Below are 144,179 nucleotides of genomic sequence, written 5' to 3' on the forward strand. Positions count from 1 at the left end.
AGAGTGTAAAACTAACCTGATTATATCACAAATAAATATCAGTCAGAGAGGTGTCCTTATGTAATTTATGACTGAGTGCTAAATGGGGTAAGGTTGAAATTTTCCAAGTCTTTTTCTCGGACAATTTCAACCTTAGCCTATTTGTAATTAGAGAATATTCTCTCTTTGTAATTAGAGAACATTTTGAGTTCTTGATATGATGAGTCCCTGACACATAGTAAGTGTTAAATGTTTGTTTGGAGTAGTAAGACCAAAGCGATATGAGAATTGTCCTAAGGATAACACCCTCATATTTTATATGCAGTATATTTTATAGGGAGAGAGTTCATACTATTGTTTCATTATATGAGAACTGGGTATAGTTGGAAATCTAAAGTGATAGGATCCTCAATTTTCAAATATTCTTCCAGGATTTTAGAAAAAAATAGAGTTCAGAGTAAAACAGTGGAATTCTTAAGTATATAGGCTTTCTTGTTGTTGTTTAGTCTGACTCTTTTACAACCCTATGGGCTGTAGCCCACCAGGCTCCTTCTGTCTGTGGGATTTCCCAGGCAAGAATACTGGATTGGGTTGCCATTTCTTTCTCCAGGAGATCTTCCTGACCCAGGGGTTGAACCTGCATCTCCTGCATTTTCAGGTGGGTTCTTTACACTGTGCCACCAGGGAAACCCATATGGACTTGCTTATTAATAGAATAGGCCTTAATTAGCTTATGAACAGTAACCACTGATTTTAAAGGAACAGATTTAAAAGTGCTTTGTAAAGTCCTTGGCTCCAAGGATAACATCAAGGACTCCTTATCATGTGGTCCACTGTTCTTCTCCACAGTTTAGAATATTCTTGAGCAGTCACTGCTTCTTCATCCCCAACTGTGTTGTTGTTGTAGAAGCATTCAATCAAGGATCAGGTCGGGAAGCTTCAAGGTGAGAAGGAGATGAGGGGCTAGAAGTGGCAAGAAGAAATATATCACCAAGAAAAAACTCTGGTTCCACAGAGACCCTAAACTAAGGCAGCCTGTGCGTGCATGTGTGTCTGCTGGGTCACTTCAGTTGTTTCTGACTTTTTATAACCCCACGGACTGCAGCCCGCCAGGCTCCTCTGTCCATGGGATTCTCCAGGTAAGAATACTTGAGTGGGTTGCTGTGCCCTCCTCCAGGGGGTCTTCCCAACCCAGGGATCGAACCCGGTTCTTTACCACTGAGCCACCAGAGAAGCCCAAGACAACCTATAGATTGATAAAAAAAGAAAGGTGATGCTTGAAGGGTGGGTGATTGACTCCTGGGTTACATAACAGTGATGGTAACAATGAAAATGATGATACTGGCTTCTCTGGGCTCTTCAGTCTTCCACAGTCTTCAGGATGGCCATGCTTCCTTTCCTCCTTCTCTACCCTCTTTCAGATTGTGGCCCATCAGTCCTGCTGACAACAAGAAATATGGCTGAGCCAGTCAGCTAACCAGACTTTCCTAAAGATTCTTCCAAGATCCTATAAAATAGCACAGGCCAATAGAAATAAAGTGCAGGCCATATGTGTAATATTAGTTTTCCTAGTAAACATATTTGAAACTAAGTAAAAAGAAGCAGGTAAAATTAATTTTAGTGATTTATTGTATTTAACCCAATATGTCTAAAATATTATTGTCATAGTATGTAATTAATCACCAACTCAATGGACATGGATTTGAGCAAGTTCTGGGAGATAGGAGGACAGAGGAGCCTGGGGTGCTGCAGTCCAAGGGGTTGCAATGAATCAGACAAGACTTAGCAACTGAACAACAACAACATGTAACTAATATTAAATTTATTAAGGGGACATTTTGTGTTATTTTTTTCATACTAAGTCTTCAAAATCCAGTATGCATTTCACACTTAAAGCATATCTCAATTTGGACTAGCCACATTTTAAATGTTCAATAGCCATATATATTAGCTTGTAGTTACCTTATTGAACAGTACAGCTCAAGAAGCTCTGAAATGATCACTTATAAGAGTTAATTGGGGCATAGGCTTGGATTACTGTGATATTGAATGGTTTGCCTTGGAAACGAACCGAGATCATTCTGTCGTTTTTGAGATTGCATCCAAGTACTGCATTTCGGACTCTTTTGTTGACTATGATGGCTACTCCATTTCTTCTAAGGGATTCCTGCCCACAGTAGTAGATATAATGGTCATCTGAGTTAAATTCACCCATTCCAGTCCATTTTAGTTCGCTGATTCCTAGAATGTCAACATTCACTCTTGCCATCTCCTGTTTGACCACTTCCAATTTGCCTTGATTCACAGACCTAACATTCCAGGTTCCTATGCAATATTGCTCTTTACAGCATTGGACCTTGCTTCTATCACCAGTCCCATCCACAACTGGGTATTGTTTTTGCTTTGGCTCTCCCTTCATTCTTTTTGGAGTTATTTCTCCACTGATCTCCAGTAGCATATTTGGCACCTACCGACCTGGGGAGTTCCTCTTTCAGTATCCTATCATTTTGCCTTCTCATACTGTTCGTGGGGTTCTCAAGGCAAGAATACTGAAGTGGTTTGCCATTCCCTTCTCCAGTGGACCACATTCTGTCAGACCTCTCCACCATGACCCGACCGTCTTGGGTGGCCCCACACGGCATGGCTTAGTTTCACTGAGTTAGACAAGACTGTGGTCCTGTGATCAGATTGGCTAGTTTTCTGTGATTATGGTTTTAGTGTGTCTGCCCTCTAATGCCCTCTCGCAACACCTACCGTCTTACTTGGGTTTCTCTTACCTTGGACGTGAGGTATCTCTTCACGGCTGCTCCAGCAAAGCGCAGCCGCTGCTCCTTACCTTGGATGAGGGGTATCTTCTCACGGCCACCCCTCCTGACCTTGAACGTGGAGTAGCTCCTCTCGGCCCTCCTGCGCCCGCGCAACTGCCGCTCCTTGGAGGTGGGGTAGTTCCTCTCTGCCGCTGCCCCTGACCTCGGGCGTCGGGAAGATCCTCTTGGCCGTGGCTCCTGTGCTATTGCAGCCTGGCACTCATTCAATATCACCGTAATCCAAGCCTATGCCCCAACCAGTAACGCTGAAGAAGCTGAAGTTCAACGGTTCTATGAAGACCTACAAGACCTTTTAGAACTAACACCCAAAAAAGATGTTCTTTTCATTATAGGGGACTGGAATGCAAAAGTAGGAAGTCAAGAAACACCTGGAGTGACAGGCAAATTTGGCCTTGGAGTATGGAATGAAGCAGGGCAAAGGCTAACAGAGTTTTGCCAAGAGAACACACTAGTCATAGCAAACACCCTCTTCCAACAACAGAAGAGAAGACTCTACACATGGACATCACCAGATGGTCAACACCAAAATCATATTGATTATATTCTTTGCAGCCAAAGATGGAGAAGCTCTATACAGTCAGCAAAAACAAGACTGGGAGCTAACTGTGGCTCAGATCATGAACTCCTTATTGCCAAATTCAGACTTAAACTGAAGAAAGTAGGGATAACCACTAGACCATTCAGGTATGACCTAAATCAAATCCCTTATGACTATACAGTGGAAGTGAGAAATAGATTTAAGGGACTAGATCTGATAGACAGAGAGCCTGATGAACTATGGATGGAGGTTCGTGACATTGTACAGGAGACAGGGATCAAGACCATCCCCATGGAAAAGAAATGCAAAAAGGCAAAACGGTTGCCTGAGGAGGCCTTACAAATAGCTGTGAAATGAAGAGAAGTGAAAAGCAAAGGAGAAGAGGAAAGATATTCCCATTTGAATGCAGAGTTCCAAAGGATAGCCAGGAGAGATAAGAAAGCCTTCCTCAGCAATCGATGCAAAGAAATAGAGGAAAACAACAGAATGGGAAAGATAGAGATCTCTTCAAGAAAATTAGAGATACCAAGGAAACATTTCATGCAAAGATGGGCTCAATAAAGGACAGAAATGGTATGGACCTAACAGAAGCAGAAGATATTAAGAAGAGGTAGCAAGAATACACAGAAGAACTGTACAAAAAAGATCTTCATGACCCAGATAACCATGATGGTGTGATCACTCACCTAGAGCCAGACATCCTGGAATGTGAAGTCAAGTGGGCCTTAGAAAGCATCACTATGAAGAAAGCTAGTGGATGTGATGGAATTCCAGTTGAGCTATTTCAAATCCTGAAAGATGATGCTCTGAAAGTGCTGCACTCAATATGCCAGCAAATTTGGAAAACTCAGCAGTGGCCACAGGACTGGAAAAAGTCTGTTTTCAGTCCAATCCCTAAGAAAGGCAATCCCAAAGAATGTTCAAACTACCGCACAATTGCACTCATCTCACACGCTAATAAAATAATGCTCAAAATTCTCCAAGCCATACGTGAACCGAGAACTTCAGCAATACGTGAACCGAGAACTTCTGGATGTTCAAGCTGGTTTTAGAAAAGGCAGAGGAACCAGAGATCAAATTGCCAACATCTGCTGGATCATCGAAAAAGCAAGAGAATTCCAGAAAAACATCTATTTCTGCTTTATTGACTATGCCAAAGCCTTTGACTGTGTGGATCACAATAAACTGTGGAAAATTCTGAAAGAGATGGGAATACCAGACCACCTGACCTGCCTCTTGAGAAACCTGTATGCAGGTCAGGAAGCAACAGTTAGAACTGGACATGGAACAACAGACTGGTTCCAAATAGGAAAAGGAGTACGTCAAGGCTGTATATTTACGTATATACGTAATACGTATATACGTCACCTGCTTATTTAACTTATATGCAGAGTACATCATGAGAAATGCTGGGTTGGAAGAAGCACAAGCTGGAATCAAGATTGCCGGGAGAAATATCAATAACCTCAGATAAGCAGATGACACCACCCTTATGGCAGAGAGTGAAGAGGAACTAAAAAGCCTCTTGATGAAAGTGAAAGAGGAGAGTGAAAAAGTTGGCTTAAAGCTTAACATTCAAAAAACTAAGATCATGGCATCTGGTCCCATCACCTCATGGGAAATAGATGGGGAGACAGTGGAAACAGTGTCAGACTTTTATTTTTGGGGCTCCAAAATCACTGGGGATGGTGACTGCAGCCATGAAATTAAAAGACGCTTACTCCTTGGAAGGAAAGTTATGACCAACCTAGACGGCACATTAAAAAGCAAAGACATTACTTTGCCAACAAAGGTCCATCTGGTCAAGGCTATGGTTTTTCCAGTGGTCAAGTATGGATGTCAGAGTTGGACTGTGAAGAAAGCTGAGTGCCGAAGAATGGATGCTTTTGAACTGTGGTGTTGGAGAAGACTCTTGAGAGTCCCTTGGACTGCAAGGAGATCCAACCAGTCCATCCTAAAGGAGATCAGTCCTGGGTGTTCATTGGAAGGACTGATGCTGAAGCTGAAACTCCAATACTTTGGCCACCTGATGTGAAGAGTTAACTCATTGGAAAAGACCCTGATGCTGGGAGGGATTGGGGGTAGGAAGAGAAGGGGACGACAGAGGATGAGCTGGCTGGATGGCATCACCGACTCGATGGGCATGAGTTTGAGTAAACTCCGGGAGTTGGTGATGGACAGGGAGGCCTGGCGTCCTGCGATTCATGGGGTCGCAAAGAGTCATACACGACTGAGCGACTGAACTGAACTGAAGAATTAATTGAAATTAAAAAAAAAAATAGTCTTTGTAAGAGCACTAATCCTATTTATGCAGGCTCCACCCTCATAATCTAATTACCATCCAAAGACCCTTCCTTCTAACAGCACCATACTGGGGACTAGGTTTCAACATACAAAATTTGGGGGACCATAAGTATTCAGTCGATAGCAAGTACTGTAGAAACATGAAAAAATCTGAATTATTTAAGTCAGTATTGATTAAAATTTTAATTAAAATTATATATCACGAATCTTAATGATAAGTTTTAAATAAAGAAGATATTGACTGAACTTCTTTGAGAATGTTAAGTACTGGTTAGTTATTGGCCTTTAAGTCAATCTCAAAATAAAGAGTTTCAAAAAAATTACATGCCAGTTATCAAAAAATATTTAAGTTTAAGCTACACTTACCTGTCACCTTGGCATTATAGAGTCTGTTCAGTACAGGAAAACATGATAAAATATTGAAAGTTCATATTGATAGATCCAAGGACTTCTGACTTTACAACCTTTTATTTGTTACAAGAATTTATAGATTTTAGAAAGTTTGTGGTAGAGAACTATATTTGGTCCCTTAAGGTTGTAACCATGTTTGTTTTAAGAGATTGACTTTGTTAGTCTTATGAATAATTAACCTACTGATTTTCCTTGGTCTGCTTATACTTAACCAGAAAAAAAGGCTATGCATATCCTTCTAAAATCAGAAATAAACCTAAGGGCATTTTTCAGTAAAATAGGTAAGTGACTTCAACAGATTTCTTTAAAACAAATGCATAATCCCAATTTCTCACAATTGCACTTTGCATACTTTATTGGGTTTTAATTCTTAAAACAACCCTATGAGATAAATATTTTTTATCCTCATTCATAACTGTGGTTAAGTAATTTGCTCGATATCACAAAGCTAGAAATGTGCTGAGCTGGAACTTAAACTCAGGGCTGTCTGATGCCCAGGCCCGTCACTGCCTGCATGCTGCCATTGTAGCTCCCACTTCCTTAACTTGAGCTCATCCCAGTGAAGGCTCTGGTTTCACCTGAATAAAATGTAGGAATACCTGAAACCTCTCTGGAAGTTCACCCTCAGTTTACAACACTATCAGAATATTATTGAAACATGGCAGCACATCTGAAATTCACAAATACATGGTTTTTTGTTTACACAGGAATCTGTCAAGGATATCAGAAGAACTCACCAGAAAGTTCTTAGTAAGAAAGTATTCCAATATGCAATGGTTAATTGAATTCTAATGCAACATTGTCAATGAACAACAAGTCATCGACTTTGGCAAGGGAAGTCCACTAATAAAGTCCTTCATTCACTAAATATTTTTTAGCACTGCCTTTGTGCCTCACTCAGCTGGACTGGGTCACACGAGGACAAAGTAGACGAGGGTCTTTATGAAGTTCATCCTCTACTGGAGAAATGTCTTTAATATGAGTTTTCCCAAAAGAAGATCCTGGGACAGTTATTCCAATGCAAGTGACTTATTGAGAAATAAGAAGGAAATGAGAAGGAAAGGTGGATGGGTGGATGTCATACAGGAGGGGAATGGCAGCCCATAAAAAGAATGTTATTAAATCAGTTATTGCAGGTGGCAGCAGAGCTTAATCTGTAAGCGGAAATGTTGGGAAATGGTGTGAAACAACACATGTCAGAATCATTACATCTAAAAGCAAAGCAGCTAGAGCTTATAGACCAGCTCCCAAGAGTCACTGGTTGAAGGCCACTGTGGGTTGGGGGAGGGAATGAATAGCTCCCTGGTATTTCTGGCCTAACCCCCAGAGCTGGCAAAGTGGCCTTCAGCATTCTGGAAAAATGCCCTCAGGCCAGGATGTAGACTCAGGCATTTGAAAGTCCATTGAAGCACGCTGAGAAGTCTGGGGAACGACAGCTCAGGGATATGGATAATGAAGACATAATGAAATGCACAGTAATTACAGATAGTGGCAGTCACAGAAGGGAAAATGAAGACATTTTATTAACTGCTATTGGAGCTGGGCAAGGAGTCAGCTTACATAGAATTTAGAGTTTGGGTAAGGCCTCTCTGAGCTGAGACCTGGATGGTAGGAAGAAGCCATCGTGGTAAGAGTCAAAGGAAGAGAAATTTAAATCAAACTTATGCAAAGTGTGAGCCCCTACTGGTGCTAGCCTGGCTTGTCACCAGTTCAATACAAGATACGCTAAAAAAATTGAGAGTACTTATAAACATAACCATTTAGAAATGGCTGTAGCAATTACACATTGCCACATCTCCAAGCCTGTGGTAAGGGGCTTCTCTCCATGATCATGGTGTAGACCGTTTTGGGTGCTCTCTCACACTGGTATGGAAAGTCACACACAGTAGGATAGTGGTAAATACATGATATTTTAAGGTTAGTTTGTTAACTACAATCTAAATGTGTATACAAATCTAAGAAAAATAAGCACTTATTTATTTTTCTTTCTTCTCTGGCAACCATCTGTTTGTTTTCTGTATCTATGAGTCTCTGTTTTATTATGTTTGTTCATTTGTTTTGTTTTTTAGATCCCATGTATAAGTGAAATCAATACAGTATTTGTATACTTCTGTATGACTTATTTAACTTAGCACAGTACCCTCCCAGTCCATCATGCTGTCTCAAATGACAAGAGTTCGGTTTTCATGGCCAAGTAATATCTCATTCTGCATCTATATCTTCTTTACCCATCCACCTATTGATGGACACTTGAAAAGTGAAAGTGAAAGTGAAGTCACTCAGTCATGTCTGATTCTTTGTAACCCCGTGAACTGTAGCCTACCAGGCTCCTCCATCCATGGGATTTTCCAGGCAAGAATACTGGAGTGGGTTGCCATTTAGTTCCATATCTTGGCTATGCAATGAACACAGGGGTGCATGTATCTTCTCAAATTAGTGAGGTTCTTTCCTTCAGATAAATACTCAAGAGTGAAATTGCTAGATTATACGGCAGTCCATGGGCTAGCAAAGAGTCAGACACGACTGAGTGACTGAACTGAACTGAAGGTAGCTCTATTTTTAATTTTCAAGGAATCTCCATACTGTTTTCCACAGTGACTATATCAATTAACCTTCCCACCAATAGTGCACAAGAGTTTCCCTTCTTACATATACTCACCAACATTTGTTACTTACTGCTGTTTGGGTAATAGTCATTCTGACAGATGTGAAGTGATATCTCATTGTGGTTTTCATTTGCATTTCTCTGATGATTAGTTATATTAAACACCTTCATGTGACAGTTGGCTCTCTGTATGTATTCTTTGGAAAAATGTCTGTTTAGATCCTCTGCCATTTTTAAGTCAAGTTATCTGATTTTTTTTTTTATGTTGAGTTGTATGAGTTCTTTGAATATTTTGGAAATTAATCACTTAGATATATTTTTTGCAAGTATCTTCTCCCATACAGTGAGATAACCTTTTCCTTTTTTGATAGTTTCCTTCACTGTGCAAAAGATTTTTAGTTTGGATATTCCCATTTGTTTGATTTTGCTTTGGTTTCCTTTGCCTGAAGAGAGAAAGCTAAAATAGTATTACTATGACCTTTATCAAAGAGAGTACTACCTATGTTTTCTTCACACTTATTTATTTTTAAAACTTGCTATTTTCATTCATTTGAATTTTTACAAGTGTGTTTTAAAACATTTTAAGATAATATTATTATTTAAATTACAGAAATGTATTTTATATTGTTTATTCTTTGAGGTTTGTTGAGATATGATTTAGCAATATTCACCCTATTGAAATGTTTGTTTCTCTGAGTTTGTCAAGTGAATAGAGAGTGTATAACTATCACCATAATTAAGATAGAGAGTATTTCTATCACTGCAAAAGTCCTTTCTGGTCCCTTTGTACCTTTTGTCCCTTTCCCTCCCATATGGAAAGCACTCCTCTGATTTCTATTGTCTCTGTATCTTTTACAAGGATTCCTTACAAGTGGAAATATGCAGAATGTAGTGTTTTGAATCAGGCTTTTTTCACTCAGTCAAGTGCATTTAAGATTCACTCATTCTTTGCATGTGTAAGGACTTAATTCATTTTCATTGCTGAGTAGTATTCCAGGATATGGGTGTACCATAGCTTGTTCATTCATTTACTGGTTGTTGAATGTTTGAGCTGTTTCCAGTTGGAGGTGAAAATAAAGTGCTATAAACACTCACATATAGGTATTTGTGAAAACATTATGTTTTTGTTTTTCTTAAGTAAATGCCAGGGACTTGAATATCTGGGCCATATTTATGTTTACTTTTTAAGAAATAGTCAAACTGTTTTCTAAAATGGCTGGGTTATTTTGCATTCCCTTCAGCAATGTGTCACAGTTCTAGCATCCTCACCAGCAAACAGTATATTTTTAGCTTTTCAAAGACATTCCAGTAAGTGTGTAGTAGTATTTCATTGTGGCTTTGATTTAGCCTTTCCTAATGAGCAATAAGGCTGAGCATGTTTTCATATACTTACTTGCCATTTATATATTTTCTTTGGTGACATCTTTGTTAAAATCGTTGTTCTTTTTTAAATTAGCGTTTTTTATTACTAAGTTTTGAGAATTCTTTGTGTATTCTGGATGAAGTGAAGTGAAGGGTTGGTCATTCAATCTTGTCTGACTCTTTGCAACCGCATGGAGTATAGCCTGCCAGGTTCCTCCTTCCATGGGATTCTCCAGGCAAGAATACTAGAGTGGGTTGCCATTCTATTCTCCAGGGTATCTTCCTGACCCAGGGATTGAACCCAAGTCTCCTGCATTGCAGGCAGACTCTTTACCCACTGAGACACTAGGGAAGCCCTTATTCTGGACACAAATCCTTTATTAGACATGTTTTATAAATATTTTCTTCCTGTCTGTGTTTTTTCTTGTCATTTTCTCACCTGCATCTCTTAAAGAACAAAAGTTTTTAATTATGATAAAATTTAATCACAGTGGCTGCTGTGATTGAAGGAATGATTTTTTAAATTTCTTTTAATTTTAATTAAACTTAAAAAGTCATATGTAGCTGGTGACTACCATATTGGATGGCACAGCATATTAATGACTAAATGTACTCTCAGTGAACAATGTGTACTTTTAAAAAATTATTTTATTATTACTTGTTTGGATTACATTTATTGATATAACATTATGCCTGTTGAATCTAATAATAAAGATTGGGATTTGCCTTCTATAAATCATTTTTTTCTTTTTAAATTATTTTTTATCATATTTTATTAATGCATCGGTTTCATGATGCTTTGAAGATTTAAAAACCTGGTTCTTTACCACACCCCTTCATAGGTCACAGCCTTATCATGGTGAAGGGGCTTGAGTAACTAAATGAAGCCATAAGCCATGATGTGCAGGGCCACCCAAGACAGACGGGTCATAGTGAAGAGTTCTGACCAAAAAAAGTCCCTTGGACAGCAAGGAGATCAAATAGTCAATGCTAAAGGAAATTAACCCTGAATATTCATTGGAAGGACTGATGCTCAAGCTGAAGCTCCAATACTTTGGCCACCTAATGCGAAGAGCTGATTCATTTGAAAAGACCCTGATGCTGGGAAAGATTGAAGGCAAAAGGAGAAGGGGACAACAGAGGATATGATGGTTAGATGGCATCTCTGACTCACTGGGCATGAGTTTGAGCAAACTCTGGAAGATAGTGAAGGGAGCCTGGCATGCTGCTGTCCATGGGTTCACAGAGTTGGACATGACTTAGCTACTGAACAATAGCAACCTTTACCATAGGTAGTCAGAGAAGCACTGAACTAGAGAGATGTTGTACATGGGCAAAGGCCTGTCTTCATGGTGAGGGTATTCCTCACTGTTAATCCACCAAGTGGCATGCTGAAGAAGGAAGTGACAAATGGGGTGAAGGAATGAAAGACTATTTTAGAAAATGTGGTCAGAGAAAGCCTCGATGTAACAGTGACATTTGAACTGGGGATAAAGCATTCCAAGTGAAGGGAAAAAATAGCAAAGTTTTGGGAGTTTGGGAAAGGGCATGGCATGACCCAGGAACGGAAAGGAGACCAGTGTGGCCGGATATGAGAACAGGGAGAGTGGTGAGAGATAATCTGGAGAGGGAGCACACAGCCAGATTTTGCACAGTCACCCAGACCTCCTTTCTTTCCTCCTACGTTACAGATAAGAGTTACTGAATCACAGGCACCCGATATCTGTGAAAAGTGTGTGAATATGTCTGAATAATGGCCTTATTCAAAACACACTTGAAAAAAACAAGCAAATGTTATCTTACACTTGGCTCTGGTTGTACAGAAAAAATTCTCTCTATGTTTGCAGCCTGAGAAGTGGACTGAGCAATAAGAACTCTCACAGGAAGTTAGGGGGTGGGGTACCCACACCACAGATAAGACAGGCTCAAAAAGTCATATAATTTGCCCAAATCACACAGCTAACAAAAAACAAACTCGTGTCCTTTCTACTCTGACACTTTTCTTCAAAATGAGCCCCTAACAGCCCTTTTACAAACATGGAATTGTCTGTATTTTCATTTGGTTTTGGTAATGATATAAATGGGCACAGAAATATCACATTACAGAGACTTGCAACACAGAAGAGGAAGCCCTCTTCTGTGTTAGTTTCTTGAAGCTGCTGTAACAAATTGGCACAAACTTGGTGGCTGAGAATATAGAAATTTATTTTCTCACAGGTCTAGAGAACAGAATTTCAAAATCAAGGTGTCAACAGCACCATACTATCTCTGAAGTCTCTAGGAGGCAATCTGTTCCTGCCTCTTTCAGCTTCTAGTGGCTTCAACTGTATCTTCTTGGCTTATGGCTGCATCATTGTAATCGCTGGTCACATGACTTCACTATGTTTGTCTCTTCTAAGGACAACTGTTGTTGAATTTAGGGCCCACTCAGATAATCTAGGAGTTCCCAGGTGGTGCTAGTGGTAAGGAACCCACCTGCCAATGCAGGAGATGAAAGAGACAAGGGTTCAATCCCAGGGTCAGGAAGATTCCCTGGAGGAAGGCTCAGTAACCCACTCCAGTATTCTTGCCTAAACAATCTCATGGACAGAGGAGCCTGGCAGGCTACAGTCCACAGGGTCACAAAGAGTTGGACACAACTGAAGTGACTTAGCACACACAGATAATCTAAGATGCGTTCACCTTGAGCTCCTTAACTTGATTACATAGGCAAAGACCCCTTTCTCAAATAAGGTCACACTCATAGGTTCTGAAAATTAAGAAGCAGATGCATCTTTGTGGTGGGGGCACCATTGAATCCACCACACCCTCCCTGTGCCTCAGCCTGAAAATTCTCCCCAAGCAGCCAGCGAGACTCATCAGACTCAGTTCACGTCTCTTCTCCCAGGGATATCTGGTCTACATTGCCTGCTGTCTGAAAAATATAATTTCAAATATTTTGCTTAGTTTTCTAGTTCTTTGAACTGGAGGGTAAATCCAGTCCCTATTCCTGCAGTGTAGCCAGAAGCAGAAGCTACACCCAAAGTGAAGTTCATCGAGCCTGGAGAACTTTCTTATCTTGCTTCCAGCTGCATCATCAGTGCCTGTCAAAATACCTGGAGTGTAGTAGTCTTTCCATCGCCATTGATGAGTTAATGAACAAATGAATTAAAAAGAAGTTATTCTAAGTCCTTAATATTTCTAGTGTTTGGGACCAAGTAACCACAACTCCTTCTACCTCAGTCAGTTGGGTGAGTTTAGGCCATCTCTCCTTAGCAGAATATCCGCTAGCTTAAGCCAAAACGCCTTCACCAATTCACTCTTCAGTCCCAAAAGTCTGATTTTCACATTTAATGCAAAAAAAAAAAAAAGACACACAGCACTGGAAAATTTAAGAAATGCATCTATGGAGCACATTTTGGGTAATGATTTATAAGAAGTAGGTTTTGCCTGCTTTTAAAGTAAAATGAACACAGGGCATTTGTAGGGGGAAGGCTGATATGAGGAAAGTGAGTTAGTCATAGTATTGTCATGGGGAACTGAGGCCAGACAGTGTGTTGATGGGGAAAATGTGAGAGGCAAGAGATAAGAAAGAAGCTTGTATATTGAAAAAGACTGTTGGTTTCTGCTTTTATTTTTATAGTCACACACTAATTAAAAATGTTAAATTATTATCATTGTCAACAGCATATATGAGAGCATCTTCTACGTGACTGTTGGACTTCTCCAAATATCTGATTGTCTTGAATGTAGAGCTTTGTTTGTTTTGAATTTATTATATCAGGGTTTTAATAACAAATATAAAACAATAGGCTTATTATGATAAGCCTAAAAATACAGAGGTAGTAAAAGAACAAGTTAGAAATCTCCTACTGTAATCGCAATCCCCTGAAGGTAAAATTCACTCAGTCGTGACTGACTCTTTGTGACCCTATGGACTATATAGTCCATGGAATTCTCCAGGCCAGAATACTGGAGTGAATAGCCATTGCCTTCTCTAGGAGATCTTCCCAACCCAGGGATCGAACCCAAGTCTCCCACATTGCAGGCAGATTCTTTACCAGCTGAGCCACCAGGGAAGCCCAAGAATACTGCAGTGGGTAGCCTATCCCTTCTCCAGGGGATCTTCCTGACCCAGGAATCGAACCAGGGTCTGCTATATTGCAGGTGGATTCTTTGCCAGCTGAGCTACCAGGGAAGCCCCTGAGGGTACCAGTATTAACGGTATATCTTCATACACCTTCTTCTGCTCCTATGAACATATATAAACATATTTATATATATACAATAGGAGGTTGGTGGTTTAATAAAAATGTAAACAAATGAAATATATAACTTTTTCCATTTGTTAATAGAATCATCCTACCAAATAAATTCATATAGATTTACTTCAGAGTTTTAAACCTGGAGTATGAATTTGCTACCATTTATTCAAGCTGCTCCTCAAATGATACACATTCAGGTGATTTTGAGGCTTTTTTCCCCACCACGTATAATACTAAACACCCTTGCAATTGCACACTGTTTTAATTTTATCGTTATGGATATCTGAGCCCTGAAATGCAACCTTTCAAATGCCACTTGCTTCCCCCATCCTCCCTGTCATTTGGAGAACAGAGTTGAAGGGAGACTAGAGATGAGTGGGGAAAGCCTGTAACGACTCCATACAGCACATGGGCAGCAGCCTCCTGCTACAATATTTACGTGCTATTCCATTGAGATGGCACTCTGCTCACATGACCCAAATGCAGTTCTCACTCCCCCAGGAACACAGCCGAATCCAGACTGCATTGGCAGCTCTGCACATGCTCTGTTTGGCCCTGTGAATCCTCACTCACCCATTGAGATTTCTTTTGGTTTAAAGCAGCACACCAGCTGCTGAATCTCCGTGGCCTCCAGTATTTTCCTGGCCCAGATCCAAGGCAGGTGGCCCTCCATGAACACCATTTTTCAGGGTTTGAGCTTTTTTTCTCTCTCTCTTTGTTGGGGGCTGGAGAGTGTATAATAACTTACACACGGGGATAGCTGATGAGTGAGACCATAAGAAGTAAGTCTTTTTCCTGTCAGGTATTAGAGGAATAACATTTACCTATTTTCATTATTTGCCTTGACAACGACCTGCAGCTCTAATGCACACTGAATTCTCAAACAGAGGGCTTGGCAGGGGCTGCTGTATCTGACTGTTGTGTTGACTGTAACGTGTGAGATGGTGTTTTCTCCTCTCTAGAGACCTGGATCCTTTTTGCCATTCTGATGGTAGATGATGAGACAGGCAACCATGGATTTCAGCACTCCATCTGTATTTGATCAACAAAAAGGTAAAAACGCTGCTTTAACTCATCCTTTGGTTCTTTGCATCTTTAGTTCAATGTAGGGATTTGCAGTTTACAGGGAGAGTGTGTGTGTGTGTGATGTAGAAAGAGGATTTCACATAGGAAACAAACCTGTTCTAAATGTTCACTTCTCATTTGACAAGCATTTGCAAGGGAAAAACAAGCTTATGGTCTGTTAGTCTTGTTATAGTGCTCCTACATACAAATTTTAAAAATTGGGTTTCAAGCGCAAAGCAGTTATTTCAGATAGTACCATCTTTATTCTCATTAGCTTTTTGTTCAGATCTTTAAAAATACATACATTATAGTAAGTAACATAAAAAGAAAAAATCATATATATATTTCAGTCTACTAACCCAGTATCGCATTGCTATAGTTTTGTAAATATCTCTTGACTCCCTCCAGGAATAGATGTTGCCCAAATTTATCTTGCTGTTGATGCATTATCTCCTCTGAGGTTGTGTAATGACTTATGTTATTATTTGCAGTAAAAGGATATATCTTTCTGATTTCCAATTTCCAACGTGGAGGTAATTTTCAACATGAAAAAAATTACTGTGAAATTGACCTATTCTTATTAAAAAAACATGTATTCAGCCATACAGGCTATGCATGTACATTCTGCATATGAAGTTTGTATATATATATATATATAAATACCTATGTGTAATCATGCACCTTCTCTTTATAAGTACAGGAAATTTCCATTCTTTAAGTGTAATAAATATTTTTAGAAGATTTTTTAAAAATATCTGATACCTAAACCACTTTCAATAACATCTGAGTATTCCTCAGAATGCTAAGATCCTTTGGTTATTTAATTGTTTTGGCTATACCGTGAAAATGGTGGTCCATGAAAGACTCATTAAGAAAATTCCTTTTCCCCCCTTTTCCTGCTCTAGGCCATAGTGTGTTTACTACCTATTCTTCAAGCTACATCTGGTTTCACGGGTGAATTATTTTAGTTCGGTGCTTTGTCAAGTTACAGATTTACATTTAGATTTCTGAGCAATTACCTTCTGCATATGTTGTGTGTATCTTCCGAATGTGCCGATTCACACAGTATTTGGATATGAACACTGTAGACAAAGTGATTGTTACAGCTGTGCCCACTGCATCCTTTCTCTTTTTTTGTACTACTGATGGCCATCAGCAAGAGTGAAAATACGCTGAAACCCAAAGACCTCAAACTGGCTAAAAAATGACATTATTGAGTTATGTAATCCAAACAGGAACACAATAGGTTTATTTTTATTAAGGCTAATTTGAGGGAGCTAGAACTGAGTATGAAGAACTAGCCCTTCATAATAAATTCATCTATTCCAGTGTTGTGGCTCCTAACAAGGCTGAGCCCAAAAGACAGTTAAAATATTAATTTATAATATTTTTTTCTTACAGCACCTTTCATGTGAGCAACTCACAACTATTTCTCCACCGTAGGCCTGATTCCCCACCTTTGTAAGTTAACTCTTTCCCTGTGACTTCCATCTTTATTTCTCAATCATTTCTCTCCAGAGGTGTTGTGGTACGGTGGAAATAGCACAGGCAGAATAGGTTGGAATTGTAGAACAACTACTTCTTACTGTGTGACCTTAGCAAGTTACCTGACCTCTCTGGGCCTTAATTGCCTCAACAGTAAAATTGAAGAAATGATGCTTACCTAGCAAGGTTGTTGCGATAATCTAAAATAATGTATAAAAAGCATCTGTCACTTTGCCTGATGTGCATTAGGAAAAAATGGAAGTCACTCATTCATGTCTGACTCTTTGAAACCCCCCCCCCCAAAAAAAAGAAAAGAAAAAAGAAAAGAAACCCCATGGACTGTAGCCCGCCAGGCTCCTCCATCCATGGGATTTTCCAGGCAAGAGTACTGGAGTGGGTTGCCATTCCCTTCTCCAGGTGATATGCATTAAGTACTTTCAAATTGTGGCTGTTTTTTTATTATTATTAATATTATAATTAATATTTATAATTATTAAACCCTGAACTGTGAGTTCCCCAGATATGAAAAAGTATTCTCTTCTCTATCTCTGGCTCAAATTTAGCAGTCTTCAGGACAAATGAGGATTTAGTTAAGACCAGTTGACTAGATTACATTAATTTTTTTTTTTTTTTTAAGAACTCCAGGGTACCCTTTAGAGCAACCCACAAAATAACAGTTAACTGAATGATAGCTGAATAGTTCTGTTATCATGTTAATCCTTCCACCTTCTTAAAAACATGAAAGGTCATAACAAATTTAGACCATTGCATAGATTCTAAATATTATATTGTAGGGCAAAACCATGGTGAAATGACTTTCTCTTGAAAAGTTGAGTGTGGTTGGTGCTTTAGTAGAGGATTTTCCTGGAATTCCTGATATCTGGGGAATCAAAACCCTAGTGGTCACTGGCTTTACATGCAGATGTGGACAAAAGACATTACATCTGGAAAGATCTTAGAAGTCATGTAAGACTGCTGCAACAACAGTGCCTTTATGGAATTGGCATTTATGTATAACTTTGTGTCCTATTTTATTTTACCTTCAAAAGAAAAACATATCAAAAACCAAGGAAATCCATGGTTTTTCCACAAGTGATTGACATTTCACTGCTTGTTTGAATTACATATGGAAACTCATTGACAGTGTGGGTTGTTCCTGGGGTTGGCTTGCTTTTTTATTTTGTTTTTATTTTTGATTTTGAGTCATTGCATCTTCTACCAGCTGTTAACCATCAATGGGGCAAGGAGCTGGGGAGGAAATATTGCATTGTTGTTTGTAAGCTTTTTTATTATTTTTTATTATGATTATTAAAGACCTGACTTTCTTTTCTCATCACTACAAAATTACAGATCTATCTAAATGAAATGTAACATTGAAAAAAAACACAACTTGGTCACATATAAAAATCACCTAGCAAGTTTTTGAAAATGCTTATGCCTGGATCCTATCACTGGATATTCCAATTTAACTGGTGAGGGACATGGCCTGACAAAGCTTCCCAGGAAATTCTAATGTACAACAAATATGGAGAAGCACTCTTTCCATCTATCCTCCTAACTTCTCAGATGGGAAAGTGAAGCACAGAGAGATTAAAATCAAGGCCCGCTTGTGAGAATATCACACAGCTAATTAGTAAGAGGGGACTTCCCCGTTGGCTCAGTGGTAAAGATTCCACCCACAGTGTTGGAGACGCAGGAGACATGGGTTCAATTCCTGGGTCAGGAAGATCCCCCAGAGGAGGAAATGGCAACCCACTCCAGTATTCTTGCCTGGAGAGTCCCATGAACAGAGAAGCCTTGCAGGCGACAGTCTATGGGGTTGCAAAGAGTTGTCTAAGTGAGTGAGTGAGTGAGTGATAGTTGCTCAGTCATGTCCAACTCTTTGCGACCCCATGGACTGTCGCCCTCCAGGCTCCCTTGTCCATGGAATTCTCCAGGCAAGGATACAGGAGTGGGTTTCCATTTGCTTCTCCAGGACGCGACTGAGCACCTGAACAGTTAGTAACAGAGGGGACTGAGACCCAGCTGTTTGCTATCCAGACAACAGACTAAGAAATTTCTTTTCCTGGGCAATCTCTGGTCTTAATAGCTACTTTGAGGTGGGGGTTGGGCCCAGGTAGCTTTGGCCTATGGTTGCCCAGAGAACGGTCAGCGATGAGCACTTGGAAAATACTAATGCATAATGATCTTTGGGCTTTCCAGTTGGCTCTCGTGGTAAGCACCTGACCACCAATGCAGGGGATTTAAGAGACCCAGGTTTGATCCTGACGGGGGAAGATCCCCTGGAGAAGGAAATGGCAACCTACTTCAGTATTCCTGCCTGGAGAATCCCATGGACAAAGGAGCCTGGCAGGTTACAGTCCACAGGGTCACAGAGAGTTGGACATGACTGGAGCGACTTAGCATGCACACATGCACAATGACCTTCAGAGCTCAGATCAAAATCAGGTAGATTTGGAGTCCTTCCAACTGCATTTTTCTATTTTTCTCATTAGTAGAGGGAAATAAGACAATGCTATGCCAGGGTCTTGGGGACAGATGGACATTTGCTCTAGTCCAGTCTTAATCCTCATCCCAGCTGCGTGAACTGGGACATACTGATGAATTTCTGGTCTGTAAAATGTGGGTAGTGTTCTACCTTCACAGGGTGACTGGGAGGCTCAAAGATTGTGTTATCTGTCTGACCAGGGGAATTCAGGCCACATCTCTGGCTTTCTTTATGAAGCTGTGAGGAGGAAGCCTGGGTCTTCACAGCTCTCCACTCTGGCTTTGTGCTTCTTGCTCTCACCATGGCAACATCTCTCTGGTCCCACGTGCTCCTGGCTGTCTTCCCTCTCAGAGCCCACATGCAGGGAAGGACCTGTAGTAAAATCATTTACTACAGAACACAGAGGCTCCTACTAAAGCTGAGACTTCAGTTATATAAACGAAGACGTTTGCGTGAGGAGGAACCCAGGGCTCCGAGAGAAAATAGAACTGAGAAGGGTGCTCCCACGGGCCTCACCCAGCCCAGCCCAGCCCTTCCTGGCTCTATGAGAAATGTCTGAGCACTGTGTTCACAGGGATCTGTCAGGGCAGTGGCCCACCCTCACAGGTTTCTCTCTGGTAGGGCTGCTGAGAGAATGTGAGGAGGCGCTCAGCCCTCCAGCCCAGATTAGTGCAGAGCGTCCATGTTCTAGGGCTAATTTGATAACAAATTACCACAAACCGGGTGGCTCCACACAACTGACATGTGATCTCTCCCAGTCCTGGAGGCCAGAAGTATGAAATCAAGATGTCAGCAGGCTGTGTGCTCCTTCTGGAGGCTCCAGGGAAGAATCCTTCCCTGCCCCTTCCAGCTTCTAACCATTTGTGGCTTCATCACTGCAGTCAGCCTCTGGTCTTCACGTGGCCTTTTCCTCTGTGTGTGCGTCTCAGAGCTCTCTCTGCCTGGCTCTTATAACAACACTTGTGATTGCACTTAGGGCCCACCCAGATATGCCAGGATAAACATCTACTCTCAAGATCCTGAACTCTGGCTTTCAACATGTGAGGTCATATCCCCTCTTTTGCCTTCTAAGGTATTATTCACAGGTCCCAGGGACTGAGACATGGAGATACCTTTAGGGCCACCAATTAGCCTGCTTTATGGCATGAAAAGAGGTCAGATTTCAAGTTCCTTCTCAGATGTATGCAGCCTCCTTGCTGGGTTGTTGGTAAAATCCATTCCTATTTAAGCTAGAAGGAAGTTTGGCATTTGGGAGATGGGGTGGAAAGAGTATGAGATAAAATGGCAAAATTGAGATCCAAACCTAAACCTGCATGACTTCAAAACCCATCTTCTTTCTACTGCAGTACTCTTCCTTGGTCAACCATGTATTTTAATGAAGAAATAAGACATTAACAAAAATTAAAATTAATGAAGCCTATGTTTTTAGAATCAAGCTATTATCCCATTATATTGTGGAATTTGATGCTCCCACGTACAGATGTCTGCTTTTAATTTCCAACTTTTCATCCAAAATGGGAACTCTAAACAAAATGAACTTAGAGTGTCTAGATAACGCAATTTGCTGGAAGAACAAAGGTTAAAATTCTGCTGTGACAATCAGATTCCTCCAAAGGAAGAATAAGCAGATTTTCCCAGGGACTTGGGGAAGGAGTAGAGAAAAGGCAGTCAGAGGAGATTAGAAAGAGGGGACAATTCGGGCTTAGCACAGACCTTGAAGGATATGAAACCGGGAACACAGAGGTAAATTTTGTGATTAGACTTTCAGATTGATGATCCAGACAAAGGAAGATTTGATGGCAAATGACCATTCCAGAGTTTTAAAAGGAGATTATCTGTCACCTTTGAAAAAATACTTAACCTTCTCCCTCTCTTGGTCAAGAAAGAGGAGCCTAGGGAAGAAGAGATGGAAGAAGAATCCTTTTTCCAATCTTCTTGCCCATTCAAGACCTAACCCAGGCAAACATATTGACAGGAGGCCTGCCCCTCTCGCTCCTCTGCCTCCTTTGTGCAGTCTCTCTGCAGCACACAGGAACCTCTTTTCTACCCACCAACTCCTGGCAACTGATGTGACACACCAGTCCACTCCTGGCTCCTCTGCTGGACCTAGCTAGAGGGAAAGTGAAAGTCGCTCAGTTGTGTCCGACTGTTTGCGACCCCGTGGACTATACAGTCCATGGAATTCTCCAGGCCAGAATACTGGAGTGGGTAGCTGTTCCCTTCTCCAGAGGATCTTCCCAACCCAGGGATAAAAACCAAGTCTCCCACATTGCAGGCAGATTCTTTACCAGCTGAGCCACCAAGGAAGCCCAGCTAGAGGGAAGCCCCTGACTGATCTTATGCAAACAATTACTATTCACAGCCTTAAAGAGCCAGGAAACCAAAAGTGACTCAGTGGGTGAGGGGAGTGGTGTCATTGTCAGCATTCTCTACCACAGCCGCAATGTCCTCCAGATTAGGGCCTCTGGCCTGAGTATGCATCGCAAGAAGGAGAATCTGGGACTGGTATGCAGAAGGAATGGAGGCGCAGAGGGAATGGAGGCCCACCTGGTGAGCCAGATCTCCTGAATCAACCCTGATATTGTGTCCCACAGCTTGGCTAGATCAGCTTCAGAAGGCAAACCCTCAATTTAGCCCCTTGTCTGGAAGTCAGCTGGGTCAACACACCGAGCTTTTCCTACTGTTCATTAACATTCATTATGTTATTCATAATGTTCATTCATCTCTGTTCATTAACCTCACATTTCCTTAGTTACAGCTGTGTTGAGCAACTGATATCCGTGGATTTTCCCATTGAGGTAACCATTTGGATGCAAGGATATTTTAAAGGAGAATGAAGGAAAAACCACCAAAGTTGTAACTAGTTTTATTACAAAACTAGTAGAATAATGAATATCTCACTCATCCCCAAATATGGGATAAGCTGAGAAGGTACTAGATACACCGAGGGTCTAGATACACCGAGACCCAAGGTTGGTGTAAAAAATGGGTGTGGGCTCAATACTGTCTTGCACAAAGACCACATCCAACCATACTTATCAGCCTAATATAGAGGGCATGGCAACCCACTCTAGTATCCTTGCCTGGGGAATCTCCATGGACAGAGGAGCCTGGCGGGCTACAGCCCTTGCGGTCTCAAAGTGTCGGACACAACTGAACGACTAAGCAAACACAAGCCTAATACATAGGTTCGTGTGCTTAGTAATGGCCCTCAAGTTTGTTTTCTCTATGTGAAAACTTTAAATATCAGTTGCTTGTTGATGAGGCCACTTTTATTTTATTGGGTTCATTGGGGGAGGAAATGAAGAGACAATGTTCCAGTCTACATGGAAAATATTTCCATTTCTAAAAATAGCCTCAGAATTTTAAAATATACACATGCAATATTTAATAACATTCTGATGCTTTTCTAACCTTTCATTTGAAAACAATTTTAAACTCAAACACTGTAAGAATAGTATAAAGAAAACTGTATATCTTTTAACCAGATTCACCTAATATTAACATTTTACCCCATTTACTTTATTGTTAGCTCTTTCTCTGTCTCTACATCTCCCAGTCTTGGTGTCTCTCTCTCTCTGCCTCTTTCTCTATGTGTATGTATGTATATGAGAATTTGTGTGTATACATGAGTGTATGCTCTTTTGTCTCATCTGCCTGCATTCCAATTTTGTCTATTGATCCAATTAATGTCTTTTACAGCATGCCCCCCTCCCAGCCCCAACCCAGTGCCAGATTCAGTCTAGAATACTGCTATAGACTTTGTCTCTTATGACATTGACATTTTTGACTTACAGTCTCTCTCTCTTTTTTAATACCAAGTTCCTTCTTGTGGGTTTGTCAACACTTCCTCACAACTAGATTAGATTATGCATCTGCAGATAGAACACCATATGGGTGATGTAGTCATCTCAGGTTATCACAATATTATTTAAATTCTTTTAGAAGGTAAGTTGAGGTTACCGGTGTTGCACTATTAGATATCAACTGGTTCTTACGGAGTTCTTTAAATACTCAGGTTTCTTTCTATATGTAAAGCTAGTGTCACCTTCTTCAAAATATTCCAGCAATACAAAAAAGAATTCAGTATACAAAGTGTTGTATTCTCTTAACTAGCACAGGGCTCTGCTCTTCAGAGGTTCTCTTGGCCCCAGCCTGTTCCCAATTTCTCAGCTGCCAGTATGGACCCTAGCAATTCATCTTCCATGTGGGGATGGAGAATAGCTTCTATAGGGAAACAGAAATCAGGACAAGAATATTAATCAGTAGCAATAATCAGAAGGAGAACAATAACTCTGGCTTATTAAGCAGCTCCCATTTATTCATCCACTATGTGAAACTTTCATGCCTATCATCTTGCTTGATCCTCAACACAGCCCTTGAGAGAGATTCAATTTCTAGTCCACCTGAGATTACATGATTTATCCAAGGCCACACAGGACAAAGACAAAGCTGAAATTTTAAATCTGGTTTCTGACCCTCAAGCCCTCTTCACACTCCTATTCACCATGAAGTTATACTCTCTGCATTCTTATAACACACCCCATCAACCCCTTCATGACTCTTAGTACAAAGGAAAATAAAGGTGATGGTGGCTAAATTTGCTCAAGTTTCGCCAGGGCTGGGCTTTCATTTGAAATGAGCTCTGCACAGTGGGTTCAGTTTAGGGACAGGTTGACCTCCTCCATGGTAAGAGTGGATCCATGGCAATCTGCCCTTAGAGCAAAGAAAGACACCAGCCTCCTAGGAGGAGGAGGAGGAGGCTTACAGGGGAGGATTACCCTGGAATATGAGCTGTGGAACTGATGTGATAAGAATTGGGAATTTGCAAGGTCAGGGCTTGGCTTGCACCACAGAAACGTTTGAAGTCAGGTTCTTTATCATTTTCCTACTCAACATGTTTATTCTGTGCAAAAACAGGTTAACATTTCTCCAAGACATAGCTCAGTAAACCCTGATCCTATAATCAAGGTCACAGACAGCAGTTGATAAAGAGGAAAAATAATTATTTTAACCTTGACATCTTAAGCTTTGATCCTGGGTGACCCTGAGATCATTTCTCTGTTCTCTAATTCACAACAGTAAATCAGAACACAATCTGGTGTTTGTTTTTAAAAAACAACTCCCCAGACAACTTTGGGGAACAAAGAGCCTTATTTTTTAAGAACCGTGAGATGTATATCTGAAATTCATCTGAATTGATATATTTATCCTTCTTACTTAGTGCTATTCAAAAGAGATGTCCTGGAGTTTCGGCAGCAAGTCAGCTGACTCAGCATGACCACTATTGAGAGGCCTAGAGGTGGGCTTAGAGGTGTCCACTTTCAGGTGGTCACCGCCAAAACCAGTTGAAGAATGGATCCTGGAAGTGTTTTGTCTTAGAATAGTGGTCACTTGTAGAACTGAAAGAATCCCAGTGAATGTATAATTCTGTGTGAAAACATAAACCGAAGGGTTAGCTATGGAGCAGTATAGTGAACTGTAATGGCCACTGGGGTCAAACCAAAGAGTTCAAATCCCAGTGCTGCCACTCCTGTTACTGACCCTTTCCTGTCAGGCTCCAGCAAGGGTCAGCAAGGGTCCTTCTGACCAATGCCATTGGAGCCAACAGAACGAGACTAACTTCAGTTCAGAAGTAAAGGAGAATTTTATTCTTCGATCAAAGAATGGAGGGGTGCAAGCTCAGGCTCTAGAGCAACAGCTGCAACATTTTTGGCACCAGGGACCCATGTCACAGAAGACAGTTTTTCCACCCACGGGAGACAGGGCACAGTTTGGGGATGACTCAAGGGCATTACATTTATTGTGCACTTTATTTCTGTTATCATTAATCAGCTCCACCTCAGATCACCAGGCATTAGATTCCAGAGGTTGGGGACCCCCGCTCTGGAGGACGCGGTCTCCCCACAGGCCACGGGCAGGGCTGCTTTATAGGGATCTCAGCAGCGGGGAGGGATGGAGCTCTCAGAGGGGAGCCATACAGGTGCATGGCCGAGCTCCAGATCACAGTGCCGGGAGCAGTGTCTCGGCACAGGGCCCACTGCTGCCTCCTCAAGGACAGGAGGAGGAACTCTGGTCTGAAGTGCCAAGTACCAGTGTGAAGCCTCTGTGCGAGGCCCACTGTGATCAAGTGAAAACAGACCAACCACAAAAGAAAAATAAAAACAGTTAGACTTTATCACCCAAATTCTATTTTTCTGTGAACTGGTAACGGGCGTGACTGCTGCTGATGCTTACTGCATGACCTAGCGACTTAGCATCTCTATACCTCACTTTGCTACTTGTAGATTAAGATAGTGCTACCACAAAGGACTGTTTATAGAGCCTGAATTAATGAGTATCTGCAATGCTCCTGCAACCACTGGGCCCATAGTAATCACTCAGCAACTGCTAGAAGTGGTTATAGGGTTGTTATAAAGATGGCTATAACAATCTTCAGAGCATGGTTATAAAGATTTAATGGTATAGTACATACAAAGTACTTGGAACCATGCCTGGTTCAGAGTAATCACTTAGCAAACATTAGTGATTATTATAAATGATCTACCTAAGGTCACATGGACAACCGGTCTTCCCTGGTCAAGAGAACATCCATCTGTCAAGTAATCTTCCCCTCTATAATGAATTCATAGCATAGCACTCATTTTTAAAAATCATTTTTTAATTTTTATACAATTTTAAATGTTAATTTCCATGGTGGCTCAGACAGTAAAGAATCTGCCTGCAATGTAGGAGACCTGTGTTCAAACCCTGAGTCAAGAAGATCTGCTGGAGAAGGGAATGGCTACCCACTCCAATCTTCTTGCCTGGAGAATTCCATGAGCAGAGGAGCCTGATGGGCTACAGTCCAGGGGGTCACAAAGAGTCGGACGTGACTGAGCAGCTAACACACAATTATTGCAAAATACTGGCAATATTCTCCATATTATATAATACATCCTTGAGCCTATCATATATATAATAGCTTGTACCTCCTACTCCCCTATCTCTCCTCCCTCACACTGGTAACCACGAGTTTGCTCTCTGTATCTATGAGTCTGCTTCTTTTTCACTATATTCACTAGTTTGTTGTGTCTTTTAAATTCCACATATAAATGATATCATACAGTATTTGTCTTTCTCTGTCTGACTTATTTCATTTAGCCTAATGCCCTCCAAGTCCATCCATGTTGCTACAAATGGCAAAATTTCATTCCTTTTTGTGGCTGAGTAGTATTCCATTGAATATATACACCACATCTTTTTATTCATTCATCTGTTGATGGACACTTAGGTTGCTTTCAGGTCTTCGCAATTGTAAATAATGCTGCTATGAATATTTCAGTACATGTATCTTTTTGAATTAGTGTTTTTGTTATATTTGAATATAAACTCAGGAGTGGGATTCCTGGATCATATAGCTCTGTTTTTAGTTTTTTGAGAAATCTCTGTATTGTTTTCCACAGTGGCTGCACCAATTTACATTCCCTCAAACAATGTAGGAGGGTTCCCTTTTCTCTACATCCTTGACAACATTTGTTACTTGTGTGTTTTTTGATGATAGCCATTCTGATGAGTGTGAGGTGATACCTCATTGTGGTTTTGGTTTGGATTTCTCTGATGATACTGAGTATCTTTTCTTTCATGAGTGTATACGTGCAATTGCTTTTATAAACAAATTTTAGTCTGAAATAAGGAGCACCTAGTTCATTATGTTGGAGATTGTCCTCACTGCGATAGGCTGTTGAAGTGTGCCTTCCTTAAGATCTGGTTGATGTGGGAGTAATGACCTTGGCATAATGCATACATCTCATATAAGGACTGAGGGGTACTCATGTTAGGTTCAACAATGATCTGGTTTAAGCTGTTTTCTGGACCAATTATTCTGTCCGGAGAATTAACACTGCTGCTCCTATTATTGTCACTGCTTGAAGATGCACACACTTTGCTTCCTCTTAGTTGGCCTTCCTTTTGTTTTTCATTGCATCCTGAGACTCCTGGAAGATAGAGTTTCTCTTACTCCTTTTGGACGGGAGAGAATGGTGATTATCATTTTTATTATCATTCCTTCTTCTTTTCTGCTTATTGTCCAATGACTATGTTCCTAATTCCAATAACATGTTGGTAATTGGGTCCCTATGTTCATATTTAGGATCAGAGAATGCATTAGTACTAACTGAAGTGGCCTTGGCAACATTGGTCAAAGAAGCAAAGTGGGATGATGGTGAGGACCAGAGATGGACCAGAACAAGCCAAAGTGGCTCTGAAAAATCATCCTGGCATGGCTGATGGCTTACTTTAATCCTGGCCCAGAATTATAGAAACCTTCAGCATCTTTTCATGTACATGTTGGCCATCTGCATTTCTTCTTTGGAAAAATGTCTATTCAGTTCTTCAGCCCATTTTTTTAAACCAGTTTTTTTTTAATGTTGAATTGTATGAACTGTTGTACATGTTTATACATGCTGGGTACTAATCCCTCATCAGTCACATCATTTTCAAATATTTTCTCCCATTCAGTAGGTTGTCTTCACTTTGTTGATGGTTTCCTTTGCTGTGCAGAAGCTTTTAAGCTTAATTAGGTCCCATTTGTTTAACTTTTGCTCTTATTTCCTTTACTTTATGAGACAGACCCAAAAAATTATTGCTATGATTTATGCAAAGAGTGTTCTGCCTATATTTTCTGCCAGAAACTTCATAGTATCCTGTCTTACATTTAGATCTTTTATTCACTTTGAAGGTTTTTTTATTTGTTTGTTTTTTGTATATGGTATTAGAGAAAGTTCCAGTTTCATTATTTTACATGTATCTGTCCAGTTTTCCCAGCACCACTTATTGAAAAGACTGTCTTTTCTCCAATGTATATTCTTTCCTCTTTTGTCATGGATTAACTGACTGAAAGTGTGTGGGTTTATTTCTGGGCTTTGTATTCTATTCCGTTGGTCTAAGAGTCTATTTTTGATAGCACCCGTTTTTACTTGGAAATTGGAAAAGGCAGAATTTGCCTAGCAGGAAAACCACATCAAAAGGAAAATAATTCACCAGGAAAGCTCACAGGTCTTGGAGTACTTCTACTTTCCCTTTCCTCTTTTTCTGGGTTTCTATCTTCTCAGTCTAAGACTTGCCTTTTAGACATAACTCATTCCATTGCTTACAAGCCAGTCTATGTGTGAGCTTCTACTTTCCATGCTGGTGACAGGCAGGTTTCTAGACTTTCTATGTTGTTCTAAGGACTGATCTAGTCTTAAAGTATAATCTTATTTTTTAAACTATTACAGTTTCATAACATTTTATTATTTGATAGAGGAATCCTCCCTCAATACTTTTTTCCAAAAAAATTTTTTTTTTTTTTTTTTTACAATTTGGTCAGGGGTGGGGGTTCCTCTTTTTGTTTGTTTCTTCTTTTGGTATAATAATACATTCACATAATTTCAAGGTATAAAACAACATATGAAAAATCTCCCCTCACACCAACCCCTCCAGCCATCCAGATGCCCTACTGGAAGCAAAACATTGTAAGCAGTTCCTTATGCATTCTGACAGAGAGATTCTGTGCATAGGTAAGCAAATACTTAAGTATATTCTTTTTTCCCTTCTTTAAAACACAATGTTATCCATTTGTTTTCACAAATGAAAGTTAATATCATTTTTCTGCACCTGCCCCCTGCAAAAAACTGTTGGAACTTTTATTGAAATGACATCAAACTTAAAAATGAATCTGTGTAAAAATTAAAATTGGTTATGCTATTTAGATCTCCTGTCTGGAAACATGGCATGTATCTTCATGAATCCAACTCTTTTCTTAGTTCTGTAGTTTTCCTTATTTAGATTCTGAATATTTATTAATGGGCATTTTATATTTTCATTTTAATGAGTTATTTTCAATGAAAGGAGTTAGTTTCCTCATATTTAATATAGAAGAACTATTTAGTTTCTTATTTATTTTTAAATCTAGCTAACATTAATTCTAAACATGATGAAACCAGATTAACTGGTTTCAAATCCTGCTCTGACATTTAGTAGTGGTACAACTTTGGGGAAATTATTAAATTTCTTCTGCTTCAGTTCCCTCATCTGTTAACAGGGGTAAAGATACTACCTACATCATAAAATTGTTGAAACAAATAATAACTTAATTCAAAGGAAGCTGTTAGGACAGTGCACGGAACATGAGTCATCTTTAAAAGTTAGCCTTGATTAAATTCTGATAATTTTGTTCTTTCATTATGACTGTCATCTCATTTCTTTTTGTTTCATATATTACTGAGTTTTCCAGGTGGCTCAGTGGTAAAGAATCCACCTGCCAATACAGGAGATGCGAGTTTGATCCCTGGAGAAGGAAATGGCAACCACTCCAGTATTTTTGCCTGGGAAGTCTCATGGACAGGGGAGCTTGGCAACCTATTGTCCATGGGGGTCACAAAAGAATCAGACACAACTGAGAAACTAAACAACAACATTACTGCATTAGATAAAGCTTGTCTTCTTTCTTTCTCTATTGTTTCACCATTAGGTGTGATGTTTGTAATTGGTTAGAAATAGATGTAGTTAATTATATTGAGAATGAAATCTTTTATTCCTAGTTGTTAAGCAGTTTTAAAGAAGAGATTAATTTTATTAAATGCAAAAAAAATTTTATTAAATGCCTTTCTATTCTTTATTTATGTAATCCTATATTTCCCCTTTGTTCTACTGATGTGATATATCTTATTAATAGGCGCTGGAAAAATGAAAACATCTATATTCTAGAATAAACTCTGTCCAGTCATGGTGTATTATTCTTTAAACATCCAACTGAATCTAATCTGACAGAATTTAATTTAAACCCTAGAATTCAGAGTTTACAAATTGGGTCCACATAGGAACCTGTATGCATGTGTCTTGAGCAGTGTATGTTAGCCTTAGAAAATAAATTAGAAAAATTTCACTCTCTTTCTGAGCTTCAGTATGAAAGTTATTTGTTCCTTGGTCACTTGACATTTATCTTAATGTTTTAAAATAATTCACTAATCCTCATTTTAGAGTCTTTATGCTATTATCACTAATGTTAATTCTCTCTCTCTCGAGTGTAGAAGCAGCTCTTTGTAGATGTATTACCAATTTTCAATTAACATGTAAAATTTAATTTTTGCTACAAATAAGTATAAACTCCAGCACAATAATGCCTGTCAAGAAGATTGCTGAGCTACACAGCTTGTGAACAGTTTGGTATAGGCTGCTGTGAGTAAGAGAGAATGACATGTGGAATATTGTCTAGCACCAAGAAAGGTCATGAGTTCACTGAAACACATGAAGGCTTTGCCTCCTGAGTCAACAGGCAGTGACAGACAATAGTGCACATTGGTCAGAGGATCCAGTCTAAGGCCTGACAGTCTGCAGGCTTATCTGAGCTTCACTACTCACTACTACCTGTGGGACTTTGGGCAAGTTACTTTCCTGCTTGATGCCTCAGTTTCCTCATCCATAAAATGGGAATCGTTCTCATAAGTGAAAGTGAAAATCTCTCAGTTGTGTCTGACTCTTTGCTACCCCCACTGACTATACAGTCCATGGAATTCTCTAGGTCAGAATACTGAAATGGGTAGCCTTTCCCTTCTCCAGGGGATCTTCCCAACCTAGGGATCAAACCCAGGTCTCTTGCATTGCAGGTGACCCATGCAGCTGGGCCACAAAGCATTAAATGAGTCGATTTCTACAAAAGGCTTAACACAGTGCCTGGTAATAATAAGCATGGTGTAATCATTGACCATCATTATGATTGCTATTCAGACAGTGACAGAGACCCCTTGGGGACAGGAGAATAACAGTGGATGCTTTCATAGTTGCTGGGGGACGTTGTTGTGCCATGAAAGTGATTGTATCAATGTTTTTGCTAACGTTAAGATTGTTCTGAGTTTAATTCCTTCAAATAGGCTAGCAAAAATTCTAGAACTCAAAACCATACAGGAAACACAAAACCAGCTAAGAACCTTGACTGTAGGCAGACGACAAGACTGTGGAGTGTGAGTGAGGTGCACTTTGGCCACTTTTCCACATTCATGCATGTACCACTGCAAATGGTTCTTGGGTCCCTGCCTTCCAGGCTTCAGTTCCAATGAGTGGGCTGTAGGAGGCGCCTCCTCCAAGGTGTTAACTATGTGTTAACTATATGTAAGGTTGCCCTTACAAACAAGTGAGGAAGAGGAGAATTATCTGATGTTGGGGGAAAAGGGTAATTATGGCACACAAAAATAGTTTAAAAGTTACATATGTAAAAATAAATAAATTTTTTAAAACTTAAAAAAAAAACTTGAGGATTAAAAAAAAGATTTCATATGAATCATAGTTAAATGTTAACAGAAGGCATCCCTAATAGTTCAGTTGGTATAGACTCCACCTGCAATGCAGGAGACCCCAGGTCCATTCCTGGGTCAGGAAGATCCAGTGAATAAGGGATATGTTACCCACTCCAGTTTTCTTGGGCTTCCCTTGTGGCTCAGCTGGTAAAGAATCCACCTGCAATGTGGGATACCTGGGCTCGATCCCTGGGTTGGGGAGATCCCCTGGAGAAGGGAAAGGCTACCCACTCCAGTATTCTGGCCTAGAGAATTCCATGGACTGTATCGTCCATGGGGTCGCAAAGAGTCGGACACAACTGAATGTTAACACTTAAGTATAAGGTTCCGTGGGTTATGACCTTTCTAATCATAAAAACAATGAACCATAAATGCAATATCCATAGGTTTTGAAAATGTAGTTTTCAAAACCCAACAAAACAAATTGAGGGCTTAAGTGGCAAACAGAGAAAAGTAACTGCAGCCTAGATAACAGATGAAGAGTTAATGTCCTGACTGTAAACAGAGCTTTTTCAAATCAATCAGATAAAGACAAATGCCTTAAAATAATATATAAAGGACACCTATGACTAATTCATGAAATAGCCATAAATATATGAAAAACTTCTCTCTCAGGAACAATAAAAGAAATGACCTTTGGAAATAATATGCTCATTTCCTTCTTCCACACCAGCATTGAAAAAAAGACAAAAAACAGTAATGCAGTGTCATTAAGAATGAGGTGAGGGCTTCCCTGGTGGTCCAGAGGTTAAGAATCTTGCAATGCAGAGGACACTGTTTCAATCCCTGGTCCAGAAAGATCCCACATATTGCCGGGCCACTAAGCACGAGTGCTGAAACTACTGAGCCCACGGGCAGCAACCACTGAAGCCCAGGCCCTAGAGCCTGTGCTCTGCGAAAGAGAAGCCACAGTAATGAAAAGCCCGCACACTGCAACTAGAGAGTAGCCCATGTTCTCCACAACTAGATAAAGCACATGAACAGAAATGAAGACCTGGTGCAGTTAAATAAATAAATAGTAAAAAAGAATGAAGTGAAATGTTTGCTGTCAGGTCTGGCTTGGGGAGGGTGGGTCAACCTTTCAGGAGGGCAATTTGACAGAGTCAAAAATTCATTGCTTCATAAGTTCATGTCTAGGAATGTGTCCAAAGCAAATAATCAAAGATTCACAGAAAGACATATGTGCAAGAATGTTATAGTATTATTTGGAATAGCCACAGAATTAATAATTCCATCCAAAAGTGAAAGAATTTAAGTATTCAACATTGAGAGAATGATTAAATCAATAGTGTTAAGTCCAGTCAATGGAATTTTGTGCCACATTTTATAAATAACATTTTCAAATCTTACCTTATGGCATGGGAAAATATTTATGATCCAGTAATTAAATGTTTGGGCTTCCTAGGTAGCACTAGTGGTAAAAAACAAAAACAAAAAAAACTCTGCCAGCCAACGCAGTTAACACCAGAGACACAGATTCAATCCCTAGGTCAGGACAATCCCCTAAAATGGGAAATGGCACCCCACTCCAGCATTCTTGCCTGGAAAATTCCATGAGCAGAGAAGTCTGGTGGGCTACAATCCATGGGGCCGCAAACAGTCAGACACGTCTGAGCGAGCAACTGAGCACACATTAAATGTTTAAAAAAGAGAAAACATCAAATAAAAAATCAGGATGATCTCTTTTTTTTTGTAAAATGTAACCCTGGCACTATGCTATTAGTCACTGAGTGTTACAACATTAATGTATCTCTATATCCTCAGATCAATAGAGATTATATTAACCATTCCCTAGAAATACACACAAGCCACCATACAGCAGCTTAAAAAGTTATCAACCCTTTTTCAGCTGTTAGGCCTGCCTCCAGTCTGATATGGGACCTGACAAGACAGTCACTAGATGCTTTTAATATTACTCTTGATCTGGTCCCTTTTTTATTGTTTTGTTGTTGAGTTGTGTGAACTGTTGTATATTTTGGAAATTAAACTCTTGCCAGTTGCATCATTTGCAAATATTTTCTCCCATTCCATAGGTTGTGTTTTTGTTTTGTTTATGATTTCCTTTGCTGTGTTGTCAGTTTTTTTAGACTTCACAACGTTACATACTCACAGCTAGATGATACAGTTTGAATCAGCCTTAGGTAACCATATACCCGTAATATATGAGAGCTGAAGAAAGCTATTTACTTCAACTCTACTTGAAATATTAGTGATATGCTTTATACAATTATTTAAAAGAGCAGAAGACTCCTTTTCCTAATTCTATTTCCAAGGATTGGGAAGGATGAGACTTCATTCCCTATATCTACTTCTCTTCAATTTGTCAATTGGAAAAGAATATGCTAATTAAATCAATTTATCAATATATACAATATTGGAGAAGGGCATGGCAACCCACTTCAGTATTCTTGCCTGGAGAATTCCATGGACAGAGGAGCCTGGCAGGCTAGAATTCATGGGGTCACAAAGAGTCAGACACAACTGAGTGACTAACCCACAAACACAGACTCAATGTATCCAACACTCTCTATCTACTTCTAATATCTAATGTTCAAGATAATTTTTTCTGCAATAATAGGAAAGCCATACTGACAATATTCTAGTGAGGTCACATGTAGGGTGATTATTCACCAGTCTGGGTTTTATTCTGTACCTTTTATAAAGCGACAAGCCCAATATAGTAAGAAGTGATTCCTGATTCCATTTCAACTACATTCAGGAATCCATGAGATTATCATGAAGAGGGAGAAAACAGAGTCAAGACAACGAAGACGGCCACAGAAGCCCAGATGACAGAAGGGAACTGTACCAGGGCTTTAGGAGCCATGGAATCTCAAGGACTACAGAAAGAGATTGATTCAATCTCTAACACTTGGACCAACCACCCAAACTGCATTTGTTTTCTTAAAATATTTTCAGGCTATCAAGGCTCTTGGGGCAATTTTACAAGTGACCACAGTGGAGGGCCACTAGAAGGATGCCTTTTAAAGGACCCAAGGAAGACCCACTTCTCCAAACCCTTTTCAGCCCAACTGTCATTGTCCATCAAGAGTAAGTGATTCATTATTTGGTTCTACACTGATGTGAGAAAGACACGTAGAATCTCAATCACAGAGGGAACCTTAGAGGTCAACCTTCTAGTCATACAGACATCTCCTCAAGAGCATCCCAAGATATGCTTGATAAGAACCTCCTTAGACATGGGTAGTGAGAAGGAACACATGGAGCACAAGATAATCCTTTCCAATTATGGACAGCTCTAGTCATTCAAAGTCTTAATTTTGCTCATTTCTATCCACCATAACTAGCTCTGCTCTCTGAGCTTCCATGGTGGCTCAATTGTTAAAGAATCCACCTGCAATGCCAGAGACCCAGATTCGATCCCTGGATCAAGAAGATCCCCTGGAGAAGGGAGTGGCTATCCACCAGTATTCTTGCCTGGAGAAGTTCATGGACAGAGGAACCTGGTGGGCTACAGTTCATGGGGTCACGAAGAGTCAGACACAACTCAGTGAGTGGATCAACTTTCACTGGATCTGCAGAAAACAAATCTAAACTCTCCTCTAGCTTTTCCGATGTTTGAAAACAGCTGTCTTGTCCAACTGAGTCTTCTCTTCCCCAAACTGAACAAACTCTGCTCCTTCACCTATTCCTCACCTTTCAAAGTCCCAAGTTAAAATGGCAAGTTCCTGACATGAACATCTCCCATTTCTGGAAAGTAAGAGAGGTGAGTGGTGTCATACATTCAATCCAGATGAAAGTGAAGAAGACTGAAGGAACAGTGGTCAAAGTAACATGTGGATTACTCTTCAGTTTCCAAAAACCAGCTAGGCTAACACAATCCTTCATAAAAGTCATTTAAGATTTATACTTGCCTACTTACCAAAGAACTTCTTGACATAACATTGTTGACATCAGTGAGATTTCCACAAGGCTCCAATGGGTGAGAAAGCCCACTGAACATGAAAACTATACCAATCAATCAATTCATTCATTGCACATATACTAAAAGGTCCTATGTATTAAAAATTGAGATCTTTTTAAGAACTAGTATTATTAAAATGGGGTCTTCCCAGGTGGTGCTAGTGGTAGAGATCTTGCCTGCCAAAGCAAGAGACATAAGAGACCCAAGTTCAATCCTTGAGTTGGGAAGATTCCCCTGGAGAAGGAAATGGCAACCCACTCCATAGTTTTGCCTGGAGAACCCCATGGGCAGAGCGGCTTGGCAGGCTACATTCCACGGAGTTGCAAAGAGTCGGACACGATTGGAGCAATTAAGCACATTATTAAAATGAAATTTCCCTCTATGAAAATGCTTTCTAGATATTCATCATTACTGAAGTTCACACAAACATGCTTCTTAGAACAGCAAATTCCATTTCCCAGCACTACCCCCCACCCCATGTTCAGTAGAGATGCTAACTGTGGAATGGAATTCACAGGTCAGAGGAATCACCCAGAGAAATACAGTGATTTTGAGATTTACAACATGTGTTGCATCACGAGTTTGGTTATGAAGAAAGGTCTGATTGTGGCCAGATATTTACCCTTGAAATAATATTGTTGCAAGACTTCCTTCCCACAGAATGAAATCCCTTCTTTTCCACTCCCACGGCAAGAAGGTTGCTTTGAATATCTTTTCTCAGCTGGTACATGCAGAAAGCTTGGAGCTATTTTTCTCTTTAAAATGTTAGAAAGAAACTCTTTTTTTGTACTCCCATATGACTGGCACTTTATAAAACACTCTTAAAACCTCAGCCAATACACCCTGAGGGACTAAAGGAGAAAACAGGCAAAACAGCAAAATGTTTCAGCTCACAAAATTCTCTACAGTCTGCTGAGCAAGACTGAGGGTCTCATTATGGGGAAAGAAGACAGAGGTTCCCATCCCTATCAAAGTAGCAATAGTGAGTGCTTCCTTGGTGGCTCAGTGATGAAGAATTCGCTTGCTAATGCAGGAGACATGAGTTCGATCCCTGGTATGGGAGGATCCCATGTGCTGTAGGGCAACTAAGCCTATGCATCACAACTACTGAACCCACACACCCTAGAGCCCGTGGTTGGCAACAAGAGAAGCCACAGCAATGAGAAACACATGTACCACAACTAGAGAAAGCCCCTGCTCCCTGCAGCCAGAGAAAGCCTGCACAGCAACAAAGACCCACCACCGTCAAATAAGTAAATACATACTTTTTAAAGTAGTAATAGTGATAGCATATGATCGTTGACATACTTTGAATACTTTGTGCCAGGTATTGTTCTTTATCTGGATGAACCCATTTAGCTCCCAAAACAGCCCTGTGAAGTAAATACTGCTGTCACCCATTTGACAAGTGAAGAATGGGAATAAAGAAGTTAAATAACTCGTCCGAGATCATACAGCTAGCAGGAAACTGGCAGTGCTAGAATTAAAAATCTGGAGGCTGGGCTCTTACTATTTTTCTATATCGCTTCCATATATGTCTGCTGTGTATCACATGATGTATAAGATGAGTCACATGAAACTCATTTGATTTCAATGCCAGCAACAGTATCAGTGACCTTAAACGTGTTCCTGCATGGCCAGAGTATTCCCAAGTGGCACCATTCTGGCTCAGAGCCCAGGTCAAGGCCCAGAGAGACTCTTATCACCAGTGGGTGGCAATATTGTTACATGGAGCCACTGGGGCGCAATGAAGGCCTGACGCCGTCCCTAAAAGTGGAAAGGCCTCACCACTTTATGGACAGATCATTCCAGGCAGCCCCCCAAAAAGCAATTTCTCTACTGTCCCCAAAGCACCTAGGATAATCCTCCAGGAGGATAGATGGGTCTGGACTAGGAGAAGGCCCAGGAAACCATTCGTTCAAATCGTTTCTTCTCGGTCCTGCCATAATATCCCTGGTGTATCTCAGTCATAAATGACACACTCCTTTTCGCATTGGAGCTTGTCTTCCTCCTACTTCCTTAGTAGCAGAGACTCTACAGCCTGTACTGCAATTTCACTAACCTAGGGTAGATGTTAAGTAAATGGATGAATGAATAACTCTCAGTTCTTCAGGTGCAATCAATTCCACTCTAAAAAACAATCTAAGAAATAACTGTGGAATCCTATAGTTGCCTAAAATGAAGCCTGACTTCCCTGGTGACTCTAGGCTGGGTTTAGCCATCCAAGGATCCTCAGAATAGAATGAACCCAAGAAATCCTCCCAGCGCCCTCTGGTCTGGACACTTGAAACTGAAGTACCTGATCTGTCTTTACATTGACCTTGTTGTTCCATAAAATGGTCTCAGTTTAAGAACAAATGCCAAGCTGACCTCAGGATAATTCCAACAAAGTAGGTTCAGTAGCTGATGCCATCAAGGACTTTTCCAAGAAGTCCACAAGAATCCAGGGACAGAGTCTTTATGTGGAGGAACCCACATTTGTGTAAAATCTGAGAAGCTTTGATTTTTTGTTTTTTCCCTCTAATCCAAAACATTTCTAGCAGACTGTCATATGTCTACAATCCTACTATGAAAAAGCTGGGCCCTTGAAATTAGGTAGATAATTTATGACACATGCAAAAAACTGTTAAAAGGTTTTTAACCATGAAAATTGAGGGAAATAGATGATTTTTTAAAAATCTACCCTTTTAATTTTTAAGTAAAAATTAATAAAATTTAAAATATGTTCCTGTTTTTTAAAAAATTTACTAGGGTATTTATAAAGGTTGGAATTTTTAAAATACATGTATGTCTTTCCTTTCTCAGCACTTTGTCAAACATCAAGGACTTGTTTTCTCACTCAGGCAGTCACTCAAGCTGTGTCTACCTTTCTAGTAGTAACACATTAATGTAAAGCTAGTAAGACTCTCCTTTCTCATCATTTAAAATTTGGTTTATTTTGATGATTATTAAAAATATCTAAGGGCTTCCCAGGTGTCTTTGGGGTAAAGAGTCAACCTGCCAATGCCTGCCAATTCAAGAGATGGGTTTGATCCCCAGCTCAGGAAGATCCACTGGAGAAGGAAATGGCAACCCAATCCAGTATTCTTGCCTGAAAAATCCCACAGACAGGGGAGACTGGAGGGCTACAGTCCATGGGGATCTCAAAAGAGTTAGACACGACTTAGCAACTAAACAACAACAACAACATATATAAATTCATTGTGGAGAATTGGTAAAATGTAGAAAGTACTGAATAATATGTAAGAAATTATCTCTATTGATGTTTTGATGCATATTCTTCTTGTCTTATATTTTGTCATTTATATACATACATACAGATAATTTTTTGTAAAAATACAATCTACATCTGTTCATGGTAGCTCAGTTGGTAAAGAATCTGCCTGCAGCACAGGAGACCCGGGTTTAATCCCTAGGTCAGGAAGAACCCCTGGGGAAGGAAATGGCAGCTACTCCAGTATTCCTGCCTGGAAAATCCTATGGACAGAGGAACTTGTTGGGCTACAGTCCATGGGGTCACAAGAGTCAGACACAACTTAGCGACTAAACCACATCTATTCACATACTTCTTTCTTTCTATTCTTTAATGTCTATTTTCCATTTTCTCTATTTCAGTCTCTTTCCCTCTGTGAATTATAGAATTTTTCTTTATGCAGCCATATATAAGTCTATCTGTTTAACTCTCAAGACAGTTGGAGAGACAAAAAGCCATTCAAACCATTCTCCTCCTCTAAAATTAAATGGAAAGAAAGATAAATAGATGATAAATAGCTGATTGATAGATAAACAGACAAAAGAATAGATAGTAGATAACAAGAGGATAAAGAAAGAAGGAAGGAGAGAAGGAAGAATTTATGTATTGTTTGTTTATGTAGATCTTCTGCATATCTTAAATGGCTTTGTGACTTCTGATAGAAAAGAATTTTTCTTGCTTCTATTTTAGATTCCATCGGGACCATCAGTTGTTCTTCTCATACTTGCTATTTCTATATCACCCTTCCTCATTTCTACTGAAATTCTTTGTACTATCTCAGGTTTAGGCATAATTATTTGCATTGACTGCAATTTAAATTGACTGTTTCTACACAAGTTCCATGGAAGTTCGTTCCTTTCCTATTTCCTAATCATTTTGTAATTTAGTATAGTATCTTATGACCCAGTGGTAAAGAATCCACCTGCCAAGCAGGAGATTCAGGAGGCACAGTTTCAATCCCTGGGTTGGGAAGATCCCTTGGAAGAGGAAATGGCAACCTACTCCAGTATTCTTGCCTAAAATATCTCATGGACAGAGAAGCCTGGTGGGCTATAGTACGTGAGGTCATAAGAGTTGGACATGACTAAGCACACATACATAGTATCTCAGGGCTAGAAGAAACTCTGAAATACATTCTGTTTTGCTGCACACGTGTTTCCTTCCCCATACCTTGTGCTTCTCTCTGTGTCTGAATTCCTTCTGAAACACACCCCCTTGGTGACCACCTAGCCAAGACAGACATCTTTAACAACAGAAGTTCATACTACCTCTTGAGGTATTTTTACAGTGCTCTGACAATTAAAATACCCTTCTGTCATTTTCACCATTGCTATATCTAACTGCTGGAATTTCACAGGAAAGTTTAATCATAAACTTCTCTGCCTAAAAGCTCTTTGAAAAATAATTCTGTTTATAGTAGCATCAAAAAGAATAAAACACTTAGGAATAAAATCAAGAAGGCAAAAGACTTACACATTGAAAAGTATAAAACACTGTTGAAAGAAAGTAGACACCAATAAATGGAAACATGTCTTGTGTTTCATGAATTAAAAGACAATGTTGTTAAGATATCAATACTACCCAGGTATTTACAGATTTGATGCAGTCCCTAACCAAATCCTGATGATGTTTTTGTAGAAATATAAAAATCCATCCTAAAATTCATGTGGAATTTCAAAGGACCCCAAATGACCAAAATGGAAAAAAAAAAAAAAAAAAAAACTTACAAAAGAAGAGCAAAGTTGGAGGTCTCACACCTCCTGATTTCAAACCATACTGTAAAGCTGCAGCAATCAAAACAGTATAGTACTGGCATGGAGACAGACAGACAGATCTGTCTAGAACTTATTTCTAGAACTGAGTCTAGAAATAATCTCATACATGTATGATAAACTTAGGAGTCACCAAGGGTGCCAAGACCATTCAATGGAGGGAAGAATTGCCTTTTCAACAAATAATTCAGGAACAACTGGACAGACAAGCGCAAAATGATAAAGTCAGACCCTTACCTTAACACCATCTACAACAAATAATTTGAAATGGATAAAAGACCTTAACATGAGACCTAAAACTATAAAACTCTTAGAAGAGAATGTAGAAGGAAAATGATATTGAATTTGAAATGAATGAAAATGAATTGAATTTCTCAGATGTAATAACAAAAGCATAGACAATGAAAGACAGACAATTTGAACTAATCAAAGTTAAATGCTTTTGTATATCAAGACACTGTCAACAGAGTGGTAAGGCAACCCACACAATAGGAAAAAATGTATACAAATTATATATCTGATAAAGAGTTAATATCAAGAATATAAAAGAGAATTTCTACAACTGAATAGAAAAAAAGAAAAACCAATTAAAAATGGACAAAGGACTTAGATATTACTCCAGAGAAGATATACAAACACCAAAAAACCGGAAAAAAAAGAAAAGATGTTCAGCATCACTAATCATAAGGAAATGCAAATCAAAACCACAAGACATTACTTCACACCCATCAGGCTAGCTATTATTAAAACAAACACAAGAAGCAAAAAACAGGAAATAACAAGTGTTGGTAAAGACATGGGAAATTGGAACCTTTGAGCACTGTTGGTAAGAATATAAACTGTTGGAGCCACATTGGAAAACAGTATGGTGTGTCCTTAAAAAAAATTGAAAATAGAATTATCATGTAATCCTGCAATTTCACCGCTAAGTATATACTTGAAAGAATTGAAAGCAGAATCTGAAAAAATTACTTATATGCCAATGTTTGCAGCAGCATTATTCACAATAGCCAAAAGGTGGAAACAACTCAAGTGCCCGCCAATAGATGAATGAATAAACAAAACGTGTTACATACATACAACAGATTCTTCAGCCTTTATTTTATTTTATTTTATTTTTTCTTCAGCCTTTAAAAAGAAGGAAATTCTGAGACAGGCTACAATGTGAGTGAATCTCCAGGACATTCTGTTAAGTGAAATAAGCCAGTAACAAAAGGACAGATAATGTTGATTCCACTTAAATGAGATATCTAGAGTGGTTAAGTTCATAGAGACAGAAAGTGGAATGGTTTCCAGGAGACGAAGGGGAGGGAGGAGTGGAGGGAGGAGTGGGAAGTTTTTGTCTAATGGATACAGAATTTGAGTTTTGAAAGATGAAAAGAACTGTGGAGATGGATACTGGTGATACACATCATGCTGCTGAACTCTACACTTAAAAATGGTTAAAATGCAAACTTTATGTTATAAATATTTACCACAATTTTTTTTACTTGAAAAAACTCTTCAAATAAATGAAGGCAACCAATATGGCCTCACAGAAGAATCTCACAGCCATCTCCTTCCGCTGTTCACCCTATTACATAAAGTCCAGTCATCCTCAGGTCACTTTCCTCTGAATATCCTTCAGCTACCTACCTATAACCCATTTAGTCCATGGGCCATAAACCTTGGCATGAAAATGACCAATTAGTTAAGAGAGAAAAGCCAAGACTTCCCTGGTGGTCCAGTGGTTAAGACTCTGCGCTCCCAAAGCAGGGGGCCCGGGTTTGATCCCTAGTCCAAGAACTAGGTCTCACATGCCACAGAAAAGGTCCTGCATGCAGCAACAAAGATTACGAGTGCTACAAGTAAGACTCAGCACAATGAAAAAAAGGAAAAAACCTATTATCACCTAAACTTTTGTTACTAGACTATTATTACTACAGCCAGAGACCTACTAGTTGTTAATTCCCATGGCGTTAACTGCCCAAATAAAGTCTATGTGCTTTTCTAATGTACCACTACTAAAAACCTTTTGTCAGTTAAAACTCTTTCAGTGATTAAGAAGAAAAACAAATACATGAAATCTGTGCAAAAAGCTTAAGCAAAAACAAGAAATGTATTGGTTCATGTAAATGTTCCCAAAATGGTGCTGGCTTAAGATATGGCTTGATTTGGGGATTTAAACAACATCACCAGGTCTCAATTATTTTCTTCTCTTAGCCCAGCTCTGCTCTTCTTCTCTTGTCTTCATTCTTAGGCCCTCCGCCTATGAGATGTCCCCCATAACTCGTGGCTTCAGGGGTGGTAGAACAAAACTTGCTCCCAGCAATCCCAAAATATCCAAACTGTCACAGGCTTTCATGGGCTCTGATTGGGGTACATCCCTGAACCAATCACTGTGGCCAGGATAGTGCTGGTGTTGATTGGCTTAGTTCTAGTCACATGTGCCAGCCCTGAGCAGGAACGAGTCAACTCCATGGACTGAAAGAGGAGAGGAGATAGTCCATAGAGAATAATAAATTTGAGGTCACCAGCAGGGTAAGGGGATGTTGAGGAACAAAAACTAGAAGTTCGGGCTTCCCTTGCAGTCTACTGGTTAAGAATCCCCCTTGGAATACAGGAAACACGGATTTGTTCCCCTGTCTGGGAAGATACCACATGCTTTGGGACAACTGGGCCCATGTGCCACAATTACTGAACCTGCACTCTAGAACCCACAGCTGCAAATGCTGAGCCCCCATGCAGCAACTAACTGAAACCTGCATGACTAGAGCCCGTGCTCTACAACAAGAGCATCCACTGCAATGAGAAGCCCGCGCACTGCAACTAGAGAGTAGCCTCTGCTCTCTGCAACTAGAGAAAGCCCTCGCACAGCAGTGAAGACCCAGAGCAGCCAAAAATAAACAAATAAATAAATAGTTTTAAAAGAAAACAAAACTACAGGCTCAAAATGAAAGTGAAAGTATTAGTCACTCAGTAGTGTCAGACTCTTTGCAGCCCCATGGACTGTAGCCTACTAGGCTCCTCCATCCTTGGGATTTTCCAGGCAAGAATACTGAAGCGGGTTGCCATTTCCTCCTCCAGGGGATCTTCCCGACCCATGGATCAAACCTGGGTCTCCCAAATTGAAGGCTGACTCTTTACCATCTGAACCACCAAACAGGTTCAACCACCATTCAGTTAGTTTAACCGAATATTTTATGAACTGAAAGATATTACCTTTAGCTTATCTCTATTAAATACCATGTTGTTAGAATCCTTCTGGTAAATTATTTGGAATTCTATTCTATCAAGCAATGCATTCCTTGTTTCTCTCAGCCGTGTGTTACGTAACAGTGTGATGAATGTGCCTTACAGATTTTATTGCACTCAGTGATGAGTACACATTTATGTATCACATTTATACATGTGATGTAAACAGGTTATGAACACCATGTACCTCAGCCCACCATGACCTTCCGTTTGAAGTGACATCTCCAGCATCTTCAGTATCAAGTCATACAACCTGACACCAGACCCATCTTTATGCTTAAGTCTTGGCCCTGTTTCTTGTGTCCAGAGATATAATGAACGATCCTCACACAATGTCCGTGCTCCTGGGAGGGCTTCTAGTAGACAGTGAATGCTGTATGCAATCTATGCATCCTTCATCTAGCCATCATCAGAAAGACCTTTTTCTTTACATCCCCCAGATTCCAAATATTCTTGAAACATGCACACTCTCAAGAAAAAGTGGTAACAGTAGTAGTAGCCGAGTATATACAGCATTTACAACACACTATGCCCTGTTCTAAGAGCAAATAGTGTTAAATATTAACTCATTTATTCCTCACAGCAACCTTATGAGGTACATGGTTATTATCATCATCATCTCCATCTTGAAGACAAGGAAACTAAGACTCAGAGAGTGTAACTGGCCCAAATTTACACAGCTGGTTAGTACCAACCAGGAATTGAACCCCACTGTTGCAGCTCCAGAGTCCTTACACTTACACAGAAGAGGCACTTGCCTTTCACATCTGTCACCACTCACTCCCAGGCTTCAGTCAAATGCACACGTGAGTTGGCTTTGAAAGCAGCTCCTGCAGTAACAAACCTACCATGGTTAGATTAGGGAACAGCTACTCACTCGCAAGGCAGTTTGTTGTCGCAAGTGAATCATTTTCAGTGACAAGTTTCTCCTGGAACAGGTCAGCTGGTTATAAAGTCATTAGTGACTTCCCAGAACTAATGGGACAAGGAAACCCAGCCAAAGGGTTAGGACCACTGCCAACTAAAGATCCATTAGAACTGTAAAGTGTCTCTAGCATAACGTCCACATTAGTAGAAAAACACAACTTTTCTTATACACGTATATTTTCCCTGAACCATGGCCACATGTGGGAGATATTAAGTAGGGGCCCTCGGCACAGCACTTCACAAGAGGTGTCCTCATAAACAAAATTTCTCTCCCAGCCCTTCCATTGCTCCCCTGGGGTCCCTTGACCCACAGTTCTCTTGTCACTTTTGGCGATACTATTAGTTGGTTCAAACATGCAAAAAGGTATAATCCAAGTGGCTAAGAAGCTTCCCAGGTGGCACCAGTGGTAAAGAACCTGCCTGCTAGCTCAGGGGATGCAAGAGATGAGGTTCAGTCCCTGAATCAGGAAGATTCTTTGGAGGACGAAGTGACAACCTACTCTAGTATTCTTGCCTGGAAAATTCCCTGGACAGAGGAGCCTGACGGGCTACAGTCCATGGGACCACAAAGAATGGGACACAACTGAGCAACTGAGCACACATCAATTTCAAAGGAGTTGCATATAGCTCTGTTTCTGTTAATTAAAAATTTTTTATTGGAATACAGTTGCTTTACAATGTTGTGTAAGTTTCACAGCAGAGTAAATCAGCTATATGTATACATATATCCCCTCTTTTTTGGATTCCCTTCCCGTTTAGGTCACCACAGAGCACTGAGTACAGTTCCCTGTGCTATACCGTCGGTTCTCATGAGTTATCCATTTTATACATAGCATCAATAGTGTATACATGTGAATCTCAATCTCCCTATCCATCCTCCACCCCCTTTCCCCATTGCTGTCTGTACATTTGTTCCCTATGTTTGTGTCATATAGCTCTGTTTCTTTTGGATTCACCGTGTCATGAAACCCCAGATGGTTCAAATGAAGGGCTTTTGCGAAGGGACTGCATGCAGAGATGAGGCAGGATTGAAAGGACAATGTTTGTTACCACAGGGAGCCCAGTGAGGTCTGGTTCTGGGGAAAGGACCCTCCTGCTGAAAGGGAAGCAGCTGCTGCTAGACTCTGTACTAGAGGAAGGCAAGAGGAAATGCCCCATCTCTTTCTCCTCCTCTTCTCCTCACCACTCTTTTGCCATTGCGTCCCATGGACACTGAGGGCCAGGAGGCCTGGATGATGTGCTCGGTAATGTTAGCCCTCAGGATTCAGAGCAAGAGGAAAGGGCAGAGAATAAGGAGCACATTATCTCCTTCAAGGTGGGTAAACTGAGTCACTGAAAGGGAAAGTAACATATTTCGATCAAAAAGGGAGACCCAGAGCCAAGATAAAGGCTGCACTTTCCAATCTGTTCTCATTGGTTTCAAGTAGTCTGAATGCTTGGAGAGAATCATTAAATCTCAGAGGACATCTACTCCCTCAAGCTCCTTCCCAATATATGATGACGTTACAAGGCAGCCCACCGGGGCCCACCTTTCTTCAGAAGTAGTGAAGTTGTGTGTGATCAGTATGACTCAGCCTTCTGTCTAGATTCACAAGAGAGATTTTCATGAATCACTTGTGTGGGTGACCCTCCGGGTGTTGTTACTCTTTCAGTGAATTCTCTGCACACACTAAGTTTGTCTCTGTTTGATTCATGAAGGTGATTCATCTGAAGAAGTTGACCTGACCATGGTTTATCAGGCAGCATCTAACGGAGATGTCGGTGCTCTGACTGCTGTGATTCGGGAAGACCCTTCCATCCTAGAATGCTGTGACAGTGAAGGTGAGCTATTTATGCATTTTGGATCCTGCAGAATGTCCTGATCTGTCCTTTCAGAAATGGCCTCCAGAGGTGAGCAATGTTAAATGATATTTGAAAGGCTACTTTGATACTGAAAGGTCAAGGAATACCATTTAATGAGAGTCATGGACACAAATCTTCAAACTCTTTTCTATCACCTCTTCTCATAAAGCTGTTCAGTTTGGGTTTGTTTTCAACTTCTTTGTATGAGTGACAAAAGTAGATAGGCAAAGTAGATGACCTTAGAAGAAGTGTATGAAAAGAAGAGTCTATTTTTGGCAGCAGTGGATGTTAGAGAAAGTGTGATTATTAAAGCCAGAGAGCAAGGACTTCTGCTTCTGGGAAGATGGGGCAGAAGTAGGACCCTTTTTTTAAATTCCTTCTGCTAAATACAACTAAAAATCCTGATTATTGTATATAGCATAAACATAAGAACACTCTGGAGGGTAGAGAGAAATTGACAGACTAGCTAGGACCTTGAGATCCAAGGAATGACATAGTGGTGAGTTTTCTGGGCTTCCTTTTTGCCCCAAATTTCCCAGACTTAGAACTGAAGAAGCTGACAATGTAGAAATGTCAGCAGACAGAGAGCAAAAAAGCCCCCAACAAACGCCTGATCTCTAGTCAAAGAACCAAGAAAGGGGTCACATAGCAAGACAGAAAACTTTTAGACAATAATAAGTCTACTCCACCAAACAATCCCACCAAAACAACAACAACAACAAACCACAACCTCAACCCCATTCATTCTAGCAAAGACCAAGTTGGGAGCCTGCACCTCTACCTTCACCTGGTAACGAAGTCCCCGCATTGCCACCACTGAGGTAGTGTCAGGGGATTCCTTCTTCAGAATTAGGACTCTCACCACCACCCAGTAATGAAGAGTCTTCTCCCTTAAATGTCAATGAAGGCTAAGTAAGGGACCTAGACTTCTAATCTTACCTGGCAGTACTGAGGTGGTGTCTCCCCTTCATTTCCCCTTTGGAGCAGTATCAGGAAAAAAAAAAAAAAACAGCTTAAATAGAGGATTTAAGCAAGACTTAGGCAACTCATAATGCAATACTCCAAATGTCCAAGTTTCAAAGAAAATTACTTGACATACCAAGTATCAATAAGACCTCAAACTGAATAAAAAAAAACAATCAATAGATGCCAACAGTGAGATGACAGATGTTAGAATTATCTAGCAAAGATTTTCAAGTAACCATGGAAAAATGCTTCAGTGAGCAATTACAAGTATGCTTCAAACAAACAAAAAATAGAAAGGCTCAGCAAAGAAATAACAGATATACAGAAGAATCAAATGGAAAATTTTAAAACTGAAAAATACAATAATTTCAATTAAAAACTCAATGACTAAGCTCAGCAGCAGAATGAGGAAGCAGAGTAAAGGATCAATGAAATTGAAAAGAGAACAATAGCAGTGAGACAATCTGAACAACTGAAAGAAAAAAAGGGTTAAAAAATGAAGAGGAAGACTAAGAAAAAGAAGAAAGAGGAAGAGAAGAAAAACAAAAAGGAGGAGGAGGAGGAGAGGAGGAGGTGGCAGCCTCAAGGACTTATGGAACTATAACAAAGAATTTATCATTGGTTTCTCTATCCTAGTATTTCTGGGAAGTAATTAATCATTTTTAACCAGTTGACTTGTCTTAAGAGGAGCTTGGAATTCCCTTGTCATGACAATAAAATGTTTTGTAAAGTGTGTGGTTGCTCCCTAATTTATCCATGGTAGTTTTTTCATTTGTTTGTTTTTTAAAGAAGAATTACTTGTACATCTGCTTTGGGGTTAGAAGTTTAAAATGAGAGAAAATAGAGAAAATCAATGAACCAAGAAACTAATTCTTTGAAAAGGTCAATAAAGCTTATAAACCTCTACCAATAAGGACAAAAAAGAAAATGAAAGAGATCCAAGTTATCACTATCAGCAATAACCCTGCAGACATTTAAAGGATAATAGAAAATATAGCAAACATCTCTACACACATAATTTGACTATTTAGATGAAATGGAGCAATTCCTCAAAAAAGATAAATGACCACAGTTCACCCAATAGGACATTATTTGAATAGTTCTATAACTATAAAGGAACTCAAATTGTTAATTTTAAAATTCCCAGAAAAAGACATCATCAGGCCTAGATGATTTGACTGGGGACTTCGAGAAACTTTTAAATAAAATTAATACCAACTGTACATAATCTCTTCCAGAAGAGGAGGAAACTTTTCTGAGTTATGATTATGAAACTAATATTACACTGATATCAACATATGACAAAGATGATATAAAAAATAAACCTATAGACCAATACTCCACATGAATACAGATATAGATGGATATCCTTAGCAAAATATCAGCAAATAGGGACTTCTCTGATGGTCTAGTAGTTAAGACTCAACACTTCCAATGCAGGGGGCACAAGTTCAATCTCTGATTGGGAAACTAAGATTCTGCATGCCGTGAGGTGCAGCCAAAAAATAAAAAGTAAATAAAAAATTTTAAAAACAAGCAAACAGAATTCAGTAATATATAAAAAAGAATTATATATCCTGACCAAATGTGGCTTGTTCTAGGAATGGAAGTCCATTTCAACACTTGAAAATCGAGGCTTTCCTGGTGGCTCAGTAGTAAAGAATCTGCCTGACAGTGCAGGAGACATGGGTTTGATCTCTGGTCCAAGAAGATCCCACATGCTGTGGAACAACTAAACCCATGCACCACAACTATTGACTTTGTGCTCTAGAGCAGTAACAAGAGAAGCCACTGCAATGAGAAGCCAGTGCATGCCACCTAGAGAAGAGCCACCTCTTGCCACAACCGGAGAAAAGCCCACACAGCAATGAAGACCCAGCACAGTCAAAACTAAATAAACCTTAAAAAAAAAAAAAAACTTGAAAAATTAAGCAATGTATCATTTTAACCAGCTAAGAAGAAAACCCACATGATCATATCAGTTGATGCAGAAAAAGCATTTGACAAAATTTAGCACACACTTATTATTAAAAACTCTCAGGAAGATAGGAGTGGAGGGGATCTTCCTCAATTTGATAGATAATATCTGCAAAATACCCTAGCACTAACATTTTACTTACTGGTGAAAGACTGAATGCTTTGCCCCTGAGATGGGCAACAAAGCAAAAAAGTTCATTCTTTCTCATATTCAACATAGTCCTGGGAGTTCTAGCCAGTACAAAAAAGCAAGAAAAGAAATAAAAAGCATACATATTGAAAAAGAAAACTGTTCCTTTTTTTGCACAACTTGATTGTCTACATAGAAAAATCCTAAAAAAAAAACCTATCAAAAACTCCAACTAATGAGTTGAGCAAGGTCCCAGGATACAAGATCAATATACAAAACCAAATTTATTTCTATTGATATATACTAGAAATGAACACATGGACATCAACATTAAAACCACAATACCAAGTAAAATCACTCGACAAAAACTATTTAGGTGTGAATAAAACAAAATACATTCAAGACTTACATACTCTAAACTATAAAATGCTGATGAAAGAAATCAAAGATCTAAAATAAATGGAGAGATCATGTTCACGGATTAGAAGATTCAATATAGTAAACATGAAATGCTCCCCAAATTCATATACAAGTTTAATGCAATTTCTATCAAACTCAAGTAAGATATATTTTGTGGCTATAGACAAGATTATCTAAAATTTATATAGAAAGCAAATAAACTAGGAGAGTTAAAACAATTTTGAAAAAGAAGACTGAAGTAGGGGAGAATTCAGTTCAGTTGCTCAGTTGTGTCCCCATGGACTGCAGCACGCCAGGCTTCCCTGTCCATCACCAACTCCTGGAGCTTACTCAGATTCATGTCCGTTGAGTCAATGATGCCATCCAACCATCTCATCTTCTGTCATCCCCTTCTCCTCCTGCCCTCAACCCAGCATCAGAGTCTTCTCAAATGAGTCAGTTCTTCCCATCAGTGGCCAAAGTACTGGAGTTTTAGCTTCAACATTAGTCCTTCCAATGAACACCCAGGACTGATCTCCTTGAGGATAGACTGGTTGGATCTCCTTGCAGTCCAAGGGACTCTCAAGAGTCTTCTCCAACACCACAGTTCAAAGGCATCAATTCTTCGGTGCTCAGCTTTCTTTATAGTCCAGCTCTCACATCCATACATGACTAATGGAAAAACCATGTCTTTGACTAGATGGAACTTCGTTGGGGAAGTAATGTCTCTGCTTTTCAATATGCTGTCCAGGTTGGTCATAACTTTTCTTCCAAGGAGCAAGCATCTTTTAATTTCATGGCTGCAGTGATTTTGTATCACTCAGTTCAGTTCAGTTCAGTCGCTCAGTCGTGTATGACTCTTTGCAACCCCATGAATCGCAGCACGCCTGGCCTCCCTGTCCATCACCAACTCCTGGAGTTTACTCAAACTCATGTCCATTGAGTCGGTGATGCCATCCGGCCATCTCATCCTCTGTCGTCCCCTTCTCCTCCTACCCCCAATCCCTCCCAGCATCAGGGTCTTTTCCAATGAGTCAACTCTTCACATCAGGTGGCCAAAGTATTGGAGTTTCAGCTTCAGCATCAGTCCTTCCAATGAACACCCAGGACTGATCTCCTTGAGGATGGACTGGTTGGATCTCCTTGCAGTCCAAAGGACTCTCAGGAGTCTTCGCCAACACCACAGTTCAAAAGCATCAACTTTTCAGCACTCAGCTTTCTTCACAGTCCAACTCTCACATCCATACATGACCACTGGAAAAACCATAGCCTTGACCAGACAGACCTTTGTTGGCAAAGTAATGCCTCTGCTTTTTAATATGCTCTCTAGATTGGTCATAGCTTTCCTTCTAAGGAGTAAGTGTCTTTTAGTTTCATGGCTGCAATCACCGTCTGCAGTGATTTTAGAGCCCCAAAAAATAAAGTCTGACACTGTTGCCACTGTTTCCACATCTATTTCCCAACTAATAACCTCCAATAAGTGTGTGCTGTACCTGTCTGCCTAGTCAGCATTGCTTTCTAAAGATACTTCCAGATTCTGCATTGCTCAAACCAACTCGGGCTTAACCCTGCCTGTTATGTCCCAAATTATACTGATTCCCAAGGCGGTAATAAACAAACTTTATCATCTGCACAAAATGTTTTAATCAAGCAATTACAGCAAGATTACAAAAGATTTAATAGGGTCTAAAAATGGATAATTTATATTGGGCTGGCTAAAAAGTTCCTTCAGTTTTTAAGTAAAAACTCTTATGTATTTTCTGCTGACTAATTCCAGACACTTTTCATCTAGTGCTGTTTTCAGTCAGTCTATTTGAGAGCAATAGAAAGTGAAGGTGAAGTCACTCAGTCGTGTCCAACTCTTTGCAACCCCGTGGACTGTAGCCTATCAGGCTCCTCAGTCTATGGAATTTTCCAGGCAAGAGTACTGGAGTGGATTGCCATTTCCTTCTCCAGGGGATCTTCCCGACCCAGGGACCAAACCCAGATCTCCTGCATTGCAGGCAGACGCTTTACCATCTGAGCCACCAGGGAAGCCCTGGGAGCAATTGTTGGAATTAATTGTTTGGTTTTCCAGGAGCTCATTAATGGAGGACGTCCTTCCTATCCCACCATATACATGTCACCTTCTTTGGATGAAGACTGGCCTGTGGTGTGGTTGGTGGTAGTTAATTTCACTTGCCCCACAATCTATGTTCCCACATTATTGTACAGAATCCACTTGTCATTACCCATCACAATTTGTTTCAAAAACAAAATGTTTTAGTTACATTTAAGTAGAGAATCACATGCAGAAATATGGTCAAAGTGTTTTTTTGCTTAACTTATGTGGAATCCAAACATCAAGGTGATTAACATAACCAAGCAGGTACAAATGGTTTTCCATACTTGATTTGGATATTTTGATATATCAGCTACCTTCTGTGTGGTATAATGTTGATCGTTCTCGGTTAATGTCTTGATTTGATCATTATCAGCTTCAACTGGTCTACCCAATTGTGGAACATTGTCCAGCAAGAAATCTCCAGCATGAAACTTCACAAAACACTTTTGACATGTTTAATCAGTCACAGCACCTTTCCCATACACTGCACAAATCTTCTGAGTTTCAGTTGTGCTTTTATCTTTCTTGAAATAATAAAGCATAATACGCCAAAAATGTTGCTTTTTCCTTCCATTCAATATTAAAATAGCTACAAAAATTCACCAATTTTGATAATTTTTTTTAATGCATGCTGATGTGACAGCTATCACAGTACAACCAAACAAAATTGTTTAGAATGAAGTTAGAGACAAGTAAACACTACAAGAGACAGCTTATGAAAAATAAACAAAAAAACTTTTGGCCAACCTAATATAAATGCAGCAACAATCATCATCTCTCTTCAGCTCAACAGCTGAATTTGTGTTGAGGGTAGTTCATCTGCAAAGAGCATAATAAATGAACAGGCAAATAAAGTCGACTCATAAATTTCACAAGTCAAACATTTGTAAAAGCTGTTGAAATGTCTCATTCCAGGATGTACACCCTTAATGCATGCGGTTTCTGGACGTCAAGTGGACACAGTGAAGCTGCTGTTGAAGATGGGAGCCAATATTAACACGCAGGACGCTTATGGCCGCACGAGTCTCTGTCTGGCAACCTATCTGGTACCAACTGTATCTGTGGCGAGTGTGAAGGAGTGGAGTGGACTAGATGTGTTGTTATGGGGCCCCCACTTGCAGAAGAGTGATCTTCGATTTGTGCAGCTGGTCAATAGAAATAGAAGTTCAGAAATTTTGCCTTAATCATCTCCAACATTTATATAATCACTTAGAATTGGTAGCATGGATTTAAGTCATTTTGAATCTTCCTAATAAGCCTCTAGGAGCTTCCCTGGTGGCTCAGTGGTAAAAAAAAAAAATCCGCCTGCCAATGCAGGAGATGCAGGTTCGATCCATGGGTAGGAAAGATCCCCTGGAGAAGCAAATGGCAACCCACTCCAGTATTCTTGCCTAAAGAATCCCATGGACAGAGGATCCTGACAGGTTATAGTCCATGGGGTTGCAAAAGAGTCGGGCGTGACTAAGCAACTAAACAACAACAAACAACAAGCAAACAGAAATCACTGAAATCAAGCTACACTTCTTCTAAAATTCAAAATTTCACATTTCTTGGGCTAGATAGCCATTTAAGGGGCAGGCAGGAAGTTCTCTAGATCACAGTGAGCAGTGAGCAATGAGCTTAGTGAGTTGCCACCGTTGCATACAACTCTTTCTGGGAACGCCTTCTAAGGGGTTGCATAGGAAAGTATGCCTGAATGACAGCAAAGCATTACCCTCTACTGTTGACACCACCTCTGTTTGGAAGCCCAAGGTAGGGCCCCTCACTGGCTCTTCTGAGGTTCCCTGGGAGGTGAGAATAGATAGTGTCTTAGTGATTACACTGTGAAGCCCACCACTCTCTCTGGCAATGTTTGAATTAAAGTATTAAAGAGAAACTTAAAAAGAGAACATTCAGAAATTTTCTCAGTCACTGATTCAAACTCAGTATACAGATAAACTTACCCTGGAGGTGTAGTCCTAGGCAAATTTCTTCACCTCGTTATGCCTGCTTCCTCATTTGTAAAATGTAGTAAAAATAATACCCTAAGTTGAGCACAACTGAAAGAGAACCACATGCAGTCACCCAGCACATAGTAGTACAAAACATAGTCTTTTGGTTCTAAATAATGACTGTGAAATTCGGATGTAGTCAATAGTTTTCTGATTTCTTTTCTGAGGAAGAAAAAAAGAAAACCACATACATAGTTCCATGAAATGTTGCAAAATGATAAAAATGTTTCAAACCCTCCTCCATCAGAAGGTTTGTTTTTCAAGAGCTATAAAACTTTGGCAACTCTAAAATTTGGCAACTCTGAAATTTGTCCAGTATGCTTTTCTTTTGGTCTCCTGCTCATATTTTTCCTTTTAATCAGAGAACGTGATGATTTAAGCATCAGGAATTAAAACCAGATTTAATACCTTAGTAAACTATGACTCAAGACTAAAAACTGTTTGCTTCTACTTAACACTCAGATATTATTGGTCAGCTCTACAAAGTCATACTTAATCTTAGAACCTATGAATTTTACTGTGCTTTTGCTGAAAGTTTTTTTCCTAGACTTTTCAGAACTGAAAGTTCTTATCATTATCTTTCTTTCTTTTCCACACATTTAAGTAACATTTTTATTACTACCAGTACTGCAAGGGAAAATATTCAGTAATCTTTCTCTTGTTCCTGGGTAATCTTGACGCTTAACTATACAGGATAGAATAAAGCAGAGGAAAAAATAGAGTTTTATTATATTATTATTCATAAGCATAACTGCATTTACTTATAAGTTTATTTATAATTAGGTGGGAAACCCAAGTGATTCTGGATGAATGTTGGAGGTATTCTCCTTGGCATGTGAGCCAAGCTCAGTTTTCAGCAGGGTTGGGTCAGTTACTTAAAGTATTAATGAACAGAAAGGAAGGACTAGCCTGCAATTATATTTTCCCTTTGAAATCAGAATGACAGTGGAGAAATGACCCAATTTTAAGTGCTAACCAAGGAGGAGTCAAGCATCAGACATGGCAATATCAGGTCTCAATCTGGTGAATTTGTAGGCAACAGGGAGTTCACAGGAAGGGTCTCAGGGAATTCAGAGGTGGATAAAACAACAATTGGGAACACATAAGAGGGTGCTGGTAATAGATCCATATTCAGCGGCAGAAAGGGCAGTCAGTGGCTGGTAGGGTCCCAGCCACTGGAGTAGAGTTCAGTTTAGAATTCTAGGGATCAGAAAAAAGGACTGATTAGAGTAACGAAGATATTATCTTTGGGGTTGCTAGAAAGAGAACTTGGAAAAGGGGATGAAGGGCCATGTTTCAGATATAGGTGAACTGAGGCATACAGTGGAGTTTGGGACATAAGGACTTAGGGACTTCTCTGGTGGTTAAGAATCCTCCTGCCAAATCAGGGGACACAGATTCAATCTCGGGTGTGGGAAGATTCCACTTGCTGACGTGCAACTAAGCCCATGTTGAGTCCAAGCCCACTGCTGAGTCCAAGCTCCACAACTGAAGCCCTCCAACTCTGAACCCCGTGCTCCACAGCAAGAGAAGCCACCTCACTGAGAAGCCTGCACACTGTAACTAGAGAGTAGCCCCCACTTGCTGCACCTAGAGGAGCCCTTGTGCGGCAACAGAGACCCAGTGAAGCCAAAAATAAATAAATTAAATTAAATGATGACATAGGAGCCCAGTTTTGAAATTGGGCCATGGCATCCAGTTTGGGAATTAGCGTGATTTGGAGTTAAGCCCATAAGGGTCTAGAGTAGACTAATCATCCTCATCACTTGCCACCTTTGGCTCTGGAAACTGAGTATAAAAGGGGAATGAATCTCAGCAAGTGGCCCTAGAATTGGGGAGACAGAGGCAGAAGACTCTAGGATCTGTCTGCCCCTGACAGGAAAATGTCCTCCAGAAAATTCAAGAATCCACACCTCAAGACCTTCAGTCCTCTGCTGTCTGAATGGGAGGTATGGGCCTTAACCAACCACTTCAGGTCAAGTAGAATATGTTTTCAGCCAAACCAAAAGAAGAGAGGGAAAGAAAACTAGAGAAAGTTTGTTGGACTCTGTTACTATGTCATGCGGGATTGTGTTATATAACATTGCTTTTGCTCTTCCAGGGATGGCTGGAAGGCTGTGTGAGTCTACTCAGAAATGGTGCCAAGCACAATATCCCAGATAAAAATGGCCGTCTGCCACTGCACGCTGCCACCGCTGAGCCCGATGTGAGGTAGGTCTGTAGCCAGGTTCACACGACACTCAAATTGGGATGCACCCAAGTTGGATTAGAAGCTCACCTAATCCAACCCTTGTAGCAAATAAAAACAAATTTTATCCATTTCTTTGGTATTCACAGCACACAGGACCACATCTCAGTGAATCAAAATACCCTGGAATAATCTCAACTCTAATATCACTCTCAATTTGACTTCGATAAAATCCTTTTCTCCTAGCCTCTGATTTAATAAGAAATGCTATGTGTCACCATCTGAATTTGTATATTCTTTCACTCGGTCAGTCAATGATTAATTCAATAACTATTTATTGCATGCTTAGAATGCTTATTATGGACCAAGCATTGCTCTAGGCCCTAGATTTCCACATGAGCAAGACAGTGGCTCTGACTTCACAGATCTAACTTTCTAGTGAAGGAGTTAAGTGGCACACTAGCAAACAAATAAATAGTATAATTTCAAGCAGTGATGAGGCTATGACAGAAACCAAACAAGGTAAGAGAGCATTACTGTCTGAACTCAGAGTCATGCCAACATTTAAGGGCAGTGTCAGCTACAAATTGGAACTTGTCACTGGCACTTGCCATCTATCTCTGGGTATTTCCCAACTGGCACTAGTGATAAAGAATCCACCTGCCAATGTAGGAGATGCAAAAGATGAGGGTTTGATCCCTGGGTCAGGAAGATCCCCCAGAATAGGAAATGGCACCTCGCTTCAGTATTCTTGCCTGGAAAATTCCATGGACAGAGGAGCCTGGTGGGCTACAGTCCATGGGGTCACAAAGAGTTGGACATGACTGAGCAACTCAGCACACATCTAGCTCTATAAAGGTTAAATCATGTGCTGCTACAGCTGCTGATTTTCAAACCCCACCCCTACCCCTCTCGCACCCACCCCTCACCTCCCCACAACCAGGAAAGGAGTTCAGGAGTTCAGAGCAGAAATGAGACATGTTGTGCTCAGGGGAAAACTGGCAGAACAGGTCTTCAGATGGTTAGATATTTTCAGGAGCCAATGTTATGAGCCCAGTTCTTGTATCTCCTCATATCTAGAAAAGCACTAAAATCGTCCATGGTGATGACTGCTCCTTGTGACTAGCAAAAGCTTCATGAGACTGGAAGAAACCTGGAAAAATGAGCACTTGATTGCATATATTCCCCCTTCCCCGAAATCTCATATATATGCTGACCTTCCCCCCTTCTTTTTCGGAGTAGTTTCTCAGAGCTGCCTGAGTTCTCCCCAGCTGCAGTCCTCATTTTGTTCCCAAATAAAACTTAATTCACAACTCTCATGTTGTGCTTTTTTTTTTTTTAAGTCAACAGCTGGAAGAAGGCAAAGACCCAGCAAAGGAGACTGAAAGGGCATGGGGTAACCAGTGGGTTAGCAGGAAAAGCAGGAGTGTGTGATGCTGGAGGCCATGCAAAGGAAAGTCCTCAAATAGTTGGATGATTGAGAAGGTCACTTTCTTGTAAGACGATTGTGCAACAAAGGAAAAAGTTTTGCCCAGACAGTCCTCTGTACTAAATGGCCTGGATCCCCAATCTTTCAAAAGCCCCTCCTAGCAGCTTGATAACAAAGTTTCCCAGTATGGAATCAGCAACACTCCAGGCACTTCCTGACCCTTTGCTGACAGAGCAGACCTCTGACAGGAATTTCACATCCCAGAGCTAGGCAGCTGGCCAGCTCCTCAGGGGCTGCCTTCTGCTGCCTCCTCCTCCACACCTTGTGTCCAGAAGTAAACTGAAGCCTGTGGGGGTTGAGGAGACCAAGGCCTCTTCCAGGCTGAGAGGTGATAGGGTTTCTTCATTTCAGTCTGGTTTACACTAAAGTAAGAGGACTTGGGAAATTCCAGGACTATTCCCAACCAAGTCTTGTCTCTTATTATCATTGGATCACATCCAGCAATAATAGAAAACTTAGATTTACTCAAAGCCCAACAAAACAAGGAAGTTTAGAGAAGAAACAGCAAGCCCAGAGCTAACAATCTGTGGACATCATAAAAAGATGACTACCTTTTGATGAAAAAAGAATGACTTTTCTAGACAACCCACAAAAATATTTAGTCACAAAATCATACTGTTTTCCCAAGAGTGTGTGTGTTAACTGTGTCTGACTCTTTGCGACCCCACGGACTGTAGCCCGCCAGGCTCCTCTGTCAGTGGGATTTTTCAGGCAAGAATACTGGATTGTGTAGCCATTCCCTTCTCCAGGGGATCTTTTCCAACCAGGGATCGAACCCCGGGTCTTCTGCATTGCAAGCAGATTCTTTACCATCTGAGCCATCATTTTAAAGACTATTCTGCATCAATTTACTCCACTTAGGTGCTTTTTACCTACCTCACTCAGAGCAGTCATTTCAAAATCTATATAACTAATTCTGGAAAATGAACACCTGCTTTAGTTATGGTAATCATAGCTGTTGTAAAAAATAGAACCCAAGTCTTCAGTATTTTTTTTAATGTTTGGCGGTGCTGGGTCTCCATTGTTGCACATGAACTTTCTCTAGTTGAGGCAAGCAGGGACTACACTCTAGTTGCAGTTCAGAGCTGGTTGTCATAGTGGCTTCTCTTATTTCAGAGGATAGGCTCTAGGGCACAGGCTCAGTAGTTGTGGCTCATGGGCTTAGTTGCTCTGCGGTATGTGGAATGTTCCTGGACCAGAGATCAAACCCATGTCCCCTGCATTGGCAGGTGGATTCTTAACCACTAGACCACCAGGGAAAGTGAAAGTCAAAGTGTTGCTGGCTCACTTGTGTCCAGTTCTTTGCGACTCCATGGACTCTAGCCCACCAGGTTCCTCTGTTCCTGGGATTCTCCAGGCAAGCATATTGGAGTGGGTTGCCATTTCCTACTCCAGGGGATCTTCCTGACCCAGGGATTGAACCTGGGTCTCCTACATCACAGGCAGATTCTTTCCCATCTGAGCCACCATAGAAGCCTTACCCAGCATTTTAACATAATATAAGTTTAGTAGGTTTCCTGGACTGTGAGCAGGGGAGGTGGCTCCCCTCCACAGATGATTCAGAGATGCCAGCTTGTGGCTTCATTCTCTCCTAGGATCACAGAATCTTTTTTGTTCAGCCCACAGATAGGGTAAGAGGAGAGTAGACAAGCCTCACTTATTTCTTTAAAATCTCAGCCTGTAAATGACACAGTTCACTTCCGCTCACAGTCCATTAATAAGGATGAGTCGTTTGGCCATAAGGAGTGCTAGGGAACATAGTCCCTGACCAAGAAAGAATCCACATCCTGGCCATGACTCCAATCCAAGAAAGGGGGAATTTTGGTGAGAAGCTGGCTCTGCCGTTAAACTATTGCACCTGATGGGTGAACCAAGCCTTTGCATCAAAATCCTCAATTTGGTCAATAGAGTAAGCTTATCATCTGAAATCACTGCAATAATATATTCAAAGACAATCTGAGCATACTTCCTCTTTTGTGGATTTATTAGGCCAGTTCTTATTATGCCTCTAGACTCTCTAGGACTTACATTACATCACTGTAACTGAGAGAACCCAGAGCTGTGGTTTCCCCTTCTCATGAAACTGTCCCAAATGACCCAGTCACCACCTTTGGAAGAGCTGAAGCCAGAAAAATAAAATTCTCTTTGTACTAATGATATCATTTTATTGTCCTAGATGGACAGTTTGCTGATTCTGGAAGATAAAATCTGCTTTAATTATGGTAGTGCTAGCTGCTGTAACTAGTAAAACCCAAAGGGTAAGATTAAATGTTCCAAAACCCAAATTAGCATTTCTGATAAATGTTATCCAAAAATGAATTGGGTTAAACCTTAACAACTGTTGAGAGAAAAAAATTATACACTCTAAGAGTTGTGAATTTTTTATTTGGGGAAAAATGAGGACTATAGCCCAGGAGACAGCATTTCAGATAGCTCTGAGAAACTACTGCAAAGAGGTTAGGGGAAGGTCAGTGTCTGTGTGATTTTGGTGAAGGGGGAGTACCTACATTAACCATATATTTTTGTAGAAGCTTACTGCGAGTCACAAGAAGCAGTTGTCACCATGAAAGATTTTAGTGCTTTTCTAGATATGAAGAGATGTAAGAATTGGGCTCATAAAGCCTTCTTCTGAAAATATCTAAATCCTTGAAGGCCTGTTCTGCCAGTTTTTTTCCCAGAGCACGCGGTGTCTCATTCCTGATCTCTACCCTGAACTCCTTTCAGGGGGTTAAGTCAGCAATCTCAGCAGTTTGGACTGAATCTTTGTAGAGCTAGATGACAAGGGCCAACCTATAGTTTTGTACAACCCATATAGCAAATCAGCTGACTTTGTTACCTAGAGAAGATTTCAAAACTAGCTTGACTGAAAGGATTTCTTATGGAATTACATTGCTTAAAACTAGATACTTTATCATTGTTTTATTGAGAAATCTTATGGCTGTGGCAGAGTTTGATAACATCTGCATTAAATGTTTCAAGGCCAAAGTAACCGAGGCAAAGAACTTGGGCTTCAATTGCCCATTTATGTGTCTGCTTGAACTCAGAATCACTTTCTAAGAAAAAAAATCTTAGTCTGCCTTACAGGCATCTTCTAATCCTAAAATCATAATGCAGAAGAGAGTGACCTTCCATTAAGTCATCTAAATCTGTTCAACTATTTAATTTTCCTAAATGGACACAACTTTAGGCCAGCTTGTCTGACCATTAAAGCATAGCAGTCTATAGTTATAACAAGCATGATGATGACAAGCAGCATTGATTATTTATCATGTTCTAAGCAAAATTCTGAGCACTTTCTATGTGCTATCTCATCTAACTTTACCACACCTCTATGTGATAGGTAATATTTCTATCCCCATTTTACAGAGAAAACTAAGGCATCAAGAAGATAACTAATTGCCTAGTGCATGTGGGAAGATAAGTAACCTGCCCAGGGGGTGTGCCATGCTCCTGGAGTCCACTGCTGTGGACCCTACTGAATTCACTTTAATGGCCACATTTTGTCCTTAAGCCCTCAGTCTACCCCAAGAGGACTTATGCGAAACAGTCTTACGGGACTTTCCTGGTAGTCCAGTAAATAAGACTCCACTCTTCCAGGGCAGGAGACACAGGTTCAATCCTCGGTCCAAGAAGTTCTGCACACCATGTAGTCAAAACAAAAAAAGAAACAGCCTTACAGAACTCCTTATTGTCTGATTGTCAGGAAATATTTTGTTCATTACAGTGTCCAAAAACAATCTTTTCTGAAAAACCACACAAGAAAAATTTCTACTAAAGGAGGAATTCCTGTGCTTCTTCTGATGAATTATTTTTACTATGTGGACACTGTGACTTATGATCAGGTTTCTCTCTTTATATATTTAGAAAACTCAAAACCCAATTTGTCTCTCACCTCTGGCATGCGCACAGGACCATAATTATGTGTTCTTTATCCTGCCCTCATTTTCCCTCTGCCTAGTTTCTTCTTGTGATCTTGTCTTACTATATGTATCTGAAAACCACCTAAAATCCTTTTTTTGGATGGAGGTAAAGGGTGGGCAGGAGTGCCAGCCCAGGCGTCAGACTGGCTGAGGATGAATCTGGCTCCATCTCTTACACTATTATCTTGGGCAAGTTAACATATTAAGGTCCAGCTTTCTTTTTTAGAAAGTAGGAGTGATACAGTACTTACCTCCTAGGTAAGTAGGCAGAAGTAAATGAGAAAATATGTGAGTACCATCAACTGTCAGTGTTCCCTGTGTGTTGGTGATGATGATGAGGGTGAGGATGATGGTGGAAGATAGAAATAAAAAGGTATAATTGATCAGCACGAAAGAATGAAACCCCGATACCACCACTTACCAGCCTTCACCCTGGCCTTTCCACCTTAGCACACACAGGTGCACAAAAAATACAACCACACAGGTACATGTACACACAGTCCTGTACTCACTGACATGAGCACACATTTCCTGTGAAGCTCATCAGGGTATGATCAGCACTCCTATTTGTTTTAACCTTGGGACATAGAGCATTGCAAGATTTTAGAACCCAATGAACATCAAACTCAACCATTAGCTCCTCTGAAACTCCCTTCTCTACCTTTGTCAGTGTACATACATGTATATTTTTCCTCTAGTCATAAGCATATGTGCTGGCCACTACTCAGGTACTCAGACTCCTTTTAAAATCTACTCACCCCTAGATTTCCAAACAGCACACACTCCTTCGACTCGGTGCTTGCTGGAGACTATTTAGAGTGAAGTCTCAAACTGAAGCAGCTTGTAAACAAGCCAAGGGAACACTTCACTTAGCCCTTTGCCTCCAGAGAGGTTTTGGTTCTCTGATGGAAACAACTCGCAAGCAAACCAACCAGTCAATGTGCAGCCTTAGCTAAGCGATAGCTCAGTGGGGAATCTAAGCTCCTGCAGGGAGGAAGGACCTAAAATTAAGAACACGAGGGCAAGTTGGATGGACAAAAGCAAAGGAGCACAAGTTTCATCTCGTGAGTCCCCTTCCTGCTTTGAATACTCCACTTCTCAGCAGGTCTGAATTTTCTCCCTTTCAGCTCCCCACGGCTCTTCTTGCTTCCTTGGCTAGGACATTCAGAGGGCGCCGATGTGAAAGAGGGGGCATGATCATTAACAAAGCTGCAAAGAGCCTGCAGTTGTGTCTGTACAACGCTGTGCATGCTGGAGTTGGAAGGCAAGCAGCGATTTCCTCTGAAAGCAGTCACAGGGCTCTCTGAAAGTCATTTTCATCGTCTCCATGGTTACCAGCAGATTTTTTTTTTTTTTTTTTGCCTGCCGGCAGCTCTGCCTCTTTTTATTCTCTTGATTGCAGCTAGAGGGAGGAAGGAAATCATTTCTTTGATCCCACTCTCTAGTTTCAAGATGATGCATCCTAATCTGCAGTGGATGTTTCATGGTAGCTTACTTCTACCACTGGGCAGATTCAGGGACAGGAGAGCAGATGGCAGCCTTGGGGACCCTTTCCCCCAGTCATCCTCAGGCTGAGCTAGCTCCAGGACTGTGAGCCTAAGGGGCCAGCAAAACAGAGAAGCTCCAGGAGACAAACCTCCCTTCTTTCCAGGATACTTCTAGCTGAGCTCTCCCTGGCCAACCAATCAGCTCATGGCAATCAGGGGACCCCAAGATATAAGGGTAGGACCTTTTTGTAGTAAGAAATCAATCATTATATAGAATTTATTATAGTATATAAAGTCCATTCTAAAAGTCTTATGGGCATTGACTCATTTACAGTTACAATAGATCTTTAGAAAAGAGGTGTTACATTTATTTTACAGGTAGGAAAATGTACGCACTAAGAGTTTCCTAACGAGTCCAAGGTCTGGCTGATTGGTGAGGGGGCAGGGGTTCTCATAGAGGCAGTCTGGCCCCAGCCTCTGTGCTCTCATCACCCCGACTCTGCCTGTCTGCTGGGACCTGGACCTGCTGTCCTGACAGCTGGGAGGGGGTGGACCTGATGCTGTGGCTGGAGATCTGAGAGATGGACAGAGTTTTAGCTAATGATAATAGATGGGCTTGAGGGTTATGGGATAAATACACCTGGGTCAGCTTAGCACATAACAGGAGCGCTAAGAAAACAAAACTAAGAGGTCTGCAAGTCCACTGGTCATTAAGACAGATGTGGGACAAGTTTCTTGCAGACTGCCTCTGAAGCACAGAACAATATAGAAGCACCAGGCTGAAACCAGCCATCTGGGTTCCAGTCCAAGCTGGATAACCAAGGCAACGTGTGCTGGCCTTAGCAAGCAATGTAGTGCATCGGGTCATTTGTTCTCATAAAATGGGAGAGAGAGAGAGAATACTCATCTGTAAATTTGTACCAGCTGTAAGATTGATGAGTTTTAGTGACTTAGGAATCAAATGGAGGCAAGCAGAATAGATCTGCATATATCACTCAGAGTCAAGAAAGGGAAAACATGAAATAGGGATGACTAAGAAAGTTTAATGAAAGGCTATTTGAAATTAGAGCTTCCTTAGTGACTCAGATGATAAAGAATCTGCCTGCAATGCAGGAAACCCGAGTTCGATCCTTGGGTTGGGAAGATCCCTGGGAGAAGGGAATGGCTACCCACTCCAATATTCTTGCCTGGAGAATTCTGTGAACAGAGGAGCCTGGCGGGCTACAGTCCATGGGGTCACAAAGAGTTGGACACAACTGAGTGAGTAACACATCTGAAATCAACCAACAAGAGACGGTGACAATCTCCACCCCCACTCTCCTCCTAATGCAGGAAAATGTTTGACCCGGAGCTCACAAGAGGTGAGGAAAGAAGCTCTTATTGGAAACTGTGTTGTAGTTGCAATTGGAGTGCAGGAGAGGGGCCACCTGGCAGGACCCCAGGCCTTTAGTAGAGGAAAAAAGTCATTGTCAGAAAGGGAAGTGGCTCCTCTCCTTCCTCCTGCAGGTTCTCCCACTGACCAAACCCAATGGAAGCCAGAGGGCAGGGGACCTGGATGATGACATTGTTGGAGGTCAGCCTTCAACGCAGGAACCTGCAGGGCAGAGGCTGGATCTGAGAGGCAAACAGAAATATCTAGCATAGGGTTCACCCCATGATCTTCAGAGGCTCACCCAGGATGTGAGAAGAGGTCTTGATCTCCCCACCTCCCTTCCCATCTGGGTAGAGTTCGCTTTCCCCCCAGTGTGATCACGCTGCTCTGGAGCAGCCCCAGAAAAGCCTGTCTGACTGCAGATGATCTCAGTCTGCTCAGGGTCAGCCAAGGATAACCAGACTGGACACCACTGACCCCCTACTCCCTCCCACTCTCCTTCACTCAGCACTTACACCAGATGTGCCCTAGACATCAGACCATGGCCATCAATGAGACACAGAGAGAGAGAGAGAGGAAGGGAAGAGAAGGGAGAGCAGGGGAGGGGAGGAGAAAGGAAGAGAGAGAAAAAGAAAGAGAGAAAGAAGAAAGATAGATACCAGTTACCCTCCCCTCATAAAGAAGCTGTAAAGGAAAACACAAAAAACAGTGTTTGACCATAATGCAATTATTTTTATAGCATCTTCCCACCTGATGGAAGAATTCTAGAATTCAGAAAGGATAAAATAAATGTGCCATTTTCGGTCATAGCCACTGTTCCTTTAAAATCTGTATACTAGGAGCTTTACACCTGTTACACCATTTAACTCTCACCACCACCACTGTTATTATCCTTTTTACGAAGTGAGAACCAGAAGCTCAGAAAGGTCATACAGTGGTGAAGACAGATTTAAATCACAGCATTGTCCTGGCTCCCCCCAAACAGTGATAAGACTAGATTTAACACAGGGAGCCCAGTCCATTGCTCTGTGATGACCTAGGGGGATGGGTAGGGGGAGGGAAGGAGACTCAAAAGGGAGGGAATATAGGTATAAATATGGCTGATTTACATTGTTTTAGAGCAGAAACCAACACAACATTGTAAAAATTAAAGAAAAAAAAAAAAACAACCACCACTTAAGCTTCCTGTTTATATCACCCTCACTGAAGAAGTCTATCCCCATATAAGTACTCTTTGTAATGCAGCATGATCAATCCTTCTGATCAGTATTAAGCAATTTAATACTTAGGAACTTAGGTGTAACCTAAGCTGAGCAACAGTGAAAATCTGATTCAGCAGAACCTCAAGCCATTTTATTTTTCAAATAATTCTTCCAAAATAATTTCTGAATTTTTTAAATTGTTTCCACATAGACAACTGTTTATCTTCTTGGTGACTTTAGTTTGCTGTTGGGGTGACCGTAACAAAGTACCACAGGTGGGGTGGCTTAAACAACAGAAATTTATTTTTTCACAGCTCTGAAGACTGGAAGGCCAACATCAGAGTGCCAATAGGCCGGGTTTCCTCTGAGACTCTCTCCTTGGCTTTCAATTACCATCCTCTTGCTGCCTCTCTTCACTTTCCACTGCGAAAGTGAAGTGAAAGGGTTAGTCACTCAGTCATGTCCAATTCTTTGGGACCCTATGGACTGGAGCCTGCCAGGCTGCTCTGTCCATAGGATTCTCCAGGCAAAAATACTGGAGTGGGTGGCCATTCCCTTCTCCAGGGGATCTTCCCAACCCAGGGATCAAACCTGGGTCTCTTGCGTTGCAGGCAGGTTCTTTACCATCTGAGCCACCAGGGAAGCCCACCATGAGCGTGTGTCTTTGTGTCAGTCTGTGTGTCCTCACCTCTTTTACGAGAACACTAATCAAACAGGATTCGAGCCCACTGTAATCACCCTTCATTTTACCTTGTATGTGTGCGGTGTGTATGTGTGTGTGTTAGTTGCTCAGTTGTGTCTGACTCTTTTGAACCCATGGACTGTATGGAATTCACCAGGCAAGAATACTGGAGTGGGTTCCCATTTTCTCCTGCAGAGGATCTTCCTGACCCAAAGATTGAACCCAGGTCTCCTGCATTGCAGGTGGCTTCTTTACCATCTGAGCCACTGGGGAAGCCCCCATTTTAGCTACCTCTTTAAAGGCTCTATCTCCAAATACAGTCACAATTCTAGGGCACTGGGGGCCTTAGTGGGGCTTCCCAAGTAGCGCTAGTGGTAAAGAACCTGCCTGCCTATGCAAGAGACACAAGAGACTCAGGTTCCATCCCTGGGTCAGGAAGATACCCTGGAGGAGGGCATGGCAACCCACTCCAGTGTTCTTGCCTGGAGACTTCCATGGACTGGGAAGCCTGGTGAGCTATAGTCCACACGGTTGCAAAAGGCAGTTGAGCATGCACACACACTAGGTTAGAGCTTTAACATATAAATTGGGGGTCGGGGGACACAATTCTGTCTATGACAATGAATATCCATTGATTAATTCATTCAGCATCTTCCTCAGTAGTTTCCAAATTTGATTGTTTACAAGAATTTCCTGAATAGTTTATTTAAAGAGTAGAAGCTAGGCTTCTCTCCAGACCTACTGAGTCAGAAACCTTGAATATACAACCCAGGTATTTGTGGTTTTAAAAAATCTCCCCAGGGAATTCTGAGATGGAGCCTGGGTTAAAATTTCCAGGGTTAAGTATTCTAGAAATAACACTGTGCTCCAGGCATGCCTTAAATGCTGTCTGCATATTAACTCATTTAATCCTCACCCTGAGCTATAAGGTAGGCACTTTCATTCCCCCCATTTTACAGATGAGGATGCATAAGCACAGAGAAGTTAAGTTACTTGCCTGTGGTCACAGAATTGGTCAGTGTCAGAACTGGAATGTGAACCCAGGCAGTCTGGCTCCCGAGTCTGGGCTCCTAAACTCAATTGCTTCTCTCCCACAGATGGAGTGTTGACCTTAGTCAACTAGGTATGTGGCCCAAGTGGGATAAGAACTTGAATTTGGGAATCGTCAGCTATTGTTTCACACTGATAACTGCGACTATATGCTTAGATATTTTGTGTTTTAGAAAGAATAAGCAAAACTGTAAATGCTGACTGCCTCCAGGTATAACCTGTACATTTAGAAGGTATGACACATGTTCCAAGTGGTGAAGCAATTTGAAAGCACTCGAAGTTTATGCAAAATGAATAAAGAATAAGCACTAGAGAACTTTGCTTCTTAGAGTGAACACAAAGGGATACAGGTCTGGTGAATAAAATAAGCCTGAGGTTTTGCTTTCTGCATTCCCTTTCACCCTTCAGAAGCACTAAGATAGGGAGGAGGGAGAGAAGAGACAGAGGTCTTCCTCCTACCTGCCTTCCTGGGCCTTCTTACCTATCATCCTGGCTTCTTTCCCATAGATCTCTCCCCTAGTAAATGCAAAGGGCGTCTGGTCATTTGGAAGCCTTCAGCAGACTGTATTTCTAACGTCATGTTCTCATACAGGTTCTGTTCTTTAAAGCTACTTCTCCTGTTTTTCTTTACAGGCTCCTAACAGTCCTGGTGCAACAGTCAAACCTCAACGAGATTAATCACCAGGACAATGAGGTGAGCCTGCCCTCACAAGGAATGGTTGGACACTGTGCAGGTTAGAGTAGGAAAAAGGGTTTTCTGAACCACAGAGCTCCCTCTCTTAAAGATGCAAGGAAGGGATGGAGCAGTTTTGTGTTCCTACCCTGAGAGGGAAGCCTGTGTCTCTATTATTAATTCTCAGGCAGAAATTTATCCCACTGTGGCTGTGGATAGCTTTTAATCGGGTAGGATTTATTGCATTAAGTATTTAAGCATTTATCTACCACTGAGATTTTGTAATTTCCCTTTGGACATTGAGAAATAAATATTGCTCTTTCCTGTCTTCTCGAGAACCAAAAATTTCTATGGCTGCTGATGCTCTTTCTTTGAGTGGAAGACGACAGATAGATAGTAATTCTAGGCTCCCTGCTCCAGAGGCCACACTATTAATGCCAATGATCACAACTGCTGTTGCCTTTACCTTGCAAGGCAAGCTTGTGCCAGGTGTCCAAGAAGACAGAGCAACACTCAACAAAGTTCCTGAGGAAGGGTGGATCAGACCAGGCAGAGCTGCCCCAGAGCCACTGATAGGCTTGTATCTATTTAACTCTTTTTAAAAAACCAAGTCTGGTTTTTATCAGCCAGGTTAATTTCTTCAACCAGCTTCTTAAAATGGATTTAAATACCTGATCTTTAATGGAATTTTTTAAATGTAAACTTAATTTGACTTCACTAAGAATGTCAGATAATTTTAAGAAGGCCCGATAGTATTGAAAATGTATATGCCTCAAGATGTAAAATAACTCTGATTTCAAGGGGGCCGACTGGCCATAGACAGAGTGGGAGGAAGCCCCTAACAGGGGCTGGGCCCCTACTTCATATTTCTCTCGGGCTGTACCTTTCATCTTCCTTGAGCCTTTGGATCAAAGGCCTCCTTCCAACTGGCTTGGCATTAATGACCACATCAAAAAGTCCCTACTTCACAGTCTGGCTCTGAGGTCAGACACCTCTCAGACTCGGTGGTCACACACTGCTTTCACCTACCCCTCGTCTTCAGTAGTTTAAAGCAAAACCCCATGTGACAGAATACTACACTGTTTTAAACTTCTGCTTTAAAAACGAGAACCAGAGATGAGAAAGTGCCCTTCGTGTGAAAGCAGGGAGCCTGGGGGCTTGCAGTCTGTGTCAGCTGATTAAGAACTTCTAGACTTTGGGCAACTTGCCAACCACTTCTTACACCTTCAGCTTTTTCCTTCACCCCCACCCCACACTGGGACTTATTAAATAAAAGGGGGCAAATTCAGTCATTTACACCCTAAAGTTAAATTTCTCTTACAGACATCCAACTCTGCCCCCAACTCAGTGGAGCCGAACATCCCCTAGCAAAGTGACAGTTCCCTATTTTTCCCCACCCTGGGAGGCCCCTGGCTGGTGGTGAGAATGAAAGTAGTCAGAGATCTTTCTAACAGTGGTAGTTTTAACACTTTTCAGGCAATATGTGGTTAATATTAGAAAAGTCTGTAGTTCCTTTTTGTGCAAAGCAACCTCTCAGACAAGACTCGTCTTAGTCTTACACCAGCATTGGACCTATTGACTTTTTTGAGCAGATGCCTCAACAAGGACACTTGCCTTCAGCGTCATAGCTTTCTCTTCACACCATATCACAGCATGTCTGAAATCCATCTGAATCCAACTACTAATGCTTGCCTGTGTTTTTCTTTCATATATATGTTGTGTGTGCATGTTAGTCACTCAGTCATGTCTGACTGTTTATGGCCCCATGGACTGTAGCCCTCCAGGCTCTGCTGTCTATGGAATTCTCCAGGCAAGAATACTGGAGTGGGTTGCCACTCCCTTCTCCAGGGGATCTTCCCAACCCAGGGATCAAACGTGGGTCTCCAGCATTGCAGGCAGATTCTTTATTATCTGAGCCACCAGGGAAGCCCATATATATTGCTGGTGTGAGCCAATCCATATAAATTTGCAAGGGCTAATTTGTTCTTTGCCATTGGGAAATAAGGATAGCTCTGAAATGGAAAGAACACAGCCCAGGCTTTCTTTTCCATTTATTACCTTGGTAGAGTTCCTGGATTTGGCTTCTCAGTGTTCTGAATAAGCAATCACCTTTGGCCCCACCCCCACCCCAACCCCATAATCACTTTTCCAGTGAGTTCCAAGTACAGTCTCCATTATATATGAAGGAGTAACAGTTAAAACACACATACCCTACATCTGTTAAATAACAGGAAGCAAAACAGCAAAGGCAAAAGAAATCAGGGAAAAGGTAAGCTAGTGCTGGCGAAGCATTATGGCTTCCTGATGACAAGAGGGAAGAGCAAGACATATCCCCTATGGAGTTGGAATAAAATTATTTTCCAAGAATAACTAAAGGACTCCCAAGCTTGTCACAATAATGCTTAAACATTAAATGATCAATTAACAGAAATCTAACTTAATTGACACAGGTTGTTAACTGAAACTAAAGAATGGAGAGAGGGAGAGAAGAAGAAAAAAAAAATGTTTTCTGCAGCCATCCTCTAACTGCTCATGTACAACAAAACATAATATGTACCACTTTATATCAGAGATGACTATCACTCTAGAGGCTATCCTGTTCTGAGCTCAGTAACTTGAAACATTTTTTGTACTATTAGTTTTTACTTGAATAAGTAATACATGAACACATTTGCTTCTTAAAAAGTTAAATATTACAAGTAATACTAGAAGTCCTTGATTACTTCTACCCTACCACCTTAGCCCGCAGGTAATTGTTCTTTTGTGTATATATAGTATGTATATATATACTTTCTCAATCTTTTGTATGTATTACCACATCTTCTTAATCCAGTCATCTATTGATGGGAACTCAGTTGCTTCCATGTCTTGGCTATTGTAAAAAAGTGCTGCTATGAACATTGGGGTGCATGTGTCATTTCAAATAAGTGTTTTCATTTTTTCTGGATATATATACCCAGGAATGGAACTACTGGATCATATGGTAGTTCTATTATTAGTTTTTTAAGGTCCCTCCATACTGTTTTCTGTAGTAGCTGCACCAATTTACATTCCCACCAACAGTGTACGAGGGTTCCCTATTTTAATTTTTAGTATGCATGCGTGGTTGTTCTTCAGAACAACTGCATCAATTTATAGCTCCACTCATAGTGTAAAACGTGCTTATCACTGTTTTCCTGTTGTTGGATTTTCTTATTATTGTTTTAATTTGCATTTCCCTAATAGCCAGTGAAAATGAGCATAACTTCATAGGTAGAGTGCTCATTTTTAGATCTTCTGTGAATTGCCTATTTATTTAGATCCTTTGTCCATTCACCTTTTCTTACATATTCATAGGAGGTTTTTTTTTTTTTGACCACAAGACATGGTTTTCAGGATCTTAGTTTCCCGACTAGGGATCAAACCTGTATCCTCTGCAGTGGAAGCACAGAGTCTTAACCTTTGGACCGCCAAGGAAGTTCCCATAGGAACTCCCATAGGTTTATTTTATATTCTGACCAGTCCTTTGTCTGCTATTGAATTGCAAATGTTTTTTCATAGTCTATTCTTTATTTTAGAACTGTTTGTGATGTCTTTTCCTCTACAGAAATTTTAAAATATGATATAATCAAGATGATCATTCTTGTCCATTATTGTTTTGTTTTTGGTATCCTTTTTAAAGGCCTTTCCTACCCCTAGGGACATTAACTACATCGTGCTAAATTTTCTTTTAGTTTGTTACAAGATTTTTTTTTTTAATATGTGGTTTCATTTATGAGTTCTCATTCCAATGATCTATTTGTTTTTCTTGTTTCATTAACCACACTGCTTAATTATAAAGTGACTTATTTGGAAGCTATCCACACTGCAGGATTTAACACTGTGGGAAAGTCACCATGGGTCAGATGGTCAGATTGTCCTTTGTGTCTTTGTTCTTTGGGACCTCAGGGGAATCTCTCACAAAGAGAAGGGCTTGTCTATTACAGCCACAGAGAATTAAGTTGCTAAATTCCTGGAATCTAACTCTCCTGCTTTCGTTTTAGCTCTGACAGGAAGAGCACCCCATGAAGAGGGACTATAAAATATTGGCATCTGCATTAGAATTTTGAGTGCATTTATCCAGAAAAGCACTGTTATGCATGGTATTTAAAATAGATAGTTGGTCCTACATTAATGTACATTCTGATATAAGTAGATTTTTGTGAGTGGCCTGACAATTCAAACTTCCATTACAACAGCACTCGCAGAAAATAAATCCAAGTTGCAAAAATAGACGTGAATCTTTGGATATAATTCTTAGCAGTAAAATCTACTTACAACATTCCCAGGATACAAGCATAAGCAGGGACTGTGCATTTAAAAAGGCAAAATCAATAGAAACAGTCCCTGATTTTAGAAATCTTTGTCTCTACAGCTGGCAGAAGGTAAAATAATAAAGTCAAAAAAATTTAATGCACCAGAATTTGTATTCTAAAAATGAACACCTTAACAAATAGAGTCAGTGCTACTCAGGAGCTCTCACTTGCCTCTCTCCTCAGATCCTCCTTCGCCGTTAGGTCCTAGAGGCAGACCATGTATTTTTTATCTTTATATCCCTAGAATCTGGTTCAGTAACTTACACATAGTAGAGTCTCCCTAAAATATATATTTAGATAAAGAATTAACTTATTAAATTCAAGAAAAAGGCATATGATTTTATTTTATTGTCCTTCCCCTCTTTATTGTCCTTCCCCTCTTTGTTGTGTTGACCCAACCCATGAGTGACTCATTTTATTTACCAGATTTGACTCCCTGTGACTTTTAATTATTTCCAAATATACTCTCAAAAAAATAAGATTTTATCTCATTTGAGAGCTTCAAAAATGTATTGTAGCTTTTAGGGCAAGAGTCCTTGTCCATTTTCATGACATGGACACATCTGGTATACTGGAGAAGGCTGTGGATCCCTTCTTGGAAAAATGTTTGAAGTTACATAATATAAAATACATAGCATTACAAAAAATTGTATTGAAAAACAGATACCAAAATATTTTAAAGAACAAATTTGCAATACTTACATGCAAGCTCTTTTTGCTAATGCCTTACTATCCTTTGTGATCTATAATTGTAAGTTTTTACCCACATAAATTTGAAGAAAATGGCTTTCATTACTGAATTTCTTATCTTGTTTTAGAAGTTCTTTTAGACTTTTAAATTATATCCTTTATTCTAGTTTTTTGTACACAGACGGCCCTCTGTGACATTTGTGAGCGGTAGTCACAAAATTGATAATATGTGAATATAAAAATGTCAAAGAGAGCCAAACTGGACTTCTGTGAACTTCTAGATCCTTCAAATGACCTAGAATTGTTTTGCTGATCTCGCAAACACCTGCTAGAATTCTATCCCCCGGTGCACCAAGATGCGGGATGAACCAAAGCACCCAGCCACATCACACGTTTCTCTCTATGCCTTTCAGCATCTGCAAGAGCTGGTCTAAAAGTGCAGTTCTGAAACAGAAAACTACTAAACACTGAATCAGATTTCTGCTTCATAAAGCACAAAAGTTACAGTGGTTTTGGAAAAAATGAAAAAACTTCTGAGAAGACGATAGGACTTGAAAGCCCTTAACTGAAATGTTGGTGGCACAGGCCCAAGGCACAGAATTACTCATGTGCACCAGAGTGTGTTCCAAAGCCAGCTTGCCATGCACACAACAGCTATCACACACAGCTGTTTCTATCAACAATCTTGAAATGGCTCCTAAGTCAACCAAAACTTAACCTCTCCCTCCAAAACTTTCTAGAGAGCTATGTTCTTAAATGAGTGTGAGTTACTCTTCACTCAGAGCCAACATACCCTCTTTTTCAAAGGAGTAGAATTCTACTGTCACCAGGACCATCTGGGTGTGTGTTGCAACATATCTTCCAGAGACTCCTAGATGTTTAGCTCTCAGATTCTTTGAAGGCCCAGTTGGGTCCTCAATGAGGGGCATCACAGTTTAGACACAGGTGGCTGGCTTTCATTCAACAGACTGTGGTGTTTTATACTCCCTGTGAATCCAAGGGAACCTGGATAGCCTGCGATTCACTGATTAACTCTTCCTGCGAACATTTCTCAAATACGTACCATGTGCTTGGGCATGTCATAGTGAATAAGCCACAGCCTCTGCCATTAAAGTGCATCACAGCTTAATCTTAAGTCTATCACAGCTCAGGACAGAAGCCAATTGCCAAATTGGAAGTCTGCCCCTTAAATGGCCACCAGTCTTAACACAACTACAATGTGCTAGCAGTGTTAAAAAAGCTGAAAGAAGGAGGATGCAGTTGTAGGAAACAGTTCCTGAACAAAGTGTGTTGTGCAATACAAAGAGTTGCATTTGAGCTGATTTTGAAAGTTTTGGTTTTCATATTACTAACTCTAAGAGGGTGTATTTTTATTTCCCATTAGCCCAACTGAAAAAAATAGCAACAGGAAATTTCTCTTGACTTGACTGAATGTTTGAAGCCTGTTTGTATTGTAATATAAAAATACAACATATTTATATTATATATTATAATGTATTATTATTTAGAGACTAATTGAGTAATTCAAGTCTTGATTTGGGGCCACTCAGAGGATCAACAGTGATTTGTAACACTGATCCCAAATTCCAAGGTAGAGGATGGGTGGGAGGGATTATATATATATTTCAATAGCTTACTAAACTAAATATTTGCCAGCTGCACTTTCAGAAGAAAACTAGAAGTGATGCCAAATGAAACAAATAATAATACAGAGTGGCAACCCTTATGCTTGAGAATCACCATTCTAGAAAGTGAGAAGATCCCAAATCCAGCTAAAATCACAAAGAAAAAAATTTTCCAGTATCTGAACTCATTTCCAAAATGAAATCTTGTAGCTTGATGTGTGGAACAAACAATTTCCTCCAGAGTGGAAGGGACCCCAATTTGAATCCCAACTTGTCTTATACCCAGTCAGTGACCTTAGGGAAATCATTTAACTTGTGTTTCAGTTTCCTCACCTGTAAAATGAGTCTAAAAATACCTATCTCTCAGGATTGTTGTAAAGATTCAAGGAAGTGAATGAAGTTCTTGGCACCAAGTAGGTATATGAAAAATAGTAGTGGCCCTTCGCACTATTTATCAAAACATGCATGAGCTGAGTTTTTTTTGTTTTCATTTTTGTTGTTGTTGTTTGGTTTTTCAACAGGGAGTTAAGGAGGAGTGGTGGTTGCTTTAAGAGAAAAACTCCTAAAGTCTAGAAACTGTTTAGGAGACAAGGATTGACAGTGTCCTAACAAGAATTAAATTAATTCACAATTTCATGCTGAAGTCTCACCTGGCTAAATCAATCTCTCTGCATATAGTGATTGCCATCTACCTCGTTTGGAGGACTCATCAAGAATTCTAACCGGTTTCAACAGGTTTCAACTGAACAGTTGATAACAATGATCATAGCAGACAAGTTCATTTTCTATAAAGAAGTCATGTTCTGTCTTTCTTGTGTGAATGATTTTAGAAAGCAAAGCCAAATTTTACAAAAGCAAAAAATTCCATCCAGAAGCATAAGAAGTCACTCATCCATTTAACAAGCTTTTGCTTAGCATTCACAATGTGCCTGGCACCGTTCTAGGTTCCAGGGACTCGGGCGGAAAAAGGCCCTGCCTTCATGAGCTTATACTCCAGTAACTCAGAATTGTCTCTGATGTCTGTAGTCCTGGGGCTGGTGGCACTTCATAATGAAGCCAATGATTCTAAAGCAAATGGTACTCAGCTCTGGGAAAGGGGTAATCACTGCACAATAAAAAGAATCTGATTCCCTGGAGTCCAGATTTCTAATTCCAGTGGGCCAAATTAAAAATAAAGAGGACCCACTGAAATGCTTTGAGCTATTCTGAACCTCAAATAAATATTCAGCTGCAGGAATAAGAACAAGAAGTTCCACTGTTGTTAGACGGTCATTATTTTCCATATGGAACCAATTTCTTGAAATATCTTTAAGAGTATCTGGAGACTCAGTGTTATATGACACTTGAAACTTGAAAGCAGACCATAGTTTAATGATTTAGAATGTGGAACTGGTCAAGGGGACTTACATTCTAATCCCACTGACTTGCAAACCTCAAACCCTACATTCAGTTTTGTGCTCAGTCACAGGCTTGAGAACTTCCTTAGAACTCAACTTCCTCCATAAAATGGGAAGGACAGTGACACCTTTCAGAGCTGACCAACTGCTATAGCAAAAACTCAAAACCTCGGTGCCTGACATAATAAAAGCTTTTTCCTGCTTGCTTCATTGTTCATTGCTGGTTGATGAGCTGACCCTGTCCTGTCTCATCAACCAGGGTCCTGGACTTTTTAATCACACGATTCCAACATCTTCTTGAGACTTATCCTCCCCTCTATTCAGTTGTCAGGTGAGGAAAGAGAAAATATATAAAAGACTACACAGTTTTTATTTTCTAGGCAGGCCTTGGAGGAGTGGGGGCTTCCATTCTTCCGTTCTTTCTATTCACACGGCAATGGTCAGGACTCAATCTCATGGCCACACCTATCTGCCGGGAAATTGGGGAATGTAGACTCAGTATGTGCCCTGGAGGAAGAGGAAATAGAATTTGGTGAGCACCACAGACTTCTCCACAATATTTAATCCAAAAGGTTATTTGGAGGATTGAGATAATATACAGAAGAACTCATAAAGCTCTCTAGATCAATACATATCCACGTATTATCTGTGTGTCTGTCAGTCGCTCAGTCATGTCCGACTCTTCGTGATCCCATGGACCTGCCAGGCTCCTCTGTCCATGGGATTCTCCAGGCAAGAATACTGGAGTGGGTTGCCATTCAATTCTCCAGGGAATGTATTATCTGGAATATGATTAATGTATTATCTGGAATAATAATAGCTCTGCCCTCCTAGCTAGGCTGTAGCCCATCTCCTGCACTCAGCTCATCTTGGATGAGCAGAGAAGGCCGAGGTGGTAACACTGTGTTATATGCAGAGACAACTGCAAAAAGAGAAAGCTGTCTACTTCCTTCACTCCCTTTACCAGGCATCTTAATCTAGAATCATTTTAGACATATTTCATGTAATTGTGAGATATATGCAAAGAGAAGAAGCCATCTTTTCATAGTCCACTCTCAAATACTACTGGTTCTTTTTGGCAAATGTTTCCCAGCAGAAGTTCATTTTATTATGAAACCATACCTAACATGTGACTTTAAGCTAGGAGAGAAGGTGGAATTCACCAGATTGGCTCATCCGGATCTGATTTCCAGGCTGCCACCAAGTGATTTCTTCTAAACAGTGTAAATCAGGTCATGTCAATACCTGCTTAAAATCCTTCACTGTCTTTCTACTGACTTCAGAATAAAATCCAAATGCCTTATACAGGGTATTCCCCATCCCACACTCCAAGGATCAGCCCTGCCTCTTTCTCCAACTGCATCTTGCATGGCTCTCCTCCTCTCCCTCTTCATTCATTCATTCATTCATTCAACTGCTTTTCATCTAGCCTGGGTCAGTCTCTGGGGATACTTTAGTAAACAGACAGTGCTCTGGTCTGGTGGTGAGAGATGGCATCCTAGCGTACTCTGATCACAAGTGTCTGCCTCTGTGACTTGTTGCTCACTGGTCTCTACCTTCAGGTTACCTCGGCTCCCAGAGGCCCATGTAGAACAGTCCCTACCTCCGGGGTGGTTACGCTGTCATGGCACCCCAGGTGCATTATTTTTTTGCATTCAACAGTCCTGAAAATCCTTTGGCTTGCTTGTGTGCATTTATTATCTTCCTCTACCACAGTGGAGTTCCCACGAGGACATGGATCTCATTGATCTTATTCTCTATCGTATCCTTGACATCTGTTTGCCTGGCATCAGGTAGGAAGCCAAGGAGTAACCGTTGAATGAATGATTCAAGGAACAAGTGAACTGACAGTCAGTAACCAATGCATCTGGTGATGCCTTCGGGCCTGGGGAGAAAGTGTGTACTCCACTCTCCTTCCCAATAACCTGTGCTCATCTCGGCCCCTCTGACTGTGGTTTTGCAGGGAATGACAGCACTCCACTGGGCAGCTTTCCACAACCGGCCTCAACACACCCAAATGCTGCTGAAGAAGGGGGCAGACCCCACCCTTGTGGACAAAGACTTCAAAACAGCTCTCCACTGGGCAGTCCAGGTGAGAAATTAGCCAGTGGGCCTATCTCAAGTGTAAATGGTGTAAAGCAATGTTAACAGTCTGAGTAAGTCAGACCTGTAAGGCACAGTCCCAGCATTGATGTGGGCTTTATATATGTGATGGACTTCCCTTGCGGCTCAGCTGGTAAAGGATCTGCCTGCAATGTGGGAGACCTGGGTTCGATCCCTGGGTTGGGAAGATCCCCTGGAGAAAGGAAAGGTTACCCACTCCAGTATTCTGGCCTGGAGAATTCCATGAACTATATAGTCCATGGGGTTGCAATGAGTTGGACACGACTGAGTGACTTTCACTTCACTTATATGTATGACAGAGCAAGCAAGATATATGCATGCTGCCATCCTCCCTCCATCCATACCCAGAGGGGCAACAGCAGACGGCACTTTGGAGTATTTGGGTACATTAGTTGCTGAGAAGAAATCCTGCCAAGGTAAAGAGGGTGAGGAGTTACAGAGTATCAGGCAGCGCCCACCTTAGCTGTTACACACACACACATACACATATATACATACCTCACTCTCTCCAGCAGTGCTTGCTGAGGGCTCACTGTGTTCCATGATAATTCTTCAAAGAACTACTAGGAAGTCCCTTCAGAGTCTTTTGGACCATGAGTCTCTTCTTCCTTCTAAATCCTCTGAAGCAGAGTAATTCCAGGCAACCCTGAGTTCTACTCTGAACCCTGAAAACAGCGGCTCATGACACCCTACCTCGCTATCCCAAAAGGGAGTCTGTATCGGTACACATGACCAGAGAAATCAGAAATCTACAGCCCAAAGAGAGGAGAACTGAGACTAAGGTGAAAGAATGACCATTGGTAACATTTGTTGAGGTGTTGTCTAGGGAAATCATTCAAAGGGCTTGATTAACTAAGAGTTATCTGTTCTGTCCTTAAGAGCAGTGCTATGCATCCTTTGAACAAGCCTGCCAGCCCGTTCTGTCTTTTGATGCCTGATGTTGACATCCCACTGTTTATTTCCATCAGCCCTGTAAAGGGACCCTTGCTGAACTGCGGTCAGCATCCCCCTGATTCTGTGCGCTCCGACAGTGGTTTCACTTGGGTGTTTTCACGTGCCACACATGGCAGAGAAGGGCACCTGGCACTTTCAGGGTTGACATGTGTGCCTGAGATCAAGGGGAAATAGAAGTGATTTGGAAACTTCTCTGTTTTTGTTCTTGCAAGCTTGCCTTCAGTTACTCTGCAGCAGGGCCCAGCCCTGACAAAACTCTGAAATGAACAAAGCTTGTTTTTGTCATCCCCACCTGCCCTTAGCATCCTCCTACATACTTTCAGTATTTAATCAGCTGCCTTGCCCCACCATGCCAGTTCCTGCCCAGCACCCAGTCCTCTGGTCAGGGGTCACCATTGCAGCAGTAGCCTCAGGGCAATATGGCTGGGCAACCAAGAAACATCCCATGTGTGTTAGTTCTCAGCTGGGGTGACAGTGGTATCAGAATCAAGCATTTTCTGTATCTTCACTCTCATCACCGATGTTCTCTGAATCCATAGATCTAGGATGGGGCTCCTGTACGTGCATTTGAAAAAATCTCCCCAAGTAATTCTTACCTGTATGCCTCCTCTGCTCCACCTTCTTCCACTGCACCCACAGTTTAGAGCTACTGCTTGGAACGCAGGCTTGCAATTGAATCAGCAGTGCTTGTAAAATGACAAATTCCCAGACCCCACTCCAGATCTAATGAGTTGTGCTCTTTGTGGGTGGGAACCCCTGTTTTTTTGCCTCTTAAGGGGCAATTTTGCAAAATCAAAAGAAAACTGTGCTCAGCTCAGAGGATCTGAGAGGATCAGAGGATTTGCATTAACAGAACAGGATTTGTTCTGAGAAAAGTCACTGATGCCTGCTTGGCTTAACTATTGGTGTATCTTTGGGGGTATGAATGAGATTGTGTGCATGACAGTGATATATAATATTCTATGTAATTGGAAGAGATTATAGTCTTTATTATGGTCCCAAATTTCCTCTATGAAAGCTTAGTTAACATACTGTCTACATAATCTTTCTGTCTACTAAATGATGTGGCTTTTAACCTGCTACATTGATCTTAATCCTGTCTGCACATTAGAATCAACTGAAGAGCTTTTAAGCAATACTGATTCTCAAACCCCACACCTATTTTCAGTCAATTATTCCAGGGTGCAACCCAGGTGTTAGTATTTTTGTAACATTTTCCCTTCCTCTAGGAGGTTGTAATGCCCAGCTAGAGTTGAAAACCGCTATGATAAATGAATTCATATGAACAGGTGCTAAAACCTTAGCTACTCCTACCTAAGATATTTCATTCTGACCCGTGATTTTGTAAACTAAGTATAATGCCTTACACATTTATATACTCAATAGCTTAATAAATGCTTAGTGAGCACCTACTTTGTATGTGGCATGGGAAGGGGGAGAGATTAACACGACAGGTCCCTTCTAGGACCCCTACAATCACATGTGATATTGCATGGGTGGGTGTGTGAGGATGTTAGCCTACATTTTTCTGAGGAAGATGTCCACTATTTCTTCAACTCTTCAATGAGGATCTGTAACCAGACTTCAAAGGTTAAGAATCTTACTCTGGAGGAACTGTGCACCCTCTCCCTCCTTGTGGCTAGCACTAAAACTCAGAAGTGATGTGCTTTGCCCTTTACTCTACAGAGAAGACCAAGGGTAATTCCAAATGTCAGCCAAAACCAGGGTTACACTTGCCTCCTTTAGCTATCTTCTTCATTTATGACATGGGGCCAGCACTCTGCTCCTCTTGAAGTTTTTCCATATAAATAGGCCTATTTCCTGTTGTCATTTATTCCTTTCACTGAACTTAGGGCTTTTCTCTGGGACTATATGAGACCATATTTAAAGTGACAGGACTTCAAGTTAATAAAACCTCTGTATTTGACCCAGATAATCAAAGCAGTAAAGATTTGAAACACTGGGCCCAGAAAGTAAGGCCTTCCCAGGTGGCGCTAATGGTAAAGAACCCGCCTGCCAATGCAGGAGACATAAGAGGTATGGGTTCGATCCCTGGCTCGGGAAGATCCCCTGGAGAAGGAAATAGCAATCTGCTCCAATATACTTGCCTGGAGAATCCCCATGGACAGAGGAGCCTGGTGGGCTACAGTCCATGGGATCGCAAAGAGTCGGACACAATGGAACAACTAACACTTTCTTGCAAGCACGCACTCCCAGAAAGTAAACTATGTTTGACTTCTGCCCCCATTTCTTAGGTCCCTTGGTAGCTGGTGGGGCCCTCCTATGGGCCTATCGCCCTCATTCACCTCCCCCATCTGCCCAGGAGACTCCACTGTTTGGCTGTCTCTGGGCTAACGCTGAGCAGAACCCTGTCCCTATCGGCATCCAGTCTCCCCTAATGAAATCTCAGTCGCATCGGGACATGTTCCCGCCTATTTGTGATGGCACTCACTTATCAGGAGTCTGTACAGGTCTCTCTCAGCTTCATCTCCCTCTCACTCCTCAACACTGCAGAAATTTAGTCATAAATCTTTTTTTCATTCTCTTCTCAGAAAGCCCACTGGTTCCAATGACTTCAGCTACCAATCTACTCAGAATTTTCTCAGGTCAAAATCCAGCAACTGACCTCTCTCTTGACACTAGGCTCACATTTCCAGCTCTACCAGGCATCTTCCCATCATCTCCCATGGATGTGTCAAAGTCAACGCATTCAAACTGAATCCACAGTCTCTCCTTCTCATCACATTTCCATCCTCCCTGTAGTCCAAGACAAAGGCCTCCAGGTGGTCCCTGAACACTCCTTCCTTATCATCATTCACGTCCAGTTGGTTGTCAAGACCTCTTCCTTCCACCTCCTCAGGTCTCACAGTTGCCTCTTTTCTATCTCCACCGTATAGATCAGGGTCCTAGCACGAAGCAGCCCACTCAGATGGGATTAATTGAGCATAGATTCATAAAAAGGCTATTTACACCCAACCACAGGTTGCCATTAGGGAATCGGGGCCTAAAAGAGCCTGGGAGGGAGAGGTTACTAAGACACAGCCAAAGTTGTAGCTGCAGGAGAGGGCCCAGGACAGAAACTGTAGCCCTGGATGGAATAATCAACCTGTTATCTAACAGGGAGAGAACTGAAAGATAAATGCCCCAGTCACTATTTCCTCCTTACGTCCATCTCCTGCCAGTGCCACTCACTGGCCAATCCCATCTAGCAGCCACAGGGCAACGACCCATTTAATGCAACTCACACCTGCCAGAGCAGGTTGAAACAAGGGAGTTAACCAGAAAGAATAAATGGAGATGATTAAGTACACCCACCATCACTGCCTTAGGTCAAGCTTCCCCTATTTCTCACAGGAAGTTTCAGTATTTGTATTTCTACTTCAGCCCTTTCTTCCTCTACTGTATTCTCACATTGCTGCCAGGTGCTCTTTCTACAAATTACAAAGGAATGTACTCACATAACCATTACTACACCAAAACAATTATGGTCACCCTTGGTTCTTAGCTCAAAAACCTTCAGCAAGTGCTGTTTTTGGTAAAGAGCAAACTCTTTGATTTGCACTGACTGCTGTGAACAGCCACTCCCCACCCCACCCTCCTCCCTGCCTTTCCTCTTCAACCTGTATAGACATTAATCCAATCATACTAGAATATCAATAATCCCCTCAATACATGATAAACATTCATCCAGTCTTCCTCTTGGTCATCCTGTTCCCTTTTGGTGAAACATTTCTTTCTATTTGTTTTTCTTTAAGTAGTTATATACTTAACAGTAATCTTATTGATTTATTTGACTGCATCAGGTCTTAGATGTGGTATGCAGAATCTTTCCTTATGGCACTCTGGCTCAGCAGTTCAGGCTCAAAGGTTAATTTGCCCCGCCACATGTGGGATCTTTGTTCCTCAGTCAGGGATTAAACCCAACTCCCCTGCGTTAGAAGGTGGATTCTTAACCAATGGACCATCAAGGGAGTCCCAATACTTTTTTCTTCTTACTTTCCCTGCATCATCCCTTCTAACTGCAGAATTTATACTTGTTCCTCCTTATTTCTCAAGGCTCAACTAAGTTTACCTTCTTTGCTGAACTCCCTTTTAGAATTTTCCCCTCTGTCTAGCACTTCCTTCCTTCTATTGCTGGTGTTACTATCAGTAGAGGGCCTGCATCTCCTCTTCCAGACCACATGCTTAAGGGCAACATGCCTTACTCATCTAGATGTCTCTCAAGACCCAAAACAGACCTTTGTGAATCTTTGTGAACACCAAAAAAGTTTTCGCTGAATTCAGTTCAATAAGCTTATCCATTGCAAGCCACTGGAATTGAAATTAGTGCTTTATTGGGTTCTTTCTGTGACATACCATTTTCAGCTTAACTGAGACCTCCAGGAATGCATCGCCTTGGTATCAAGGAGTTTTCTCAAATGATATGTAATCTAGGATAGCTATGATGACAGGTCAGCAAGAGGGCCAAGTATCTACCACCCCTCAAATCTCGCCTCTAGCTCCTTCCTCCTAATCCTAGAAAATGTGTTTATTTAGAAGCTTCCTCAGTAGTACTCTTCTGGCAATGCATTTTTCAAGGGTGGGTAGAAAGAAAAGAACTGCCCTAATATAAAGCAACTATTTCATGTTTGTTCATTCAGTATGTGATTAAGGAAATTATACACACACCCTTGGAGCTCTTGAATATAACCATGAAGCCACCAGTGTCTGAGACTGATTTGGTCTAGCATGAAATTCTCCTCCTTCCTGTGGTGGCCAAGATATGTGATCAACTGTTTGAATTGTGTCAAAATTCTATAAATATACTTTAAATATATTCAGAATGACAAAGGATAATTATAAATGTCATAGGCCAGTGGATCCAGACCATAGATGAAAGAACCTTAGAGCTGGGAGGGACCACACAGAGTCATTTAATCCAACCCCTCTGTTCACAGGTGGAAAACTAGTTCACAGGGAAGTTACCATTGTCCAAGCTCACCCTACACCCACGGGTGCCCAGACCACACAACTCCCAGTGCTTGATTAAAGGAAAACTACAAAACCACATAAGCCCAGAATAATCAAAGAGAAAGTCAAATTTACTAAATCAACTCCCATTACCATGGAAGCAAAGATGAAGTTATCTTAAAGGATAGGCTAAATTAAAGTGGCCTGCATGTGTCAGCTCCCCAGGGCTTGGCTGCAGAGAGGGAAGGAGATGGGTAGATGGCCAAAAAACAAGAACTCACCTAGGAGTAAACACAAGTAAAGAAAGAAGTGAAAAGATAGTGAAAGGTGGGAGACAATAAGAAAAAGAGAGGAAAGCTAAGAAAAGAACGGGTAAAATTCTAGTTTGGCTTTGCCCATAGTTTGTGAGGCTTGTTTTATTTATCTATTTATGCTCTGTTCAGCCAATATTTATTACAAGTTACTCTTTATTAGGCTCCATTTCAGCAGAAAGACAGTGTTTCTACACATGACCACAGCAAGGAAGGAGGTTTCGTGGGGGTGTTTTCCATATTAATCATTAGAACACCTGTGAAATGATGTAGTTCAGCAGCTGAGGGTCACAGTGCTTCACTGCCTCTCCCCCGCCATTTCTGTCTTACAGTAGCCCTCCAGGGGGGTCAGCCCCAAGTTTTGGGATACAGCAGACTCTGGTATCAGGCCAAGCAGAAAGCCTGGATCTAAACGGGCTAACTATGAAGAGAGTCCTGACTCCAAGCTAGGATATTGGGCACCTTTCTCTTCTAGTCAGGCTTCCCTGATAGCTCAGTTGGTGAAGAATCCACCTGCAATGCAGGATACCCCGGTTCAATTCCTGGGTCAGGAAGATCTGCTGGAGAAGGGATAGGCTATCCACTCCAGTGTTCTTGGGCTTCTCTTGTGGCTCAGCTGGTAAAGAATCCGCCTGCAATGTGGTAGACCTGGGTTTGAACCCTTGGTTGGGAAGATCCCCTGGAGAAGGGAAAGTCTACCCACTTCAGTATTCTGACCTGGAGAGTTCCATGGACTGTATAGTCTGTGGGATCACAAAGAGCTGGACACGACTAAACAACTTTCACTTCACTTCTCTTCTGCTGCTGCTGCTGCTAAGTCACTTCAATCGTGTCCGACTCTGTGTGACCCCATAGACGGCAGCCCACCAGGCTCCCCCGTCCCTCAGATTCTCCAGGCAAGAACACTGGAGTGGGTTGCCATTTCCTTCCCCAATGCATGAAAGTGAAAAGTGAAAGTGAAGTTACTCAGTCGTGTCCGACTCTTGACAACCCCATGGACCGCAGCCTACCAGGCTCCTCTGTCCATGGGACTTTCCAGGCAAGAGTACTGGAGTGGGGTACCATTGCCTTCTCCATCACTTCTCTCCTAGTCAACCACAAACCCTCAACTCTCATGTGTTCACAATCTACTAGTTCACAAGCTAGTAGGTCTTCCCCTCCAACTCCATTCCAGTCTAACACATCTGGCTCCAGCGGAACTTAAGGGCCACTGTTCTTCTCACAGCACAGAACCACCTAGACCTTTAAAAGGGTCACGTGACCTAAAACCCTTTCATCTCCTTTGCACAGTCACTGTCATATGACAAACAGACCCCCTACTTCCAAGAGAAGGGCAGAGATTGGATTTCCCTCCCTGAAGAACCCACCATAGAAATAATTTCCCCAACACCTTAACAAATAAACAATTAATCCTAAATCTTGCACTAAGATTTCTCAGGAAGTCACCTAGAATAAAAAGGGTCTACAATCAGGATATTGAAATCTTGTTTTTTATCAGTCTCTAATAACAAAATTACTGTATCTTAACCTAACTTTCTTAGCAAGGCTTTTATGAATTTTTCTCCTTCATGAGGTGTAAAGAGAAAATGACTAGGACTCAGTGGTTCCCAGCTGTCTTTAAGTTACATGAAGGCAATTTCATGGATTACCCACAGACAAAAGCAATACAATAAAAGAAAACTAAATAAACCCACACTCTCATTTGGCCACCCAATGCAGAATTCTAGAGCTGCATAATAAGATCTATACAATATTCTTCCCCTGTTGAACGATACTCCCACCAAATGGAAATTCACTCTCCAATCTTCCTAGGGGCCCTTGGGCAACACCCATGTCTTCTCTCCTGGTGCTTCCTGGTGTCTGTGACAGAGGCTTCCCAGGCCTGGAGACTCCATCTGATGGATGTTCAGAAGAGAATATTGTTACCAGGAGGAGACCACTGAGCCAGGGCCTCTGTTCACAAACTAGGGACCTCTCTTTCCTGTTGTTTAGTCGTTCAGTCATGTCCAACTCTTTTGCAGCCCCATGGACTATAACCTTCCAGGCTCCTCTGTTCATGAGATTTCCCAGGCAAGAATACTGGAGTGGGTCGCCATGCCCTTCTCCAGGGGATCTTCTCAACCCAGTGATCAAACTCGTGTCTCCTGCATCTCCTGTATTGCAGGCAGATTCTTTACCACTGAGCCACCAGGGAAGCCCTAGGGACCCCTCTAGGGCTCTCTCAAATTCTTGTGAGGGTGCACCGTGGCAACCTTCCTAGGAGAAGCTTTTAAAGCACCAAATGTGGAAAGAAGGTCTCAGTTGTAAGACACACTTCACTGCTACTGATGTTGCTGATACCAACAGCAGTTTTTACTGTAATTCCTCCCATGTGAACATGCAGGATCAAATAAATAAACCATTCCTTTAACTGAAGACAAAATAGTATAACAGCAAAGTGCCAGGGCTCTGCAGTCAGTCCCAGCCTTGCCACCTCATGGCTGTGACACTGGACAATGAATCTGCCTGTGATGCAGAAGACCTGGGTTCGATCCCTGGGTTGGGAAGATGCCCTGGAGAAGGAAACAGCAACCCATTCCAGTACCCTAGCCTGGGAAATCCCAAGGAGCCTGGCAGGCTACAGTCCATGGGGTCGCAGAGTCAGACCCGACCGAACGACTCACAGACGGACAGAATCCCTCTGTGCCTCCAGTTTCTCCTCTACAATATGAGGATGATAAGAGTACCTACCTTACGGTCCTCACTTGTTTAGTCCTGAAAACCGTGGAGGTGTTGTCAGGATTAAACAAGTGAGAACATGCCCTGCTGGGCACAGAACATTCACTCGGTAAACATCACTATCACCATTACTCTTGGGAGGACATTATTATAAAAACAATGGTGATGTAAATGAGGGTTAGATTTGGAGACAAAGGAATGGTCTGAAAGATTCAGGGCAAAGGCATTTTGGAGGAAAGGGGTAAGCCGGTGAAATCTTTCTTATCCAGAAAAGCCATGTAAGAGTCCAGCTCACAAGGGAATTGCTGATTAGGATTGTCTGCTCAGGAACTCAGCCGGGGCCCGCTCAGATGTGCCGGACTGCAGCCCACCCCCACCCCGCATCTAAGCTTGCTGCTTCCAAAATGGTTCCTCCATGGGTCAGGCAAGGAGGGAGGAAGACAGTGTGTAAGACGAGTGTGTTTTTTCCGTCTGTGCTTGACACTCCATCCCACACAGAAGGAAAACCCGTGACAGGCTGTTTTGCTCTTTAAAACACTTTGGCAAGCTGAATTCCCTTGCTCTTCCAGGAAACTGTAAACAAAATCAATTCGTTGAATGGACACTCTTTTTTACTTCTATTTTACTTCTCCATATAGCTAATGCTTCTTAAAAGGGGAGAGGGGCTTCTCGATTGTCTTAAATATACATATGTCAGACCCCTCAAAATATGTTTAAGTAACATTAGGTGAAAGAATCTTAGGAAAGCTGATAAAGCAGGCATGAAAGCTTAGATGTGTTCCCTGTAGCAACCTTTTGATGACAGGCATGTCATGGACCTGAACTCATTGATCCAAATTATTTAAAAGTCATTGTGAGACAAAGGAAGGATGGAGGGAGAAGAGGCTGTAAGGGGGAAGGTGAGATGGAGGGAAGGCTATAAAGGTAGCAGGCAGGGACTACTTTATGGATGTGTCCTCAGTCCCCTGGCAGGGCTCTGGGGATCGACTCAGGAAGGATCCAGATGGCAAACCAGAGCCCTAGGCACCTGGGAGGGCTTGCACTCACAGTGAGAATGCCCAGCCCAAGGGAGTGTGACGTGTGAGCCTGCTCAGTCACTTCAATAATGTTCCACTCTGCAACCCTAAGGACTGTAGCCCACCAGGCTCTTCTGCCCATGGGATTCTCCAGGCAACCCAGGAGTGAGCTGCCATGCCCTCCTCCAGGGACCGAGTGTGACACTAAATATAGCAAATAAAACTCGCCATGACAGGTCAAAAGAGACCATGGAAGAGAGGAACACATTATTCCTCTGGCATGTGAGCAGGGGGCTCATATTTTTCCTGGGCCCCACAGATTATGTAGCTGGCCATGGTTATAGCATTTAAAACACACTCAGCACTCTTCCTGGGGCTCAAAGTTGAGAGCTTTGCTGCCCTCAGCCTTTGGGCCTGCAAGAGCTTTCAGAACTGGTGTCAGCCGCTGTCCCCAACACAGGGGGCGCACACTGCAGGGTTCTCTGTGTAGTGGTTCTCTGAGAAGCCATGCTGAGTCACAGGATATCCGGAGAGTTCTTGGAGCAAACAGGCACAGGGGAGGGAAAGGAAGAGGAAAAGCCAAAATGAATGGGTTCTGTTCCACGGAATTGTGCAAATTGACTCAGAGGTTCTAAAACACAACCCTGGGGTCAAATAATCAAGTGGGAAGAATGCCAAAAGAAATGTTACATACTTGGGAAATTTATTATGAGATGGCTGTTGAACAGCATTTGGAGTGTATTAGAATTGCAGCTTTTAAAAAGTTCAGTACTCCCTTTCAGCCCAGGGACCCTGAGTCTGGCATGTGACCTGGCTACTGGCCCCCAGAACTACAGCCCATCTCTCCCTTTTCTTAAACCTGCTCCTCATGCCTCCAAGGGACCTCCGTTCTACCCATAGGTACTACTGCCTAGAGATACAGGGTCTCTGTGGATTCATTGAGAAAATGCAGGTGAATTATTCGGACTGTTTTATAATCTTTACCCAGATATCAGTAGAAAACTGGAAGATAAGACTTTCCACAGGGTGAGATAGAATGAATTTATTTTATTGGCATTTGAGGATTTATTGTTATCTTAAATTGCAAATGCTTATGTAGTGCAGGCATGCTAAGCTGCTTCAGTCATGTCCATCTCTTTGCGATCCCATGACCTGTGTGGCCTGCCAGGCTCCTTTGTCTGTAGGATTCTCCCGGCAAGAATACTGGAGTGGGTTGCCATGCCCAGGATCTTCCTGACCCAGGGATTGAATCTCAAGGAAAAGCTGGTGACTTTTAAGGCTGGGACAGGTTGCTAAAAAGACTGTAGAGAAATCTCATTCCAAAGATAAGATAAAAACTTATAGATCTACACAGAAAGAGGGATCCAATTTAAATGATTTCCTGAAGCTCTTTCCTTTTCATACTTGGTTTGTTTCTTTATTAATTAGCTACTAAATTATGACCCACTTCTGTTCAAAAAGGATTTCTGACAATTAAATTACATGCAACTTATAGCAATTTGACTATTACCAGATCATTTTGGTCATCATTATGCCACTAGTCAGTATTCATCATTGTCATTTTATTAATATTAAAATTAACTCTGCCAGCTTCTCAGGGGTCAACCTCTACAGCAAGTGGGAAATAAGATGCATATATTTAATGGGGAAGTTATCTAGATGGCCCACCCATCATGCTAGCTCTGATGTCAGTCAATTACACCCGTATTTAAGTCCTCCTTGAACTTCCCAGGTGATCAATGGTAAAGAATCTGCCTGCCAGTGCAGGAGACACAAGAGACACTGTTCGATCCCTGGGTGGGGAAGACCCCTGGAGGAGGAAATGGCAACCCACTCCAGTATTCTTGCCTGGAGAATCCCGTGGACAGAGGAGCCTGGTGGGTTGCAGTCCATAGGATCACAAAGAGTCAGACCTGACTAAGTACCCACATACCTTAAGTCCTCCTTAGTTCACTAACTATGGAAGACAATTTAGCTCTTACAGGAGACAAAAATCCCTGCCAGGACTTGAGACAAGTGGAAATCTGTTGGTGGGTTTGATAAAATGCATTTTATTTTTGTGTGTGTTTGTTTTGAATTTTTTTTTTTTTTTTTTGCTTTGAATTTTTATCTTAATTTGCATGGACAGGGAAGAGCACTGGATTATACATAATGAGCTTTCTTTGTTTTCCAGAGTGGAAATAGAATTCTGTGTTCCATCATTCTGAGCCATCACCAGGGTCCATCCATAATCAACTACGACGATGAGAGTGGCAAGACATGCGTGCACATTGCCGCAGCAGCAGGTTTCTGCGACATCATCAACGAGCTGGCAAGGGTCCCTGAGTGCAACCTGCAGGCTCTGGATGTGGACGACAGGTATACGTGGCCACTCTGTCACCTTTTCCAAATTTTAATCTCAAAACAAAGAAGATGTTTAAGGAGTTATCTTATATGACTATATCCTTACTGCCAGTAATGTTAATATTTATACCTGGGCTTGTGACAATAAAAACTGCCCTATATTAGTCAGGACAGGAAAAACCATTGTTATGAAGAGAAACGCTGTGACTGTATTGTCAGACTTTCCACTTTTTGCTAACTGTTCTCAGAAGGCTTTCTGTATATCAGCTTCCTGCTATATACACTTTTTGTTCTTAACAGTAAGTCTTATTTTTTTCCTTCATTCCTGGATTATGTCATAAAATCAACAAGCTCTTGCTATCCAGCAAAGAGCACAATAGAGGCTTTGTGTTCAGAACTAGACGTGACCTTATCAGTGTTCTGTTTTGGTTTTCTTCAGTCATTAAAGATGTATTTACATAGGAAAGGAAGCTGAGTCCAGAAAGGTGAAGAGACTTGCCTAAGAGGTAATTAGCAACTAAGTAAAAACTTGTTGTTCAATCTGAGTCCCACTGTTTGCAACCCCATGGACTTCAGCATGCCAGGCTTCTCTGTCCTTCACTATCTCCCAGAGTTTTCTCAAATTCATGTCCATTGCATTGGTGATGCCATTCAGCCATCTCATCCTCTGTTGTCCCCTTCTCCTCCTGCTCTCAATTTTTCCCAGCATCATGGTCTTTTCCATTGAGTTGGCTCTTCGCATCTGGTGGCCAAAGTGTTGGAGCTTCAGCCTCAGCATCAGTCCTTCCAATGAGTATTCAGGGTTAATTTCCTTTAGGATTGTCTGGTTTGATCTCCTTTCTGTCCAAGGGACTCTCAAGAGTTTTCTCCAGCACCACAGTTGGAAAGCATCAATTCTTTGGCGCTCAGACTTCTTGATGGTCCAACTCTCACATCCATACATGACTACGGGAAAAACCATAGCTTTGACTAGACAGACCTTTGTCGGCAAAGTGATGTCTTTGCTTTTTAATATGCTGACAGAAGAAGTAAGAACTAAAATCCCATGGCCTCCAAAATGAAAACCCAATCACAGAAAACTAACCTAAATGATCACATGGATCACAGCCTTGTGTAACTCAAAGAAAACTTGTACCCTTGTCTTTTAAATGTAGAGCTTTTCACCTACTGACCCTTCATCCATAATCAACTATTAGAATTTTTCAATTACAATGCTTATCTAACCTTTGCTTCAGTTAGGCATAGACTCAAGGAAAATATGAGAATAATATAAGAACAAATAAAACTGTTGAAAACAAGTATAAGGCTTGTACATTATGCATAGTTTTTTTTAAGCTTTTTCTATTGAAGTGCAAATTTTGCCATCTACTTCCATGATTTTAGATTCCCCAAGAAGCACTTCCTACTACTTCCTGATACGTGAAACCCTTATAACACAGGAGAAAGAAATCTTGGGTTCCATGTAAGTCTCAGAAGCTGGAGACTGTTAACAGGATGACTTTAGTTAAAATTAATATATAAATAATTGAAAGTAGACCTTTTCTGAAGAGTAGATATTGAACTTGAGCAGGTAAAAAAGTGGAAGGATTTTGTTACATGAAGAGAAAAGGTGAATGATCCAAAAAGCGAAGAAAAGAACACATGCAGGGGGACTTCCCTGCTGGTCCAGTGGTTAGGATGCCTTGCTTTCAATGCAGGGGGTGGGGGTTTGAACTTTGGTCAAGGAATACATGCCATGTGGCCAAATAAATAAAAATAGGAAAAAGAATATTTTTAAGGAACACATTTAGGAAAATAGGGTTAGAAAAAAGTTTGCCTACTTCAAAATACTTCTAGAAGCAGCTCTATTACAGTATTTCCCACTTGAATTATCACATGCTTCAGTTCAGTTCAGTTTAGTCACTCAGTCGTGTCCGACTCTTTGTGACCCCATGGACCACAGCATGCCAAGCCTCCCTGTTCATCACCAACTCCCAGAGTTTACTCAGACTCATGTCCATTGAGTTGGTAATGCCATCCAACCATCTCATCCTCTGCTGTCCCCTTCTCCACCTGCCCTCAATCTTTCCTAGCATCAGGGTCTTTGCAAATGAGTCAGCTCTTTGCATCAGGTGGCCAAAGTATTGGAGTTTCAGCTTCAACATCAGACCTTCCAATGAACACCCAGGACCAATCTCCTTTAGGATGGACTTGTATTTCCTTGCAGTCCAAGGGACTTTCAAGAGTCTTCTCCAACACCACAGTTCAAAAGCATCAATTCTTCGGCACTCAGCTTTCTTTACAGTCCAACTTTCACATCCATACATGACTACTGGAAAAACCATAGCCTTGACTAGATGTACCTTTGTTGGCAAAGTAACGTCTCTACTTTTTAATATGTTGTCTATGTTGGTCATAACTTTCCTTCCAAGGAATAAGTGTCTTTTAATTTCATGGCTGCAGTCACCATCTGCAGTGATTTTGGAGCCCAAAAACATAAACTCAGCCACTGTTTTCACTGTTTCCCTATCTACTTGCCCTGAAGTGATGGGACCGGATGCCATGATCTTAGTTTTCTGAATGTTGAGCTTTAAGCCAACTTTTTCACTCTCCTCTTTCACTTTCATCAAGAGGCTCTTTAGTTCTTCTTCACTTTCTGCCATCAGGGTGGTATCATCTGCTTATCTGAGGTTATTGATATTTCTCCCATGCTTAGGAGAGAAAATTTAGTTCCCCCAGTCTCAGAGAAGAAAGTATATCCAAAGGGAGCAAGAAAGTGCGAAAGATTGGGCCCTACGAAGGTTCAAAGTGAGGTAAAATCCCAAGAAGGGTCTAGTTTCTGCTCCAGAGCTCAGCTCATCCTGCTCTTCATTTTGTTTCAGTTTCTGCATCCTACATTGTATAGCTCTACCTTCACACTGACACTGTAAGCTTGTGTTAGTAGAGAATTTTTCAAAATTTTCATAGGTTTAAGTATTGAAGCATTGGCAACAATTGTGGCTTCGCTTCCCTTCTTTTTTTTTCCAGATAGAAAGTTTTTGAGAAAAGGGAAGAAAAATAAGGCAACGATTTTAAAAAATAAAAAAAGAGGATGAGGGAAAATATGAGGGAACTAGTCCTCCTAGATTATTAAAACACATCATAAATCTATGACATTTTAAAACATGTTGGTGCTAGCCTAAGATTGATGGTACAGAACACATAACTCATAAATAGCTTGTATAGCTTAAAGGTCCCAAATTTCATCAGTCTATGAAGTCATGCTTTCCTTTAGTACTCAAGTCATTTATCTTCAGGAAGGAGAGTCTTTAATCAAACTCTCCTCCCTACATACTTCTGGGAATTATCTAGGGAATGTTTGCATGTTCCATAAATGGTTCCTTGGCTTCTGACACCTTACCAACACTGCATTCTTGTACCTATCATCTCCTGTCATTCAGAGACCACCTCATCAGCCCACTGCTTGCCTCTGATGTATTTCTTCTGAATCATGGGCCCTGGTTCTCCAGCTCCTCACTGTGATAACTGAGTCCAATCTGCTATGTTTGAAGACTATCCTGAAGCTTAGAGATAAGAAAGGGACTGCAACTTACATAACTTGAAATTGGATACTACATATTACCTGCAAAGGCTTTATGTGTATTAGTTAGAAGTTATCTATGCTTCTCTTGTTTCTGCAAAATAATTTTGCCCTGTGTCCTTCTGGACCTCTTCTTCCATGCTGATGTTCAGAATGATCTCAGGTTGCCTCAGCCTGCCTCATTTGAAGCAGGGCTTCAGTTCCTGGCTAGAGGTTGAGGTCGGGTCGCAACAGTGAGAGAGCTGAATCCCAGCCACTAGACCAAAGATCAGGAACAAGGCCTTGGCCCTTCAGCATGCAGAAAAATAATTCCCACAAAGGTTGAAAGTAGTGAAATAGGTAAAGTATTTATTAGGAGGAAAAAGAGTACAGTATATGTGAACAGACACACAGGCGGACTCAGAGGAAGAATTGCACCCTCATGGCAGTTTAAGTTACTTATATGGGGCATTTCCTCCAGGTTTCCTTGGCCAATCATTTTAATTTGCCTGGTTCAGAGTTCATATCTGTTATATCTCAGGAACCTCCCATGTGCACACACACATCTCTTAGCCAAGATGAAAGAGGCTTATGGTTGGGTGGCATCAGGATCACTCCCGTTTTGACCTCCAGGAAGCCTTTCTATGCATGTGCAGTTGGGAGGCCTCCTGACTTCAAAAAATGATAAATATGTGGGCTCTTATCTTCTGTTTGGGCAGGGCCCAGCCTCCTCTCTCAGTTGTCCTGCTATTGATAGTTTGTAGTTTCTGTCCACAAAGAATGAATCTCTAAATTTTACCCTGGGGGCCATCTACCTCCTGCCTCAAGAGAAATTAATACAGTCACTCTTCAGTTCAGTCACTCAGTCGTGTCCGACTCTTTGCGATCCCATGGACTGCAGCACGCCAGGCCTCCCTGTCCATCACAAACTCCCGGAGCTTGCTCTAACTCATGTCCATAGACTCAGTGATGCCATCCAACCATCTCATCCTCTGTCGTCCCCTTCTCCTCCTGCCTTCAATCTTTCCCAGCAACAGGATCTTTTCCAGTGAATCAGTTCTTCATATCAAGTAGCCTAAGTATTGGAGTTTCAACTTCAGCATCAGTCCTTCCAATGAATATCCAGGGTTGATTTCCTTTAGGATGGACTGGTTGGATCTCCTTGCAGTCCAAGGGACTCTCAAGAGTCTTCTCCAACACCACAGTTCAAAAGCATCAATTCTTCTGTGTTCAGCTTTCTTCATAGTCCAGCTCTCACATCCATACATGACTACTGGAAAAACCATAACTTTGACTAGACAGACCTTTGTTGGCAAAGTAATGTCTCTGCTTTTTAATATGCTATCGAGGTTGGTCATAACTTTCCTTCCAAGGAATAAGTGTCTTTTAATTTCATGGCTGCAGTCACCATCTGCAGTGATTTTGGAGCCCCTCAAAATAAAGTCTTTCACTGTTTATATTGTTTCCCCATCTATTTGCCATGAAGTGATGGGACCATTAGTACAGTCACTCAGCAATTGTCATAAAGGAGTATTTCACAATATGCCAAAGAGAATTGTCATGTGTTGATAAACCTGACTGTTGATAAACCTGATGTGTTGCCCAACCCTCCATCTACTGAATTTATTGGCAATATATTCTGTAATCAGGAGGGTATAATATGGCTGGTGCTTCATCTTGTTTCATAAGAAATATTGTCTGGAGACCTCTCAAATAGAATGGAATGAATCAAATTCCATTAAGTGTCCTCAAAGTGCTGTCCGTATCATAACATGAGTAGGATGCTTGATTGACACAGGACACAGTCTACCCATGGGGATTCTAGTCATACTGTGGACATGGCTACTCTCCCAATACTAAGTCCTGAGCCCCTTCACAGATAGACCCAACTGAGTCCTTCTCTGTCCAGCCCCCAGACTGCCTCCATGTCTGAGAGACCTCTTGGCTCTCCAGGGGTGGTCATCTGCCAGGTTTCAAGCCCCAGAATGAAGCCAAGGAGAGGCCTTCCATGCCTTCTTTTCCTACCCCAAGATTGATCCTCTCCCAGAGGGACTGACAGGAAGAATAGCCCTTGTCTTCATGGGAAACCCCATTCACAGGAATATCATCTATCACCATGCCCCTCTTCAGCCCCCCAGAGTCCCACTGTCCAGACATACCACACAGACATCCCCAACCACCTACTTCCCAGCATCTCTGCCAAAGAAGCAAGGTTCAGGTCCCCTTTCTTCTTGAGTCCAGTGGTCCTTTATGCTCTTATCACCATCTTGTCCCATTTGCCTTAATAGTTCTTTCTACAGCTGGGGAACTGTTTTGCTCCACATCTGCTCTCAGTTCTGGGCTTGGTTTTTGGAAACAGGAAGACACTAACTATTTCTCTTATCTACCCCGCTATATCCCTCCCTTGAAGTTGAGCATAAAGTCAACCATATCCTTATATGGAGGAAAGGGGATGGGCAGAGAAGTGTGTACACAGTTCAGGATCTTAAAATTTGATCCCACTGCATTAATAAATGGTGTTGAGAAAAGCTGGCTATGTAACTGGAAAAATAGTCAGATTGGCTCCACACCTCACCACATATATCAGAATACACATTCAGATACACATGCAGTTTTGTTTAAATCCAAAGAAATCTAGAATAAAATATTGGTTTCCAATTTATTTACATTCAGTAAACTTTACTTTTTTTGGATGTATAGTTCTATGAATTTTAACACATACATAGATTCATGCAATCACCACAAGGCAGATCCAAAACAATGCCATCAATTCCAACACCAACTCAGGTTGTCCTTTTATAGTCAAGGCTTCCCCCATCTCCAAGCTTTGGCAGTCATGGATTAGTTTTCTCTCTTGGGTTTTGCCTTTTCCAGAATGTCATGTAAATGGAAATATACAATATGTAATCTTTTGAGATTGCTTTATTTCACCTGGTAGAGTGCATTTGAGATTCATCTATGTTCCATATACCAGTAGGCTGTTCTTTTTACTGCTGAGTAGTATTCCATTTTGTGGATAAATTATAGTTTGTCCATTCACCCGTTGAAGAACATTGGGTTGTTTATACTTTTGGATGATTACAAACAGTGCAGCTATAAACATTTGTGTACAAGTTTTTGTGTAAACATAAGTTTGCATTTCTCTAGCTATAGATGATAGACATGAGATTGCTTGGCCACATGGTAAGTATGCTTAACTTTAGAAGGAACTGACAAACTGTTTTCTGGTGTGACTACTTCCATTTTGCATTCTCACTAAAAATATGTATAAAAGCTCAAGTTTCCCTGAATCTTCATCCATACATGTATTGCCAGGTTTGTTTGGTTTTTTTTTTAGTTTTTTTTTTTTTCATTGAAGTATAGTTGATTTACAATGTTGTGTCAGCCTCTGCTATACTGCAAAGTGACTCAATTATACACATATATAAATCCTTTTTAAAAAAAGTTTAGCCATTTAAATAAGCATGTAGTGGTATCCCATGTAGTTTTTTTTTTTCCCATGTAGTTATAATTTTCATTTCTCTGAATGAAAAATGTTACTGAGCATCTTTTCATGTGCTTGTTAACCAATTATACACTTTCTTTGATAAAGTATTCCATCTTTTGCTAGTTTTTTAAATTGATTTGTATATATATTTTTTATTGTTCAGTTTTGAAATATTTTACATACTATCTTTGTTGGATGTGTAATTTGCAAATATTTTCTCCCAGTCTCTGGGTTTTTTTTTAAGAAAATGATGGTTTTGCCATTTATCAAAGGTTTAAACACTGGTGAGTATGTATCTACCTTCTGGCTAATGAAGGACTTTCTAAAACATAAAATCATGAAACAAATCAAAAATGAAAAGGTAAATAAATGTGGTTGTTTCTTAAAATGTTTATGGAAAACCACTAAAAGAATTAAAAGCTAAGTAACAAATTAGAGGAAATGTTTTCATAAACCTAGAAAAAACCCAATACCTTAAATATTTTAAAAGCTTATATGAATTAGTAAGAAAAGCTAACAACCTAATAGAAAAATGGACATAGGGCATTACGGGTCATTTCAATGAAGAAACTAAAATGTCAGATAAACATGTATTTCAAAGGTTCTTCCTCATGTTATTTAAAGAAATGCAAATTAAAGCAACACTGAAGTACTAATTTTGCCTACCAAGTTGGCACAGATCTTTGAAAGATGTTGATAACACTTCATATTAGGAAGGAGTAGGGACACAGCTGGTAGGAGGAAAAATTGAGTCAGTTTTCTTGGAAGGCAATCTGGCACTAAGTATAAAGAGCCTTCAAATTGTTCCTCCCCTTTGACCCACTACTTCCTTTTTGAGGAAATTCGCAGAAAGACCAAAGAAGGGGAAAGGCCACAGAGTATCGGAATTAGAGGAGAGGCCTGGGTATACATACACCATCACCCTGAAGCCCCATTTAGTGCATCCCATTTCCACACTGTTAAGTAGCAACAAGTCTGTCCTGCCAGGACCCAACTTTGAGCAGGAGCTGTTGTCAGCTAGGTAACCTGTATCATTCATGTACTCAGACATTGTGCTGTCCCCCCGTGGCCCCCCAGGACACCTCTGCACTGGGCTGCAGCTGCAGGGAAAGCAGACTGTGTGCAGTCACTGCTAGAGCTGGGCATGGACGGCAACCTGCGAGACATCAACGAGAGCACGCCCCTGGCCTACGCCCTGTACTGCGGCCACGCGGACTGTGTCAAGCTCCTCTCCCAAGAGGGCAGGTGAGCACGCCGCGAGGCGCTCATTTTTTATTTCGTCTCAAAGATTTATAAAATTGGATGCAATTGTCTAAACTGCCAAGACCAGCACAAAACGATCTATAACTTAATAATTGTGTTTGCCACTGCCAACTACAAATTGGCACTTGCCATCTACCTCGACAAGGATTAAACCACATGCTTCTGCAGCCGCTGACTTTCAACAGCCCCACCACGGAAAGGAGCTCAAGGTGGAGAGCAGAAATGAAGCTCTCTGTGCCCTGGAATTACTGACAGAACAGGTCTCTAGATAGTTAGATGTTTTCAGGAACCAATTTTATGAGCCCTGTTCTTGCATCTCCTCATATCGAGAAAAGCACAAAAATCTTTCACGGTGACAACTGTTCCTTAGACTAGCAGCAGGCTCCTGCAAAAAGTATGTGCTTGATTGCATGTACTTCCCCTTCACCAAAACCTTCCCAGCCACCTCTGCTCACCACTCTGAGCAGTTTCTCAGAGTGATCAGAAATGCTGTCTCTTGGGCTATAGTCCTCATTTTCCCCCAAATAAATAGTGACTCACAGCTCTCATGTTGTGCATTTTTTTTGATTGACAACAATATCTAACAATGATATGTCCTTGAATCTGTGAAACGAAATGGTAGTAGTAAGCCTGAATGTATCAGCCTAACATTTACTGAACTCTAATCTCTTCTTTCCTTTTTCTCCCTTTCCACATCCGTTTAGGCAATACACTAATTGCTCTTTTGCCTAAATCAGCATTTCTCCAACTCTTTGTTCTCAGGATCCTTTTATACTCAAAAATTATGGAGGACCCAAAAGAGCTTTTGTTTATGTGAGTTACACCTATCGATATTTATGGCATGAAAAGTGTCTAAAACTGAGACACTTTTGATAAAACATTTAGTTAGTAACTTAAAGTGATAATAACCCATTACAAGTTAAGATTAATACCATATTTTTAGTTAAAAATAAATTATTCTTCAAAACCATCCAGAATAAGTGTGATGAAAAGAGCAGCTTTATTCTACTTTGCTCTTCAATTCTCCTTGATAGCTTTATAGAAGCTTAATAGAATACAGCAGGATTCCCACATCTGCTTCTGCATTCAACCCATTGCAATGTGACTGTTTTGACTGAAGTGTATGAAAATAATCTGGCCTCACATAGACACATAGGTAAAAAAGGGAGGAATATTTCAATAGACTTTTGAGATAACTATGGATACTTTTCCTCTGATACTACACCAAAACTTAACAAGTAGTATTAGGTTGGTACAAAAGTAATTGCAGTTTTACACTGTTGAACTTTGCCATTTGATATTGGGGTACATTCTTATAAATGTGGTTATGTTATACAACATTCTAATGTGCATTTCTCACTTTATGTCTTTTTTCTAATGACTTATTACTTGCTGTTTCTTTTATACTTATTTGGACTATAGAAATGTTGTTAGACAAAAAGCAAATTTGAATGATTTTTTTATTTGAGTTAAAAATGGGTTGCAAAGAAGCAGAAACAACTTGCAACATCAACAACACATTTGGGCCAGGAACAGCTAATGAACATACAGTGCAGTGGTGGTTCAAGAAGTTTTGCAAAGGACGTGAGAGCCATGAAGATAAGGAACACAGTGGCTGACCATCAGAAGTTGACAATGAACAACGGAGAGCCATCATCAAAACTGATCCTCTTACAGCTACACGAGAAGTTTCCAAAGAATTCAGTATCCACCATTCTATGGCTATTTGGCATTTGAAGCAAATTGGAAAGGGGAAAAAGCTCAATAAGTGGATGCCTCATGAGCTGACCGGAAATTAAAAAAAAAAAAATTGTCGTCTTGAAGTGTCATCTTTTCTTATTCTATGCAACAACAAGAAACCATTTCTTGATCAGATTATGACATGCAAGAAATAGTGAAATTTAGACAACAACCAGTGATGACCAGTTCAGTGGTCGGACCAAGAAGCTCCAAAGCACTTCCCAAAGCCAAACGTGCACTAAAAAAAGGTCGTGGTCACTGTTTGGTGGTCTGCCGCTCGAGTGATCCACAGCAGCTTTCTGAATCCCAATGAACCCATTACATCTGAGAAATCTGTATCAGGAAATCAATGAGATTCACTGAAAACTGCAATGCCTGTAGCCAACACTGATCAACAGAAAGAGCCCAATTTTTCTCTATGACAATGCCCGACAACATGTCACACAACCACCACTTCAAAAATTGAACGAATTGGACTACAAAGTTTAGCCTCATCTGCCGTATTCACCTGACCTCTTGCCAACCGACTGTCACTTCAAGCATCTCGACAACTTTTTATAGCGGAAATGCTTTCACAGTCAGCAGGAGGCAGAAGATGCTTTCCAACGGTTCATCGAATCCCGAAGCATGGATTTTACGCTACAGGAATAAACAAACTTATTTCTCGTTGGCAAAAACGTGTTGATTGTAATAGTTCTTATTTTGATTAATAAAGATCGGTTTGGGCCTAGTTATAATGACTTAAAATTTATGGTCTGAAACCGCAATTATTTTTGTACCAATCTAATAGTTTCCCAAAGATTAGTTGCAGTGTGGACTTTGTCACCTTATCAGTGAACTTTTTGAATTCTGTTACATTAAAATCCATTCATCTCTCTAGCACCTTAAATGTGTCTTATACCTATGCATGATTTTATATCTTGCATTGGTCATTTGAAAAACATTGGTTTGCTTAGTTATGAAGATCTTCCATTAAATAATACATTTCATTTTACAACATTAGAAAAAAAATCACATTTATTAATGTCACCACTGATCTCATCAGAAAAGGTTTTATGTGTCAGGAAGCTATCAAGCTCAAAGTATGCATACAAATTTTTCAAAATTTCTCATTTTTTGCATGAAAGTTAGATTTTTGTCATTGGCAACAATTACTGTCAATTGTTTACCTTGAAATGACAGACTCACTCTGTTCATTTTTGAAAAATTAAATGCCCAACTCCAAATAACCATAGCTTGCCTAGAAGCCATTGAAATGATGTTTCATGGGGGAAAAAAGTATCTAGTTCCCCTCAAACAATTCCACAAATGTTTTACCTTAAAACATCCATCATATATTAGTATAGGGTTGTTGTTGTTTAGTCGCTCAGTCATGTCCAACTCTTTGTGAACCCATGGACTGCAGCACTCCAGGCTCCCCTATAGTCCACCATCTCCCAGAGTTTGCTCAGACTTATGTCCATTGAGTTGGTGATGCCAGTATATAACAGAATTGTTTATGAGTACTTTCTATTTTGTCCAAAAAAAAAAAAAATGCATCTCAAGTATCAATATTTAGTAAAATGAATAACTTTTACTGGGCATTATTAAATTAAATAGCAATTTTGTTTTAATGAAAGTCTATTGTTACTACTACCTTGATTTGTGCCAAAGAGCCTATTGTTTTACCCATTTGCTCTCTTGCATGCTTGGTGTAAAAAGCAGTCCAGTGAAAAAGACAACATCTTGATATTATTATGAATGTAGTTTTAACCTCATGAAGCCTGTCAGAGACCTCACCTCCAGGGTTCAATGAACCACACTTTGAGACCCACTGGCCAAAATCACAACCTTAATAGGAAGAGGAGGTTGATTGTAGAAGATGCTAAAGTAGCATTAGCATTTAGTTAATTTAGTTAGCACAGGGGCATAATTCTATATGGGAAAACTTGGAGGAATGCTAGAGATCTCCTGGGGTTCTCTCTCTGGTACTGTCAGGAGGGCAGAATCTGTGTTTCATATTTCACAAAGCCTTTTGGAAGGTAAAAGGAGGAAGATAAAAATTTGTCACAGGAGTAAAGATTCAATTATACACTGTGTGACCTACAGGAAAAAGAAAAAATTTCATTAGATGTGGCCAAAATGAGGAGTGATACTTTTCAAACCACAGGTTACAATATCTCACTGCAAGGAGTAATGTTGCAATATTGCTTTTAGGGCATGCACACAGGTCCGGTTTCATCATTAACCCATACCGCAGAAAGCACTAAATCAATTGTGGCCTCAAAAGAGAATAACACAGAAATTTCCAAGCAACAAAAACAGCATAGTGCCTCAGGGAAACTCCACACAAGAAGAGCCAGCCAGCCAACTGCAGATCTTTTTCCCTGCAGAATTTGCCTGCCCATTGGACACTGCTCACTTTTCTTCTGCTGCCACGCCCAAATTCTGGCATACACACTTCCTGTTCAACAGCCCAAGCCCAGACAAAAGCTTCCCTCCTTGGCTTTCTTTGGTATGTTTTATTTTAAGTGTTTTTCAATAGGAAATTTAGTAAAAACTCAACAGGAAACAAATAACACACAAACTGCGTAAAATGGGCAGGCTTCCTGAGGTGGATAATGTCAGAGCTCTGCCCTTATCTCCGGGGAGCCTTTTCAGAGAACGCCTGAAAAAAATCAGACTCCCCTCCCCCAGCTCTGCAGCCTCCACCCAGCTGCTAGCTAAAGCCTGAACACAACATTTGGCCTTTATTTCTTTGACTTAAAGCTGGCACTCCTACTGACTGGCCTTAAGAAGTAAGAGCAGTAACCCCTGAAGGTATTTGGTATTTTCCGCTTACTTGATTCCCTGGCAAAAACAAATTTTGAAAGGATAGTTCCTGAGGGAACAAGCAAAGTCTAACTAAGAAATATTCTAATTATGGACAGTGGACTGACCATGGCAAGGAAGGGGGTGGCAAAGGGTGCTGTGAGTAGCTTTCGCACATCGCCTTTAACTTGAGAGGGCGCTGAATGACTTTGAATGATTTCCTTCCTGGAGATGGAATAGAGGGAGGTATTTTGTTTGATGACTGCTGTTGTGCCACTTCCTGTTCTCACAGAGCATCCTTGTTTTATATTCCTGTAGAACAGAGCCTCCTAGACCCCTTCCTGCCCAGAACAGTAGACCCCAGAAGAAGGAGGGACGGTTCAGCATGCTCAATCAAATCTTCTGCAAGAACAAAAAGGAAGAGCAGAGGGCTTATCAGAAGGACCCCAGCAGGGACTGGCACAGAGGGGAGCACGCCTCGGAAGTCGATGACATCATCACCACCTTTGACAGCAACGTGGATACCAACTGCCAAGAGCAGCCTGGTGAGCAGGTGGCTATGGTTGACTTTAAGAAGAGGACCTCAGAAAACTCAAAATATCACTTGCCAGAAAAGAAGCCTCTGGCCCGTAAAGGGCTTCCACCAATCAGAACACAGAGCCTCCCACCCATCACCCTGGGCCATAACTTCCTGACAGCCTCCCAGGGGGCCACTTCCCATGCTGGCCTGAGCTCTGGTACTCATCATGCGGCCCAGCGATCTCAGAAAAGCCGAAGTGAGCAAGATTTGTTGAATAACAGAACTGGCTGCCAGGCATTGCTAGATAACCCTTGGAAAGGTGATTCTCACCCGGTGTTCTATAAAGCCTGGACTAGGTCTTCATCTGACAAGCTGCTAGACAGGTTGCTCACCAGCAGATCTGGCCACCAGGAAGTATCAGGGCCCCCACATCTTCCTCATCTACATAATCCTTCATCAGGTAATGTCCTTCCTCATTCCTGACAGATTCTGTACAAGAAACATGTCATACCATCCTGAGTAAGGAGGGAGAGTAGGTAGCCTGAAGGACTTCCCTTTAGTCCACTGGATTCAGGATGTCAGGCTAGGCAAACAGTCTGCTTTTCCAACCTGAGGACAACCATCAGGTAGAAGCATGTGCCTTCTCATCTTATCCCATCCCACCAAATATGTGTGGTGACTGGCAGATTGGAGCAGGAATATTATTATCTCCACCAGCAAGGATTCTTAAGCAGGGATACTTGCCAATATCACCTACAAGGGGTTGATTTGTTTGTGTGACTGTTTGCTTTTAAATCAGGTGTTCAATGCCCACTCTGGGCCCACTGAACCAAAATTTTGGTGAGGCAGAAGGGAAAAGAGTAATGCCTTCCACGTGTATGTGTAGAAAGGGAACACATCACACACTTATGTTTCAAGACTCCAAACACGTCAAAGGACTACCTGGCAGTTCTCCCTCCTGTGTCTGCCTGCAGCTATGTAGTGCCCCTCATCCAAAGCAAACTATGTTATTAATTTTTTGCAAAAAAAAAAATTTTTTGCTTATCCTTCCAGAAGTATTTTATATGTATTTAAGTATTTGTATATATACATATATATACATTTTAAATAAATAAGCACATCACACTAAAGAATCTATATTTTTTACACATACAAGCAATATATATGTGTCTACTTTTCACCCATTTCTAAACAAACATATCACACTAAAACTTTTATTTATATTTTTTTAAATCACCCACAGGTGATTCTAAGGTACAGTGGAGACTAAGATCTATTGTTCTAAAGCACAAGCTTCAGGACAGCTTCCAAAACCAGGTCATTACTATAATATCTTATTTTGTCATCAAGTGAATTAATCACTAACATTTAAAAATCATGAAGTTTTCACGTAAAAATTTAAATTTCTAGCTTTTCCTGAGAAATTGAAAAATCTAGCAACACTAAACACAAATTCCATTTGGCAATAATTGGCTAGATCTGAGTAACCAGTATCCCTATGAACAACATTTGGACATCACTGTCCCCAGTTCAGCCCAGTCCACACCACTCTCTAGTCTCTTTCCATGGAGTGTCTGTTGTTCTTTATCAATAAGTTTCTGTTGTTTTTCTTATAGTGGGGTTAAGAGGTAAAATGATATGTTTCTTGAATCCATGTTTCTTTCAAAAGTAGAAAAGTGAAAGACCAAGAGGGTTTATATATATTTTAAGAAGTAGATGTGATCCATATATCTTTGGAGGTAAGAACTATTCCTTCCCATTTAATATGCAGCATGAGTCTGACTCTCCTCACTCATTTACACGTGCCTGGTGTCTGAAACCTGTGAGGCAGCATACGACTTCTCTCATATTTATTTGTATTTAAACATATTTATTTGAATAAATACATGACGGCTATTTCCTGAGAAGAACTTCCCTCAAGGTCTTCCTCCTCAGAGCACTGGAGTGTGGGTAGTATTCCTTGTGTTCTGTGGAGGGGTAAGGAAGCAAAGATATTGGTTTCCTGTCTTTTATCACTTTGATGGCCTCCAGGGCCTTGGCTCAGGCTGCCTTCTGGAGTTAGTCCTGTCCTGGCTAATATCTTCTTTTTAGAAAAAAAAAAATTTTTTTTTTTTTTTTTTTAGATTTTTGAAAGCCTTGTTCTTTTTCTGTTCCCAGGACAGCCTGGGGCTGTTTTCTCTTTATCAGTTAGAATTGGTTCATCTGTTGTAACAGAAACCCAAAGTAACAGTGGTTTAAGCAACATAAAAGTTTATTCCTCTCATATGAAAGAAGTTGAATGTTATGGTTCCCAGTGCTTGGTGAACCATGATCACCAGAGACCCATGCTCCTTCCATCTGTATTCTCTACAACTTAACCTATGGTCTTTATCCTTTGGAGAAAGAGCAGGAGAAAGGAGAGAGGCAGGCAGGGAGAAAGGAAGACAGGGAGGGGGAAATGGACGTCCCCAATCTGAATTATCTCCCATTAATAAGTTATCTCCTATCACTTCTCGGCCTTTTGGCTAAGAGCAAGTGTAATGAGTTATTGTCCATAAGTCCTAGAGTCTACTTCCATCTCATTGACCAGAACTTTAGTCACATGACTGCCTATCTGCAAGGGAGACTGGGAGTTGTTGTCTTTTAGCTGATCATATGACTGTACCTCTAAAACTGGATTTTCATTTCTAAGAGAAAAAAGGGAGTAGATATTGAATAGAGAATTCATAGATTCTGTCACATGTGCCATCTAAAACTTTCCATGTTACTTAAAAGAAAATTCAATAAAGTTGATTTGAGGATTGATTTCACTTTTCCAATGAAGTAACTTGAAAAGTCCCTAGGGGCAGGAAAGCAGAAAAGGGCTAGCAGAATTCTCCAAGGGAATGTTAAATGATTAGCTGTGCCTGGATCAAAGCTTTTATTTTTTTCAACCAATGTTTTTGAGTGCTGATAATAACTAGGAGCCATTCTAGGTAACTGAGTCATGACAAGATAAATATCCCAGGAATCTTCAGTCTATAAATGAACTTTCAGGAACATGGATTTTCTAAGTTGATCATACAACTCACTTTAAATTGATTTTTTTCTCATGTTTACAGATGAAAATCATAAGGGTTTTAAATGGAAAGGACCCTAGTCTTCACTCATTCTTTAAATGATTTTTGAGTGTCTATTATTATAATTTGTCAAGAGGCAGCATATCCAGTGGTTAAGAGAAAAATTCTTTTTTTTTTTTTTCTTTTTTTTGGCTACCACATGGCTTATAGGATCTTAGTTCCCCCGATAAGAACTGAACCTGGGTCCACAGCAATCAAAGACTTGAGTCCTAACCACTGGACCTCCAGGGAATTCCCCAAGAGAGGTCTTTTAAAGTCACACTTTTGTTGTTGTTTTGTCCATAAGTCCTGGCTCTCTTTTACTTGCTGTTAATGAATCTCTCTGAACCTTTGTTTCCCCATGTCAAAAATGGGAAGAAATACCCAACTTTTAGGCGTGTGAATTGCTATTAAGGTTAAACAAATTGATACATTTATAATACTTAAAATAGTGACTTGAACATAGTACTATATAAATACACACAAATTTGTGGATTTTTTTTTTTAAACTATGTGCCAGGCCCTACACTAAGCCCAGTGCCTTAGACACAAGCTATAGATGATGGCATTTAAGCAAATATACTATTCAACTGCCTTTTTGCTCTCAGATCTAGTCTCTTACTTTCAGCTCTAGTCTGTATCTCAGGAAACTATACCTCCCAGGCTCCCTGGAAGCTGCCTCCAGGTACTTTTGGGGAAGTGCCAGGAGGCATTGGCAAGAGTAAGAGCAGGAGAACGAGGAAAACCAGTGTAGCTCTCCTCAATGTCCCTCTGCTTCCTCTGGAATCCCCAGCAGGGGTTCTACTCCTCCTGCTTCCTCCACACAGCCCCTCACTTGTGGTTCTGGCTCCCAGTAGCTTCTGGGCCTTGGTAATACCAGCTCTTTCTCTTATACTCCAGACTAGAAGTGGTTGCATCCTCCTCCTGTGGTTAATTTCTGGACGTCCTTTAACCTTGTCATCTGGCTTCTCAGCGTTTCCACCACCAGCCTAACGAAATTTCTATATGAAATTGCCTCTCTTTCAGAGGCCTAAAGAAGTCTCCATTTTCCTGAATGAGCCCTGACTGATAAGGCAAGACATGTCATCTCTCTCAGCTACAGTTTTCCTACTCTCTGGATACACAGTCTGGGGCCATTTTGTTTGATAAAGGACTTTCCAGTTATAATGTACATAGCCTAGAAAAGTTAAAACAACTTGTTCAGTCTTACAACTAATTAGTGACATATTCAGAACTTTAACCCAGATCTCCTAAGAAGTTACCACACAGCCTCCTGGTGGCTCAGAGGAAAAGAGTCCACCTGCAATGCAAGTAGATGAGGGTTCAGTCCCTGGGTTGGACACATCCCCTGGAGGAGGAAATGGCCATCCACTTCAGTATCCTTGCCAGGGACAATACCATGGACAGGGGAGCCTGGTGGGTCCATTGGGTCACAAAGAGTCGGGCTGAGCACATACACAATAGTGGTGGAAGTGGTTCAATTGCTAAGTCATGTCTGACTCTGCAACCCCATGGGCTGTAGCCTGCCAGGCTCCTCTGTCCATGGGATTTTCCAAGCAAGAACACTGGAGTGGGTTGCTATTTCCTCGTCCAGGGGATCTTCCCTACCCAGGGATCAAACCCACAAAATAAGGGCTTCCCTTATTTCTGTCTTTAAATCTCAAAATCCAGTTGATAGCATGCTTACCAAATTATTTACGATGTGATTTTCTTAGAAACTACACCATCCTCCCCCAAAGAAAAATATTTCTGCCTTATGGATTTTATTTTTGCAAATATTTTTAACCCAATTTGAGATTTTTTTTTTTTTTTTACAACTACTGAAACTTCCAGACTACAGTTGGGAGAGTTCACTTAAGTGGTTTAAATTGTTAGTTTAGGCGGGTTGAAACTCAGCAAATTTCTGCACTGAGCTCCCATACTTGATGTGAAAACCTAATGTGGTAAAGCAATTGGGTACTATAAATCATACCACTGCACCACTGGCTTGAACTTGGATCGTCTCTCTCCCCTGGATTTTTTCTTTTCCTGCCCTGGGTTTAGTAGAAATAATATGGGCTAGCAGTGATTACTACCGTTTGAATTCCTGGCAGCTAATATCCTGTGCTGACATCAGCAACCCTGAACATTTAGCTGTAATGATTATTGCTTAACATTTATTGAGACCTGTCAGTGGGCTAGATGGAGAGGATGGGGGATAAGGCACTTAACCTAAATGAGGGAATTTGGAGCACATCAGCTTAATTCATTGCAAGCAGCTTTCAGAGAAAATGGAACAGAGAGTTCTGTGGTGTTTGCTACCAGCCTGGTTATTTACAAGTCATCACAAGGAACCTAAGAAAGTGCTTGCTTCCTTTCTCCCTCAAGAGAGAACTTTCTTCTCCAGAATTTTCTAGACTATCCCAGCAACAACTTCCTCTCCTCCCTCCGTAGGTCTGAAGTCGTGACCACCTCTGTTTAAACCCATCAGCAGCTTTGCATCTTTCTAGGACAAAGGCCAGATTCTTTAGCTGGCAAAGTCCTCCAATGTAGCCTGGCCTCACTTGCCTTTCTCAACTTCTGCACCTCCCATTTCAATCCTTCCCCCTGCCCCCATCCCCTTGAACAGTCCCTTGAATATTTCTCAGTTCTTGAGGACCCCATACCTTTTACTCTACGACGTCTTTGCCCGTGTTTTGTTTTCTTTTGTTTTTCTTTTAACCTTCCATCCACTGAGTGCTTGATAGAGTCCTACACTCTTTTAAGAACCAGCCCAAACTTGCCTCCTATGTAGAAGGCTCCTGACTGCTGTGGGAAGTGTGGCCCGTTTTTACTATCCATCATGAAAGAATCCCTCCTCCCCCTTGTTAAGCCTCCTCGGAGGCAGTGAACCACAGACTTCCCCTTCAACAGCACTGCAGGAGAGGAGCTTCTAATCCCCATTTTAGAGATGAAGAAATTGGAGGATTAGAGTGGTTACCCCACCTGCCTAAGGTCATAAGGTAGCTAGGAAGTGGCAGAGCAAATGTTTAAGCAAGGTCTATGGGATTCAAGACACATTGATCTCTCTAGACCCTTCTTTTCTCTGTGATATCTTCACAGCACTACTCATGGCCTTCAAAAGTACTTTATCTGTTTCTATTCCCATCAGCCACTTTGAACACCTTGCTTTCTCTTTGTACTCTAGGCTCTGGAATGCAAAGAGTTTGCAATAGATGAGTGCTGTGTGTATTTGTTATTATTATTAATCTTCATTCTCTTCTATTTCCTCATTTAACTATGAGAAAATTTTCTGCCTTTTTATTCTAAGACAGTGGTCATCCTTCATAGGCTGGACACTCGCTGAAAGCGCCCGCAGCACAGATAAGAGATCTCTGAACTATGCACATTCTACCTTGTTCGTCAAAACTGAGCAAAATGTCAGGGTGGCAAAAAGTTTAACTCTCCTCGCACCTCCTCCCAAATCACTGCTGAAGTCCCTCTCTGCCACTTCTCCCATCCTATCTATACCATTTTGGCCCCTAAGGAGGCAGCATGGTGTGAATTTTAGGTCCAGACAGACCTGGGTTGGGTCCAGATTCTGTCACTTCCTGTCATATGACCTTGAGCTCCATTCAGAACTCCTCCAAATCACAGTGTCCTTATTTGGAAACTGGGGATGATAGTACCTCTCTCACAAGGGAAAGTGACTGTTAGGATTAAATGAGATTACATATATAGCAATTAGTTCAGTGTTTGACCATAGTAAGTGCTCTATAGCGTTACCCGTAATTATCATCTCATTTTTGGTTTTGCAAATTTCTGCTCCAGTGTTCATGGATAAATAGTCAGTATGAGTTGATACAGGTTTTACTGTAATTCTACTCAGGAATTTTTTTTTTTTTTTTTTTAAACAATGGCTTATGAGCTTCCCTCATGGCTCAGATGGTAAAAGCATCTGCTTGCAATGCAGAAGACCTGGGCTTGATCCCTGGGTAGGGAAGATCCTCTGGAGAAGGAAATGGCAACCCACTCCAGTACTCTTGCCTGGAAAATTCCATGGATGGAGGAGCCTCGTAGGCTACAGCTCATGGGGTCAGACAGGACTGAGTGATTTCACTTTCACTTATGAGGTTACTTAACCTTCAAAGTTCAAAGGAATAAAAACATAAGGCAAAATGTACACCCAGGAGACTGGAAATTTTGCTTAATATTGCTCAAATGACACTGCTCAGATGACCACCCCTAAAAATCTACCACTGGACTCACTGAAGCAGATAGGGGGTGGATCTTTTCCCCCTGTTGTAAGGACTGCTTTACCCAAACAGAAGACTTAAACCCTATGGGCCTTACTGTAGTGACTCTGGTTCCTACTAGACTGCTAAGTAAAAGATCAAATGAATACATGCCCCACTCTCTAGGAGATCATATTTTAAAATGCCACAGAATAACACTGTAATAATTGCTAATGTTTATTGTTTACTTTATAAACTAAATGCTTTACCTTTGTTCTCTTAGTTAATCTTTATAACAACTGGAAAAGACAGAGAAAGCTATTATCCACTTTTTACATATGAGGAAGTTGAGACTGAGAGAACATCACTTGCTCAAGTTGGGAATTAAGCCTAATCCTATCTGATCCTGTTGTCCTTGTTGTTCATTCACTCAGTTGTGTCCAACTTTTTGGGACCCCACAGACTGTCCTTTACCATCTCTCAGACCTTGCTCAAACTCATGTCTATTGAGTCAGTGTTGCTGTGCGACCATCTCATCTGTCATCCCCTTCTCCTGCCTTCAAGCTTACCCAGCATCAGGGTCTTTTCCAATGAGTAGGCTCTTTTCATCAGGTGGTCAAAGTATTGGAGCTTCAGCTTCAGCCTCAGACCTTTCAAAGAATATTTAGGACTGATTTCCTTTAGTATTGACTGGTTTGATATCCTTGTAGCCCAAGGGGCTCTCAAGAGTCTACTCCAACATCACAGTTCGAAAGCATCAATTCTTTGGTGCTTAGCCTGCTTTATGGTCCAACTCTCATATCCATACATGTCTACTGGAAAAACCATAGCTTTGACTAGACAGACCTTTGTTGGCAAAGTAATGTTTCTGCTTTTTAATAGGCTGTCTAGGTTGGTCATAGCTTTTCTTCCAAGGAGCAAGAGTCTTTTAATTTCATGGCTGCAGTCACCATCTGCAGTGATTTTGGAGCCTAGAAAAACAAAGTCTGTCACTGTTTCCATTGTTTCCCCATCTATTTGCATGGAGTGATAGGACCAGATGCAATGATCTTAGTTTCCTGAATGCTGAGTTTTAAGCCACGTTTTTCATTCTCCCCTTTCACTTTTATCAAGAGGCTCTTTAGTTTTTCTTCACTTTCTGCCATGAGGGTGGTGTCATCTGCATATCTGAGGTTATTGATATTTCTCCCAGCAATCTTGATTCCAGCTTGTGCTTCATACAGCCCAGCGTTTCTCATGATGTACTCTGCATACAAGTTAAATAAGCAGGGTGACAGTATACAGCCTTGACTTACTCCTTTCCCAATTTGGAACCAGTCTGTTTTCCCATGTCCAGTTATAACTGTTGCTATTTGACTTGCATACAGATTTCTCAAGAGGCAGGTCAGGTGGTCTGATATTTCCATCTCTTTCAGAATTTTCCAGTTTGTTGTGATCCACAGAGTCAAAGGCTTTGGCGTAGTCAATGAAGCAGAAGTAGATGTTTTTCTGGAACTTGTTTGCTTTTTCTATGATCCAACAGATGTTGGCAATTTGACTTCTGGTTCCTCGGTCTTTTCTAAATCTGCCATGAACATCTGAAAGTTCACGGTTCACATACCACTAAAGCCTGGCTTGGAGAATTTTGAGCATTACTTTGCTAGTGTGTGCGATGAGTGCAATTGTGCGGTAGTTCGAGCATTCTTTGACTTTGCCTTTCTTTGGGATTGGAATGAAAACTGTGACCTTTTACAGTCCTGTGGCCACTGCTGAGTTTTCCAAATTTGTTGGCATGTTGGGTGCAGCCCTTTCACAGCATCATATTTTAGGATTTGAAATAGCTCAACTGGAATTCCATCACCTCCACTAACTTTGTTTGTAGTAATGCTTCCTAGGCCCACTTGACTTCACATTCCAGGATGTCTGGCTCTAGGTGAGTGATCACAGGATCATGGTTATCTGGGTCATGGAGATCTTTTTTGCATAGTTCTTCTGTGTATTCTTGCCACCTCTTCTTAATATCCTCTGCTTCTGTTAGGTCCATACCATTTCTGTCCTTTATTGAGCCCATCTTTGCATGAAATGATCCCTTGGTATCTCTAATTTTCTTGAAGAGATCTCTAGTCTTTCCCACTCCATTGTTTTCCTCTATTTCTTTGCATTGATCACTGAGGAAGGCTTTCTTTTCTCTTCTTGCTATTCTTTGGAACTCTGCATTCAAATGAGTATATCTTTCCTTTTCTCCTTTGCCTTTTGCATCTTTTCTTTTCTCAGCTATTTGTAAGACCGCCTTAGGCAACCATTTTGCCTTCTTGCATTTCTTTTTCTTGAGGATGGTCTTGATCACTGCCTTCTGTACAATGTCATGAACCTCTGTCCATAGTTCTTCAGGCACTCTGTCTATCAGATCTAATCCCTTGAATCTATTTGTCACTTCCACTGTATAATTGTAAGGTAGTTGATTTAGGTCATACCTGAATGGTCTAGTGGTTTTTCCCTACTTTCTCAATTTAAGTCTGAATTTGGCAATAAGGAGTTCATGGTCTGAGTCACAGTCAGCTCCCGGTCTTGTTTTTGCCGACCATATAGAGCTTCTCCATCTTTGGCTGCAAAAAATATAATTAATCTGATTTTGATATTGACCATCTGGTGATGTCCATGTGTAGAGTCTTCTCTTCTGTTGTTGGAAGAGGCTGTTTGCTATGACCAGTGCGTTCTTTTGGCAAATCTCTGTTAGCCTTTGCCCTGCTTCATTTTGTACTTCAAGGCTGAATTTGCCTGTTACTCCAGTTATCTCTTGGCTTCCTACTTTTGCATCCCAGTCCCCATGTGCTAATAAATGTTTAGTAGGTGGCTGTTCAGAGAAAAATCGGTGCTTGTTGATTTCCCTGATGTAAGTACTCCCACTATGGCTGATGTCAGTCAAGCCACTAAGTGTGATGTCAACCATCTCACAAAATTCCTGAAAATGGGTATGCACAGCTCCAGCATAGCACTACTGGTCATTTAAATGATATATTCCAGGTCTCCAAAATGCTTTCATTCACTTCTCATCTTCCATCTCATGATTCGCAATCCTAGATTCATATTAGAATCACCTGGGAGCTGAAACAAATCTGGCATCCTATCTAGCCCCTGAGATACTCATTTGATTGGTGTGGTTGGTGTTTAGTCAGAGTAGCATCTTTTTTTTTTTTTAAACTCCTCAGATAACTTCTCAGCGAAGCCAGGATTAAGAAACACTGATCTTGAAGAATATATCCTACTCATCACCCACTCTTCAACACAGATTCACAAATACATGATACATTAATACACTATTTTATTTTTCAAACTTTTGAGTTTTGTGCAGTATATGACCAACTGTGCTTGGTTTTTTGTTTTTTTTTTTCTTTTTTTTTTTTTTGGCTGCATTGGGTCTTTGTTGCTTTGTTTGAGTTTTCTCTAGTTGCCATGAGCAGGGTCTAGTCTTCATTGCAGTGTGCGTGCTTCTTTTTGCAGTGGCTTCTCTTGTTGCAGAGCACAGGCTCTAAGTGTGTGGGTTTCAGTAGCTGCAGCACACAGGCTCAGTAGCTGTGATTCCCAGGCCATAGAGTGTGTGGGCCTCAGTTTGCTCTAGAATTCAGGCTCAGTGGTTGTGGCGCCCAGCCTTGGTTGCTGCAGAGCATGTGGAATCTTCCTGATCCAGGCTTCAAACCCATGTCCCCTGCATTAGCAGGTGGATTCTTATCCACTGTGCCACTGGGGAAGTCCCTAATTGTGCTTGTTTATAATTTTTTTTTAAAGCTAGTTTACTCAAGAAATGATTTTGGATACATTTTTCCTTTCACTTAAATGGTGACTGGCATGTGATAGAAACTGAATATGGTGTAGTTATTTTGTTGTTAACATCATAAATTTCATGATCTATAACACCTTGTATGATTCTCTAATCCACTGGATTTTATCATTTGCACTTGGTTGAGTCTCAGATGATTGACACAAATTATGTTTGTCCCCAGGACAAAATTTTCAGCATCTCTCCCCAAACAGACCCAAAATCAGGGATCTTCCTTTCACTCGGAACAACCTAGCTCCCCTACCAGACCAAAAATGTAAGTATTTTCAATCTTCCTCAGCTTCCTTTGCAAATAGTAGTGCTGTTATTAGGACTAAATGTTATTTCGGTTTAGTTTCATTTTTCCAAGAGAACATCAAGTACCAAAACTTGAAAATTATAGGAAAATAGACTAGAAACAGTCTTTAAAGCTCCATCCAACATGGTAATGCTTGTTTAAAAGAAATACTCACTTCCTTGAGGAATTTTTATGTTTGGACTATAAAAACAATAACAGAAGTTTATTTTGCTATGTACTATTTAATGTCTTTAATGCTTTAAAAATTATTCTAAGACTGGCTTCCTGACATTGTTTTCCTTACTATGTTGGACAGAAAGAAATATGTGTTACCTCTGTACTCACAGGCTGTGCAGTCCTTAGCAGAAAGGAATAATCAAGTATGATGTTCATCAGGTTTACTTTTGGCATTATTTTATACAAAACTTCTCCCAATATAAACTGTTACTATATTCTATTCACCAAGTGATCAAGTTTGCCTGTGCCTAAGTATTATCTGGGGTGCTTGTTATAAAATGGATTCCAGGGCCCCACACTCAGAAATTCTGAGTTTGTATATGCTTATATCTGTACTCTGAGACAGTGTAGATTAGAAAGCTGATTCAGAGAGGTCACATGACTCACCCATTATTATTTAGGCAGTAAGTTGCAGAGCTACAGGATACTGAGTCAGCTGCTTCAAGAAACAAATAATACTCACTGGATTCTAATTTCCTTTCTTCCTGTTCTTCCTATCCCAACACACTGGTTTACAACCTGTGTGCAAGTGCTCGCATGCACATGTACACACACACACTCTACATCCTCTTAATTGCAGAGATTAGATGACTTAGAAGCTGCTCTATTTAAGACAAGTCCCTTACCCTTTCTTTCCTTCAATTTCTTCCTGTAGCCTGTAAGAGCAGTGCAACCTGATAAGATTGTTGAGAGGATTAAATGAGATGACATGTGCAAAATCCTTGGCAACCATTTGCACAGAGTAAATAAGCAATATATCTTTTCTTCCCCAGACTGCAGTTCAGATGGTACAAGTCAAGAGTTTAGTTTAGTTAAAAACCAAGAACCATGGAGTCTTAGGACAACTCTGTCTTTTTTTTTTCAGATAAGGAAAGGGAGAAGTGAAGATTTGTCCAAAGTCACACACATACTTAGTAGCAGAAACCAAGACCTCTTCCTTGACAGATTATTTTCCTTGCCCTTACTAATTTGTTAAAGAGAGAGTTTTGGATGGTGTGAATTCAATCACTGAATGAAACTCAAGTCTGACCTTGTCTTTAAGCAGAAATGTAGTCACAAAGACATTTAAGGAAAGAGTCACTTAGCCTTAAATCCAGTATGGCCTAGAGAAGCCAAAGAGAGGGGATATTCTTTGGCAGAGCCCAGCAGCTTTGCTTTTCATGATTAAATTTAAGGAGACAGGGAAAGATATAGATCTTTGGTCAACTATAGCTCTATGATAAAGAAATGGAAAGGTACAGTGCCTTTTCTGAAAGAAACCTGAGAACCTTTTGAGGTTTGCATAAAAGCACAGTACAAACGTCTTGGGGCTTATTTAGGGCCTTGTGCTGACTTGGCTTTCAAGGGCTGCTCCACCCAAGGAAAAGAGAACTTTGCCAGGCACACACAGCCTGATCATGTTTTCACCAAACTCAGCCCCGCCTCATATGGCGCATATTTGACTTCCCTGACTGGAGCTTTCTAGGTTGCACCATTGGTAAAGAACCTGCCTGCTCATACAGGAGACATAAGAGACGCGGATTCAATCCCTGGGTCAGGAAGATCCCCTGGAGATGGGCATGGCAACCCACTCCAGTATTCTTGCCTGGAGAATCCCATGGACAGGGGAAGCTGACCAAGAGTCAGACATGACAGAAGCAACTTAGCACGCACACACAACATCCCTGACTATGTATAAGCTTGATATGCAGATACACATGACTTCCTCCTGAAGTTTAGCTCTCTGCAAGAAAAACTTCTTAGAAGCACCTCTATTCCTTCAGATATAACACAGTTCTTCTACCACCATTCCATTCCTAAGGGAAGAAAACCTTGAAAATCTTTCCTTCTATTCTTTCCTCCCAGTTCTGTCTGGAGAACCTCTACGGACCAACCGAGTGCTTCCTGCTATTCCAAGCCAGCGGGGACACAGTCCACCAGCAGAAGAGAGTGACAACTCTGCCAGTTCCACCAATGATGCAAAATAGCTGTGGGTCACTGATTGTGAAAATATAGACATGATCTATTTTCAACTGTCAAAGAACAAGATTACTCGAGTTCCTAAGAACGAAGACTGATCTAGTAAATTGCTTCTATAAGCCATTCATGGTTTTATAACTCAAAGTTCTTTGTTCCACATAAGCACTTAGAATCTTTAATTGTGTATATATAGTAAGTCTGTGAGTTTCTGTGACCTCTACAAACCAAATAAGAAGTCACAGTATGTTATCAGCAGGGAACCTTAGTTATGTTTGGTTTGTTTTGTGGCATGTGTGCTGATTTTTTTGAAATGATTTTCTGTTTTTAAAAAATGTATGCTTTGCTGAATAAAAAAGAAAGCACATTCCATATGTGTTATTTACATTTATTGCAATTCCACTTTGGGTTCAGTTCAGTTCAGTCACTCAGTCGTGTCCGACTCTTTGCGACCCCATGAACTACAGCATGCCAGGCCTCCCTGTCCATCACCAACTCCCGGAGTTCACCCAAACTCATGTCCATCAAGTCAGTGATGCCATCCAGTCATCTCATCCTCTGTCGTCCCCTTCTCCTCCTGCCCCCAATCCCTCCCAGCATCAGGGTCTTTTCCAACGAGTCAACTCTTCGCATGAGGTGGCCAAAGTATTGGAGTTTCAGCTTCAGCATCAGTCCTTCCAATGAACACCCAGGACTGATCTCCTTTAGGATGGACTGGTTGGATCTCCTTGCAGTCCAAGGGACTCTCAAGAGTCTTCTCCAACACCACAGTTCAAAAGCATCAATTCTTCGGTGCTCAACTTTCTTTATAGTCCAACTCTCACATCCATACATGACCACTGGAAAAACCATAGCCTTGACTAGACAGACCTTTGTTGACAAAGTAATGTCTCTGCTTTTTAATATGTTGTCTAGGTTGGTTATAACTTTCCTTCCAAGGAGTAAGTGTCTTTTAATTTCATGGCTGCAGTCACCATCTGCAGTGATTTTGGAGCCCAGAAAAATAAAGTCAGCCACTTTGGGTTAACAAAACTTAATTAAAATTAAAACAGTAAATTTCTTTCATCAGTCAGTGTTTATGGCTTTTAAGTGTACAATCATCTACAAAATATTTTCCAACACTGTCAGTTCCTGGCTAGAGATCAAATCATCTAACAATGTTTATATATCTTCTTTGTTATAAGATTATTTCCACCTATTGTCATTTTCAGATATGATTGTTTGTTCTAATAGAGAAAATCATGTGAGTTGGAAAGGTCTACATCTTGACCTAATGGAATGAAATAGACATTTCTCATGCGTTCCTCAAACACTCTACATATTTAATCATTTTTTTTTTCTGTTTCAAAATAATGGTCTCTGTCTACTCAAGATATTCCCACACTTATGATGTAGCAAATTTCAAAAAGACTATTATTAACTACAGATCTCCTTACTAAACAGTTTGTGTATTGTTTGGAGTAATTGAAATTTCAAGATTTAGACATATAAGATCATACTCACTCCATGTTATTACCAAGCCTGCTGTTATTCAGCAGGCTTGGTAATGGTACATTTACCATTCTATGTTAGTATTATTAATATTTATTTAGGGAGGTCAGACTGTGCCATTAACTAGATAGAAGCTCCTTTGAGACCAAATCATAGTAACTTGGCTTTACACATCTAGAAATGTGTACAGTACCTGGAACATACTTACACGCTCAATCATCTATTCTTTTTTTCTTTAGGAAAGAAGGAGGGGAAGAAAATAGGGAGATAGAGAGGTAGTTGGCAAAGTAGAGAGATGTAAGAAGTGATCAGGAAAGAAGCTACTAGTCCACAGTCTCATTTTGCTAATAATAGTTATCTATATTGGGGATTATAAAGAATAAACCTATCAACCTCCCAAGCTAGACAGTAGCTAGAGGGAGAGCAGTTTCTGGTGCAAATGGAAGAGCTCCCAGGACATAGATTCTGAAGGGTTTTCTTTTTGTGTATGTGGGGGCTATTTTTGTCTTCGAATAATCATTCTTTGTAAACATCAGGCTGTTCAGTTGTGTCACTTAGCTACTTCTGAATCCATGAGTAGATACCTGGCCCTACACTGCCTCAACTAGCCAGGATAGTCTAGCCTCTGCTTCAGTAATAAGCACCTCCAGAATCTCACTGGGTAACACAATATTTTTTTTTTTCTCATTCACAATGCATGTCTCATTTCTAGCTGGCAGAGTTGGCTGATGTAGATTCCCCCTCAACTTGCACTTCCTTAGTCATCAAAATGGAGAAAATCAGAGGTGAGTCTCAGCCCTTCCTCCCACATTTTATTTGCTAAACTAAGTCATATGGACATGCCTAACTTCAAAGCAGATACAGAAATGCAATCCTTCTGTTTGCGTCAGGAAGGGAGAAATTCAACTCTTTATGAATTGTCCAAAAGATTACCACACTAACCAAAACTCGGGCCCTAAGAGATCACCAAGTGGAGAGTTAAGAGGTCAAAACAATAAAAGAAAACAAAACACCCTTTATAAAACCCACCATCCCCCAACACTTGCACTTATATGTATGCACATGGAATCTTCTAATGTTGGGCCTTTCCATCCAAGTTGATTTAAGAATCTCTGCTTAGCTAAAAAGAAGTAACATGCTGCCCATTACCACCTCTTTAAATAGAGTAACTACACTTTTGCCTCTAGATAGATAAATTTGCTTGCTTGGTGTAGGATATTCCTCAGCCAATATTTTACTGACCATATCAGATAGAGATATTCACCAATTTGTGCCCAATTTTTTTTCAAACAACTTTTTCTTCTAAAATGATTTTTTGTTCTTCTACCACTTATATTCCCCTTTATTGCAAAGCACATAACAATAGTAACTTTGCATACATTATTTCATTTGGATCCTTACAACAACCTATATTTCCCAAGTACTGACAAGGTACCAGCACAGAGAAGTTAAATAATTTGCTCAAAGTCACAGAGCTAATACAAGCATATCTTGGCAACATTGCAGATCCAGCTCTGCAATAAAGTAAATACTGCTCTCATATTTCCTAGTCTGTGGACCACCAGCAATTGCAAGATGATTTACCATTCACCAAAGATTTAATAATTAACAAGTTATTTCCTGTTTTTTACATATTAATGTTAGAGCTACCTTTGTCCTTCTGGTGACAACTATGCCAGAATAACATGGCTGACAGGAAACTCTTCAGCTTTTTATTCAATTTATTCACTGACCTCCTAGATTTGACCTCTGGAAATATCCTGGAACTCATTCAGCTGCCCAAAAGACCAAGGTTGGACTAAAATGGAGGTCAGAATGGGAATGTATTTGCTCTGAAGAACAAGTTTTGATAGAGACCTACAGTTTGTTGACAGTATTCATCTACCAGTATTAATATTTTTATCTCAATGTCTAGGAAATATGTGATTCTGATAGAATTTTCTGATTCTAAAATAAAATTTGCCCTGAAAGCAATGAGTCTAGCTACTGCGTGTGAGAGCTGCTATCATGTTCCTTTAATTTAGTGCTTGGCTTGAGTGTCATATTTCATGCTGATGGGCTTCCCAGTTGGCTCAGCGGTAAAGAATCCGCCTGCCAAATCATCAGCCAAAAGAGACAAAGGTTTGATCCCTGCCTGGTCCAGCAAGATCCCCTGGAGGAGGAAATGGCAACCCACTCCAGTATTCTTGCTTGGGAAATCCCATGGACACAGAAGCCTGGCAGGCAATGGTTCATGAGGTCACAAAGAGTTGGACACGACTAAACAACTGAACACACACAAGGTCAAATATGTTCCTTCTTAATTACCTCATTTAAGCCTATGGTGGATTCCGAAGGGTTATTTTCAAAAGACCATCTTTAAGACACAAGGATACACTTGCTAGAAGACATGCATCAGTACAGTTTAAAGAGTACAGTACAGTTTGAAGAGGGGCAGTTTAAACAGTACAGTTTGAAGAGGGGCAAAATCAAAATCAATGGTTATGTTTGTTTTGGGGGGAAGTGCTATATTTCTAATCAGTCATTTAGTGGGATTTTCTAAAATCATATTATGTGTCAAGCTGTGACCTAATAGACTTGGAAGGGATAATAAGCTGGAGTAACAGAAATCTATTTATATTGGATTAATTCTAGGGAGATGAGAGCCTTGAAATTAAGTGTTTACTGGAAAAAATTACATCTGTGTTAAACCAGGTAATTACTGAAGGAAACTAAGGAAAATGAGGGGGGAAACTATAACTTCCAAAAACTAATTTGGCAAAAATTACTGGGTTGGTGGGCTTTTTGTACAAGTGTTAACTGTAGCTCCACTTGGCTTGGATGACAGATAGGCTGAATAAATAAATTCAGAAAGAAGGCTATGCCAAAGGTATGCCACACTTATGAAGTTTCTGAAACAGGAATACACTGTTGGGGAATTACGTATGTGGACTATGGGACTAGAGACACTTCACTGCTAAGCCCTGCTCTGCCATTTGTATTGTATTGAGCCAAACATCAACTGCAATTGAAAGCATAACTTAAACTGCTGAGCTAGATGACAAAAGCAGGGTTTCTGAAAGTATGTAAGAAAGCAAAAAACAGAAGGTGAAGTCAATCAGCATTATAGTTTACAGCTAGAAGGAGCCTATTAGAGGAGTTTTGTCAGATCTATATGAAAAAGCCAAGCAAACCTTTGAATTCAAGAAAAGCTGAAAATCAAGACACTGTTCTCATGTGTCTAAATAGTTCACTCAATGAAATCAATCCCAGTGTTCTCTGAACAAGTGACTTGGGGCAAGCGGGGAGGGGAGAGGGGGGTGTAATACAAAGAAAAAACTGAATTGAAGAGATTTAAGATACCTTCCCTCAAACTCTGAGAGCTAGACCATTAAATCTCCATCTTAGGAAGCTTAGCAAGCATGACCTTCCCTTTGCCACATCCTGTCTTCATCTATGGATAAAGATCAAGCTTCCATAAAGCCCTTTGTATGAGTCTAATAAAGGCTTACAAAGTGAGTAGGATTTTGCTTCAATGAATGTGCTAGAGTTAGCTCTTACCACCTTGCAAGATTTGATTGTTGAATCTAATGTTCAGGAATTTGGTGAACTGGTTTTTCAATCATTGGTGGCTTGAAATTGGCCATGGTGGGAACATTTACACCATGAAAATTGGCAAACACTACAAATCAGGGCATACTTTTTTTTTTTAATCTGGCTTACCAATACACCACTGGATATAACATCTGGGGGAGGGGGGAAAATCTTTCAGAATTAAGAACACGTAAGAAAATTTTTCTTCTGCAAAGTTCTTCATTGTTTCTATTTGGTCCACAACTTGAGAGAAAGCTTCAGGTGGTTTAAAATGTGCCTACTGACTGAGCATGTGTGCTCACTGTGTGCATGTATGCTCAGTTGCTTAATCATGTCTGACTCCTTGCAACCCCATGGACTGTAGTCTGCCAGGCTCTATGCACATGTGTGTGCAGTGTGTATGTGTGCTCAGGGTGTGAATGTATTCTCAGTCGCTCAATTGTGTCTGACTCTTTGTGACCCCATGAGCTGTAGCCCACCAGGCGCCTCTGTCCATGGAATTTCCCAAGCAAGAATATTGGAGTGGGTTGCCATTTCCTACTCCAGAGTATCTTCCCCACCCAGGGGTCCAACCCAAGTCTCCTATGTCTACTCCATTGGCAGGAGGATTCTTTAACACTGTGCCACCTGGGAAGATCCTGGGCATGCAGATCCAAAAGGGCTTGGTTTGGGTTCTTCTCCAGGATCATGGCAGCTACCACAGCATTCAGGGTTTTACCCACTCATCTTGGGACCTCCTGGAAGAGGGCACAACTATGGCATTGGTTTCACATCTGTAAGAGATTCGTGGAGCCCTCAGCTTCTCCTAAACCAATGTATGGAAGAAGTGATTCTAGAGCCATGTCATCAAGGTCAAAAATAGATGCCTAGAGAGAGGTAACTGTAGGAGACCTGCAGATGCAGGTTGACCAGGGCATTGGTGTGGCCTCCACCTCGGGGGAATAATTCTGACACATCTAGTAGCTCATGGTTGATCTGCAATAAGGAACTAAGCTCAAAACCAGTGTTAGTTGATCATGGAGGCAGACAATGGATGAGAAGATGGTTCCAAAGTTCGTGCCTAGAAAAGAGGTTGGAGGATGGTCAGAGGCTAGGAGAAGACACATCCCTGGTCTGTTCTGTCCAAACACTGAAGTGTTTGAAGTCCAAGGGACTCTCAAGAGTCTTCTCCAACGCCACAGTTCAAAAGCATCAATTCCTTGGTGCTCAGCTTTCTTTATAGTCCAAGTTTCACATCCGTACATGACTACTGGAAAAACCGTAGCTTTGATTAGAAAGACCTTTGTCGGCAAAGGAATGTCTCTGCTTTTTAATAGGCTGTCTAGGTTGGTCATAGCTTTTCTTCCAAGGAGCAAGTGTCTTTTAATTTCATGGCTGCAGTCACCATCTGCAGTGATTTTGGAGCCCAAGAAAATAAAGTCTGTCACTGTTTCCATTGTCTCCCCATCTTTGCCTTAGCTTGCTGTGAATCAGCAGCCATTCATTCTTTCAACAAACATTCATTAATGCTTGCACTGGGGTAGATGTTGCAGGGAAAAAAAAAAACATGTAAAGTATAAAAGATATAACAAGTTCATATGTGGTTAAATGATAAGGATTTTCCTATGTTTCTTAGAGAAAAAAAACGATTATTATTTGAGCTATATACTCTCTGTTTTGATTCTTTATATTTTTGTGATTTGAAGCCAGTAAATTATCTTCTAATAAAACCAAGTATTGTCTCAACATTATTTCACTATTTTTGTTCCTCCCAGAGTCACACTCTCAGAGCCTAAAACCAAAAAAATAAAAAGCCTCTAGACATGAATAAATTAATTTGAAGAAAAAACTGAAATGATAACTCATAGTATCAACATTGTACCTCTTTAAGATCCTGACACTAAAAACCAGAATCTTTTGTGTGTGTGTGTGAGTAAAAACTAGAGTCTTTCTGTAGGTGGTACAAGTGGTCAGAGTATAAAGAAATCTGGACTGGTTCTTATAAAGTGGTAACCTTACTGCTTAGGCAAAAAAGAAAACGTATTTGACAAAAAACAGCCCCAATATCAAAAGTGTTAGCATTGCTAACTTTTTCTTCCTCAAACTGATACTTCATGCTAATTTAACCTCATTTCTTCATCAGTAGACCTATTCAGGAAGAGAGAGTCAACTTCGGAAACTCTGTGGGACGTGAAGAATAGGACTGGGGTAAGAGGTGATGAAGCTGATCGTTTTGCCAGCCAGTCCTGAACCCAGTCAGGAGTGGAGATTAGAGTTTCTCAGGGTGGAGGGGCAGGAAGAACATGATCCAACAATTTTCGTTTACAAGAATTACACTAGTAGAAAGTGAGAGGTGTTGGTGGTACTCCATCAACAGGCAGTGTTTTAATGAGTTATCCATTACTTTCTCTCTCTTCTCTCAAACCTCTTAACACCCACAGCTCACAAGAAGCAAAACAAACTGATTTCTGTGTTCTCATTTGTCTTAACCATTTACCCATCCTGTGTCTGGGCTCTTGGACTCTGGAAGGGGGAGAAGGAAAGAAAGAGGTGAGACCTAGACCCATCAACTTTCAGTTTCTGATGATAGAGAACTGGCTGTGTGTAGCTCAGATCAATGTATGTGCACGCACAGACATGGAGCACTTGATAAAAACAATCCCCCTCTTGACAGGTTCTCAGTTAAATGCTGGTTCTTACAAGAAACGAAACAAAACATAAAGAAGCTTCTCGTGTGTTTTATCTTCAACATTTGAAAGTTAATTTTACAAATCATAATAATAGAATTTAATGCTTTGCTCTGATTTTTGCTACTTTAAAATGTCACCAACATGAACATAAAGTTCCAATACTTTGGCCAACTGATGTGAAGAGCCAACCCATTGGGAAAGACCCTGATGCTGGGAAAGATTGAGGGTAAAAGGAGAAGCGGGTAGCAGAGGATGAGGCCTAATCACATTACTGACTCAGTGGACATGAATTTGAGCAAACTCCAGGAGATAGTGAAGGACAAGGGAGCCTGGTGTGCTGCAGTCCATGAGATATCAAAGAATCAGACATGACTTAGCAGCTGAACAACAAACAACAATGTGAACATATGAGTAATTGCCTTTTTTTGATTAAACTGTATCTGAAGAATATGTCTTCCTGACAATTTTTAAAAGAAAATGAATAATATGATGAAGAAGAATGGCCATTCTTCTTCCAAGATCCAAAACACATGCTTTTATAAAATATACTAGTCCTTCCAATTTTGCTAGTGTCTTTTTGATGCAAAGAAAAAAACTTATTAAAATAACTTTACTCTTGATTAAAAATTCATAAAAAGCGGTGATAGAGAATAATGTTTAATAAATGCTCTCTTGTTTTCATTTACCATTTACCAATTCCCTTTTGCTGCTAACAGTCAAGAGAAAAAAAAGTTGTGAACACCCATTAGGTGCACTGCTCCAGTGAGGGAACTACAGCTATGAAAAAAACAAAATGCCTACTCTCATTGTCTGTGAGGATGCCAACCCAAATTCTCCAGATTGCATTTACACAGGTAAAGAAATTATGAAAACTGTTCATTATCTTAGGTTCTGTTCTCTGACTTTATCCCTTCAATATCCCAGAAACTCCATGAAATCTGATTCCCAATTACTGGCACTGCTGCCGCTAATAGTCCAGATTCTGCTGGTTTCATTTCCTCTGAGAATTTATACAATAAAGGAGGAGGAAAGAGAAAAGCAGAGGGCACCACTCCCACTTAATTTAGAGCGATTTTTTAAGTGGGCAATAAAGACAAGGTTTCATTAGAAGGAACTTTTCAGGAGGTATTTGATGGTGGGCAGGGGACTGGAGGCCAGAGTCAGGCATAAATAAAGGAGACTTTTACAGCTGGAGGGTACATGATGGAGGAGAAAGGAATAAAAATCAGGGACAGAAACAGCCATCCAAACTTTCAGCAAAGAAGAGAAGGAAGAAAAGGACAAGCAGATGGAGGTCAGTGGAGGACACTGAACATGTTAGAAAATTACATTTGGGAACTTCCTTGGTGGTCCAGGGGTTAAGACTCTGTGCTTCCACTGCAAGAGGCATGGGTTCCAGTCCTGGTTGGGGAACTAGATCTTGCATGCTGCATGGAGCAGCCAAAAAAAAAAAAAAAAAGACATTTGTAGTTGAAGTCACAATAAAAGAAAGGAGAACTGATACAGCTACTGCTTTCTGGCATCCTCTTATCAGATCTGGTCTAAGTGCTCCCATTCATGATCAATGTTGAATATTCCTCAGGCATTTACCATGTACCACCATTGTTCTGAGTTTAGTACATACTTACGGGAGTCATCTTGTTTAACCCTCACAAGAGCCTGAAAAGGTAAGTACCATTATTATGGCTGTTTCACAAAGAAGGCGACACAGCTGCAAGTGGCAGGGTTGGGATTCTGGTGCAGACAGCCTGGATCTAGAACTGTGCTCACTGCATTTGGGCTCAGATCACATCCAGCAAGCGGCTCCAAGAGAGAATAAACTGATGGGTAGCCATTCAATCAATTCAGTCAATTTATTGTATTATGTTCGAAGGGCAGGAAGGTTTTTGGTGTTAATATCCCCTTTTTCTGGAAAATTTCCTGTAACTATAAAGGAAAATATCAGCAAAACAACAGAGTGGTTATTGGCTTTGCTTTACAGCTAATGTTTCATCAGAATTCTTGATAACCAGCAACCCAGGCAATAGGAAACCTGCATGCTCTTACAGGCCAGGGAGGCTTATTAGCCCAGAGCTGGTATAAGCTGAGTCTCCCTAGTACAGTCAACCTGAAACTGCGCTGGGGAATTCCCAAGGCTGAAACAGAGCTCTTTTGTTCAAACCTTCTTCTCCTTCAATCCCCAGGCCATTGAGATGCTGGACTCCTGGGTTCTATCAATTCCTATCGCCCAAGGGATTTCTCCAGGGAAGTTCCACATGCACTTGTCACTGTTCTCCGTGTTTGTCTGAATATATAAGACCCTGACACACAACCCACCTCCAGACCATGGCCTCTCTGCTCTGAGACTTTAACCACTCAGTCACTGCTGCTACTTCAAAACCACTGAAGGCCTAAGAAGAGAAAGCGAGAGCTATTAGCATCCTTAGGGCTCTATCAACCATGGGATGCTCACCAAACTGCAATAGAAGATTTCTTCTCTTCCCACCTCCTTCCAGTCGTATTCTACACATGGTAAGTGATTCCTAAGGAGGAAGGGAGAGGCAATTTGGTGATGTTAAATGGAGAACTCAGAAGGAAATGTGACTAATGGAGTGTGGCCATAGCCTACTCCTCTCTTTTCCTACCTAAAAGTCCTTGAAAGATCCCCCTGGATTTGCCTCTGCTGCTAGATTGGAGAGAAAAATCCAAGGATGCAGAACCAACACTCTATGGAAAGGATGACATCTTGGAAGCCTAAACCTCTGGACCAAATATTCTCTGAAGGTAAATAGGAATGATCTTGTCTAAAACAAGGGCAATCTTTGGACTCTCTGTCTTTGGCCTCCCAGGCTGGGCTCTTGGTCAAGCACTGCAGTTATTTAAGCTGGCAGATCCCCAGTCAACATTTAAAAAAAAGAAAAAACAAAGCAATCAGTCTTATGTTCTTTTCAGAAACAGTGAACCAACTGGTATCCTGAGTGCCTCCCCAACACCAGAGGCTACTTCATTCTGCTTTACAATAGTCTAATGCATGTCCTTAAGAGAGCGGTGTTGTTTTAAAATCTTCTATGAGTGATTATCAATACCATAAAATCTTAGAGAACTTTGGAACTGAAAGAGATCCTAATGAAACAATTTTCCTATGTACAGAGTGCTTTGGACTAGAACATGTCTAAACATCCTTTCAACCGTACAAGTCTATGATTGCATACCTGTGATATGTCCATACACATGAAAAGAGGCCATAGAGTATTGAGCTGAATTTTTTTTTGACAAACATTCTAAATGTGTATGTAACCCATTTTTCTAAGGAGTCATCATAAGAGAGTGTGAACATGAAAGCACTTTTAATCTTGTCCATCACTCCATAGTAAACATGGACCATTGTTTCAGGGCTTTGATTAAAACTCAATCAAGTCCCGTAGGTGTTCCAGGCTCAAGAACAGCCTGTTATTTTGAAAGTTCAGAACAGTTTAACATCGAAACTCCAACCTAATTCTTATCTAAATTTCTAGATCAAGTTGTCTTCAGGTTTGTGAGCCTGCAACCGAAAACTAGGTGTTATTGGCTTCTTCTCTCCCCCTTTATCCACCTTTTCTCCAACTCCCTAGCAAAGTTTTAGACCCCTCGGGGTCAGAGTCAGGGAGAGTGGAGGCAGGAACAAAGGAACAGTCTAGCAAGACTGACAGAGTTGTGCTCCAGCCTCTGCCCTCTGGGTGCAGCTGTGGTACAGCTGCCTCTTTCCCCAGTGGGACTTCTAAAAGCTTATCTCACTCTGTCTCCATTGCTGTATTTTCCTACCTGCCCCAAGATTCTGATCACCTGCCTTTCTCTTAAGGTCCTTTCTCTACCCTTGGAAGCTCTCTTGGACAGGATCCATTTACCTTGTTCCATTCGGGCTGCTAGAGCAAAATATCACAGTCTAGATGGCTTATAAACAACAAAAATATATTTCTCACAATTCTGGGGGCTGGAAATCTGAGATCAGGGTGCCAGCATGGTTGCGCAAAGGCCCTCTTCCAGGTTGCAGACTAGTGACTTCCCACTGGTCCTTACATGGTGGAAGGGGCCAGGGAGCTCTGTGGGGTTTCTTTTACAAGAGCACTAATTCCAGGCATGAAGGTTTCAGTCTCCTAACCTAATCGCTAATTACCTCCAAAAGGCCCCACTTATAATATCATCACCCCTGACTAGGTCATGGGTGTAGAGCCCTCATGAATGGGATTAGCGCCCTTAAAAGGATCCCAGAGAGCTCCTTTGCACCATCCACTGTGTGAGAACACGGGGAGAAGACAGCCATCTCTGATCCAGGAAGCTGGCACTCATCAGACACCACAACTGTTGGCACCTTGACCTTGAACTTCCCAGCCTCAGACCCGTGAGAAAATTTCTATTGTTATAAGCCACCCTGCCTCTGGTACTTTTTTATAGCAGCCCAAGTGAACTAAGATACCTTTTCTCCCCAGGCAGAATGGTGGTTTAAGGAAGCATTAAATAATGAAATTTCTTCTCTATGAAGAAGAAACGGAATAACTTAATCCAGGAATGCCTGGCTCTTCCTATGAGGTCTTTGCAAAATGTTCTATGACAAATGTGGGTAAAGATTCGTGGGATGGCAACTGCAAGTTAAGAAATGCAAGATACATTGTTTTTTTCAGCCTCTGCCAGATATGCTCAAAAGCTCAGACATGTAAACATCTGTTTGCTCTAGTAAACCAACAAAAATTCCACTCATTCATAAGTAATGATATCATCAGTCCCCACAATGACCTCCTTTTCCCCAGTACATGTCAGCAATTGCATGCCTACAAACAAACCAAAAGATAGATTATTAGCTCGCTATTCATTTAATTACTAGAGATGGGAAACACGTGGTCCAACTCAACAAGTTAAAAGACAGTCCCTAAACATTTTTAAGACAGCACATTTTTAAGCAGTGATGATTTGGCATTAACATTCCCAGGGATCTAATGAATGGCTATACACATGCGGTCAAAATATATCATGGATAATCCATCACCCTGAGGTCTGTGTTGCTTCAAGCAAGTGATTAGCCCTTGGGGTTTTTATGCACCAATCTCTACGAGAATGATCTCAGTTTTAATCACCACTGGAAAAAAAGAAAAGAAAAATGAAAGTGAGTTTATTTAAATGTCATTTCAATGAAAGAACAAGGAAGTGGTTTGGCTTCTTTCCTTACCCCTGGAAAATTGCATGACACACAGTAAGTGCTCAATGAATGTTACTCCTGATGATGAAGGAAGCATGAGTACAATCATCTTAGTGTTCTCAGGACAGACAGCGTCATTGAAGCACTCTTGTCCACAAGCACTGGTTGGAATCACAGTCATTTATTCAACAACTATTTGTGCCAGCACTGGCCAAGGTGTTGGAAATGGTCCAGTTAAAGATACATGGGGCTGCCCTCAAGATGCTTGGAACAATTAGGGAAACAAGCAAGGAGACAGGCACTGACAACAGAGCACGGTGAGATTTTTGGTGGAGGGATTCTATTGCCTCCGGGAGCACCTGAAAATCAGAAAAGGCTTTAATTAGGGACTTATATCTCTAACCTGGGATCTAAGAAATAAGCTTGAGTTAGCCAGGAAGAGGAGAAGGAAAGGGAGTCCCGGGAACTGCACAAAGGCTGGGAGTGGAGAAAGGGCATCCAAGATACTGGAAACAGTTTAGTATGATGGGGTGGGGGTAGAGATGATGAGGCAAGAGGCCAGGGAGGCTCACAAAGAACAGAAGATGAGGGTCCTTGAAGAGTATGCGGGGAAAATCTGGACTTTGTCCTAACATTGGCAGGATAATGAGGCACCATCAAAATGGTATAAAGTAGGGAGAGCAGGTTGCTTATGCCCTGATGCGAATGCACAGAAAGATCTCCAGCTGCAATATGAAGAACGGAAGGAAGAGGACAAAAATGGAGTCAGGGAGACTAGTCAGGAGTTTGCTGCATTAACCAGGTGAGAGATACAGTAACTCAAATGAACACAGAGGCATTGGGGATAGAAATAAAGGGATTGTAAATATTCAAGACGTAAAATGAATGGGCCTTGATGATTGACTGGATGCGGGGTAGGTGGAGGGAGGAGCTGAGGGTGACATCAGGATTCTGACTAGGACAACTCAAAGATGATGTCACTATTTATTAAGAAAGGGAGCACAGGGTGGGGTGGGGAGGGGTGGGGCACTGGGGACAGGCTCAAGGGTGGAGATGATGAGCTCAGTTTAGGAAGTTCCTAATCTAAAATGCCAGTAGGATATCCATGTGGAGAGGACAGCACACTACTGAATTTTCTGTGGCTTCTATGATGAACAGATAAACAGAAATGGAACCCACAAAGGATTCTAAGAAATTATAGTGGAAAATATGAATATCACTAAACCAAGGGAAGACAGTTTCAAGGAGATAGTAGTCACTAGTATCAGATGATGCTTAAAGCCTAAATCAGATAATGTCAGGGAAAAAAAACCTTAAAATTTAGCAACAGTGTTATTAGTGATCTTGGTAGGAGAGGTAGCAGAGGAATGTTTGAACAGAGGCCAGATTTCAAGAATTTCAGAGTGGAGGATAAGGAAGTGGTGATGGTGAGTACAGACATCTGTTTCAATACACTTGACTGAAGCCAGAGAGAACCAGATAAGGAAGTAAACTTCCCCAGTGGTAAAGAACCCGCCTGCCAGTGTAGGAGATGCAGGCTTGATCCCTGGGTCAGGAAGATCCCCAAAGAAGGAAATGTCAACCCACTCCAATATCCTTGCCTGCGAAACCCCATGGACAAAGGAGCCTGGCAGGCTATAGTCCATGGGGTTTCAAAAGAGTTGGATACAACTTAGGGACTAAACGACAAGGAGGTAGGTGAATGTTTTAAAATATAGGTTTCATTATTATTCCAGTAATGTGAGACCAACAGATCAGGAGATGACTGCCATCAAAAAGACAGTTTGTTATTCATTGTTTTCAAGAGGTTGGGGCGCCAGGCCTCACAGGGTCTTACAGGGAAGCCCCAGGAGGAAGAAAGAGAGGGAAAACATAGACAGGAGATTTGATTATGGTTTTTACAGGAAAGAAAAGCAACACAGGGTAAAAAGGTTTAGGATTGGTTAGTTGAAAAAATTTTAGTAGGCTCTCATAGAGGCTGTTTCCAGTCCTCTGGGATCTGGCCCTGGGGTGATTAGGGCAGAAGGATAGTGGGCCAAGTGTAAGGACCCTGTGAAAACCAGTAAAGGAGGTGGTTGGGGTATTGGCTCTGAAACTGGTTCCTTCGCATAGAAAAAGTACACTCTCAAGTGAGTAGTGTTATATCTCTAGGAATTAGTTATCCCTGTGGGGGTGGGGGAGGGGCAGGGAAAGCCTTCCCTGGTCAGCAAGGCTTCAAATGCCAGAGGATCAAAAATATAGAAGTATGTGGCATGATGTAACATACCACTGAATGACCTCTCCGCTAACACCCTTTATGTTTCAACAAATTTGTCTAGATCTCAAAAAAAAAAAATAGAATTATGAAAATATTAATACATTGGAAAGGAATGTAGAAGCTGCGGAAGGTATTATTTTTAGGCTAGGAGAAATAACTTTAAACAACTTGGGCTTGCTTAAAAACTAATGAAAGGAATCGGTAGCAAGTGAGGCAGCAGGAGAGAGGAGGGATCTGCAGTGGAGCAGTCTATCAGATTGCAAGAGAAATATAGAGCCTTACAACGACCTTGGCAATGAGCAATCACTTCAACTATGATGGAAGGAAAGGAGGAAGATAAGCATCCTTGCAGATGTGTGGCAAGATTTTGAGGGAGTTTCTCTCTAGTGGCTTTTATTTTCTCTTACAATGTAGAAGAGAAGAAAAATTCCCCAACAGATTATACATAGGGCTTCCCTGGTGGCTCAGTGGTAAGGAATCTGTCTGCCAATGCAGGAGAGCTGGATTTGATCCCTGGGTCTAGAAGATCCCCTGGAAACGGAAGCAGCAACCCACTCCAGTATTCTTGCCTGGGAAATCCCATGGACAGAGGAGCCTGGCGGGCTACCCACTAGGCTCCTCTGTCCATGGGGTTGAAAAAGAGTTGGACACGACTTAGCGACTTAGGGCTTCCCTTGTGGTTCAGCTGGTAAAGAGTCTGCCTGCAATGCAGGAGACCTGGGTTCTACCCCTGGATTGGGAAGATTCCCTGGAGAAGAGAAAAGCTACCCACTCCAGTACTCTGGCTTGGATAATTCCATGGATCTATGCAGTCCATGGGGTCACATAGAGTTGGACACGACTGAGAAACTTTCACTTAGTGACTGAACAACAACTTTGTGTGTGTATGTGTGTGTTGGGAGAGAAAGAGATGCCAACTTTACAGTCAAAATTTTTCTCTGATAGTGATTTCACTTATAACTAGAAAACAAGACAAAACAAAACTTGTCATTAAGTGCTTCTCTTTCCTTCCTTTAACAGGTAGGTCTTATGTCCTAACCACAGCTGTAGGCCCAGGAGATGCCTTCCAAGCTCCAGGGAGCAGCGTGGGGACCAGCACAGCTATTCTCCTGGGCGCCAGCTCAGATCATAGGAATGATTGCTGTGTGCCCAGTGAGCCTTCAGTCACAAGAACATTGGGGAAGGACAGAGAAGGGAGGGTTTTCTAAAGCCCAAGAAGCTCTGGTGGCCCAGGAAAGAATTATTGAAGAAGTGGAGGGCTGACCTCAGAGAAGCAGAGGCTAAAGAACAGGAAGAAAGAACCTAAAGATAGAAGTCCAGAAAGGGCAAGTGCAATTCACGTAGACAACCAAGTCAACTTCCTGAAACTCACACTGCAGATTATCCAGAACTTGAAGACACTAACTCCAACCACTCTCTCCCTCCCTCTCCCACCAACACCCTTTTTGTTTTTGTTTGTTTCACAAAACCTTTAGACTATTTTCTGTATTCATTGCCTTCAAATAAAGTATTAATCTGCTTTAAAGCTCAAGTGATGATTTCCAGGTACTTAGTCAGCTTCCTAATGTTACTTCCAGAAAGCCAAAGCTGTTTGAAACTCCGAGGCCCCATTTCCCACCATGGCTTCATACAGGAAAGGGAACTCCCACCCCACAAGGCTGACACCAGAAAGCGGTAGGGCCCTCTGCATGCCCAGGTGATCCAGATCCATCCCTGATTGTGCATTAGGAAGGCCCTCACATAAAAGCGATTTTCAAGGTTTCAGCTTTCCTTGCTGTTCTCAGCAATCTGCTTTCCAAATCAACCATGTAGCAAAGTGGAGGCCAAGTGATCCGCCAAAAAGCCCAGGCCTCCCACTGGATCTTGAGGAGAGAACACAGAAGTTTCTACCACTCCTGCCCTTTCTCCCCACTCTGGGGATCAAGTTGCTATTGTACCACAAAGAGGGGAGTCCTTGAGGGGTCACCTGATCTCTCACCAGCACTCTCCCCACCCCCTCCCTAAGCTGTTGCAAAAGAGACAGGCTCAGATCCGCCTTAATGAAACCTCTAGAGAAAAAGATTTCATAAACTTCCGCAGTGACTATTTCAAAACCAAATAATGTTCTGATTTTGCCAGAGAATGGAATGTGTCTGTGTGTTGGGGGGCAGGGAAGGGAACACCACAGCAAAAAGGGAAAACAGGAAACAGAGTTAGGAAAAGGAAAAGCCAGGAAATGAAAAGGTTTAACTATAATCTCCCAGTTGAGAATTTTGTGTAAAAGTATAGCTCTTTGCAACCCCATGGACTGTAGCCCACCAGGCTCCTCTGTCAATGGAATTTTCCAGGCAAGAATACTGGAGTGGGTTGCTATTTCCCTCTCCAGGGGATCTTCCTGACTCAGGGGTCGAACTCAGATCTCTTGCATCTCCTGCATTGGCAGGTGGGTTCTTTACCAGCTGAGCCCCCAGGGAAGCCTGTGAAATTATAAAGTCCTCTTCTTGTTTCTCCCCTTCAGTATCAGGCATTTTACCACATTCAGGAAGAATAAAACAGGGCCTACTCCACCACTAGACATGAGTTGTTGGAGAGTTTTTTCCTTGTTAAAAAAATAAACAACTAGAAATTCCACAGAGCCAAAGTAAACAGATATTCATATCAGGCTGGCTGGAACTGTCCCTCCAGGGTTTCCAACCCACACCTTCCGCTGCCATGACTGTCCTCCTCCACTTCTCTCTTCCCCTAAAGCGGGATGAACACTTTCAGGAATCCTCTGTTTGCCTGAATTTTCATGTTCTCTGACTGCCTGTGGCCTAGAACTTCCAATTTAAACCCACAGCTGTTCCCAGCCTCCCCACCAACTTCCTTCTTTCTCCTCACTCCAAGCTGCCCACCACCTCCCACCTCCACCCATCCCTCTGAAAGGGAAAGTAGATCCTGCTCTTCCTGGGTGATTTGCTGGAGCATCTCAGCCAAGACAATTGTTTATTGACTTCACAGCAGAGACTAAATCCCGTCACGTTTCTCCATCAAATCAGTGGAAATCTCTTTGTTGCCAGCAGGAGTCAGTGGGAATGATTTTCCGCCTGGAGACAGACTCTGGGGCAAGAGAGTGGTGGTGGCACTAGTGGACCTGACATCACATAGAAAACAGGCTCTTTTCCTGGGATGAATTTAAGAGGTTTATTGACTTCATGGAGAAGGAAATGGCAACCCATTCCAGTTTTCTTGCCTGGGAAACCCCATGGATAGAGAAGCCTGGAGGGCTACAGTTCATGGGGTCATAAGAGTTGAACATGACTTAGCGACTAAACAGCATTGACTTCATGGAAACTGAAGGAGAGCTTGTTGTTGTTCAGTTGCTCAGTTATGTCTGACTCTTTGCGACCCCATAAACTGCAGCACGCCAGGCTTCCCTGTCCTTCACTATATCCTGGAGTTTGCTCCAAGTCATGTTCATTGAGACAGTCATGCTATCTAACCATCTCATCCTCTGCTGCCTTCTCCTTTTGCCTTAAATCTTTCCCAGCATCAGGGTCTTTTCCAATGATTTGGCTCTTCCCATCAGATGGCCAAAGTATTGGAGCTTCAGCATCAGTCCTTCCAATGAATATTCAGGGTTGGTTTCCTTTAGGATTGACTGGTTTGATCTCCTTGCAGTCCAAGGGACTCTCAAGAGTCTTCTCCAGCACCACAATTTGAAAGCATCGGTTCTTCAATGTTCAGCTTTCTTTATAATCCAACTCTCACATCTGTACATGACTACTGGAAAAATCATAGCTTTGACTATATGGATCTTTGTTGGCAATGTCATCTCTCTGCTTGTTAATATGCTGTCTAGGTTTGTCATAATTTTTCTTCAAATGAGCAAGTGACTTTTAATTTCATGGCTGCAGTCACCACCCACAGTGATTTTGGAGCCAAAGAAAATAATATCTGTCACTCCTTCCACTACTTCTCCATTTGCCATAAAGTGATGGGATCAGATGCCATGATCTTAGTTTTTTGACTGCTGAGTTTTAAGCCAGATTTTTCACTCTCCTTTTTCAAGCTCATCAAGAGACTCTTTAGTTCCTCTTCATTTTCTGCCATTAGAGTGTATCATCTGCATATCTTAGGTTGTTGATATTTCTCCTTGCAATCTTGATTCCAGCTTGTGATTCATTCAGCCTGGCATTTTACATGATGTACTCTGTATAAAAGTTAAATAAATAGGATGATAATATACATCCTTGTCGTACTCCCTTCCCAATTTTGAACCAGTCAGTTGAAGCCCCTTCATGGATCATAGCCTTGTCATGGTGAAAGAGCTTGAGTAACTCAATAAAGCTATGAGCCATGCCACTCAGGGCAACCCAAGATGGATGGGTCATAGTGGTGAGTTCTGACAGAATGTGGTCCACTGGAGGACAGAATGACAAACCACTCCAGTATTCTTGTCTGGAGAACCCCGTGAACAGCATAAAAAGGAGAGAGTTTAACTTCATTCAAAATGGTAGCTGCTGGTTGCTGCTACTGATGATGAAAAGATTCATTCATGGAGACTCAAGAGTCCTAAGTTCAAAGACTTTCTCCCCAGCATGTTTTACGGGTGCCAGGGTCTCGTGTGGTTGTTGCTGGCAGTGATGGGAGAGCTATGCAGGCACCTGCTTTGTTGGAAGGCTCACACTGGCTGACGGCAAGGACAGGAAAGGGACATCCAAGCAGAAGGTGTGAGAGCACAGGGTAAGTCTTCGGTCTTGATGCCTCAAGGATTTGTGCCAAGATGATGAGAACCAAGAAGAGGATAGAGGGGGAGGTCCCTGCCATGGAGGAGACTCCTGCAGCGGTGTCTGTGGTTCTTCCTTAGGTCAGCTCACCTCAGAAGTCTGGCAAAGTTAAACAACAACAAGAAAGTGGGACTTTTGATAGAATTGGCTGGATTTCTTCAACAAGTCAATAAACATGGGAAAGAGGGGAAGGGACTGTTGAAAAAGAGACTTAGCTGAATATCTCCAATTGGTTGGTCAAGGACCTACCAAGGCACACCCGGAGTGGATTCTAGTTTAAATAAACCAGTCATAAGAAATCTTCTGGGGACAATGGTGACATTTGGGAACTATTTATTAGGTATGATAATATGAGTATGTGTGAAAATGGTATTATGGTTCTGTCAGAAAATGTCATTATTTTCAGAGATGTATGAGTATTTAGGGGTAAAATGTTATTAAATCTGAAATTCACTTTGAAATAGTTGAGCAAAGAAGAGGAGGTGAAATAAATATGGCAAGATGTAAGCAATTAGTAAAACGGTAAATCTAGATAAATGAGTACTCACTGTGTACTGTTCTATTTTTCTGTCTATATGAAAATGTATGAAAGTACAAAAATGTGAGAGCTGAGGAAAATAAGAGAAAAACTCCCCAGGCAGGTCGATTATCCCCCAAAACACTACTTGCAGGAACTGTGGGTAAGGATGAATAAAACCCAGTTGTTTATCAAGGGTGAAACAGATCATCAACCCAGGTTGGATGCATGTGACAAGTACTCGGGGCTGGTGCACTGGGAAGACCCAGAGGAATAGGGTGGAGAGGGAGGTGGGAGGGGGGATCGGGATGGGGAATACGTGTAAATCCATGGCTGATTCATGTCAATGTATGGCAAAAACCACTACAATATTGTAAAGTTATTAGCCTCCAACTAATAAAAATAAATGGAAAAAAAAAAAAAAAACAGTTGTTGAGGTAACAGCTCAGGGTGTAAGGCAGATAAGTAGACAGACCAGGTCCCACACAGATCAATGTATCAGGCAGGTGCCGTGTGAGCGAGAGAGGAGTATGGTCTCAGGTGGGTGGGAATTGGGAATTGGTGTTTGAGGGGGTGGCGGCCTCCTAAAGGGAAACTACACTTGGGCTGAGGCTTCATAAATGGAAGGCTTACTGGGCAGTCCTATAACTGGCCCACCTCGTTTATCAAGAAAGTACACTCAGATTTGGGGGACAAGAGTTGTGAGACTGGGCGGAAAGTGAGGTATGGGGAAGGAAATTGTCAGAGGATATGGCTTTTTAAGCCCGTTCCTGGCAATATGCCCCAGAGAAGGAGAATGAAAGTTTAACTGAGGGTCTCTAGGTAGTGCCTCAAGAAAACCATTTCTCAAAAAAGTCAGAAATGGGTCACAACAAGGCAAGACAGCTTTAAGGAGACACGGAGACTATCAGGCAGCCCCAAACATTGAGGCAAGGGCTGGTCTCCTTCCCCTGCAAGTTTCCCTCACCCATGCTGGTGTCCTGCTTTTCTGACGAGAGGCCCTGTGCTCAAAGTCTAGAAGTCTATTCTGCTTTCAGAGGGCTCCAAAGTAGACCTCCACCCCTGCCTGGGGTTCCAGGATACAAATATTTTCAAATAACACTTAATCTTCCTTAAATTTAACTATCCACTTGTGGTTACACTGACCTAACAAAAGGCAGACAAGAGCAGTAAGTAACTGGGGCCACCCCAAAATCAGCAGGTTAAATATGTCCCTGCAGGTCTGAGCAGTAGTCCCCACAGCCCTGCAAAGAGGCCCAAAGTGCAGCTGATGATCCAGCTACCAAAGGACCTGGGTCTGGAGAGCAGCTAATGTGCTTGGTTAAAGGAAAGAGACCATCAATTACTCAGAAAACTTTGTTCCAGTAAATTTAGGGCTGCTGGAATATCATTACAGAGTGGGAGGTTTGGGAGGAAATTTGGAGAACTTCTAACCCAATATTCCACCCAGCAGGGGTTCCCTTTACTTGGAAGTTTATGCTCAATTGACTTATCAGAGTGTGTTTTTGTCAGTTTCTTAAGCAAAGGCCTCACCCATGATGAGGGTTAATTAGCAAGTTGAGACAACCGTCACTGGAAAGAGAAAGGCAAACTAATACAAAACAAAAACAACCTCATTTCACACAGAGATCTTTTTTCGCTGTGGAAAGTAGTTTTCAAATTTATTTGCCCAATATTGAAGCAAGTAAACTAAAAGGATCTGAAGTTTTCCTGTCTAGGGACCATCTTTATTCTTAGACACAAAGTACAGTGTTGTAGCATCTTAAACTGCAGTTGGGTTCCAAAAGTAGAAACTCTTTAATTTTCCTAAAAGAAGGATATATATATAGTTGGATTATCTTCTAGCATTTGAAGCCAGTTCAGTGTCCTCAGTTAAACACCAGATAAAATAGTCACCTTGTATTTAAAGGCTGTGTTGTATAAATATTTAAAAACACAAAAAAATAAACCCAGCACAGCACAGTAGAAGCAATAGAACCACATTCAGAGGGAAGGTACCATTGCACCACACTCTGAGAAGCCCCTGGAATGGAGGCCCATCCAGCAGAGCCTGGCTGCAGGGTTCTGGTGCTCGCCCCCAGACAGAATCACTGCACTCTCTAAACTGACTTTTTTCATCTCACTTTCTCTAGTGCTCATTGATTTGATTTTTCAAAAGTTAAATATGCTGATGACATCATTCCAGACAGAAGTTTAAAGAGCTCATTTTCATGAGTCCATTTTCTATTTTGTAAGATCTCATTAGGATTTCTACAACTACTCACATGGAGCTAAGATATTTTTTAATAATAAAACACCCCAATTGAGTGTTGTGCGCTTAGCGTTCACCAGGCACTTGCTAAGCATAACTGACTGAGCATTAAAAATAGAGCCTTCGCTCTTCAGGGGTGGACAGCAAAGTTGAAAGAGAAGACTCTAGAATGCTGAATTGCAGAGAATAATACTGGATGATTTGCTAGCTGATACCATGTTGGTTTGTGAGGAGAAGTGTGGAGGCTTTCTGAGAGGAGTGAAACACAGCAGCTCGGGGAGAGCTTTGTGAGGGTGGGTGGGTCTGGGCCGGGAGGCAAGGGCCTCAACCAGACCATCCTGCCTGACTCTGGCCTCTGCCGCTTATGAGCTGTGTGACTTTCTAAGTCTCAGTTTCACTTCTGTTAAATGAGGATAATAATAACACATGCCTCATAGGGCTCAGTGAGGATTAAATAAGATTGTGTGTGTTTGTGTAAGGGCCTGGTATACAGATAGCACTCAGTAAATGTCAGTAGTAGCAGTACTATGACCGGGGTCCTGAAGGATTGGTAGGATTTCGACAAGAGGAGAGAGACAGTAGAGACCAGGCTTGGAGGCCATCTGGAGTGAAGATAGCAGGAAGGATGTAGTGATGACACTGCTGTGAATTCTGATCCTGGTTCTCCTCCTTTTCTTGTGATGTGGGGCAAGTTCGCTCTGTGCTTCAGTTTCCTCATCTATTAATAAACATGATAATAATAGTTGCCACATAGGGTTGTGGTGAGGATAAAATGAAATCACTTATTTTAAATGCTCAGCACAAAACTTGGAAGGCAAACAGAAGAGACTGGTGAAACTGCTGGATTCTGGGGGAAAGATTAGGGAACAAGAAAGGAAAGAAGAATTACTTTTGGTATTTCTCACTCTATGTTCTTCAATTTCTTATACATTTTTTGCTGGGTGGAGATGACCAACTTTAAAAAAAATGTAATCTCAAAAAGCATATACAGGGATTCCCCTGGCAGTCCAGTGGTTAAGATTTTCTGCATCCATTGTAGGGGGTACAAATTCCATCCCTGGTCAGGGAAGTAGGATCTCACATGATGTGATAAAAACAAAAAACCTGATTTAAAAAAAAAAAAAAAAAAGCACATGCAAAAATAAATCAGTACAGAGGCTGGTACATAGTAAATACAAAAATAGGGAACCAACGTTATTATTGCTATAATAATTGTTATTATTGCTACATGTATTCCACATGGAATAAGACCATGTTCTTGCTCATCCTGATAAAAAGAAAGAGAGCAGAATAATTTCAAGATATATTCTAAATCTACAGTATTTTGAAAATTAAGATTTATAGAACAAATGCCAAAATCAGGTTTAGACTTCTGAAGGAAACCAACTGTTTTCAAGTACTTAAAGTATTTTGGCAGCATACATTTAGATAAGAATGATTAATTGCCCTCATCACAACTTTGTGATTGCCAGGAGAAATATCAATAACCTCAGATACGCAGATGACACCACCGTTATGGCAGAAAGTGAAGAAGAACTAAAGAGCCTCTTGATGAAAGTGAAAGAGGAGAGTGAAAAGGTTTGGCTTAAAACTCCACATTCAGAAAACTAAGATCAGGGCATCTGGCCCCATCATTTCATGGCAAATAGATGGGGAAACAAAGGAAACAGTGAGAGACTTTATTTTGGGGGGCTTCAAAATCACTGCAAATGGTGACTGTAGCCATGAAATTAAAAGATGCTTGCTCCTTGGAAGAAAAGCTATGACCAACCTAGACAGCCTATTAAAAAGCAGAGACATTACTTTGCCAAAAAAGGGCTGTCTAGTCAAAGCTATGGTTTTTTCAGTAGTCATATATGGATGTGAGAGCTGGACTATAGAGAAAGCTGAGCACCGAAGAATGATGCTTTGGAACTGTGTTGTTGGAGAAGACTCTTGAGAGTTCCTTGGACTGCAAGGAGATCCAACAAGTCCATCATAAAGGAAATCAACCCTGCATATTCATTGGAAGGACTGATGCTGAGGCTGAAACTCCAATACTTTGGCCACCTGATGCGAAGAGTTGACTCACTGGAAAAGACCCTGATGCTGGGAAAGATTGAAGGCGAGAGGAGAAGGGGACAGTAGAGGATGAGATGGTTGAATGGCATCACCGACATGATGGACATAAGTTTGAGTAGGCTCTGGGAGTTGGTGATGGACAGGGAAGCCTAGCATGCTGCAGTCCATGGGGTCGCAAAGAGTTGGACACGACTGAGTGACTGAACTGAACTGATCACAATTTTTTTTTCCTTTAGGCATTTAAGCCATCCCGGGAGGATTTCTAGTTGTTTTCTCAGTTATTTAATGGTTAAGGAACAGGTCTTAAAATAGTAAATTTATGTTAACTCTAAAAATGAATGTATTTTTGAGTTTTTATCCAGGTCAGACCTCTTCGACACTAGTCTGTGTATACTGAGAATTCATGTGGTTGTATACTTCAGAACAGTCTGTATCTTTTCTCCAGACTTTGAGCTTGAATTTCTTTCTGCTTTCTTTCTTTTCTTTTTTTCCTCCATGTACATTGGTTCCCATTTCATTCCTTTTCAGAGTCTCCTATAAAACTCATTGGTCAATCAGTTTGATACATTCCAGTTGGCAGCCCTGTGGCTGCCTAATCAAAGGTGTCAGTTCTACAAGGGTTCCTCAATTTCTGCAGAGACCCATGGACCAGAAGATTAACTCTCAGCCCTGAGAACCTCAGGCTTTGCTTTCCATCCCCGGCTCAGAGCCCTACCTCCCCTGAGTACTCACAATCACCGAGGAGTTGCTTATCATACACCACCTGCCAGGGACCTGAACTGGATCACTTCCATGAAGCAGCTGCCAGGGGCTCAGTTACCGCAAGGATCCACGGCCATGTAGGAGGGATCTTCCTGTGTTAAACTGACTGCTGACTTCTAAAAAAAATCTGACCACATTTCATTTTTGTGTTAATCATCAGAGGGCCTTGCCTTCCTTCAGATAAACTCAACCTATGACTTTTTCCTCTTACTACAGGAAATCTATTGTGTGGCAAATATGCTAACACTGCTTAAATCCCAGAGTAAAATTACAAGAAGTGAGAGGAAACTCAACAAAACTGGCATCATTTTAAAAATAATTCTAGTTTTTCTCCAAGTCATAGGCAATACTTTTCTAGAAGTAGATTTTACTTTTCGCTTTTCAGATTGGAGACTGTTTTTCCATCTGGCTTTTCCACGTTCAAATTCATTTGTTACAGAACTGAAGTCAACATTCTCACAGCTCCTCAGTGGCAACTTACAGCTTTTCATCCAAGAAACAAAAGTAAAATTGATTTGAAGACAGGACAAGATGTACACAAGACACATTCAGAGATACCAGACTTTCCCAGCTTCCCGCTGTTTGCCTCACAGAGCAGAGCCAATCTCACATTCCTCCTCTTTGGCCCCAAAAGACTTCTCTGGAAATTCTCTCACATGACAGCCAAAGAGCTGTATTTAGAGCTATGAGTGAGGGCAAAGGATCACTTTAAAAAGAATGAGTCTGGGAGCTATTATTTTTTCCAGATGGATATGAAGTCATTTTCAAGAAAATAAAGGCATTGATTTCTTTGGGGGACTTGTCAATAACAGTTGAAAGTTTGCATTAACAGAGGAAGGAAGAAGCTTCATCTTCTAGGAAAAGATGATGGACTTAGTGATGGGAACCAAGGACAGGATTTTCTCTTAAGCCATAAATTTTTGTCGGTTAAGCTGCAGGGTCCCTTGCTTGCAGAGGCCCCCTGTGATTGCTGGGGGTTACTTGATGGTGGAAAAGGGAGGAAACATTTCTATGTAAGCGTTTCTGGTAAACTGCCTAATTTCAGAAAGAACGAACTGAAATCTCCACAGCTCTAGTCATTTGTTGTAATTTATTTTCTCTTTATCTATTTTCATGGCCATGTTTTTCATAATTTTAT

General features: G+C 41.1%; 1 protein-coding gene, 1 long non-coding RNA gene and 1 pseudogene across 2 annotated transcripts; 1 reads left to right on the plus strand and 2 right to left on the minus strand.

Annotated features, from left to right (window-relative positions):
- The first annotated feature begins 15,233 nt into the window (after positions 1–15,233).
- ANKRD55 (ankyrin repeat domain 55) lies at positions 15,234–117,916 on the plus strand. Its single transcript, XM_061129774.1, has 11 exons — positions 15,234–15,324; positions 46,433–46,555; positions 53,068–53,198; positions 56,245–56,354; positions 68,167–68,227; positions 78,216–78,344; positions 90,499–90,683; positions 98,771–98,938; positions 103,805–104,466; positions 115,257–115,349; positions 117,453–117,916. The coding sequence occupies exons 1-11, from the start codon at positions 15,267–15,269 to the stop codon at positions 117,572–117,574; spliced, it is 1,842 nt and encodes a 613-aa protein (XP_060985757.1). The 5' UTR covers positions 15,234–15,266; the 3' UTR covers positions 117,575–117,916.
- Positions 26,999–43,801, minus strand: LOC133046720 (protein FAM104A-like; annotated as a pseudogene).
- LOC133046784 (uncharacterized) lies at positions 76,604–79,286 on the minus strand. Its single transcript, XR_009690561.1, has 2 exons — positions 78,875–79,286; positions 76,604–76,759 (listed from the first exon to the last, which is right to left on the minus strand). It is a non-coding gene; the product is annotated as an uncharacterized LOC133046784 (long non-coding RNA).
- Positions 117,917–144,179: the final 26,263 nt, after the last annotated feature.

The sequence above is a fragment of the Dama dama genome, chromosome 25 (assembly GCF_033118175.1).
Source record: "Dama dama isolate Ldn47 chromosome 25, ASM3311817v1, whole genome shotgun sequence".
NCBI classification, from domain to species: domain Eukaryota; kingdom Metazoa; phylum Chordata; class Mammalia; order Artiodactyla; family Cervidae; genus Dama; species Dama dama.

Excerpts from the sequence above, each read along its gene's own strand:
- ANKRD55 (XM_061129774.1), top strand. The coding sequence starts at position 15,267 with ATGATGAGACAGGCAACCATGGATTTCAGCACTCCATCTGTATTTGAT. Across the intron at positions 46,556-53,067 it reads AGAATGCTGTGACAGTGAAG|GATGTACACCCTTAATGCAT; the intron begins GTGAGCTATTTA and ends GTCTCATTCCAG. Across the intron at positions 115,350-117,452 it reads TCCCCTACCAGACCAAAAAT|TTCTGTCTGGAGAACCTCTA; the intron begins GTAAGTATTTTC and ends CTTTCCTCCCAG.